This window comes from Arvicola amphibius, chromosome 3, assembly GCF_903992535.2.
Source record: "Arvicola amphibius chromosome 3, mArvAmp1.2, whole genome shotgun sequence".
NCBI classification, from domain to species: domain Eukaryota; kingdom Metazoa; phylum Chordata; class Mammalia; order Rodentia; family Cricetidae; genus Arvicola; species Arvicola amphibius.
The window spans coordinates 59762137-59906315 of record NC_052049.1 but is presented as its reverse complement, the minus strand read 5'-3'; positions in this window follow the sequence as shown (position 1 = coordinate 59906315).

The following is a 144179-nucleotide window of genomic DNA, read 5'->3' as shown; positions in this document are numbered from 1 at the left end:
TGTATAGTAAATAATGCCATTTTAGCACATTAAAATAGCTAAGCAAAACATCATCCAATTAACCATAACATTTATCATCCTGTATAATATAATGACAACATGTGGCACATTTGATTCTTACCATGAAATAATTAAGAACCACTCTTCAAAATGTACAATAAATCTATTCCAGTGGTTTATTTCACAATAGTAATTAGAAAGTGTCATGTATTTCTTCCATGTGTTGGAAGGGCTTGGGTATTAGTACTATAACAAAAGCATTTCAATACTCAGAATTCTTTAATATCATCCCTACTTCTGTAGATTACATAAAACATAGAAATATATTTTCTATGCAGGAGAAAATACAGAAAAATTGAAATCCAAATGCAATAACATATCCATTTTGCTTACATTAGACAAGGAATTGTGTAACTTAACCCAACAGTATAGAAGCTAATGCTCAAGAAAAAAAATTAATCAGATGTCTAAGAAAACTCTTCACTGGTTTTAAGCTAAAGTAATATCTGAGTGAGAATTTGACACTTTCTAAAATTCTTAAATCATACAACATTCATGGATTAAAGAGAGAAGAACACAGGACAGCAAAAATATTTTTCTCTTACTGATTAGTTATTAACACGTTCTTTTGCAAGAAACCAGAGTCTGGTGATAGAAGCCAGTGTGCACCCGTAAAGAAGATGTGTACATATGGAGGCCTGCCTAGTGTGGGGAAGTGTAGTTTGTGAAGATTTCCAGCGAAATTATAAGTGAAATAATTGTGTATTTATGTGATTGAAGTACATCTCCTTTCTGGACTTTATTTATTTGTTTTATATAAAAGTGAGTTGCAATATGACATTATCATACATAAATATTAAAAAATTATTCTTCTTTTCTTTTTCCTCTGTTCTTCCTCTTTCCTTTGTTTCTTTTAGTAAATATCTTTTTTTGTTCAACTTATCTCACATGAAGTAAGAGAGCTATATGTAATAATTGTTTGTCTGAACTTGTTTATTTTTTCTTCCAAAAATAAATATTTTTCTCATATAGACAGTGTTTGTGGCAGAGTTACAATTTTCTTTGTAACAATTAAATGATGTTGGTAGAAGAGTTCAGAAGCTACAAAAAATTCCAGTCAAAATATTATTTTATCTCTTGGGTAAATTCACAAGAGTGGGATTGCTGGGTCCTGGGGTAGGTGGATCCCAAATTTCCTGAGAAACCTCCACACTGCTTTCCAAAGCAGTTGCACAAGTTTGCATTCCCACCAGCAATGGATGATTACTCCACATCCTCTCCAGCAAAGGCTATCATTGGTGTTTTTGATTTTAGCCATTCTGACAGGTGTAAGATGGTATCTTAACGTTGTTTTGATTTGCATTTCCCTGATTGCTAAGGAGGTTGAACATGCCCTTAAGTGTCTTTTGGCCATTTGAACTTCTTCTGTTGAGAATTCTCTGTTGAGTGGCTGATGGTGGAGGCTGACCCAGGAGCCAAGGACAATGGCGATGGGCTTGGTCTCTACGACATGGACGGGCTCTGTGCGAGCCTTGTCAGTTTGGTTGCTCACCTTCCTGGACCTGGGGGGAGTTGGGAGGACCTTGGACTCAACATAGTGTAGAGAACCCTGATGGCTGTTTGGCCTCAAGAGGGAGGGAGTGGGGGTGTGGGTAGAGGGGAGGGGAGGGAAGGGGGAGGAGGAGGGGAGGAGATGGCAATTTTTAATAAAAAATAAATAAACTGGAAAAAAAAAGAAAAAATATATTATTTTATGTCCTTCTTGGTTATCTCTCACTATAAAGATACTAAGGTAGAAACTGGGTAGCAAAACAAACTGGGAATATTACTTGTGAAGAGAGAGAAACATGTTTTCCTCAAAAGAGTCAAGATCATATTGAATAGTGAAAGGAAAAACAAGATTAGTCATTGATTTTGATAAAAAGATACAAATCCATAAATTGAATAAGAAGGACAGAAAAATCCACTCTCTGCTGGTTATATCCAGTAGGTTTCTCTAAATGTGGAGCTTTTAGTATTGCTGTATTATGTATTGCTCAATTATTAAATTCCCACTCAGGAATTTATTATGGTATTTCCTCTTTAGGAGATCTGATAGCTCTAAAACCATGTTAGAAAGTAAAACAAGAAGACTAAAAGTCAAATGAATGCAAAAATCTGAAAAGTTTGATATGGAAAATAAAATATTCAGACTTTGTGGCTTGTCCACATTAAAGGTAAAAAAAAAACTACCTAGCATTCAGAATAGCAAGAAACTTTATGTCACTGAATATTAGTATATCAACATTAAAGATAAAATTAAAATTATAATTCTTAACAAAAGATATATTTATGATTCTGAACTAGACAAGGACATAATCAGTAAACCTTGTGACATATATTTTGAATTTTATTAAAAATTTTCATACTGGACAGGCTTCAAAGCTACAGAGAAACCCTGTCTCAAAAAACCAAAAAAAAAAAAATTCATACTATATCTTTATTATGTTCTTTGTTCTTCCCAGCTCATACCATGTTCTCCTTACCTCTAATACAACTAACTTCAAATTTATGCTCTGTCTCTCTCTCATTATCTCTCTCTCTGTCTCTCTCAAAATAAAAACACTCAAAATAAAAAACTCAAAAATTCAGAGATAAGCAAATGTGAAAAAAATTGAATAAATGAGACAAAACCCCAAAAAGTTATACACAAAACAGACTCCAAGATAAATATGTACTGATGGATTATAATGACTACATGAGTACACAGGTCAATGGGAATGGCACATAATAATAATGTTGACTCCTGAAAACAAGTATTATAAATTAGATTTACTTTTAGCTTAAATTTTAATTCATACCCAGGAATCCACAGGTATGATCCCAGCTAAGACTTCTAGCAATACAAGAGAGAGTGCCTGAACTGGACTTCCCAAAGTAATCAGACTGGTGACTATTCTAACTGTCATCACAGAACTTACATCTAAGTAACTGATAGAAGCAGATGAAGAGATCCACAATCATCACTGGGCTGAGCTCCTGGAGTCCAGTCAAAGAGAAAGAAGAGTGATTATATCAACAAGAAGAGGGCAAGGTGGGAAAAGGGAAACACTCAGAGACAGCTGATCTAAGCTAGTGGGAGTTCATGGACTCTGGCCCGACATCTGGGGAACCTGCATGAGACTGAATTAGGTTCTCTGAAAGTGGATGACAGTTGTGTGACGTGGTCTTTTTGTGGGTCTCCTGGCAAGGTTTATCTCTGATGCATGAACTGACTTCTTAGAGCCCATTCCCTATGGTGGGATAACATGCCTAGCCTTGATACAGGGGAGAGGAGCTAGATTCTGCCTCAAGCTATTATGCATGGCTTTGTTGACTTCCCATGGGAGACCTTACTCTCTCTGAGGAAAGTCAATTAAGGCTTATTATCAAGTACTTCTCAGTATAAAACCCTTATGTGCAAATTCTATCAATTTTACATTATTTAAATAATGCATTTCTTCACAGAGTGTTGTTGGAAATTTTCTTGAACAAATTCCTTGGTGGTAAGCAATTCTACATTAGAAGGAATGTTCTGAGAGGAAATCAAGGCTACGGTGTTTTATTAACTAATAGAACAATAAGAATGGTCACTGTGATAATCCATTATTGTAAACTTTTAAAAAGTTAACTTCATACTAATTTTTGTCTGAAATTATTTTTCTTTTATATGGACTTTGTAATATGAGCAATTCAATGTTCACAACATTGAAAAATATATTGTATTTTCTCTTTTCACTAGAAGTCTGTTCGTAAGTATTTTTTAGTTTATTTTTTTTCATGGTTTATTTTTTTATATTTAAAAATTTCCATCTCCTCCCCTCCTCCTCCCCCTTCCCTCCCCTCCTCCTCCCCCTTCCCTCCCCTCCTTCTCCCCCTTCCCTCCCCTCCCCTCCACTCATACCTCCCCTCCCTCCCTCTCAAGGCCAAGGGGCCATCAGGGTTCCCTACTCTATGCTAAGACCAAGGTCCTCCCAACTCCCCCCAGGTCCAGGAAGGTGATGTACCCAGCTGAGAAGGCTCCCACAGAGCCCGTCCATGCAGAAGAATCAGAGCCCAGAGCCATTGTCCTTTGCTTCTCAGTCAGCCCCCACTGTTGGCCACATTCAGAGAGACGGGTTTGGTCGCATGATCCATCAGTCCCATTCCAACTTTGAAGAAAGAAATTGGAGTTTTTTTAGTTTAATCTTTAAATTATTACATACATGATTAATCCAGATTCTGCTTTGCACTATTACAATATAAAAAGTCATATTTCTAAAGACTTTTAAAATAGTTTACAGTTATCACAGAGTTCTGAATTCTAAAGACTGAAGTCCACAGGATATTGGACTTAAAACATATTTAAAACATTTTTAATACCATTAAATATCTTAATTTTATTAATTATAAAGGATTATACTCATTTCTGTGTCAAGATATGCATTGTCAGTATAAACACTAATAACTTGTGAACCATTTTCCTGGGCTCAAGTATCCAGACGTTTTAACTGACGTTTAAATGCTCAGGGTTGACTTCAGGGACAAGAGACAAAATGTAGAGAGAAAAGAATGGCAGACGCAGAAGGCAGTAGCAGTGAGGATGAATGTAGAGTGAGATCAGAATGAATCTAATGATCAGAGTCAAATCTACATATCTGAGAATGAAGACACAGCTGTGGTGCATTTCACAGCAAATTTTATGAGTCAATGATGCCCAAAAGTCTTCAAAGTTTCAAGAAAGCATTAAAGGCATCCACTACTTAACGTAAATCCTCTAGTCTTTGAAGAGAGTGCTTAACTCAGTACTATAGTGATTAATTTAGAAATTAGAGGCTGTAATCCAGAGAGAGAACAATTGGATTAAGTTAACTATTCTGGAACAATTTGACATATTAGGAACTTAAAATAACATACCTTTATTTCTTTCCTAAGTTCAATATCTTGACTAGTACAGAATTCAATTGCCAGATGATATTTACAAAGTTAATGCAATAAAAGGTAAGAGATGCTAAACAAAAATCAATAGATTTTGATTTTTTACTTTTAAAAAATGTTATTTGATACTACAGTTCTTCTTTAAATTTAATATAAGTTTTCATACAATATTATATATTAATTAGATTATGTCACTTTTATGCATGGCATCATAAACAAGTGTTACATTAATAATCAGATGAATTAAAAAATTTTTCCAAAATATTTTAAGGCACCATGTATTAATATAGAAACTGTGTCATGGTCTAATCAGATACAAAGAAAAATCAGCTAATAAATCTCATCATAGTCTTTAGAGGTTTTGACAAAGCAATGAAGCATTTTTACACTAATCATCTTTTGTAACAACTACATTTCATTCAGTAGAAGGCAAAAGTATGTTATTTATTTTTATAAAGCAGTGTGGAGATGTGAATGTTAAAGCTGGAATGGGCTCTTATTGCACCCATGCTGAAGCTAGTAAGGTAAAGCTAAATTTATTTTTATGTATTCTCTTATTATGCGTGCTTAGGAGTCAATGCATAAGTTACGGTTGTTATTTCCCTCCTATCACATTGTGTATAAATTATATTTGTAATTTCCATATGATTTAAATTTATGTTTACTAAAACAAAATAATATTTATGGGCCAATACATCATTGTTCAAATCATATTTTCATTTTCTATAAATTAATGTTTACTTGTGTGTGTGTGTGTGTGTGTGTGTGTGTGTGTGTGAGCGCATGCGCACGCGCACCTTGGCACCATATCTTCCCTTTACCCATCTTCTAATCCTTCTCTGTAATTCCTTTGGCTATGCCATGAAGAGCTAGACCATCTGATCTCCATGATGTGGTAAACTAAATATTTAAACCATTATTCAATATAAATACTTGAACCCTTAAGCTTTTCTCCAAAGTTGCTTTGTTGAGGTAATATAAAATTATCTAGCACATGTCTTAAAAGTTTTTGCCTAGTCCTCCACATAAATCTGAAAATTTAATTCATCCAACTTAAAATTTTAGCTGAAATATTTTTATTATATTCTTTCTGCTTCCCAATCTCCTTCCAGCTCTCCCCACCTGTATACATAATCAACTCCATGCCTATTCTCTCCTTCTCAAAAAGTCAAATCAAACAAACACAACAAAATAAGAAAGACCTCCCTACACACACACACATACACACACACACACACACACACACACACACAAAATGAATTTTGTTTTAGTTTGAACGATCAACAGCTAATGGGCAAGGGATCACATTGGAATATAGTTGATATACCCAATAATATTCAATTAAAGAAAAGTAACTTTCACCTTGCCAAAAGGTACCAATTATAAATAACTTCTTGGTTAAAGGTGGAACATTATATCTAATGGCTTTTCTCAATGCTTAGATTAGACTTTGTTTGGTTTTTAACATAAACAATCTGTGCATTCATATGGATATCAACCTATTATGTATGAATAATGTTATTGACTCAGATAACTGCTCCATGTCAGGCTCTTATACTCTACGGTCTTCTTCCACATAGATCCCTGATCCTTGAACTAAAGGTTTTTTTAAAAACATCTCAGTTAAAATTGAGTATTACAGTGTTTCTCATTCTCTGCACATTTCTCAATGGTGTGTCTCTGTTCTAATTATCATCTACTGCAAAAAAAGAAGCTTCTCTGATAAATGTTGAGTTATGTGCTGATCTTAGAATATATCAATATATCATCATGATTCATTTTATGTATTTGTTACTTAAGCAGCATAACTAGATATGGGTATCTGTTTTTCAGTGAAAAAAGCCACAGAGACTAGGAAGATAGTAAGGGACCAGGGAGGAAGCAGACATCTTCCACAGCAGAAGTAATCAAATAAATAGTTATAAAGTGATAAATGGGAAATTAGAAAAGTGTAATTAAATGGGGAGTTATTGAATTGCAGTGCAGGTAAAAGGAGTAAGAGACAGAGGGAAAAATATCTAAAGGACTTTTTAAAAGCCACATAGAAACTTACTACTGTAAAAGATTCTTATAACACATGAAAAGAGTTTAAATGAAGTTGCCATATAATGGAGCAGATTATGACTCAACCACATATTTTATGCCATCAAGTAAAACATCCATGGCCAAAAGTGGTTTCAGTTGTTGAATCTTTGGCCAATGAGTCCCATATAGCTCCCTCAAACTTTACTGACCATTAGTTGCTCTTCAGATGCTGACTAGAAAGCATTATTGCTTAATTTAAATTTTGGTATTCTTTAATGAAACTACATTATATTGGCTCTTTCTCTTGCCCTATGTCTGATCACCCTGCTCCTCACCCAAAGTAGCATAGTTAAAATAATCTTACTTTCCCAAATTTTGTTGATTTATCCATATCTATAATCGTAATTGAATATTCTGGACCAATATAACTTTTGTAAGAAAAAGTGGATCCTTTATTCTAGAAATTCTGTGAAAAATATCTGTGTTAGTGCTAGTTCTGTAACTTTATAGTGTTGAAACTGTGTTGATAACTCCAGTTTTATACACGCGTTCCTCCTTGTGTATCTTTTTTCTTTTTTATGATTTTTTTATATTTAAAAATTTCCATCTACTCCCCTCCTCTTCCCCCTTCCCTCCCCTCCCCTCCACCCATACTCCCCTCCCTCTCCAGGCCAAGGAGCCATCGGAAAGGTGGGTATGGGAGCAGGGAAGCATATATCTTAATTAAGGGAGCCATCTGAGGGTTGTCAAGAGACTTGGCTCTAGAGGAGTTCCCGGGTTTCCAGGGAGATGCCCCCAGCTAGTTCCTTGGGAAGCTGAGGAGAGGGAGCCTGAAAAGGCCAGTTCCTCCTTGTGTATCTTTATTCTGTCGTTTAGCTCTCTAAATGATGTACTTTAAAAATTCTGTTCTTTGACTGCAATAAATGAGTCTATTTTCTGTCTTTATAGTCTGATATTTACTGTTTCTGGAAGTATATGGCATGTCACTGGTGAAGGGCAGCTTACGTAACAAAAAGTGGGAATTTATAAGAAAAAGTTTGGTTAATTTAATTCTTTTTATAGTGAGCATGTATCTGTTCCATCTGCTATAGAACAGTATGCAAATAGTCTTAAATATATCTCCCATTTTCACGTTTTTATATTTTTCTTCTAAGAATGGCAAATTTTCTTTGATATTATAGGGCAGCTAACCTTTTGAGACTATTAGATAAAGGGGATCCTTTCAAAGATACCCAGAGTCATAAACATTTCCAGAAAATAGTCACAAGCTAAACCAATAAGTCAGACTTTCACAGAATATCTAAACTCAAAAGAAAAAATATTACCACATTTTAGACTTACACAATCTGATAAAATGCCCTTAAATAGAACATAAACTATTGTTAGCTGGTAGGAAGAAATAAGAAATACAGTTGAAGTACTTTTCTAGTGAAGGAAATGTGAAATTTTTATATTGCTCTGACCTTATAGTTCACAGTGAAATGCCTACATGGGACTGAATCAGGAACATTAGGTAAGATCTTTCAAAATTTGCAATGTGCAATGTACTTTATATTTCTCCAAAGTCCCATTTCATAGACCATTATTGAAAGGAAAATAGTCTACTTGATGGAGCAATGGACTGATTCAATATGTCAGATTTCATGTTCCTTTCTACTAGACTGACAAAAAGTCATAGGGATTTAATTTGAAATGAGGTAAATTGAGCATTGTCTTTATAAAGACCATTTGTATGCCATGCAGAAGATCTTAAGCAAAAGTACTTTTGTGGTTATCCAAGCACATAAATACCTAGGCAACTTTGAATCATTCTCCTACCTTCAAAACTGTATTATGCAGGACCGTCAAATGGGTTCATCTACTCTTGTAAAACAGGCTTCAAGAAGTGTACAACTAAGATAATATAACACATCTTCTTATGATTATTGGCATCCTGGTTTACTTTCTGTTGTCATGATAAATAGCATGACTAAGAACAACATGGGGAAGAATGGCTTTAATAAAACTAACTATAACTGAGTTCAGTCAGTGTGGAAAACCAAGGCAGGAATCTGGAGGCAGGAAATAAAGCAGAGTCCACTGAGAGGTTCTCTTCACAGTTATTTTTTTTTAATGTCAGCTTGATGATTAACCTAACAAAGACAGTATGTTTGCAATGCAAAATATATTTCTTTCTTTCTTTTTTTTTTAATCAGTTGATGAAAGAGATTCATGGGGGTCAGTGATCACATAACACACAACAGACAGAGAAAATAGACCTGCAAAGAAGGGAGGAGAGTCAAAAAGCTGAAAAGTGAGTTACTTCTCTATGGTTAGGGGGTGTTTCAAAGCAAATAAAAAGCCTTCATTTTCTTGCTGTTTATGAGGTTGGTCAGTGTGAAGAAAGATAGGAAGGTTAACTTGCCTGGACTGTTGTGTAACAGCAATATCCTGATCATGACTTGATCTTGATGTTGGTGAGCTAGTCCATTTGTTAAGGACCTGCTGGTAAGAGACAGAAGTTTACAAGGTGTTTGCAATTACAAGTATTTAATCTCAAATCAGTAGGGAGACAAAACAAGTACCCAATTTGGAAATTTGCTATTTTTATTAATTAGTCATTGCCCATCTCCCTGTTGTTCACTCACAGGGAGTCTAATTAATTCTTAGTGAATTTTGCAAGTGCTGAGCAAGTAAATTATTTTTAAAATTCAGACCAGAAAGAGTTTATTATTGCATTTACCCAATCTTTGACTTCTTGTATGTAAAACTATGTGCATAAGTAAAGCATATATGCACAAAAAATATAACAAAAAAGAAGAGAAAATACAGAAAAAACACAAAAGAGAACAGAAACAAATAATTTAGAAAGGGTAGTGCATAGCAAGGAGTAGAGTTTCTGGAAAAAGTGCAGGGTTATAAGTTTATGACATCTAAGTTACTGCAGGAGTTGAGAGTCAGCTTGGGGTATATGAGAACCTGTGTCAAAAATAAAATGAAATTAATTAAGATAAAATGAAATAAAAATGTAATCATTGTATAAGACTTAATTACTTTAGATAGCATTAATTTTAATAGAATTATTGTGAAATAATTTTTAATCATTAGAAATCTTTAATGGTATGAAAATATTACTTTTAAAAATAGATTTGAAAGTTTTTATTATCCTACTGTTTTCCTACCACAATGCATCGATGGTTTTGTATATATGTAAAGGAACATACACTAATGGTGTAGGAGGTCCTTCAGTCTATGTGTTGCTTTCATTGGTTAAAAAAGAACTGCTTTGAGCCTATGGCAGGGAAGAACAGAACTAGGTGGGGTAAGCTAGGCTGTATGCTGGGAAGAAGAAGAGTGGAGTCAGAGAGACATGATGGATCCAAAACCAGAGGCAGATTTGCAGAATCTTTGCTGGTAAGAAATACAGATGACCAGAAATGGCTTAAATTAAAATATAAGAGTTAGCCAATAAGAAGCTAGAGCTAATGGGCCAAGCAGTGATTTATTTAATATGGTCTCCGAGTGATTATTTCGGTTGTGCGCAGCCAGGATGAACAAGCGGCTTCTTGCAACACACTAAGTATGGCTATTCAATATCATTCACTGAATCATAATTTATTATATATTTAAAGTTGCATTTCAGCTGTATTTTAATGAAGGAATTGCATACAATTCTAACATATTTTGTGGGTTTTTTATTGACATACATACAAGGTAGGATACACAGTTTGCTTTCTTGTTATCAATAACTCAATGCAAATTTTGGAAAATATACTTCAACACTAACAGATGGAGAAACTTCCTTCTGTTATTTTGTATTAATGCTATGCACTTTCATTCATATTTTAAAAAGACATTTAGAAAATTATAGAATATAAAGCAATTTAAAAAATTACAGAAATGGTTCTGATGATTGGCTATAAAATAACTCTTATAAAAGACTTGTAAAGTGATCAATATGCTGATCTTACTGCTAAGCCCTCACCATAGTTTTTGTCCGTCAACCAGGACCTTGTTTCCATTATTTCTCCTTCCTTATATTTATAATGGAATTTTAGATTGTATTACTTTGCAATGTCTCATTTTCTTCAGATCCCAGTAAATGCAACGGTCAAAATGGTTAAAGAAAGTTTAAAAAGCCAATTGGATATGAAAACATCAAGCATGCTACTGTTTTCTTGTTTAAAAGAGGCAAAATCTGATATGAGGAGTGAAAAGTGATATAATAGAAAAAAATGAAGGTAAGCAATTTAGAAATTAAAGAAGAGGCAAAGTCCTTGACCCAGGAATAGTTCCTGCTTCTGCACTGAGGAGATCCAGCCAGAGGACAATCCTTTTCATCTGTGGGGTCCTTAGATACACCAGCATGGCTGGCTCCAGTGCTGAGGGGTCCTAAGAGAGGGCAGACCAAGAAAATTCCCCAAGTACACAGTCAGTCACAGCAAAGATTGGGCCAAGATGCCAAGACTCTCCTGGCTGCATTTGAAAGAAGAGATGGGCAGGCACCAATGTAAGAATTCCTCCAACAACCTGAAAACCAACATGACAACACCAGAATCCAGTGAACACGCAACAAGAAGACTTGGACACCCTATTCCAGAAGAAGTAGAAGAAATCGACTTTAAGCATACCATTATGAAAATAATAGAGGCCCTTAAACAGGATGTGAAAAACTCCTTTAAAGAAATGGAGAAGACAAACAAAAAGAACGAATGAATAAATCTCTCAAAGACACCCTAGAAAACCAAGAAAAATCAATCAAACAGGTAATGGAAACTGTTCAAGACTTGGAAAATGAAATGGAAATAATGAACAAAACACAAACTGAGGGATGGCTGGATATGGAAAATCTTGGTAAATATACAAGAACTACAGAAACAAGTATAACCAACAGAATACAAGAGATAGAAGAAAGAATCTCAGACACTGAAGATACTATAGAGGAAATAAACTCATTGATTAAAGAAAAAAGTAAATCTAACCTAAGAATAATAGGAGTAGAAGAAGGAGAAGAATTACAGCTCTAAGGCCCAGAAAATACATTCAACAAAATTATAGAAGAAAACTTTCCCAACCTAAAGAATGATATTCCTATGAAGGTACAAGAAGCATACAGAACACCGAATAGACTGGATCAAAAAAATAATCATCCCCTTGCCATATAATAATCAAAACACAAAACATACAGAATAAAGATGAATATTAAGAGCTGCAAAGGAAAAAGGTCAAGTAACATATAAAAGGGAAATCTTCTCTATGGGAACCATAAAAGCCAGAAGGTCTTGGATAGATGTGGTGCAGATGCTGAGAGACCATGGATGCAAGCCCAGACTACTATACCCAGCAAAGTTTGCATTCACCATAGATGGAGAAAACAAGATCTTTTAGGACAAAAACAGATTTAAACAATACATAGCCACAAACCCAGCCTTACAGAAAGTACTAGAAGGAAAACCACAACCCCAAAAAGCCAACAACACCCATAATAACACAGACATCTGACAAACCCCCACCAGCACAACTCAAAGAAGGGAAACACACAGCACTACCACCAAAAAATATAACCTGAGTTAACAACTACTCGTCATTAATATCACTTAATATCAGTGGACTCAATCACCTATAAACAGACATTACCTCAGAGTAAAGGGTTGCAAAAGGTTTTCCAACCAAATGGACCTAAGAAACAAATGGGTGTGGCTATACTATTATCTAACAAAATTGACTTCAGGTCCCATCAAAATTCTTCACAGATCTTGAGAGGACAATAATCAACTTTATATGGAAAAACAAGAAACCCAGGATAGCCAAAAAAATCTTATACAATAAAGGTACTTCTGGAGGCATTACCATCCCTGACTTCAAACTCTATTACAGAGTTACAGTATTGAAAATAGCTTGGTATTGGCATAAAAACAGAGAAGTTGACCAATGGAATCGTATAGAAGACCCGGATCTTAAACCACAAACCTATGAACACCTGATTTTTGATAAAGGAGCCAAAAGTACACAACGGAAGAAAGAGGGCATCTTCAACAAATGGTGCTGGCATAACTGGATGTCAACCTGTAGAAGAATGAAAGTAGATCCATATCTATCACAATGCACAAAACTCAAGTCCAAATGGATTAAAGACCTCAATACTAATCTGAACACATTGAGCTTGATAGAGGAGAAAGTGGAAAGTACTCTACAACAGGGAACCATTTCCTAAGCATAACCCCAGCTGCACAGACATTAAGGGCAACATTGAATAAATGGGACCTCCTGAAGTTGAGCAGCTTCTGTAAAGCAAAGGACATTGTCACTAAGACACAAAGGCAGCCTACTGACTGGGAAAAGATCTTCACCAACCCTGCAACTGACAAAGGTCTGATCTCTAAAATATATAAGGAACTCAAGAGAGTAGACGGTAAAATGCCAATTAACCCAATTAAAAAATGGGGCGCTGAACTGAACAGAGAATTCTCAACAGAAGAAGTTCAAATGGCCAAAAGACACTTAAGGTCATGCTCAACCTCCCTAGCTATCAGGGAAATGCAAATCAAAACAACTTTGAGATATCATCTTACACCTGTCAGATTGGCTAAAATCCAAAACACCAATAATAACCTTTGCTGGAGAGGTTGTGGGGTAAGGGGTACACTCATCCATTGCTGGTGGGAATGCACACTTGTGCAACCACTTTGGAAAGCAGTGTGGCGGTTTCTCAGGAAATTCGGGATCAACCTACCCCAGGACCCAGCAATTCCACTATTGGGAATCTACCCAAGAGATGCCCAATCATACTACAAAAGCATATGCTCATCTATGTTCATAGCAGCATTATTTGTAATAACCAGATCCTGGAAACAACCTAGATGCCCTTCAGTGGAAGAATGGATGAAGAAACTGTGGAATATATGCATGCTAGAATACTACTCAGCGGTAAAAAACAATGACATCTTAAATTTTGCAGGCAAATGGATGGAAATAGAAAACACTATTCTGAGTGAGGTAACCCAGACCCAAAATGATGAACATGGGATGTACTCACTCATAATCGGTTTCTAGCCATAATTAAAGGACATCGAGCCTATAAATTTGGGATCCTTGAGAAGATAATAAGAAAGTGAACTCCCAAAAAAAGATATAGTAATCCTCCTGGATATTGGAAGTAGACACGATCGCCAGGCAAAATTGGGAACTTGAGGGTTGGGCGAGACTGGGCCAAGGGAAGATGGGGAGAGAAAAGTGTGAAGGGGAGAATGGGGGGAGTTCGGAGGAATGGGATGCTTGGGATACAGGAAGGGTGGATATGGGAGCAGGGAAGCATATATCTTAATTTAAGGAGCCACCTGAGGGTTGTCAAGAGACTTGATCCTAGAGGGGTTCCCAGGTTTCCAGGGAGACGCCCCCAGTTAGTTCCTTGGGCAGCTGAGGAGAGGGAGCCTGAAAAGGCCAATTCCTATAGCCATACTGATGAATTTCTTGCATATCACCATAGAACCTCCACCTGACGATAGACGAAGAAAATGACAGAGCCCCACATTGGAGCACCGGACTGAGCTCCCAAGGTCCTGATGAGGAGCAGAAGGAGAGAGAAAATGAGAAAGAAAGTCAGGACCGTGAGGGATCCTCCATCTGGCGATAGATGGGGAAAATGACTGAGCCCCACATTGGAGCACTGGATTGAGCTCCCAAGGTCCTGATGAGGAGCAGAAGGAGAGAGACCATGAGGGAGAAAGTCAGGAACGTGAGGGGTGCGTTCACTCATGGAGACTGTGGGACAGAACTAATGGGAGATCACCAACTCCAGTTGGAATGGGACTGATGGATCATGCGACCAAACCTGTCTCTCTGAATGTGGCCAACAGCGGGGGCTGACTGAGAAGCAAAGGACAATGGCGCTGGGCTCTGATTCTTCTGCATGGACGGGCTCTGTGGGAGCCTTCTCAGCTTGGTAGATCACCTTCCTGGACCTGGGGGGAGTTGGGAGGACCTTGGTCTTAGCATAGAGTAGGGAAGCCTGATGGCTCCTTGGCCTTGAGAGGGAGGGAGGGGAGGTATGGGTGGAGGGGAGGGGAGGGAAGGGGGAGAAGGAGAGGAGGAAAGGGGGAGGAGGAGGGGAGGGAGGGAGGAGTAGGGGAGGAGATGGAAATTTTTAAATATAAAAAAATAAACCATGAGAAAAAAAAAGAAAATTCTAAATCTTGTGATAGAGATTATCTATTGCCTATGATTTCTTGGGTGAGCTGACTTCCTTGGAGTTTTCCTTCTAGTACTTTTTGTATTGATGGACTTGTGATTGGGTATTGTTTAAATCTGATTTTGTCATGAACTCACTTGTTTCTTACTCTATGGTGATTGTAAACTTTGCTGGGTATAGTAATCTGGGTTGGCATCTATGATCTCTTAGTGTCTGCAAAACATCTCTCTAGGACTTTCTGGCCATAGAAGTCTACATTAAAAGTTTATGAATTGTTATGATAGGTCTGCCTTTATATGTTACATATTCTTTTGCTTTTGCAACTCTTAATCTTCTTTTTATTCTCTGTGTTTAGTGTTTTGATTATTATATGGTGAGGGGATTTTTGTTTTTTGGTCCAGTTTATTTGGTGTTCTGTAATGTTCTTGTACCTTTATTGCCATGCCCTTCTTTAGGTTTGAAAAATTATCCTCTATGGTTTTGTTGGATATATTTTCTGTCCTTTGATCTGGAGTTTCTCTTTTCTATTCTTGTTATTCTTAGGTTTTGTCTTTTCATGGTGTCCCAGATTCCTGGTTGCTTTGTGTTAAGAATTTGTTAGGTTTGCCATTTTCTTTGAAATTTGAAGCTTTTTCCTCTATTGTATTTTCAATGTCTAAGATTCTCTCTTTCACTTCTTGTGTTCTGTTGGTTATGATTGAACCTGTGGTTCCTGTTCATTTACCCAGATTTTCGATTTCCAGAATTCCCTCAGTTTATGTTTTCTTTATGGCCACCATTTCAATTTTCAAGTCTTAAGCTGTTTTCTTCACCTGTTTGCTTATTTTTTTTCTTGGCTTTCCTTGATTTCCTTAAGGTATTTATTGATTTCTTCCAAGTTTTGTTTGTGTTTTCTTCCATTTATTTAAGTGAATTTTTTATTTACTCTTAAGTGGCCTCTATCATCTTCATAAAGCTATGTTTAATGTCATTTTCTTCTGCTTCAACAGTTTTGAGAAGTTTAGGTCTTGGTGTTGTAGAACCACTAGGTTCTGGTAGCGTCATATTGTTTTTTATGTTGTTGAATGTATTCTTACACTATTTTCTACCCATTTAGATTTGGGGTACAGACGTTACTTCTTCCTCCACTTGGTACAGGTGGTGTCTGTGCCCTGGGGGTTGCTTTTTCTCTAATTATTGCAGGTGGAGCCTGTGCTTTTGGGTGAGCTCTGATACCACTGTGGCTGGTGGTAAAGTGGCCTGGCAGTGATAGTCCTGCCTGCTGACTGCCTGTTGGAGACCTTCCTCCAGTCAGTGCAGGTGGCAGTTTGTCTCCAGGATCATCTGATGCAGCTGGGGATGGTGGTGGATGGGCCTGGCCTCAGGAGACTTGTGGGTGACTTACAGTTAGAGCTTAGATGGGTGGGAGAAGAGCATTAGAAGTGCTCCAACCTAGGGCCTACAGAGCATGGTTTTCAACCTGGAGAATCACCATTCCACTCTTCCTCCAGTCCCAGTTTTCTTTCTTGTGGGGAGAAAAAGACATTATTTCCTATTTAGAAGCTATGTACTTGATTTAAATGATACCTGGACTAAAGTTAATCCCCTTGTGAGCCCTAGAAAGTTATGGGGATTATATCCTTTCTAAGCTTCACTGTCCTCAACTATAAGTAGAGATTACAATGATTCCCAAAATACAGAGTTGTTAAGAGCTTTCAGTTTACCATGCCTGAGGGATAGTGTTATAAATTGTGTTAGCAGGGAGTAAATTTTTACTTTTCAGTCATTACTTTTTAGTATTTTATTATTTCATTATACATTTCATTAGTTATTTATAAATAGACTGCAAGGAGTGGTAATTTTAATTAATTATTTGAAATATAAGTAAAAGTACAAAGAAAAGTAAACTTTTATGAGAGTATACATATGTTCCCCAATTCATTTCACTTATGGCAATGTGAAATTGTACCAAGTAGAAAATATACTGTAGATAAAAGTAACTAACATCAAGAAAATTTATACCAACTCGCCAAAAGGTTTGTAAAGGCAGTTTTAAATTATCTAAATCCAAAACATTTTCATCTAGATTTTGATTTTAAACTCACAACTGTCAAATGAATTTCCATAGAAAGATTTGACTCTACCTAATCATATTCAGAATGTTGGTGAATCTCTGAAATTCTACTTTTTCTCAATTGGGTAGATAGCTACATATGCTCTGTGCAGTGTGAAAAAATATAGGTACTGGTTTTTATGTTTTGTGTGTACTTTTTCCTTCAAACCTCATATTTATTGTATTTGTCTGGAATGCTCGAAAGTCAAAATCAGTTAGGTTTTAAAAAGACATAAAGAAAAAGAGAAATGACAGTGGGTGGGAGACAAGAAAGAAAGTAAAATTATTTCAATAAGATTTAAACTATTATAAAGAACAGTCAAACATGGGAGAGTTTTCAGTTTCCAGAAGAATTTTTTGGCAAAAGTCCACTGATGTATCTTGTAAATTAATCTTAATACTTAATTACATGGACCACTCAAAAAGCTATACTACTAATATTTTCTAAAGTACTTGTTGTATAAACATTTAACAATATACCATTATGGATGCAGACAAATGTGGTGAACAATACCAATGCTAGCAATGACTGGAAGGAGGAGTTAGAATTATTGTATCTTTAGCCATATGGACTCATTTTCAACCGATGATAGGCAATGAAGACAGAAAGACATAACATATTTGTCAGTCACTTGGACTATACTGAGCAACAACTCAAGTGAAGTTTTCTCATGCTAGTCACTGGCACTTTTTTCTTTTTTAACTTTTTATTGATTCTTTGTGAATTTCACATTGTGCATTCTGGTTTTACTCATCTCCCTGTGCCCTTACTTCTGCCCTCTGCCCTTGCAACCTCCTCCCAAAACAAAACAAATAAGCAAATGAACAAATGAAAATTTCTCATCATGGTAGCTGTAGTGTGGCCCAGGTTGTCACACAATATATCTTTTAGCCAATACATCTTTACTTGATTGCAATGACTCATTTGTTTGGTACAAGGCTTCGGACTTCTGCCAAATCATTGAAACCAGGCATTCACTAGGAACTCTCTCTGACATCCAATTGCTACCCTGAGTCATGAAGGTACTGTAGTTCTGGACCCATATATGACATTTGTTGGGGAAGATTATCATATCAAGTAAATGCTTTCTTCTGTCTCTTTCTTGTAAGATTTTAAATTTTCATTGTAGATGGCTTTTACAATCTTTGTTAGGTTTATTATAATATATTTTATTGCCTTTGATGTTATTCCAAATGGGAGTATAGCTATGATTTTTTTCTCAGTGTGTTTGTCTTCATGTTCAGAAGCACTCCTGATTCTTTAAATATTGATTTTGTATCTTTTCATTTTATCATAATTTGTGATTTCCAAAATTTCTGATGAAAGCTTTACATCTGTTATATATAAAATATCATACCAAAAAGAAATAGGGACTTGATTTATTTTCCTACATGTGTACTGTTAATTAAATTCTCTTGACTTATTTCTCCAACTAGTTCTTTGAGCAGTATATTGAAACAAGGTAGAAATAATTGACAACTGGTCTCCTTTTGAAGTAGCTTTATTGCTAAAATATTCTAAATATGTTACATTTTTTCTTCTTAAAAATGGTTTGTTTATTTTAGTTTTTTTTCTCATTTTTTCATTAAAAATTTCCATCTCCTTCTGTCCTCCCCCTTCCCTCCCCTCCCTTCCACTCATACCCCAACTCCCTCCCTCTCCAAGCCAAGGAGCCATCAGGGTTCCCTTCACTATGTTAAGTCCAAGGTCCTCCCAACTCCCCCTAAGCCCAGGAAGGTGAGCAACCAAACTGACAAGGCTCACAGTGAGCCCGTCCATGCCTTTAGCATTCAAGCTCATCGCTGTTGTCCTTGGTTTCTCAGTCCTCCTCCACGATCAGCCACATTCAGAGAGTCTGGTTTGGTCCCCTGTTCCATCAGTCCCATTCCAGCTGGGCTTGGTGGTCTCCCGTTAGATCTGTCCCACCGTCTGAATGGGTAAACGCACTCCTCATGGTCCTGACTTCCTTGCTCATAATCTCCCTCCTTTTGCTCCTCATCAGGACCTTGGGAGCTCAGTCCGGTGCTCCTATGTGGGGCTCTGTCATTTTCTCCATCCAATGCCAGGTGAAGGTTCTATGGTGATATGCAAGATATTCATGAGTATGGCAATAGGATGTGGACATTTCTGGCACCCTCTCCTCAGCTGCCCAAGGAACTAGCTTGGGGTGTCTTCCTGGACACCTGGGAACCCCTCTAGAGTCAAGTCTCTGCCAACCCTAGAATGGCTCCCTTAATTAAGATATATAATTCCTTGTTCCCATATCCACCCTTCCTACATCCCAACCATCCTATTCCCCCAAGCTCTTCCCATCCTCCACTTCACACTTTTCTCTCCCCATCCCTCCATCCCCCCATCCCACCCCATCCATTGCTGGTAGGAATGCAAACTTGTGCAACCACTTTGGAAAGCAGTGTGGCGGTTTCTCAGGAAATTCGGAATCAACCTACCCCAGGACCCAGCAATTCCACTCTTGGGAATTTACCCAAGAGATGCCCAATCATATTACAAAAGCATTTGTTCAACTATGTTTATAGCAGCATTATTTGTAATAGCCAGAACCTGGAAACAACCTAGATGCCCTTCAGTGGAAGAATGGATGAATATGTTACATATTTTTAGAATTTTAAAGTTAATGGAAATGAGTTTCTACTGAACCTGAAGAATAAAAGGCCAATCATAGATGGGTAGGAACCACTGATGGATTCTGAGAATTGGGGACACATTGTGATTAGTCATATAAACAGTACAGAATCCATTAACCATTAGTCTAGAATGGTGAGCTACTAACTCACTGTTACACAGATATCTCTAATAAACTCATTGGGACTCAAAATAAGCATGAATATGCAAGATGGACTTGTATAGAGTAGAGGAAGTTGATATGATAGGGCTAGAAAGGAAATAGGGAACCAAATCAGAATGAATGTTATGCATGTATGAAAACATGAAATAAGAATAAAGTAAAAATAAAAAATAAGAATAAAAATATTAATTTAAAAAACACCCCCCACCAGCAAAACAAACAAGAAAAGAAAGCAAAAACAAAAACAAAAAAAGCAAAGCAAGAACAAACAAACAAAAAAAGAACTTAGCTCCTCTGTCTTTTCCATTTCTTCATCAACTCTTCATTCCTCTTGGGGCCTTAGAAGTTGCAGTGTATCATGCATAATACCCTTTGTCCAAGGAAATTTACTTAATAATATTCAAATAAGTTGTTGGTCAAATTTAGAATTTTTTTCTCAATTTGTACACATATGAGACTATAATTCAGAACTATATTTTGTTTTTCTTTAATAGTTTCCTAAAGATGTTTAGACTGTTTGGTTTTGAGTGTGAATTCTAAGAGCTTACTCTAAAAAAAAATAGGTTAATTAAAAAGTAGCCCAGCAACAGTTGTACTCATTGTTCAGCAGAATTCATGGACATTATTTTTATGATTATTACAGTTACCTGGGATCCTATTATAAACAAACAATGCATTCCTCATGTTTTATAAAATTATTGTGATCTCATTGCAAGCTATTTCTTTGTAAGAAACACTATTTAAAGATGGGGGAGGGATGATTATGATCAAAATAAGAGTCATGAATTCTCAAAGGAATAATAAAAACATAAAAAATTAAAAAGTAATTTTTAGATTACATTTAATTTACAGGAGCAAGCAGAACTGAAAGTGAATGAAAGAAAGTCTTCCTGATTCCCATTATTCAATATGATGCCCACACCAAGATGACAGAAAAGTATGCAGAAGGATCAGAAGTCCCTTTGTTTCTAGAAGCTATCTTGGGTGGCTTCTCTTTGGCATGACATTACTTCTACATCACCAGAATCATTTTCCAGATATTAGTTCAAACCTATTAAAATATTTAATGTTGGCTGTTGCTCAATTGATACAGTTACTTGAGCCTACATGAAGCCCTGTATTTAGACTCCTTTTTCTCCCAGTCCTTTCTCCCAACTCTCCCCTTCATCCACTCTTCACGATTTTCTTCAGAAAACGGCAGGCCTAGTAAGTGCATCAACCAACCAATGCACATTAAACTGTAGAAAGATTAGACACCTTTTTTCGTATTGAAGGTACATTTAGCAAACCAGTAGGCAAGAAGGATCCCCAAGCAGGTAACAGAGTCAGAGACATCCCTGGCCCCACTCTTAGGTATCATCAAAAAGAAAATGTTACACAACTCTATACCATATGTGTAGAAGGGGTAGGTCATTCCCATGCAAACTCTCTGGTTGGGGTCTCAATTTCTGTGAGCCCCTATGAGCCCAGGTTATTTGATTCTTTGCATTCACTTGTGGTGGTCTTGTTCCCTCTGGCTCTCGCAATTCTTTGTTGCACTCTTCCACAAGGTTCCCTGAGTTCTGCTTAGTGTTTGGCTGTGGGTGTCTGCATCTTTTCCCATCAGTTGCTCGGTGAAGCCTCTCTGATGACAATTGGTCTAGGCAATGAGAAAGGACATTTTATGATGAGAGAAAATAATACACAATTAGTCTATTTAAACCAGGAAAGGATAAACACAGGACACGTACAGCATTATAGAATTTTTCTTGAATCTGTATTTGTTGCTTATATCATTAATATGATGTTAATAACCACATAAATGAAAGGTACCTGAGAGTCCAAATTGCCACGATTATGTGATGATTGAGTGACTTGTGCCATGAGTATTGTTAGTGCAGCATGTAGAGGCAGATGAATGGATGGATTCATCTGTAGTATTCTTCAAGGGGACAAGGTAAAATAATAAATGACAACAACAATCATTTCCAGGCCACGATTATGTAAATGCTCCCCAGGAGAACCTTTATTATGAATACTGTCTTTGAAATCACCCTTCCTTCTGTTTACTGGAGCTGAATGCCTTTGAAGTCCTGATTACTAAGCACTTCATAAGATGGAGCATGTGATGTTCTCAGTCAGTCCTGTGGAAGAAATGTCACTGGGAAATTCCCTGGCTGTAAGCAATATTTTAAAGCAAATATTCAAACATATCCATAAGGTTCACTAAGCTCTCCCTGCATTGTAAGTAGTAATGACTCTGACAACAAATGCCAAACACATTACTGTTCTTTGCATCATGTGAATGGTTATCTAAAGCATTCCTCATGAAGTTATTTCAGTCAGTGATACAAATTTGTTTATAGGAGCATTTGTGTCATGCATGCAGGAAATATTGTCTCTCTCCACAATACTTTACATGATTTCAAATGGCAGATTACATCAGACATTAGTTTCTTTTGAAGAAAGTGGTTTTCTATTGCAGAAGCATAATAACCATACACACACATAATCAACACACACATGTATTTATATATAACATAAAATATGTGATATATATATACATATATTAGTCCATGAGACACATGCAGTGTTGTAAATGTCAATTTTAAACTCATTTTAGTCCCTGGAATTTTTCATAATATACCATTAGATATCAAGTAAACAAGAAAATACTGCTATAATTTACTTCACATAGGTAACCATTCAGAGTAGATCACCAAAGCCAGATATTACAACAGACATTCAAATAAAACCATTTCAAATCAATTTAATAATCTAGACTATTTTTATTTGTTTTGTATAGAACCTCACATATACATTGTGAAGAAAAGAAACAAAACTAGAAAATATGAGTAATCTTACCAAAGCACTAACAGTCTTTGATGATATATAATAGCTTGTAAAGAGCTTAGAAATGCCCTAAATAAACAGGCAACATGAAATAAAAGATAGGAGGAGAAATGATGTCAGAGAGAGAGTGAGTAGCAGGTTGGTAGATTATAGTGGAAGATAATGATCTTTTGAAGAAGTCACTATAAGCATAAAAGAATGGTTTTATCTGGCTAAAATCAGTGTTTACACTTTATAATAAAACTCAGAATTGACATCGGGAAGATCTGAGAAAGTCAGAATAGTTACATAGTGCATTTAAGAAAATGAAGTACGACGATAAAAACACACAGTTAAGATTTGCTCCAAATCCCATTAATGCTAAGAGTAAACATTTGTGTTGCATCTATTACTTACCCAAAACTTTTCAAAGACATCTGCAAATAACTTGATTATTCAAACAAAATAAAATGTACAAAATAAAATATTTTTATATTTATTATTGATTTTTATTTGAGCTCTAGATTTTTCTATGCTCCCCTCCCTGCCTCTCCCCCATTCAACCCTCCCCCAAGGTCCCCATGCTCCCAATTACTCAGGAGTGCTGGTCTATTGCATGTTGTCTAAAATTTTAGTTATTAGATGGTAATGTATTAATTTAAAAGCAGAAAATTTGCCACCTAAATGTTATATTTTTACCGATTACTAGACTACTTTTCTTTAATGGGCATACTTTTGAAGTCACCAAAAATAATTTTTAATCAATGTATATAGTCTAGACTTAACAGTATCAGCCCACTTTAAATAAAATATTTCTCCAAACACTTAAATATATGCTGCACTTAAATATATTGGGCCTGAGTTTATAAGTTCTATCAGTTTTGCTTGTAAAATGAGTACAAAAAATGCATGATAACCTTTAGTTACTTTGAAATTTATGGGTTTCTTAACTATGTATTCATTTTCATTGTCCTTTATAAACTGTTCAGAAAGCCAGTTGGGGGTTTGTAGAATTGTTCAAAGCACTCTACAAAACCCTCAGCTTGTTAAATAAATTTGTTGCTCCTTCAGAGTAATTGCAAACTAGTTTCTCTCTGACATTCTGTCCTCAGTGCCTCCAGTACCCAATGACATCACTGTGTTGACTGCTTTCAAATAGGTCTCCCAGAACAAAAGGAGCAAACTAATGCCCAAGAATCCCAACAGTTTAGGGCTTTATTTTTCACAGTTAGTTTTCTTCAAAAAAGGTGAAACACTTTAAAGTTTGTCTCTAAGTTTAGAAATTGCACAGTTTATTAAACATTTCATCATAAAATAATCAAAGAAACTTGTTTATGCATCCTGAAGAGTGACTGCTAATAAGTAAGATATTGTTTATTTGTTTGAGTCTATGTTTTATTTTGTTTTTTGTCAATATTTGGTATAGCTGTTTTATCTTGGTTTCCCAAGTATGAATTGAGCTTTATTTAAATCCATAACAATTCTACACAAGGGATTTTTTAAAAGTAATTCTTTCTTAATTTAGGGAAGAGATGTAATAGTCTAATATTGAATACTCAATTGTTAGTTCATATAAATGCATCTATACATTATGCTTTTTACTATTTAACATAAAAATAAACATATACAAAATAAGGTTTATATTTTTCAAAGAATCTTTTTGTTTTATTGATCCATATATGGTTCTTTTGTTATTATTTCATAATTATATTTCTAACCTTTATCCTTTTTCTCTTTTACTAATTTGAAGGTCGAGTTATTCTTATTTTCTCAGACATTTTGGGACATCATTAGACTACAGTTTAATGTATCTGACTTTTGTAGTAGCCAATTGTAGCGATAAATTTTTCTCTTAGAAGTGTTGATAATGTATCCTGTGCATTCCGGTTAAGTTGTGTTCCCACTTGTATTTGACCCTGGGAATCTTTACATATATCTTTTGGGATCTTTAAATATCCTTTTTGACTTCTATAGTGACTCAACAATAATTTGAAAGAGTATTTCCCATATGTGCTGTTTGTAGATTTTGTATTTTCTTTTGCTATGGATATAAAGTTTCATGCAGTTGTGAACTGATAAATTTTGAATAGTCATTTTAATTATCTCTATTTGTATTTATGTATTAAATACACTTATGAAGTGTTTTTAGTATGTCATTAATGTCCATACATTACTTAGGATGATTTGCCTTCCTCAGCCACTATGAAGAATATTACATAGAAATTTATTAAATTCATTTTACATGCAAACAGTTGACTTGTATTTCTTTGTTGGTATAAGTGTTGCTGAGAATAGATGTTTAGACTTGCCATAATAATCACGTTGATGTCTCTTTGATCTCTTATAGACAATATTGATGCTGTATAGAACTGGGCTCACAAATGTTTACTGTGTTCATGTTCACTAACATTATTACCCCATTACATGAGTATTGGTTATTTTTAATTCACAGAAACAATTCTCTACTGATATTTTCTATTTTATATATTAGTTCATAGTTTCAATTCTGATGAGACCTTTTAACTATTGCACTATGGTCAGCATTTTCAATAAGACTTTCCTGTAAAATATTGGTTAGATTTCAAACACAGATGTAACTTTTTCTTTCAATCATCTCACTAAGGCATACATTAAGATTTTATTTAATTCATTCCCAACTCTCAGTTTGCTTCTTTCTTCAAATGCTCACTCATCAAAGAATGGTTCTTGATTCTAACACTTGTGTACATGGGACTGAAAATCAAACTTATTGTTTTCTTCTTGTTCATTTATCCAACACATTAAATAGAGTATCATATTACTTTTGCATTCAATTACCTTTTGGCCAAACTGTATGCATTTGTAATGGCTGTCATGAGAGATAGCTCAAGAGTAGCTAAGGTTCCATGAGGAGTTTGGGTATAACTGACAACACAGTGAGACACTGCCCTGAAGCTAACAAACGGAAATTCCAAACCAACCAACTAACCATCCAACCAACCAAACGAACAAACAATGTGAGACCTGGAGCCTTCTCTTTATATTGACTCAACAATGTAAATAAATGATCTTCAAAACCAGGTATTGTTTTTTACATTTATTAAAACTAAATTAAATTAAAATTGACACAATGCAAGTTTCACAAATTTATATATGGCATCATTCATCTTTAATTGCTGTCTACTCTGGTATGTGTATAATAAGACTAGTAAGGTTGTAGTATCTCTTCTGAATGAATTGTTATATTTTAAATATTTATATATTCATACATATACACACACACATAAACCATAATTCATATTGCTTCTTTGATGCTTTCTTCATGCATTTTCTATCACATATACTTGATACATTTTAGGCTGTTTATCTATTTTACATGCAAATTGTAATCTGGGTATGTATTTTACAAGTATTTTTTCTCAGTTTGTGGCTTGTCCTTTCAATATTGTAACAGTATGTGTTCAAAAAAGGCATTGTTTATTTGGATGAAGATTTTCATGTTTAACTCTTTTGTCTTTAGATTTTAATTATCTTGTATCAATAATTACTGATTCTCCACAGACCACTTGTTTCATGATTCCAGCTTTCACATATAGATAGATATATTGTACCTGTTTTTTGCATTTCTGCTTTTAGTAAAGTTTCCTTATGCTTCTTGAATTGCATACATTCTTTCCTACTTCCTTGGGCATAATTTTGAGAACTATATGAACCTCATTACTACAAATATAGATAAATGTTAAAGCCATTTGTGGCTACTTCCAAAGACTTTTACTGTATTGGTTTATTTGAATCTGCTGATTTTCAGTTAGGTTGCAAATGTTGTAAAACTTGTATATTTGAGTGGTAGAACAGTTTGCAAACCTCAATGTTTTTTTGTACCATAATTAGACCCAGTTATATTTTTTGAAAGCTACTTCAAAGTTCTTTAGCATAACCAGAAAAGACATATTACTTGGTAAATTTTTTGACTTATCTCCCAAAATAACAGACTTTTGAGGAATAAGCTTTATACTCTATCAAGAGAAAAGATAACTGGTAGAATATTTACTCTGTGTGGAACTACATTCTTTACAGAAATTAGGCCATGATGCTTCAATTGTGTTGAATATGCTCTAATAAAATTTAATGTTGAAATGTAATCAAAGGTCTATTTGTCTGTAGGTATTAAAAGAATTGAATATGTTGTTGAAAGTGTAGCTTATCTATTTCCAATTAACAATCATTGGTTTCTGCAAACACCACAAACATGCTTTCGATAAATTCTTTCTTTTCACAACACTGCCATTTGCAAAAATAAAATCTATAAGGCCTTCTCAAAATAATGGGTACTATCAATATTTCAAAGGCATAGAAAGTCAAGAGTGTCAATATATAAATGTGACTATATTGTCAAATAAATCTTCAGTGTAAACTATCTGCATAGAAAATTGTCATAACTATGGTATCTTAATTTTACATGTGCACACCCCCCCACATATATATTTTTTAAATCTACTAAGTTGATTAGTGCTAGCTACTGGAATAGATAACCTATTATAAACCATTTCCCTAGAGAAAGCTAATCTTTAGTAATCAAATTAATGGATTCGCCGCATTTTGAATAGTCATGGATTTCTAGAACAGGCTCCATCTTCTTCAAAATGAAACTTCTTTGATGAGGGTGAGTACTACACTGTGGATATAAGAATAACTGTATAGAGTAGGGTTATAAATTAAATTAGCTTAGAAAAAATGACAATAATATTCTCTCCTCTGGGACATGAGACCTCTCAAAGAATGGGTAGTTGGAGAGGTTTATATTTCTAGTCATCGCCTTCTGCATTACGGCCATACCTACTCCAACAAGACCATACTTCCTAATCCTTCTCAAATAGTGTAATTTGGTGATAACCAAGTTTTCAAATATTTAGTCTTTGAGCAGCATTCTTATGCAAACCACCATGTTCTCCTCCCTGGCCACCAAAGGCCAGTAGTCATATTGTAACACAAAATGCATTCGGTTCAATTTAAAATGTACCCATAATGAATCATAGTCTCAGCCCTGTTTAAACAGCCACAGTTCAAAGTTTCTGAACCTCTTGGGTATCTTTTAATTGTAACCGCCTTCAAGTCAATATCAAAGTTAAGTTCACATATTTCCAACATATAATGGTACAGAATTTATATTTCCATTCTAAAAGTGAGGAAAGAGAGCATAGAGAGGAAATACTGGAACAAAGCAAGAATGAAAACAAGCAGGGTACACTCCAAACACATCATATCCATGTCTGATATCAAAGAGATCTTCAGATCTCCAACTCCTTTCACCTTTGTTTACTGTAGCACACTTCTCTCTCCTGACTTGCTCCACACCTTGACTGCATCTTTTCTCTGTAGTTATTCTATGACCCTGGCATCTCCAACATCTTGAAGTTTCCAATACATTCCAGGCTTCACTTTTAGAGCTTTACGTAATGGTCTCTCTTGTCGTCCTTGCAGAGACACCCCTGACATATACCTCGCCTCAAAGTCTATTATTAGCCAAGGAGTGAGCTTTCAAGATAGTTAAGTGAATACATGAAGCATGAATATTTTATTTTTAAGATTAATGTATTCAATCTAGGACATAAGTGTCTTTCACAAGGACCTACCATGAAATGCTTTCCATGGGTGACAAACACTTCTTTCATGGAATAAAATGATGTACTAATTTTATCTAGCTGAATAGTCATGTGAACAAAGAAGTTTATTTTAAGGTTAAAGTGCTTGATAGGCATGTTGTGATTAAAAGTTAATTCCTACAAATGTAACATCAAGCATATTTTTTGGCTTTGCATCTCATTGCTCTTTTATCTCAAAATTATATATAATTATGGTACAGGAAATCGTTTTGAAATTATAGAACTATTACAAAGAATTACAGATGTATTAAAGACTGTTTACACTTATAACATGATTTCTTTAAGATTTTTAAAATAGTGGAGAGGATACCTGAACTGTCCTCCTGTAATCAGATCAATAACTACACTAATTGTTAGCAGAGAGCTTAATCCAGTAACTGATGGAAGCAGATGCTGAGATCCACAGTCAAGCCCTGGGCTGAGCTCCAGCAGTCCAGATGACAAGAGGGAGGAGGGATTGGATGATCAAGGAAGGTCAAGATCATGAGAGAGAGAGCATGATCTATCAGGATACAGCTGACTTGAGGTAATGGGAGCTCAAAGACTCTGTACTGACAATTAGGGAGCATGCATGGGACTGACATACTCTGCATGTGAAAGACAGTTGTGTAGCTTGGTCTGTTTGTGGGGTACCTAGCAGTAGGATCAGGGCATGTCCCTGATGTTTAAACTGGCTTTTTGCAACCTATTCCTCTATGCAGGAATGCCTTACCCAGCCTTGATAGAGGGAGAGGACCTTGGTCCTGTCTCAATGTGATATTGTAAGCAAGTGTTACAGCTTTGGAGCTGCACAGGGACAGCTCTGTAGGGAAAGGTATCCTGACTTACCTGGAAGTCAGGCAATGCCTGAAGCTGGGGTGTGGTGGGGGATGGTCTCCCCAGAGGATTTAGTAATCCTGCTTCCCTCCTAGAGACAGCCATTACAGCTAAGCTGTGCTCTCTTCCCCAAAAAGAAAGTCCTAGCAGAGCTATCCCTTTCTTCACGCCTCAAGATGTTACATATGCTTCCCTCTGCTGAAAGGGAAATACTACAGAATTGTAGTAATCTCTGGTTCTGGCAAAAAGTTACTTTTTTCTGCTCTACCTCCAGGGGAGTTTTCGAGCAGATGTAACTGTTTCTTCTGTTTTTCTCTGCTCAACCCCATTAAGGGAATGTCTTAGCAAAGGTTATTCTTTTCTACTTCAGCAAAAGAAGAATCTTCACCCAAAAGTCTTTTAAGGAAGAAATTTATTTGGGAAATAGGAATCCAGGAGAGTGGCTGCCTCTGCCAGGGTGGTGAAGACAGTCTGCAACTGAACTGGCAAGGGGACAGGGCTTCTTATGGGTGGAGTATTCCCAGGGAGAAGATTTTTGGCTCAGGGATTGGTTAGTTTAGTTGGTCCTGAATAGAATAGGCTCTGAATTCAGGTCAAACTGTGTTTCTTTCACTGGTTTGTTTTATCTTTTTTACTCTATATTCGGAGCTAAGGTGTATTTCTTTCACTGGCTCAGGTTCTAGGGCTGTAGTGAGTTTGTGTTTCTTTGACTTTGTTTTCAGAGTCATGGTGTTTTTCTTTGTTTTGGTTCTGGGTTCAGGGATACAGATGTTTCTTTCTCCGGCTCAGGTCTCAGATCCAGGGTGTGTTTCTTTCACAAGCTCTGGTTTCAGGGCCAGAGTGGAATTCTTTGGCTGGCCCTTTTAACCTACAGATATGACATATTTTATTGACTCCCACGGGAGGACTGCCTCTTTCTGAACTGTGGAGTGAATAGAGGGGATAGAGGGAACAGGGAGAGGGGAGGGAAGTGTGGTTGGTATGTAAAGTAAATGAAAAAATATTTAAAAAATAAATAATTGTTTTGAAATACATTTAGATCATATTATTTCCCCTCTCCCAACCTCTCCTCACACCCTCCTTACCCTGCTACTCACCTAACTTTCTGTTCTCTCTATCTCTAAATACAAACGAGTAAGAAAAATCAAAACAATCAACAAAACAGCCAATTAACCAAAACCAATAAAATATAACTTAGAAAACTTTTTAGAAAGATATTTCGGAGGCGAAGCAAACATTTTCTTACAAAAGTAAATTCAGTTAATATAATGTATTTGTCTGGAAGATGTCACCTCAAATCTCAGATATTAAAAGTAAAACCTTTGATATTAATGAAAATGTCTTTTACACAAAACTTTTAAAGAAATATTATGTACTATTAAAAAATTACAAAGAAATATGAAAATATAAGTAGATAAACAAATAATTGTGAAAAGATACCAGTTAAGCCGGGCGGTGGTGTTGCACGCCTTTAATCCCAGCACTCGGGAGGCAGAGGCAGGCGGATCTCTGTGAGTTCGAGGCCAGCCTGGTCTACAAGAGCTAGGTCCAGGACAGGCTCTAAGGACAGGCTCTAAAAAAGCTGCAGAGAAACCCTGTCTTGAAAAACCAAAAAAAAAAAAAAAAAAAAAAAAAAGAAAAAAAAAAAAAAAAGAAAAGATACCAGTTAGGTTTTAGAATTTAAAAAAATTAAAAAAATTAACATGTTTGATGATAAGATATTCCAAAGGATCAACACAGATTTCAGTATCTGAGATTTAGAGGAATATGAAGAAGAATATGAAAGACCAGAGTAAAATTCCAGAAGTGGTAAAGTCTAAGAATTAACAATGTAAAGCATGTTTACTTATGCTATAATAATTAATATAATTAGCCATGATCAGTGTCAGAAATTTTAATTTATTATGGTAGGCAAAGTAAATAGCTAAAAATCTTAAGTTATCAAAGGAAAGTGTTATTATTTATCATTACTGAAATTTTATGTTTTTGGCTATTTGTTCATTAATTAAAAGTATTGCAAATAGAAATAATATCATCAAAAAACCTGAGGATATATTGATTTCTGTACTTACTGTGGCTTATTTTTGATATTTCCTTGCAATTCTTTCCCTTGGGTTACTGTAAGTAATGGCTCTATTTACATTTTCATGATAAGTGTTGATCATTCAGGTCTTCAAAAGAAAGAATATCCTTTGTATTGTGGCAGTGCAGAATCATTTTACTAGCTGAGATTTGAGGATCTAATCTTAAAGAAGAAAACACATTAAGTAATATTGATTTAATTTTCTTTCCTGTGTTTTTCAAAGAACTAACATCTCCACCCCATAATTAAGTCAACACATATTTGAGGGGAAAACCGTGGCTACTTTAATTGGAAACAGACTATGTTCTTTTCCCTGTGGTAAACACTTTGTGCATTATGGTGCTACACCTTAATAAAATACCGTAATCATTTAAAAGAAAACATATAAATACAGTGTAGTGGTTGGAAGGAGAATGCCCCTCAGAGATACAGAATTTGAATACCTCGATCTCAGTTAGTAGTGCTGTTTGGGCAGGTTTCGGAGGTGTGAATGAAAGTTATTCTGCCAATGTGTTTAGAAGATGCCCAGTTCCATCTTAAAAACACAGCAAAATGTGACACTGTCCTTCAAGTGGTGTTGACTTTAAAGGCATAAAGAATGAATGACTGAAGGGGTCTTGGGATCCTGCTCCTGGCTTTCAAAGAGTGCCTGAAGCCTCATTGTCTCCTAAGGGAGTTCTATTACTCTCCATCCATTAAGATCCCAGAGTACAATGCCATGAGAGAGAATTTTGTGAATCTCTGAAAATGAAGCATGGGTTTATTTGGAGAAACCAAGATGTTGGAAATCCAAAGCTGTGAGATACTACCCAAAGAGATGATAAAATCTCTTCTTGACCATTTTTCATTATCTAGTTTTCAATATCTGAGCAGAGATACTGTTATAAGGTGAGTAGAGCCAGCACAAGAGAAAAGGTATGTAATGTAACCGGCAAGGATGAAGGAGCAGACTCATCCTAGCCCTTTGATGCAGGGATAGAGGATTTGGTATTTGCTCTGTTGGGTTCTATCTTGGTTTTAGTGTGGTATTTCCTCGTTGTGGCTCCATTCCTTCTATTTCAGACAGGAATGTAAATTTGGTGTTTTTATAAATTGGAGTATGTAATTTATCTTTAGTTTTCAGGCTAAGGTGGCAATTAAGGGACTTTAGACTCTCTGCATTTGAACATTTTTTGAAGCCATAAAAGACAGTGTGAACTATAAAAGTTGAAGTAGTTGTCTAAAGGGGGCACGGAGTAAAATGCATGTGTTTGAATGAGATTGATGCTAGACTCAAATATTTAAATGCCTGTTGGTTGCACTGCTTGGTAGGCTTTGGAAGGTATAGTTTTGCTGAAGGAAGTATGTGGTGATCTTTAGTTTGTGATCTAACATATAAAGCTTTCCCAAAGATCAGAGTGCAGAGCCAACCACTAGTTAACTGTAGAGGCAAGGCAGCAGCACTCAGGAGCCAGAGAAAGATGGGATCTCTGTTAGTTCAAGACCACCCTGGGCTATATGAAATTGATCCAGTCTAAAAAAGAAACAGAACCAGGCAGTGATGGCTCACACCTTTAAAACCAGTACTTGAAAGTCGCATGCCATTAATCCCAGCACCAGGGAACTAGAGACAGGAAGGGATACGACTGTGTCTAAAGAGGAACCTAAGAATGGAGGAGACAGGTATTCAAGGCATACAGTCTGAGTTTTCTTGCAGACAGGATGTTGCCCCTGCAGGCTGAGGATTCCTTAGTGGTAAAAATTCTCTAGTGACTGGCTCCTTTACTTCTCTGATTTTTTAGCAATTACCCTGATATTTGACTCTAAGCTTTTATTATTAAAACCAATTACAATTTGTGCTTCATAGTATACACCTCTGAGGTTGGGTGTAGGTTAGTTATAGTCTTACCCAGCAGCCAGGTCATTTCTTCAGCTTTAAGCTTGCCATTGTGGATTTTAGCTCTTCGCTTTCCACCTGATCCTACTCTTTGTTGTTATGCCTCTCTATCATGATAAACTTTTACCAATCTGCAACTAAAGCCAAAATAAATTCTTCCTGCTGTAAGTTGGCTTTTTTATGGTGTTTTAACACAGCAACAAAAAAGGAATTGGTATATGTCTGTCTTGGAGATGTCTTTAATTGTATTTTATAATGAGATGGTCAAATGAATGGTTGTTTCTTTCTGTTTGTTAATCTAAGCACAATTACAAAATTATCACGTATATTTAACAGGTTCGTTAATCCAAAAGAAGCATGGTAAATTTGAAAAATTTGATAAATTGTTAAATATTTTAAAATATAACTCATTAAAAACCTGTTCAAAATGTTCCAGGTTATGTTTAATTTCATTAATTGTGAATTTAGTTTAATTTCATAAATATTCCCTTTAAAAAGTAGATGTATCTGCATACAAAATCTATGCAGCCTATTGGGTATAGAAACACTATTCCTGGTTCTAATTTTAAAGTTTTCTTGTATTTGTAAAGTAAGATTTTATTCAAAAGAATGCTACATGCAGTATAGACTATTAGTTATGTAAAGTTAATTCCTATCTCATGCAGTTCAACATGATTTTCAGTAGACATCAAAACCCCTTCTAATGAGTGTAAAGTTAAATCATTGTATTAACTGTCTGCTATGTAGCAGTAGTAGACAAACATTATATGGGGACAAAAACAATAATTGAAAAGGAGAAACATATCCAGATAATAACCCTGCTCTTGTTATTGCACAATAGGCTCATAGCTGCTCACACATGGAGTAAGTGTTTGAGTCTTTCAGCAATAGGCCACATAGGTCTGCTACTAACAGAAACACTTGACACTGCTTGCCTTGCCCGCCAGACTCACGGTGTTAGAGTGTACTGGCAAGAACTGGCAGAATGCATTGTCTTACATCAACACTCTGTCAACAATGTTTACAAAGAAAAGAAAAAATACTTCACTTTTTTACACTTAAATTACTTTGATTATACTAGAAAAATAAATATGGAACTTAAATATAGAAATGAAATTTCAAAGAATTATTGTAAAAATGATAATTTTATTTCCTCAATGCTATTCAAGATATAGCAATTCAAAATGATTTAATTACATGTTCTATTCCTGAATTTAATCTCTTCCCCCATTTAAAAAAGTGAGTATGCTTTTGCATGAATAACATTTCACAGAAAAAATAATCACCAGTTGTTACAGAGGGTTGATGAAGATATTAAATGTTGGTATTGGAAAGAAAATACTGAGTTCCAAAATTACCAATATGCTTAGGAAATGCTTGTGTTTATTATAGTTATAAAAAGCAAGAATATTGAAAACTTAATCTTCAAATGTTGAAATAAAAACAGAATCTCAAAGTACATAATCTCTAACCCCCCCAAAATCACACACCCCAAAATAGTCACAATTTTGAATATTAAAAATATTAAAAAGTAAAAATAACAAAGATGGATCGCTACCATAATCACCATGAAACTACAGTTCTCATGAAGAGAAAAAGGAGGAGAAGAAGAAGAACATAGCAACTTAAAAAAAAAAACAAATAAGCAAACAAAACAATAGAAGTTAAAATGGAGGGACATAGAGACAAATACTGAGTAAAGGACTGGTCATCCAAAACTTTAGTAAGGAAAACCTCAGTTTAACACGGGACTATTTGGGTATATTGACATTCCCTACAGCTGAGGAAACCCTAGGAAATACAGGGAATGAAAGTTCCCGCATTTCTAAAGACACTAGTGTGACTGCTCCCATTCAAGGACAAGTGAAGTGACTGAAGTGGTGCCTCAGTAGTGAACACCACTTCTGTCCTCTGCCAGAGAACAGATCTATTCTATTCTGAGCATCCTTACCGGGCCTCACAACCATCTGTAATTCTGGTTACTGGGGATCCAATGCCACTTCTGTCCCCCAGGGGTACAAAACAACATACGACATACAGACAATTATCCAGACCAAACATATGTATACATTGAAAACCATAAAAATAATGTACATGAAAGGATAAGAAGATAATTAAATAAAGGGTTGTTGTTTGATCACTAAACACATTTTCATGTGGTCTGTGCACGAGCAGATGAAGAATGAATCACAGCAAAAAGAAAATAGAAACTTGCTTCAGAGATTGGACAGTTGGAGAGATAGTGCCCTTGTTGCTCTATATTAAGTCACATACAAATTACAAAAGTGCAGCTCCACAGTGATTTTATTCACTGATGGAGGCAGATTATGTTACCCACAGCAGCACAAACAGAAAGAAAGTAACACAAACTACTCTGCAGGAGGTGCCGCTTTAAAACAAGTTAATGATCATTAAAGCCACCCAGCTACTAGTCACTGCCTCTGCAAAACTGCCCATAATTATCTTCATAGTGTGCTTGTCACATGGCATTTTTGTTTTTATTCTGTCACTTTCAATTCATTTAAATGCTCAGCATTGTATTTGGCAATACATTATACTTTAGATTTCTTCTTGATATTATTTAATACCTGAGTTCTAAATTGTTTAAAGACTTTTAGGAAATTATTCTCATGCCTCTTTCTGAAAGTTTAATTCTATATAAATTCATCATAATACTGACATTGCAAGTATTTGTGTATATGAAAAAGCATTGAGATTAGGAAATATAAAGATAATTTCTCTGCATACCATTGGCTGATTATTTGTGTGATACTTACCTGTTATTATTTTTTATTACCTCCCTAAAATCTTATACTTTATTTTGTTATATTATCCCTCGAAACCCTGTTTATTTTCTAACGAAGGACAGAAAGGGAGTAGATCCAGTTGGAAGGGGTGGTGGGAAGAGCTGGGAGGAGCAAAATGATATATTGTGTGAGAAATAAATATCTATTTTTAATAAAAGTTTAAAAAAACCAAAAATTGGAGATAAATGAAGAAATAGAGAAAGAAGAAGTGAACAGAGTAAGATTGGAATGAAGAAAATAAGCAAAGGGAGATAGAGGGCAGGCCAGAGGGAAAGAGAGGTGGAATTATACAGATGAGGTAGACTTACCTCGTCCCGTGGCACTGAGAAGATGGTGAATTCCCTTAAGCTTTATCCTGTCACTATTAGTATAAATGGTAAATTCCTTAAATTTATACTGTAAGAATTACTGGTGTTCATTGTCCAGTTAAAAATAAACAATGTTAGAAGATGGGGCAATTTGACTGACTGACTATCCCTTGTTGGATTGTCCCTCTTTGCACAGCCTGTCTTGAGCATATTTGCATCAGTCAGCTAGGCTTCTCTAATGCTAGTGGCAGCTGGGGCACACTTTTCTTATGCCTAGATGATATCATGATGATCAAAGTTAACTATTCCAGCTCCTGAAGGAAGTATTACCAAGGTTGTTTGAAAGAGTTTGGAGTTTGTTCAGATTGTTTTGCTATTGCAAGCCTAGATGAACTGTAGACGACCCTGCTGTTATTTATACTTACTCCTGATAGACCAGCTGAGGGATGGCTCTGGATGGTGCTGAGAAATGGTGCAATTTGTCTAGAACAGTGGTTCTAAACCAGTGGGTTTTGTCCACTTTGGTAGTCAAATGACCTTTTCATAGGGGTCATCTAAGACCATGGGAAAACAGATGTTTACATTACAATAATAGTAGAAAATTACAGTTAAGAAATAGCAATAAATATAGTTTAATGGTTGGAAGTCACCACAACATGACAAACTATATAAAGGGCTACAGCATTAGAAAGATTAAGAATGACTATTCTAGAACCTAAGTCTATTAATGTTGAGTCTTGGCTGTGATTAGCTCCAAAAGAAATCCTACTATGTGTAATAATTTCATCCCTATGTAAAACAGTTCACTGTATTTGGAGTCTCCTTAGGTAAGGAAGTAAGCAATTAAATAGTCAGGAAGTCCTTAAAAATAACAAGATTTTTAGACACCCCCCCCCTACCAAGAATAAACAAAAAGATGCTAGGAGTCCATCGGACAAGGTAGGCTGCAAACTTACTCGGACAGAACAAGCAACCTAAAATAGGCACAGATCACACAAGCTGCCTGGAAAAAGCAGAAAAGAAGGCAAGGTGCCTGGAAATGGTACAGACCAACTGAGGATTCTCTGGAAAGGATACTCTCCATCCCATATACTATTCATTATGCTCCAGGGTCCCAGTGCATGTTACCTACACTTGTTGGGCTTAGGTAATGCACCTATCTTTGAGTTATGTATCCTCCTGTAAGTAACCCTTCTCCCTAGTCCTACAAGTAATCCCAATAATGCTCTTGTATTGCCAAGGTAGAATTCAGTGGCATTTGATCTTTGGCAAATGGTGGCCTCCCTTTCTGTTGTGAGCATACAAATGTTTTCCATCTCTATAGGAAAAGTCTTGTTGCACAAAAATAGGCTCAAAACAAATAACTTTGGTCCCAAACCAAAGGCTGTTATGGGACAAAATGCAAATCTCAAAGCTATGATTAAGTTAACATTCAAGGCTGTATTCAGGCTAAAATGCAGATGTCGATGACGATGATTGGTGCTAAGATATCTGGCTGTAATTGCACCCCACAAAATTTGGCTGTAATTTATCTGAACACTCCTTGGACTTTCTAATCAGTCTGTTCCAACTTAATTAGTGAGTTGCCTGACAGGCATTGTACAGCATTGCCAACCCTGGTTTTGCGTGAGAGATTCAATAAAATGATATATTGAGTGATCTTGAATACTTTTAGTTGTGTCAGCTGATTTGGCAACATGACGAAGGAAGCATCAGGCATAGCAACAGTAATATCAGAGTGACAGCATTGGCAGTGAAGGGGAAGTAGCAATAACAACTGTGGCAAGGTCAACCTGAAACAAGGTGAGTCCAAGAGCTCATTGACAAAAGGCAGCACATTGCAAGCATGGTGAGGAGAAGAAGAATAAAGGTGGCAAGAGATGAGAAAGGATAGCATCCTGAGGCTGAGGAATGATTAAAACAGCTGTTAAACACCAGAGAAGAGGAAACTGAGGCCTGAACTCAGAAAAGCTCTACTTTCAAGGCCATATCTCCAAGTGTCAGGCCCCAGGCAGAGGTCTAACAGAAGTCAGTGTTGAGAGCTAATAGATGTACTTTTCAGTTCTACTAAAGAGTTGTGACAGAGTCTATTGCTAAGGGTCCAAGTGTCTGATACCTAGTTTAAGCTGGAGGCTTCCAAATTACACACAGCAAAAGGCTGAGGACTCTGACGTACTACAGACACACACAAGAGCTATAACGCTTGTTAACAATGTATTTCAGGTAATGAAGCTTATGTGAGTACTGTAAGAACAGATAAAGACTGTTTCTTATTGCCACTTAACTGCTGAAGTTATTTGTTCACTGCTCCCAAGCACTAAGAGAAACTAAAGCTGGCAGTGACATGAATTTAAAGATGATCTTTTATGTTTCTATGTTGTCAAAAAAAGAAACCCTAGATGTCTGTTTTGTAATGAAAGCAAGAATTGAATGAAGGTGGAGGGGGCAGAAGGAAGGGAGGTACAAAAGAGGGAGACAAGAATAAAGTTAGGGTGAGTGGAAGTAAATAGGAATTATTCTAGAAAATTGACCACCAATACCATTCGTTCTGCTGTGTGTAACATTGTAATATCATTGTGAGTCTTGCAGATCTTAGGGATTGTTTTATTTCTCATTCAGTTTTTTTTCTTTCTTGAGCTCTCTTGGACTCAGCAATATAGAGTGACAACTGTAAAATTTTCTTATATATCTCTTATCTTCCTATGGGTACAGATTCCTTGATTTTCAAAATCTCTCAATGGACTGCTACCTTCTTTGTCATTGATCACATTACTAGGAATCAAAATAACATAGCATAGTTCAATTTTGATATTGTACATTTGTGTCTTTTGTAAAATAAAGTCTAAAATATATATTTTGTGAATATTTTCATTCAATCAGTAAAACATTCTCATACTCTGAGATTATTTTTGCAGGATATTTTTCAGGTGTAAACATGGATATCTATGAATAGAAAATTTTCTTCAAACATGGCATACTTTTTTCCATAAATTGTGCCCTTTTGACTATATCTAAAATGTTATCAATAACATTCAATAATATTTTAGTTAGAAAATTTTATGGTTTTGCTTTTGTATTTTGTATTTTTGTATTTTGTATTTTTATATGTTGTGCACAATGAAGCATTTGTATCTAATTTTGTAGTTCTTTGAAATATGATTCATGTACTGTTTTACTTCAGATGATGTTACTTTCTATATTTAGGTATAAAATGCAACACATTAATTAAGTTGTTTTTATATTTATATCCAGAATATGCGTGGGCATAAAGTTAAGTAACTAACTACTACTAACTCTTGGAAAGTATTAGAGGTCTGTGTAAGATTATTATGTTCTTATGTGATACAGCTAGTTGTCCTCAGTATTCTTATGACATAGTTAATTTTAGTGCTTGTAAGCAGAGACTGCGTGTTTGTTTCCCAGACACCATGACCTGAATAATGACAGGGAAACTATCTTAGTTCTAACAATGTTTGGCCAATAGTTCAGGCTTTTTCCTATCTTGCTCTTCTATCTTTATTTAACCCATTTCTATTCATCTGTGTATTGCCACAAGGCTGTTGTTTATTGGGTAACATTCTGTTCTGTTGTCTTTCTCCTTTGGCAGCTACATAGCATCTATTTGAGTCTCTCTCTATCTCTTCCAGCCTGGATATATTCTGCCCTGAGAGAGGCCAAAGAAGCTTCTTTATTAACCAATGATAATAAAACATATTCAAGGAAACAGAGGGAAATCTCACATTACCTGTTATTTCTGTATATATAGTATGTCAACATTTTATACATTTAAAAGCATATAACAAACTAAGGATGGAGGTCATGTTCTTAAATTGCTCCATAGGATTGAGGGAGAGAACTAACTCTTGAGGACTGTGTTCTAGCCTCCATATAGACATAAACACACATACACACACGCACACATACCACACACACACACACACACACACACACACACACACAAACATGCATGTAGTCATTCATACACAGTAAAATAAAATAAAAATAATTATAGACAAAAACACATAGCTGCATATTTCTATAAATCTGCATTTGAATTCATGTAAACAATGTTTTAAATTAAGTATACACAGTGCACTTCAATGTTAGAAAATTCTGCACAAAGCCAACTACCTACAATGTTGATCTCTCCATCTTTTTGTATATATGGATCTGAAACTTTTCATGGAGATGTATACACTAATGAAAATATATATGTTTCTAAGATTTTAACATTTAGCATGCCTTCAGTAGTTTTATTTTATAAGTTTCAGCCCATTGGTCAGGAACAGGGACAAATAAGCATATAAATAGAAGTTGTTTTGTGTAGACGGATAGCTACAGATAGTCAAAGGATTAAAGAAGTAAAAGATAGACAATTTGTGAAATAATGAAGGGAGCATCTAATTTGAGTCAATGCCAAAACTGAGAATTTCCTTCATGTGAAAAATGGAGCAACATGTCTTTTTGGTTTGAAATGTTTGTTAGGGTATCAATTTAATATAAAATTATGAATATTTTTAAAATTAGTTAAGCATATTTACTGTATAACTATGGGCATGAAAGAAATTACCAACCATTATTGGTGGAAATGATTCTTGGAACATTAGGTGTATTTTATTCAGTCTCACCAAAAAGAGCATTTAAGTCTATGTATTTTGTTATAAACACTATTATTGGAAAATATAAGCAGTAAATGCTTTGCATTGTCATCTCAATATATCTCTGTGAGAGGGCTTTGCCACTATAGAAAATAATACTCCTTTGGCTGAAACAGAAATTATAATGTTCTCACATATGACATCTCTAAGTCCTGTGGCTGAAACAGAAATTATAATGTTCTCACATATGACATCTCTAAGTCCTGTGGTTCCATACGACTTACCAGCTAAGCAGCTGTGGCAGAAATAAAAATGACTGTCTGATTACACAACAATGATCACTCATACAAATTAATATCTATAGTAGAAATAATTACCATATAATAAGTAATGCTTTGCTATCTACAGTAATTGAAAAGACAAAAGAATGGAGGAAGTAAAACCTAAATTTTTTATTTCAATATCTTTCAATCTAAGTGTGATTTGCAGAGGAAGCATATTTTTATTGTGGTCTCTAATGTTGACCAAGGTTTCTGTCCCACACAGTCCCACCATCATTCAGTCCCAAAGAACTACACAGTGGTCTACATTAATCATAAACTGGTTGGCCTAGTAGCTCAGGCTTCTTATTAATTGATTCTTACGTCTTACATTAACCCATTATTCTTGTGTGTGTACCATGTGGCTTGGTACTATTTTGGCAAGGCAGTCACATCTTGTGTCCTCTGTGTCTAGGTGATGACTGCACACTGAGTCTTTTCCCTTTCCCAGAGTTCTGCTATTCTCATTGCCCTTCCTCTGCTTCCTGCCTTGCTGCCCCACCTATACTTTCTGCCTGGCTACTGGCCAATCAGCATTTTATTCAAAAACAATTGACAGGGTGCAGACCATGTCCCACAACATTTCACTTTAGAATAAATTGCAGCCATAGAAATACACACAAACCAATGGGCCACATTTCATATCTAACAATTCTACATTTTCCTCTGAGATACAGCACCCTTGCTGAGAGAGCTTCCAGAAAAAGTCTCTGTTCAAATCTTAGGGGTATTTTTTTGCTAGTTTTTGAGAGTGTTACTAAACAAATCTTTTAAATTCCTCACACTGTAGTTCTTCTCTCTGTAAAATTAAGGCTGAAGTTTACACTAGAAATATGTTTATACAGCATTTGAGATCCACCTTGTATATATAATGCACTATTTCCGCTTATTAATAAATGACTGCCCGAGAAAGCTTTAAACAACCCTTTATCTGGTAACCGAGTATACATTTAATAAGTAATGAAAAGAATCACTAATTTATTCATCTGAGAATAAATATATCTACTCCCTTTTAACATGTCTTAGATTTCAGAACATTTACTTATTATAAATCATTCAGTGATAAGATTTTGACGGACAATCAAGTTGTTAATAACGTGGTTTGTTATAACATTATATGCTTTTACTGTGAGAATCCCTCTTCAAACGTCTTGTTGTAGATTGAGAATATTTCTGTAATTATATTTACACATAGTCTTCTACTTTTGAGATACTACCAACTTGTCATTGAATTATAAGGGAGAATTCCACACTATTAGTGAGTAAATAAAACTTCCCATTTCCCCAACTGTTCTGAAATCAGAAAAAAAAAAGAAGTTTGCTCTCTTCAAAATTGTGCAGTGATCCCTTGGCTCAGCAGCAATATCTTCAGTACACAGAGCAGCTGACACTCTTTGCAGTAGAGTTCAGGGACTTCTCTTTCATCTAAAGTAATAAAACCTATTCTGGTGTATATGTATTTTCCTATCCAATACATAATTCTGTTAAGTGACAAATGTCACATTGAAAGCAGAACACAGAAATGTTATGAGTTCTGATATAGTAAAGGGTGAATGACTGAGACTGAAAGCAATCTTCTTTTATGGGCTCCACAACTTCAATTGCCACTCAATTCAAAGACAGTGCCACTTCTGAACAAAAATCTCATGGGATTTTCCACTTATATTCTTGTAAAGATTGTGAAAAGCGGGCTTGTCAAATTTAGTTCAGTACCCAAAAAGGAAAAAAAGGCTGGTAAATTATGAGTGATTTGTGCATCTGTATTAAATGATGACTACATAATGTTAATGTAACTGAGAAAACCACAGTAATGATATTTTGGTAGTACTCTTAGAAAGCTGTACAATTAGTCACTAATCATCATGATTTAATAAAGAACATTGTTTTGATAGAATTGTGGTCATTCTCCACAACGAACTATCAAAAATTTTAGATTAGTTAGATCCCAGAAGAAGATAAAGATATCCAATTTGCTACCCAGCCTGAAAAACCTAATTTTAAATAAAGTAGGTTTTAAAAGAAAAAAATAAGCAGTTTAGTCAGTTACTAAAATAATCTGGTCATTTTTCAGAAAGAGTAACCTTAACATATATGCTTAAAGGAACATTGATCAAGGTAAAGATCTAGGTCCATTTCTTAAGTCCAAATTGTTTATAAAATATTCTAGTTTATTGTCATTCCAGGGTAGCAGGGAAGGAGAAGAGGGCTAAGGAATTAATAAATTTAGTAATCGAAGTGACAGGGACCATCCCTGTCCTCCCTGTGCTTAGTAGGTTTTGAAAAGAGTATTTCTGATACTTTGCTGCTGTTCTGAGAAACACAATAACATCTGTAAACAGAGGCTTTTCTCTGTCTTGCCCTGTCCCACAGGTCCTACAGCTGTTTCCAAATAAGCATTCAAAGGCTTAATATTAATTATAAATGCTTGTTTGATGACTCAGACTTATTACTAGCTAGCTCTTACATTTAAATTAACTCATTTCTATTATTCAACTATTGTCACATGGCCATGGATTTACCAGTCTTCTGGAATGTTGCTTCATGGGTGGCTGGCTGGCAGACTCAGCACTTCTCCTGTACCTCCATTAGGGTTTCCCACCTTCCTCTATCCTGCCTTGCCATAAGACAAAGCAAATTTATTTATCAACCAATGAGAACAACACAAATCCACAGTGTACAGAAAGATATTCCACAGCATTTCTCCTTTTTGTCTAATCAAAAGGAAGGCTTTAGCTTTAAGGCAATAAACATACATATAACAAAACAGTTATCAAGTAATAATTACAGTTACATATCTAGTCTATTTATATTTGGCAAAATTAAAGAAAATATTCTATCATTTCTCCTATCTTTGTGAGTACAAAGTTTCATGTCTAATTTATCCCTTATCACAACTAAGAAAAACTATAATTATACATAACTAATTTTCAATTCCTTCAAAGACCCCAGAAGGATATAATATTACCCAAGAAAATAGCAAGTGCATTTTAAACAACTTTCATAACTCTAGAAACGACAGTCATTTCACTTCTTGGCAGCCAAAATTCTTCTGTAACCTTGCAGCATTCATCTTCAGCCTATAGGTTTAGAGGATCTGACAGACTTTTCAGTGAAGCAGGAAATTTGATGGACTATCCTGCCTATATTGGCAAATTTCATTAGTTGCTTTCCTTTGTGTCCTGTAGATTATCTGGCAGTTTCTTCTATGAAGCAGGAACTTAAAGGAACATTCCACCTTTTGTTGCAAGTTCATCACTTTACTGTTGGTTCTGTATGTTCAGTTTATACAGAACATTATAAGCAGTCAAAATCAAGGGCAGTTTCTTTGCCCAGTGTCTAACCTTTCTACAAACAATGAAAACCCCATAAGGAGTTTCTCTGATACCCATCATACTCTTTGAAGTAATAGATGCTGCCAGGAACAGATGTGTCTCATAGCCTAGAAAAGTCCAAGTTCTTAAAACATTTTAAATGACATATTCTGTATGTCTTTGAAGTGTTTGAAAATTACCTGTCTAATTGAAAATTACCTATATCTTTGTGTGCCAAAAAGCCTAACTAATATGACTATGTTTGATTTTATAGATACTAACTATTAATCTGTTTTTAATTAAATATTTTATTTTTAAATGAGCTGCATAAACATAGTACCTTAAACAAGAGTATGAAGTATAACAAAGTTGGCCTTAAATTCGTATCAATATAACAAAATTGAAACCAATGTAAATTATTTTGAGATTAATAGTTGTTTTTTGGATTAAAGTAGTATCAATAGTATATTTTTAAAAATCATAATAATTGACCTTTTCCACTTCATTTTTATATCATAGCCCTTTTTCTTCTTTAGAAAGAGATTGACTATGACCATTAACCATTTATAACCAGCTACCCTCAGATGAACACAAACATACATAAACAATATTTTGGGTATCTCAGCATACTTCTTTCTGATTAGGGTGCTGGTAATCTTATGGGGACCCTGAGAAAATCTGAGATAATGGTGAAGACCTGGGAAGACCAGTTGAAGCTTGACCAATAGAAACTCAGTGATAGAACATGGTGTTCAACCTGAAGGTCAAAAAAGCAAAACAGCTAGCCCTTGACTCTTTGACTTCTGGGTAAAATAGCAATCCTGCCTCCAGTAATCTCAGAATGAAACTGAAACTATTGTTGATAGATATAACCTGTCAAGGTGCAGGAGGTCTCCCTTCATCAAACAGGGTCTACCTTGACCTAGGATGAATACATAGTTTCTTATTTCCTGTGGAAACAAATGCAAAACTGCTTCTCTAAAGCAATGCAACATTTTATTCCTTTTTAAATTTATGTTTTTGACTTTTGTTTTAAAGCTAAGGCATTTAAAAACACTTCGGTTGGTGTATTTTTTCAGCCTCTCTTTCAGTCCCATGTCTCCCAGCAGCAGTCTCTTGACTATCAGCCATCAAAAAATTCAAAATCAACACAATAACAGAGAGGATACAAATACTGTGTATATTTCTCATATTTACCTGGCTTATATTTTCTTATTTTATTTCTCTCTTTAAAGACTTTATCACAATATGTTTGAAGTTTTTCTTTCTATAATTGTCAATACCCTTTTATTTCTTTCTCAGACCTATGTAGTGAGGAGCAGCAGGCTGCATTCCTGCCACCCGGATCCCGGCCACCTGGCTAGCTTGTGCCCCAAAATAACAACACACAAACTGTATTCATTTAAACACTGCCTGGCCCATTATATCTAGCCTCTTCTTGGTTAACATCTTGACTAACCCCATTTCTAATAATCTGTGTAACACCACAAAGTGGTGTCTTACAGGGAAGGATTCAGCATGTCTGACCTGGTGGCTGACTTCATGGCATCTGGCTCAGAGAGGGGAGGCATGGCGATTGCCCGAAGCATCTGCCTCACTTCCCTCTTCCCAGCATTCTCTTCTGTCTACTCCACCCACCTATGTTCTAACCTATTAGGCAAAGCAGTTTCTTTATTAATTAACCAATGAAATCATCAGATAGATAGAAGACACATCTACATTAGGCCTACATATACTGCATTGGGACCTGTTTAAAGGTTTTTCTGTCTGGTTCTCTTTTTACTATGTATCTTTTAGCTCTTTTGTCTGTATGAGCAAAAGCTACATCCACTACACATCATGTGGGTAATTAGCCACTCTGTATTGAGGCCTGTGTGAGACTACAGAAACTGCCATGCTACTTAGCTCCTGATGGCAGTTGGCCCCCACTTGTAGGCAGCTGTTGGGCAACCCATCTCTGTGCTGCTAACTGGCAAAGACTGTGAGATGAGGAAGCCTGGTGTGGCACAATTCTCTCTCTCTCTCTCTCTCTCTCTCTCTCTCTCTCTCTCTCTCTCTCTCTTTCTCTCTGAGTGTGTGTGTGTGTGTGTGTGAGTGTATTTGTGTGTGTTCAAAACCTTTTTAAAGCTTTTCTAGGTTTTATGAGGATCAGTGCCAGACAAGTGTGATATGTAAACCAAGGCTTTTCTCTGCCCAAATCAATTTCTCAGGTCCCTCAGCTGATTCCAAATCACTATTCAGAGGCTTAATACTCATTATAAAAGCCTAACCAATGACTTAGCTTATTACTAGCTAACTCTTACATTTTAAATTATCCCATTTCTATTAATCTAAGTACTGCCATGTGGCCTTAGATTTATCAGTCTGCTGGTGTGTTGCTTCTTCGTTCCCTGGCTGGCGTCTCTAAGACACTACCCATCTTCTTCTGTATATCTGCTTGGATTTCCCACCAGGCTCTATCCTGACCATAAGTCAAATAAACTTTATTTATCAATTAATGAGAACCATATTCACAGTGTACAGAAAAAATATTCCACAGAAAACATGCTGTCTCAAAATTTAAATAAAACAATCAAAGCAAATATGAATTAAAGTATTTTTAAGCTTAAATCAGAAAATGTAGCTTGAAATGTATTATAAATTGAGAACACCTAAGGGTCTTACATATCAAAGAATTTAAAAATCACAAAAGTGTCCAAAATAATGATATGGTTCCTTCATAAAAAAACATTTGTAATAAAATGTATACATCAGGCAAAATAATTATTTTTTTATTTCTGAAATTATGTATTTATATAATTTTCTCCCTCCAAACTTCTCTTTTTTCTTTCTTAAACTATTGACCTGTTTTCTCTTTAATAATATAGGTCTATATGTATTACTAAATAGATTAGTAGAATCTCCTCATTCTATCTAATATTTAATGTCTGTTCATTTTCAAGGTTGATCATTTGAATGAACAGCCAATCAATGTGCTCTTCCCAGGAAAGAATATTTCTCCTAGTCCTGGCATTGCTTAACTGAATATAGTTCTTTGTGCAGCATTTTGAACTACAGTGGAGGTAAGGAAATGTCTTAGATGAAGAGCTACAGCTAATCAAGGGTGCTGAGAAAAGAAAATGAAGCCATGGATTTGAGAGAGAGTGAAAGGAAGGACACAGGTGTTTGGATGGAGGGCAAGGAGAAGGAGTGATATAAATACAGTAGTCACATATGAAATTAAATGAACAAAAATTGTATTTAGATACATAGCATGTCAAGTTTTCTAGTTGTTTGTAAATTCAGTGAAAATTAGAGAGTGAGTATATATAATAATACATTTACATAAAAAATTATTTCAATATGACTTGAAGAATGCAAATATTGTGAAATTACCATTGCTATCATTTTGTATCACATAATTTTTTTGTATGAGCTCAAACTGCAACATATATAGATATCAGAAAGCTAGTTTTTGTGGAAAAATGATGTGCATTTTCAAATAAAAATTAACTTTATTAATTTCATTTGTAATCAGCTGTAATATAATCAAATAGAACTCTGTCCTTTGGAAAAGCCAAATGCATATTGCAACCTAAAAATGAATTCAGAGCTGAATCTAGAATTTTAGTTATTTAATAGCCCAGTCTTGTTTGGGAATAAAACACTAAAGTTCTCTGAAAAGACTGTGCTTGAAATGATGGGCTAAGGTTAAACATGTAGAGTATGCACCTTGGGAAGCAGTCTTGATAAATATTCTAGACATGTGTATACTAGTGACTAATATGTTCAAGTACTTATTGATTTCCTATTGCCATGAATTAGGTGGGGAGCATCTTTTTACCAGTGATATACTTAAACAAACCAATATTACCTTTTTAAATTTAACCTAGCCCAATTCTGGTGTGGAAGGTCCTTCTGTCTATGTGTTACTTTTATTGGTTAATGAATAAAGAGCTGCTTCAAGCTCTGGCAAGAGCAGAACAGAACTAGGCAGGCAAAACTAGGCTGTATGCTGGAAGAAAGAGGGCAGAGTCAGAGAGAAGCCATGGAACCACCAGAAGACACTGTGGAATTTACCTAGTAAGCCACAGTCATGTGGTGATACACAGTTTAATAGAAATGGATTAAATTAATATAAGAGTTAACCAGTAAGAAGCTAGAACTTATCGGCCAAGCAGTGATTTAATTAATACAGTTTCTGTGGGATTATTTCAGAGCTAAACAACTGTGAATAAACAAGCAGCCCTCCTCACAACAAATTAGTTCCCAACGTTGGGCTAAATCTATGTAAAACCGAAAAGATTGAAAAGAAACTCTAGACAAGAAAAAAAATGTTTAGCCTCATTTTTTTTTTCAACTGGCAGCATGCTTCTGCTCCCTTAAGGGAGGTGTTCCTGATTCAGCCATAGCAGAAGAAAAAAGCCACATAGTTTTAAAATGCAGCTTACTGGGCCATGCTGCCAGCACAAACTCCAGCTATGGAGCATTTGAATGGCATTTGTGGGCCCAGGTGTTTGTGTGCCCATTCGGGGTCAGAGAAATGTAGCTGAAACCATGCCCATGGCTCAGCACTATCTACCTGGCCAGCCAGCAGGACAAGGTCTACTAAGATTGCACAGGTAGAAGAGCTTGGTGAATTCCTACAACCATACACAGAGATATTTCCAGGCTGTGCAGTGCTTTGCATAGCAAATTTAGTTATTATGGCATTTAAAATGTTTAAGAAATTAGGACTTTTCATGACAGTGTAGTGTGGGAGAATGGTCTGTAGTCTGTCAATTATATTTTAAATAAATGCTGATTGGTCAATAGCCAGGCAGGAAGCATAGGTGTGACAACCAGACAGGAAGTAGAGGTAGGTCAATGAAAACAGAAGAATTCTGGGAAGAAGAAAGCCCATTCCTCTGCAGTCCCAGCCCAGACACAGAAGAAGCAAGATGTGAATGCCTTGATGAAAAAGGTACTGAGACATGTGGCTAACATAGACAAGAATAATGGGCTAATATGTGTTATAAGAGTTAATAAGAAGCTTAAGCTAATGGGCTAGTAAGTTTACAGCTAATGTAGAACTCTGTGTGATTTCTTTGGGACCTAATTATTGTGGGAACTGGGCAGTACAGAAACCTTAGTCAACAAATGGTACCCACGTGGACAACTGCAGCCACATAAAGCCTGACAGAGTTTGTTAAGTAATTCTAGACAGAAAAGAATAGAGTTAAGCACAGCTTATTAACAGCAGCATTTTCTTGGGTGGGCTCTGCTTGCTAGAGGCAAGAAAGTGCTCTCACTTAAGAGAGGCTTCCTGACTCAGTTTTAGCTACAAAACCTTGCAGCTCTTTTAAAAGGCCCCACCAACAAACATTTAAATTTTGTTTATGAGTAACTTACCACATGCTTTTTAATGGTGCCAAGAACCTCTAAATATCATAGAGTTGTGGCAATAAACATGGCTACAGCCGGTACCTCTGCCATGAGTCTGGAATCTCAGAAAGCTAAGGATGGGCTGGATCCAGCCATCAAAGCCATGGCTTTAATTCTACCCATACTGCTTAACAAATTTAAGACTGATGTGGTCAGAAAAAGAGAGATACAGTAAAGAAGGATTTAAAGATGAAGAAAACCTCTAAGTTTACAGTGTGTTAAAATTATATGCAGGCTTGGGAGAGAAAAGAAAAAGGTTAAATTCCTTTAAATAAAAAAAAGAAAGAAAGGGAGTATTTGGATGTGGTGGTACACACCTTTAATCCAAACAATAGGGAGAAAGAAGCAGGAAAACCTCTGTGAATTCAAGTTGTGGTGGCACACACCTTTAATGGCAACACTTGGGAGACAGAAGCAGACAGATCTTTGCAGATTCAAAGTATGGTGGCACATGCCTTTAATCTCAATGCTTAGGAGACAGAGGCAGACAGATCTCTCTGAGTTCAAGGACAGCCTGGTCTACAGAGGGAGTTCCAGGACATCCAAAAATATACAGAGAAGTTCTGTTTCAAAAAGCCAAAAGTTAAAAATAAAAAAAATAAAGATAAAAAAGCCATGTAAAGATTTAAAGAACACAGAGAGTCTGGATACTGTATTTTACTATGCTCTTTTTGAATTGTTTGAATGCTGAGGAAGGAGCAACTGCTGCTAAAAGATATTTGTTTATTATTGCTGCTGAATTAACCCAAGATAGGTATTTTGAAAATACCTTGACTTCAAAGTTGAAGTTAAGAGGTATGTTACTTTGGAGAAGAGGATTTGCTTTTGTTTCCACAGGGAATGAGAGGCTATGGATTTATTCTGAGTTAAGAAAAATCAGGTTTGATCAAAGAAGACCACCTGAGGAATCTTTGGTAGGAACAGATGGCACAGATGTCAGAGTTCTACAGAACAGATTCAAGATTCTGCCTGAGATGATCAAGCCACACAGGATACTCCAGTCAGGACTTGATCATAATTCTAAATTTTCTTTAGGTCCCCATAATATTATGAGCCTCCCCAGTCAGCAGGAAGTAGCCTGGAAAACTATGCCAACATTCCCAAAAAGTGGACTATGGATATTTTCCTTCTTTTTAAAAGGGGGGCGAGTAGTGTGTGATAGGTCTATATTCTGTCAATTATACTTTAAATAAATGCTGATTGGTCAGTAACCAAGCAGGAAGTAAAGGTGGGACATCCAGACAGGAAGTAGAGGTGGATCAATGAGAACAGGAGAATTCTGGGAAGAAGAAAGCCCATTCCTCTGCAGTCCCAGACCAGACACAGAAGAATCAAGATGTGAATGCCTTGATGAAAAAGGTACTGAGCCATGTGGCTAACATACTATAATAATGGGTTAATATGTGTTATAGGAGTTAATAAGAAGCCTGAGATAATGGGTCAATCAGTTTATAGTTACTGTAGACCTCTGTGTAATTACTTTGGGACTTAATAACTGTAGGAACCGGGCAAGAAAGAAACCCTAACAACAACAGTGAGACACATCTGCTACTAGTATAGTATTACCAGTTACTTCAAGAGGAAGCTGGGCATTGAAGATGCTCCTGATAGCGTTTGTTAGCCATTTGAACAAGAAACTGCTCTTGCCTGGACTTGTGGATAAACTAAACATATAGGATCCTCAGAAAAAAAGCTTCTAAACTTGCCTAAAGGTGAGATGATCCTTCAGGGTTACTGCTTCATGAAAGAATCTGCTAGACATTCTGCAGACACAAAATTTTTTTTCTGTTTCATGAAAAAGTCTGCCAGATACTATGAGCCTGTAGGCTGAAGATGGATGTCCCAACTGTACAGAAGAACTTTGGGTGACTCTCCAGGTAGCGAGATGTCTCTGTCATTTCTAGAGTTTGGAAGTTGCTTATTTCTTGTTTATATAGGTAATATTATATTCTTCTGGAGACTTTGATGGAGTTGAAGAATGAATAGATAGTTATAGTTTTTCTTAGTTATGATAAAAGATAAATATTGTATCTGCAATTCTTGCTTGATATCTCTTGTTATATGTAATTTTATTATGTTAAATTTAAAGCCTTCCTTTTTGTTTAAACAGAAAATAGGAAATGGTGTGGGAGGGCCTTCTGTTTATGTGTTGCTTTTATTGGTTAGTGAGTAAAGAACTGCTTTAAGCCTATGTCAAAGGCATAATAGAACTAGGCGGGAACAGCTAGACTGTATGACGGGAGAAAGAAGGCAGAGTCAGAAAGAAGTTATGGAGCCATCAGAGACAGATGTTGGTAACATTACCAGGTAACCCACACCCTCGTGGCACTACACAGATTAATAGAAATGGGTTAAATTAAGATGTAAGAGTTAAAAATAAGGAGCTAGAGTTAATGGGACAAGCAATGATTTAATTAATATAGTTTCTGTGTGATGATTTGGGGCAAATCAGCCGGGGACAAACAAGCAACCCTCTTCCCTACACAGTTCTCAGCTTCCACTATCACTGATGATGGCAGATGCACATTGTCCTTTTTAATTACATAAGGATTGAGTCACAGTATTTTTTTCTTTCTGAGTTCTATCTGTCATTTAATCTACAAATAATTTTTCTGTGATAAACATGTTCCTAAGAACCCACCCTTTTATTGAAAATTCAATTCTTAATAGCTTAAACCAGATTTTTAAATTATTTGTTTTGTTCTCTAGCATGCCTTTATATAAATGATGCTATAGAAAACGTTGAAACATGTATGACAGAGGTCATCTATAGAATATAATTAAAAATGATGAACTATATTCATTAAAAAGCCTAAGGTGATGTCTTCTCTAGCAATTTTATGAAACAATAGTAAAATATGACTAATTATATTAACAGAAAGCATGAAAGAGCCACAAAGAGAGATGACTATGTTTTGTGGCTCTTTTCTATTGTACATTGAGTATTTGTACATTACATGTATGTATACAAGATAGTTCGTTCCCATAATCAAGGATAACCAAAGAAAAATATACACATACAAAAAATGCTATTTTAAGCTGAAATTCAGCTTTCAATAATTATATCTATATAATTGGAAGGTGTATGAAAGAAATAACAGAGGGATATTTTATAGTATAAAATGGTTGGTTAGATTCTAAAGACATACATTGTAAAATATAGTTATATGACTAAAAATGGATTTTCTAGTGAAGAAATTCTTCAGGGTATAAAAGCAAAATATCCTAGGAAGAAAAACGAGTCTTTGGCAAACTACTATAAATGGATCATCCAGTCAGCCTCATTCATTTATAAATGTGTTGCCTTTTCAGTAGCCATAGGAATGGGACTGCCCACTTATTTCTACGGAAGCACTCAATTACCCTTGTTCTTCTCCATGCACATAAGAACCAGAGAAGGGGAAAGGACATGGCACAAATGGGAAATAGCCTTCCCAATATTTTTTTTTTGTTTTTTTTGTTTTTTTGTTTTTGTTTTTCGAGACAGGGTTTCCCTGTAGTTTCTAGAGCCTGTCCTGGAGCTAGCTCTTGTAGACCAGGCTGGCCTCGAACTCAGAGATCCGCCTGCCTCTGCCTCCCGAGTGCTGGGATTAAAGGCGTGCGCCATCACTGCCCGGCCCCTTCCCAATATTTTCACGTACCTGTATGTTGAAGTTAATTGTTTTAGACCTAATTTGCGCCTCTATGAGTACGTAATATTTTTAAACTTTCCAAGTTGTCAAATATAAATTTGTGATCTCTTCTTTTGCCTTGAATATAAAAATTCAAGTAGTTATTCTACCCTTTTCCTCATTAGTTCTTGATCACTTTTCCCTTTGTATGAGTCTTATATATTTTGTACTGGTCTGTTTTGGTGAATAAGTTCCATACTGATTATAATAACACAATGAGTGGTAGACAGTGTTTCTTTCTTGGTTGAGGCTTGCTTCTCTCTAAACAAAGTGTATATTTTTAAATTGCTTCATTAATTTTTCTATTACTTTGTGTAAGAGCAAGGCAATTACTATTGTATGTTTCTTTGTGTAAGAGCCAGGCAATTACTATTGTATGTTTCTTTGTGTAAGAGCCAGGCAATTACTATTGTATGTTTCTTGAGGACAACAGACAACTTGGGGTAGTTTTCCCCTTTCACTATGTGGGTTCTTGGGCATCACACCTGGGTTGCCAGGATTTGTAGCAAGGGCTTCTATGTACTGAGCCAACTCACTCTTTATATATGCTGTTGTTTCTAGAGTCCTTGTCAGCATTAATGACTGAGTTATTACTTCTTCTTGATGTGTTGTCTTTAGTTCATTTTGACTTTTAACTAAAGCCCAATGGTCCCTGACTAAAAGCCTAACTGAATTCAGAATGTTTTTTTCAAATTCTATATAGTTTCACTCATTTATAGCCTTAGTTTTTGTTATTCTCTTGTTATGTACCATAATATGAGAATTAAGTGCATCTGTTATATCTCATTTGTGCTAAGATTATATAAGTAATATATAGTTCCCATTTGACAGGCTGTTTTAGTGATGAATACAAAATAATCAAGCTATACATGTGGCTTATGGTTAAATGAATTACATAGATCTAGACATAAAATAGAAGGTAAAATATTACACCTTTATGAAATACTCTAGTATTGTTTTTGAAGAAAAATAATTCCTGGAATTGCCAGCTTAAATGTAGCCAAAGTGTTATCGACAATAAGTTTTCTTATATGTTAGAATACATGAAGCAATATAGAGATGGCTCAGAAGTTCTTACAGAGCACATTGGGTTTATTCCCAATATCTAACTGCTTGCACATAACCATCTATAACTCAACATCTAGGGCATATGTCTCCTTCTCGAACATCTGTTGGTACCAGACAAACGCTTAGTAATATGTAAGCAAAACACGTATACATATACAATTGGTAATAACAGAACAGAGTTCAATAGTTCCCAGGCACAAGGTTTGTTTTCCATTACAAAGTACAGCAAGAAGAGTCTATGGCGTCTAGCAATGCTTAGACCAGCCCCAGCTCAAATAAACACAGAGTTCAAAGTGGGAGTGGAGCTGAGAGAATGACTACTTAAGGGTAATAGTTCATATCTAAAGTTGGAAGCAAGAACAGGTACTTTTCCTCTGAGTTTGTAGAACTCTACATAGAGAACACAATTCCATTTAGGTATATTCATAAAACTTCATATATAAGTTTGGATTTTGTTCTCAGAAGACTCATAAAGGGAATAAAAAGAAAAAAAAGGAAGTTTTAAAATTTTTGCTGTCCTCTGTCAGTATTTATAATACACTGACAACAGACAGGAGGATAGAGTTTTCCCAAAGCTTTTGTATCCATGGAAACAAAGTCCTTCATTTTCTTGTCTGGAAGAAACACTACCCACATCTCGGCAGTATCAAAAAAAATGCTGCTGGAAATCAATTTACTTTCTATTGCTGCAACTTGACTGAGAAAGACAGTCATCAGGTCCTTCCTATTTATGGGCCAACTGGGTGCGTGCTATAAATTTTGTTTCTCGAATCTTACAAAACAAATGCTTTCAGATATAGAAAGAGCATAAAGGAGTCCAAGGTATAAAACTTATTGTTCTTGCTTTTCCTTTATTTTCATTAAAACCATCATTATAAATAATAGCCAAAATAATTTTGGAAAGATGGAATTGTTCAGGTCAGCTTTTCACACACACACACACACACACACGCACATACACACACACACATACACACACAAACACACACAGGAGAGAGAGAGAGAGAGAGAGAGAGAGAGAGAGAGAGAGAGAGAGAGAGAGAGAGAGAGAATGTAAAAATATTCAATGGGGGAAAACATAGATAATTCCACTATACATGCAACTTGATGTGTTTGTGTATGCATTCATATGTGTATATGTATGTATGTGTGCATGCATGTATTTGAGGACCATACTTATTCAACAGGGGAAATGGGTGCATGCATGTATTTGAGGACCATACTTATTCAACAGGGGAGAAGTTTGATATTGTCTTTAGCACAAGAAGTCAAATGACTGCTTTATTTCTGCACATTCTTTTCAACTATTTTAAGTATTGTTTTTGAAAAAGTATTAAAACATACTATCATAAAGAAGAAGCTATACTTGTGTATTTTTACATTTAACTTGAAAATTTCTGGGTCTGTTAAAGGTACTGTTGCTTCTGGAGAACATTTGTCCTCAGGCTGAGGAAATGGCTCAGTGAGCATGTGTTGACATGAAGCATCTGGAGCCCATAGAAAAGCCAGGTGTAGTAGCATCAGTCTCTGTAGGCTCAGCATCTCAAAGGGAAAATGAGAGCCAGAGAAGGGGAACTCCTGGAAACTAGTAGGCCAGCTCACCTGGCACACAGAGGCAACCAACATGAGATTCTGACTCAAACAAGTTGGAAAGCCACTAGCAACACTGAAGTTGCCCTCTGACCTTTACATACAAACTGTGGCATGTGCAGAGAAACACTCACACCAACACCCCCCACACATACACAGTACACATATATCATCCAGACAAAAAGGTTTTTAGGAAAAGAAAAAAAATAAAATATTCCCATTTGGACTTCTCAGGAACAAGTATCTTTTATAGCTTAGAACTACTTCATACATAAAACAACCATGAGACCCAAAAAAGTATGTTGAGATCATCAGTATTTAGCTTTCTAACTTCTAATAGAATTCTAAATTGTCATTATTTACTTTTCTTTATCTCTGTATATGTATGTGTGTGCTTGCATGTGTATTTGTGTGTCTGTGTGTGTGTGTGTGTGTGTGTGTGTGTGTGTGTGAGTGAGTGCTGCACCCACATGCTATGCCATGCATGTGAAGTAAGAGGTCAACTTTTAAGAATTGATTGCTGCCTTCTGCTTTATTGATGCAGTTTTCCTTGTTTCTGATGTTGAGCTGAGAGTTCAAGATCAGTTTGCCTTTTTCCTTTCAGGTGATCCTCCTGGATCCAACTCCTACCTTACTACAGACAGATTTTTTTTTTTACACAAGTTCCATAGATAGTATTTGTGTCATCAGGCTTGCATGGCTAATGTTTTTATTTGTAGCATCATTTCTCTGGGCACACACACTACATATATATATATATATATATATATATATATATATATATATATATATATATTATGTAATATATATATAATGATAATTCAGTTTTCACATACACATTTTCTAAATATTCCCTATCAGTTGCATTATCTAAATATTTCCTATCATACAGTTGCATTAATTAACAATTTTTACATCCATTTCTATTAATCTGTATATCACCATGGAGCTGTGGCCTACTGGAACTGTTCTGGGTGTTTTTCTCCTTTGGTAGCTACACTGTGTCTCTTTGACTCTGCCTTCTCTCTGTATATATCTGTTCAGATTTCCCACCTAGTTTTATTCTGCCTTGCCATAAGCCAAAGCATCTTCTTTATTAATCAGCAGTAATAAAACATAATCACAGCATACAGAGGGGAATCCCACATTATAGGAGAATGATACTGAAGGTGTATATCTCATAGAACAGGACAAGTGAAATATAGCATCAGGAATGCATAGGGTGTTCAGCAATTAAAGAAAGCTCTTAGGAGAAAGAAAATATTCCTAGAACAATGATACTGAGTTTAGGATGCTCAGAATTGTGAAAAATATACTTATATCATTGAAACCATATAATTTTTAGTGATTTTCATGGCAGCCTTAAAGTATTAATAGAGCCATTTTTTGTTTGTTTGTTTTGCTTTGGGAACAACAGCCCTGAACTTGAGTCCTTAGCAAATTTTCTTGACAAATCATATTAAATGAAACTTCACTCAGGCTTATCTGATCCAAACCCTCCTTTATAAATCCTCCAGGCATTAGATCTCTCCATTCTTTATGAGATTTCTCTAATATTATAGCTATTGATGTCAGTATGTATAAATAAGCTATTCCCCACCACTGGAAAAAATACTTTATAAATGTGTTTTTGTTTGAATTAGGTATGCTACATGGTTATGAAACTAATATTAGGTAATTAGGTCTGAAATGTTCAAATACAGTGCTAACTTTACATTTTCTTCCATATTATTATTATCTAGTAAGTTTTGCAATGCTGATAATGTAAGTAGTAGCTATCACAGTTCTCTTTATAATTCAATGGAAGACTAAACACTGAATACATTTTTCATTACTTCTCTAAGTTCATAATTAAGGGCTTACATTAATTTTCTTGGAGGAGGTTGGATTTTGTATTTGGTGATGTTCCATTTTTTTTCACAAATTAAAACCTATAGGTAAGCGGGTAGCCTTAGCTCAACCTTTAATACAGTGTGAAGGAGAAACCCCCAAAACAGAGAAATAAATAACAGTTTTCATGCAAAGATTACAAGACAATGTTTGAACATGAAATGAGTATCAAATCAATGCTTGTTAATCATTTTGGAAATGTGAATGCTGTTAGTCCTCCAGTTTTAATATCAGGTTGATGGTCTGTGCAGGATCTAAATAGGGTCATTCCCAATTATTAAGCAGGTTACACATATATTAAGTATACTCAGGAATTAAAAATATTTATTAGAAGTTGTATACATGCAATATGATAAAAATTGGAAAACTATATTATTCTGACCCAAAAAATAAAAATAAAAATAAAAAACAGAATAAGACACTTTGTAAATCAGGAGGAAAACATAAGTGCATGCCAGAACACAGAATAAAGTTTTCATCTTTGTAAGAATATTTAAGGATTTGAGTTTCAAGTGCTTAAAATCAAATAATGTGAAAACATAGAAAACTAGTATTCAGCAGTAATTATTTCCCTGAGAAAAGTATTAAAATTTATTAATGCAGGTCTTGTACCCTGAGAAGAGAATAACAAAATATAATATAAGTAATTTCTTCAGCTTCAAAGCCAAGTACAAGACTGATATTTTTTTAGAAAGTAAGACTGTAATTTCTGATAAAATATAAAATATCAGATATTCATATACATGTCTTCAATCATCTTTTTAATGTTACTGAATATGTCATCACCATAAAGTGTAAGTGAATAGAATCTTTGTAATAGGGAATGTGGAATATATTATACCATCACCATATAAGAGGAAGCGAGGGAATCCTTGTGTTAGTGAATATAGAATATATTATGTTATCACCATACAAGAGGAGGCAAGGTTCTCTTAAATGTTAGTGAATATACAATATATTATGCTATCACCATAAAAAGCATGTATAGAGCATACTTGAATTTTAAAAAATTCATATGATTTATATCTGAATTATATACCTCACACATATGTACACGCATCACATACTTTCTGACCACAAAAAACATATGGTCTTTGACTCATTGACCAAATTAGTGGCATGACAACTACCACTGCTTTCTTTTATATCCCAAGTCTCCAGCTTGCCACACAATGAAGCACATGCCTGAAAGCACTTACAAAAGTCAGGCACCTGAAGAGGACATCCACTGGAAAGCTCTGCCGAGGATACATAAAAACACATCAGGAAAAACTCTCCAATTAAAATATTTTAAGACACAGGAAAATAAAACCAATTATTGAAGATATTGGGTATAAGAGAGACCTTCCATGCTCCTAGGTTAGCAAAATTAATATTTTAAAACTAGTTATATTATCAAAAGTCATCTAAAGATTTAGTGATATTCTACTAAAATTCTGACATTATTAATCACAGAATTAGAAAAGAGAAAAATCGATATGTAAAGACACACATACTCATAAATATTCTCAAACAAAAGGAAGCAAGTAGAAAGAATGCTGAAATATCATACTAACAGGCCTCAAATTAATTACATCACAATGAACAGCGAGGTGATGGTGTAAACCAGGAATGAAGACCGATGTCCTAGAGTAGATCCAAAAGTAAATCCTGAGAAGCATGGCCATATAATTTTTGGCAACAGCATCAGAAACATACAGTGGAAAATGACACTCTTTAAACAACGGTGCTAGCAGAACTGAAATCCACCTGAAAAAATATAAAATAAAATTAGAAAGGAGAAGAGAAGCAACCAAAACAAATTGTGTTTGAAAATGATTCATAATAAAACATAATATTATGTTTGCTATTAACATAACACTTAAGATATTTCCCAGTTTTGAGGGTAAGAGAGTTGGAGTAATTACATAGTGGTTACAGACAATTATTTGCTGATAAGTGTCCTTTGCTACATTGAATCTATCATTTAGATAATATACATGACATACTAGGTTTCCCCACACAGTGGGAAGGAAAACCTTTTGTTCACAGACAAAGTGTGTTGACTGCTCAAAGCTAATTGAATCACTGAGGGAAATGCACAACAGTTATCTGTGCCACGCATAAACCTTTTTTGTTTCCTATGCATTACCAATTGAGATTCACTCGGAGACTCCTGGGAAATTATCTTGATTAGATTATAACCTGAAAAGTAAGAGCAATTTGCAGAGCCAAAAATTATTGCCTTCATGTGAGTGTTAAGATTGAACACGGTGTTTCTACAGACTCAATATACAGACACAATATAGTCAAATATCATCAAAGTATAGTTTAGGTGGATGTAACCCCTAAGTCGAATCTAGGGAATAAATGGTCATTGTGAGATTTGAGTCTCTGTATCAAAAACCAAACTACGAAAATCATACCATTTGCTCTTCAGTTGACAGTAATTAATTAGGATTATAATTGAACTAGCTATTGTTAACTAAGGATAATTTACATGGCAATTTCGTGAAGCCTGAGCAAAACAGAAGAGCTGACTTGACATATGATGTAATCATATGAGAAATGATTAAAGTTACTGCTTAAGACGGACATACTTTGTGGCAGTCAGCAGTTTTCTAGAATCAAATAAGCAGGGAACAGACATAGAAAACATGAGTCAATGCTACAGTATGCCTGTAATATGCCTGAAGGCACAGTCCCTTAAAATGCCTTTCTGAGGCCTATAGAAATTTACAAGCAAACATTCTAATTATGTTATAAGTCATCCACAGAGCATGTTGCAGAAAATTATTATGTCAAATGGTCCTTAAGATTTACTCCACTTTCTTTCACTGGCCAATATAAATTACAAAATTATTCTCATTTTAGTAAAAGAAGTCATAGGACTCAAACTTTTTATGGTGATAATCAACATTAAAACATATTATTATATGTTATATCTCTTTATAATAGAAGATGTTCATTCTCTTATGAACTGAGAAATGAAAAGAAAGGGAATCAGATTATGTCTAAAACATAAAATGAAATAGAGAAACAAGAAAAAAATCTTTGATAGGTCTCAATGGCATGTCTGAAAACAATAAGTAGACTTGATGATTTATTTTAAACCACTTGGAAGGAGAACAATAAAAAAGGATTTCCGCTCATTCTTGCCAGCACAGTTATTAGTTACTGTGCCATCCATGACGGCCAGTTTTGTGGTATCAAGGAGCCATTCTTAAGAAATTACCTAGACTTTGCTAGTTCCATTAGCTTAATAAATGTTACAAAGAAAACACATTTTAGAGAACTAATTTTTTATTAAATTTCTATTCTCTACCTATAACTATCACTTAATAGGAAAACATATACACGGTTCCTATCTTATTCAATTTTGTTAACTGAAAATGTAAGGCAGCTAATGTCATTCATATAAAACAGATGTTGAGGTTGAAGGTGACATAAAGAGGAAGTAAGAATGAACTTAGAGCCGGGCGGTGGTGGCGCACGCCTTTAATCCCAGCACTCGGGAGGCAGAGGCAGGCGGATCTCTGTGAGTTCGAGGCCAGCCTGGTCTACAAGAGCTAGTTCCAGGACAGGCTCTAAAAAAGCTGCAGAGAAACCCTGTCTCGAAAAAACCAAAAAAAGAAAAAAGAAAAAAAAAAAAAAAGAATGAACTTAGTTACTTTAGTGGTTGTATCAAAATAGTTTCTGCAAGGTCTCAAACTGACACAGAGGCAAGGAAAGGCAACTGAGGAAACCCAGGAACAGAAAAGGTGGCCTCCCCCATGGAAGAATACACCAACTGTTCAATTAGTTGTATTGTTTCAATTGAAACAATTGTCTCTGAGACAATATTACTAGGTAGATCAGCTTGGTCTGGAACTCATGGTGCTCTTACCTCAGCTTCTTGAGTACTGAAATTACAGGTGTCTGCTAACATACCCATCATAACTATTCCAGTGCTAGGGGTCAAGCTTGAAAGCATACATACAAATACAATTATGCAGATTTAGTAATATATATGTATATATGTGTATATATACAAATGCATATATGTTTGTATTAACATATATTATATATATAAATGAAAAGGTAGTTATGATATTGAAGGAGACCTGGAAGGGGTATATGGAAGTGTTTAGAGGGAGAAAAGGAAAGCAAAAAATGTTATAATTGAATTAAACTCTCAAAAAAAGTTAGTTTATGTTGCTATATGCGAACATTGTGTTTTGGGAGCTCTTTTTCTTCTGTTTATATTTTTGGCCTCTTCGGATTTGTTTAGTTTTCCTTTATTTTATTTTATTATTTACATGACTGTTTCCTAATGAGAAAAGAAAGTTTGGATACAGATAGGAAGAGGTAGTAAGGGTCTCAAAGGAGTTGGAGGAAGAAAAAAATAAAATCATACTATACTGTGTGAAAAATATCTATTTTCCATAAAAAGATACTTCCATTTGAGGTGCGGTTTTGGCATAACCAATAATATATATAAGAAAAATTTAAAAAACCCAGCTTTGTTGCAAAAATTCTGTCTTATTCACCTCTAGGAACAGAACAGAAAATGTCCTTCTCTTTTTTATTAATTTTTAATTGCTTTTATTGAGCTATATAGATTTTTATGGTAATAGACTTTCAGAAAGCCAGGCCAAAGTGAAAGTGAATATATTGTTTGGAGGAAAGCATCCTAATTCTACATATGTTGGAAAGATACATTTAGTAATTGGAACATGGTTTAAAAAGTTTTAAGAGCATCATTAATTTATATGAACCTTCTAGTAAAGGATTCAGGATCCAAGGACATGTATGCCAATCTCATGGCAAAATTTGATGAAATACTATTAAAATGTTTCCTAGCCCAAATATATTTCTTTTTCGTGTGTTTTATTTATTAAATGTCTTAGTTGTTGAATTCAGTTGATACTATACATTGTTCACTGTAAAAGACACTAGCAGTTTTTATACTAGAGGAATTTAAAGTAAATAAAATTTATTTATGTACATATATAAAACTTAAAATAGTCTCTAAGGATTGCTTAGAATGAAAAGGAGTCAAAAGCAAACTGAAAGTAAAAATAAGTAGCAAACCATACTATTTGGTTTATAATGATATAAAAATGATTAGTTAATATCACTAAAATAATGGCAAAAGTTCCTAAATTTAACACCATAGATGAACAATCATTTATGTTCTTGATTAGGGCCAACAGCATGGGGAATTTGAAAACATTAGAAGGACAGAAACTGCATCAGCTTTCATTGGGCAGATAAAATTGAGAAATGATCTAACACTGGTGGTCTTGATTTAAAGCACAGGCTAGAAACATCATTGGATAAAATGAAAGGTTTCTTCTGATGGTTCAACTCCAAGTTGCAAACTCATTTAGATGAATATGCCAAATTTTATTTTTTATTGAGGAGTATCTTATATGAAAAGCTGAATATTTGTGTAATCAAAGGCATGTAACAACCAGAGTTAGGATTTCATTTCCCAGCTGCCCATTCCCCAGTTATCACACACAAACTTACTGTATTTAACAACTGCTTGGCCTATAATCTCAGACATATTAGTAATACTTTTATGACTTAAATCAAGTCATTTCTTTTAGTGTATATTTTACTGTGAAACTTGTTGCTTGTTACCTAACATTTTGATTCCCCAGCGACTTTTGTTGTTTTCCTGACTCTGCCTACCTTCCCCCAATGTCTCTCCACTTGAATTTCCTGTGTAGCTGTACGCTTCCTGGCAATTAGCCAAATCAGATTCTTTGTTAACCAATAGCATTAAGACATATTCACAGCATACAGAAGGGAATGCCACATCATAGGCACCTAAAAATTTTAAGAAAAATTACTGAGTGATGTCAGAGGACCCAGGTCACAATGAATTTCTAGCTTTCATAAAGATACAAGAAAAAGTTTCACCAAAAAGCATTCTTTAATTAATTGTTCCAGTTATTTAAATAGTTTCATGTTTTGCTGAAGGATTCTAATATTCCATCCTCTAAGTATTTTCTTAGAGAAATAAATGTGTCTTTCCTTATTCTATCACATCATGTTGTCTCTGGACATATAGAATCAGAGCTTACGGAACTTCAAGTAAGTACTTACAAAGAAGAATCTGTAAGGCATAAATTGAAAAATAAAGTAATAGTTTGTAAACGTAAATTAGAAATTTTTGTGGTGTAAATATATTTTAAATGTATTAGACAAAGTGGAGAAAAGTACAATGTTATTTTTATTATGGTGCTGGGGACTGAGTCCAGGACATTGCCCAAGTAGTCAAATGCTTAACACATGGAAGAAAACAAAATGAATATAGCTGATCTTGTAAAAGATTCTTCTCTCTAATGATAATATTAGATTCGCAAAATGGCATGATGTGCTAAAGGCATTCATGAACTTTTAATAAGAAGCTGGGGTCTCTACTAATTAGCCAGACCTTGTTGTGATTTATTGGAAAACTTTGTTATTGTTGAATCATTGCCTTTGTCTTCAATATGCATTGAGACTAAACTTACCTACCTCAGGATTCAACAATACCACTCTTGGGAATATACTCAAAAGATACTCAATTATACTACAAAAGCATTTGTTCAACTACGTTCATAGCAGCATTATTTGTAATAGCCAGAACCTGGAAACAGCCTAGATGCCCCTCAACTGAAGAATGGATAAAGAAAGTGTGGCACATATACACATTAGAGTACTACTCAGCAGTAAGAAATAATGACATTTTTAATTTTGCATGCAAATGGGTGGAATTAGAAAACACTATCCTGGGTGAGATAACCCAGGCCCCCCAAAATGTATATGGTATGTATTCACTCATAAGTGGATACTAGGCATAAACAAAGAACATTGAACCTGTAATGAAGGGGAAGCCTAGCCCAAAACCTTGTTTGTAAGGCCTGTCCCCCTTGGTCTAAAGGCGTGTCCCTCTTAGGCATGTCCCTCTTAGGCGTGTCCCCCTTAGGCTAATATTGACTTATAAAATCTTGCAGGCCTGCGGCCTGCCTGCTCTTTATTTTCCTGCCCTCCTCGCTGGAACCTTGGATTTGTAAGTTCCCTTTCCTTTCCTTTATTAAAACTGACTTATATATATTAAAGCTTGTCTGGTGAATCATAACTGCCGATCAACCACGCACCTTCATTTGGCGTCCAACTCGGGCATTTGGGAGCCTTCAGCTCCAGTTCCCACACTGCGTGGCAGGGATTCGGCCTTGGGCTCTTGATTGCTTCAGAGCAGTTTCCCAGACTAGCCTGTCCCAGCCCCGCTTGTACGGAGCAAAGGACGTGTGTGCGCTCGGGTGACTCAGTCCAAGCTCGCTAACCCCTCAGGCAGCACCAGTCCCGGCTGAGTTCGGCCTGGGCCCTGACCTGCCGGAGACTAGCGGTTACTGCCGGAGTCCCAACATTCGAGCTCCGCTTGGTACTGCAGACTCGGTTTGGCCGAGCGGTTATTGCCCTAGCGACCTACTGGCAGGGAACGGTCATTTCAGGTAAAATTTCTTTTGATTAAAAAAAAAAAAAATGTCTGACCATATCACCGTTGAAAGCTTCTGCAATCTATTTAATTATACTATGGTAGAAATATTACAGGATACATATGATATTCCCATACCTTGGATGTTTATAGGGCTTGCAATTTTTCTCGGATTTGGTTTCTCCCTTACATGGTTTGAAAATAGAAAAATGATAAAGTCCTTACAGAATGAAACCAGGATTCTTAGGACAGAGGTTGAATGCTTAAGAAAGGGCACAACTGTTTTGAGTGACAACTTTAAGTCGGTCGAGGTATTTGCAAAAACAATTCAGACTGACACCAAGAAAGAGTTTGAAGGTCTCAAGGAAGGGAATAGGGCTTTGTCTGATATGACTCGGTCAAATGAGCAAAATTTAGAAAAACTACAGTCTGATATTAAGGAGAGACTCATTGCTGCGGAGGAGAGAACAGCTGATTTGGATCGTAAACTTCAGTCCCTGTCTGAAACATTATCAGAGAGAATTAAAACTGCTGAATGTGAAAATCGGACTTTGTCTAAAGGATATGACAGATTGGCTGACAGATTGTCAATACAAGAAGGCACAATTCATGCCATGAAAATTCTATCCAAGGATGAGATACTAACTCTACTGGACAAACTTCATGTTTTGGAATCCTCCATGAAGGCCTTGGAGCATAATTCTGAACAGGAGATCCAGGCCTTACAGAAGGCAATAGTAAGCAGATTAGAAAAGATTGAGGAAATTATAGAACAGGAGCAAACACTACAAAGGCGAAATTTAACTCCGTCAATGAGTAAAACTCTCCGGGATAATTTCCATAAAGTTCTACCTGCCTTTCCAATAGTAACGTCAGAAAAGGTGACTGGTTCCAAAAACCCTAAAGTCATCAAGGAATATACATGGGAACCTGTCCGTATGAATGATCTCAAAGAAATTAAACAAGCCATTATGAACTTTGGGCTACATTCGTCCTTTGTTAGAGAGATGCTCAAAACTTGGTCTATAAGCAATAAGGCAACGCCCCATGATTGGGTACAATTAGTATCAGCTGTTCTAGAGAGTGGGTCACAATTAAATTGGAAATGCATGTTCAGACAAGAGGCTAAACTTTTAGAACAGCAGGAAAGAGCAAAGGGAATTGAGATCTCCCTAGATCAAATTCTAGGTGAAGGACTTTTCTCCGATCCTCTGGAACAAGCTAATTATGATGAACACACCTTATCCATATGTACTACAGCAGCCTTAAAGGCTTGGGACAGGGTTCAAGACCCAGGACAGAGACTGGAATCATATATCAGAGTTAAACAGGGTCAGAGAGAACCCTTTAGTGATTTTTTACAAAGGCTAACTAAAGCTGTACAGATAGGGATATCTGACCCAGAAGCAAGACGTATAATAATTGAGTCTTTGGCTTATGAGAATGCCAATGTGGAGTGTAAAAGGATCCTGGGGCCTTTAAAGATGAGATCAGCGCCCTTGGACGAATGGGTCTTACATACAATGAATGTTGAATCATTTGACTATGGCACTGAAGCATGGGTCGAAGAAGCAATTTCTAATGCAAAAAGGAGACATCAAGTTACCAAATGTTTTAACTGTGGCAAGATGGGACATATTAAAAGGAATTGCAGACAACGGATTTTCAGAAATAATAATAATAATAACAACAACAACAACAATAATAATAACAATAATAATAATAATGCCTCTTCTAGAAATAACAGATGTAGGAGGACTCAGCCTTCAGGTATATGTAGGAGATGTGGAAAAGGCAGACACTGGACAAATGAGTGCAGGTCAACAAGAGATAGACAAGGCAACCTGTTGCCACTGGGAAACTCAATGGGGGGCCTCTCGCAGGCCCCCATGGCAAATGTGGTCCAGTCATTTCCAGTTACTGCCGAGAACATGCCTCGTCAAGAAAATTAGAAAGCCCCATGCCTGCTGTTAAAAGCAAAGATGGCCTGAAAGATGAGTTACGTGTATTTTGCCAGACTTTTATAAATGAACAAAGACCAAAGTTAAGAGTGTGTGTAAATGGTGTTTTTATTACTGGCCTACTGGACACAGGTGTGGATGTAAGTATCATTACTCCAGAATCTTGGCATCCGTATTGGCCTCTTCAGGATGTAAATGTTCAGTTCCTGGGAATTGGAACCCTATCTCAAGTAAGGCAGAGCACGAGATGGGTTGAATGCATAGGGCCAGAAGGACAAATAGGAAAATTAAGGCCATATGTAGCCAATATTGCAGTGAATTTATGGGGCCGTGACCTGTTGCAGCAATGGAATACCCAAATTAACATTCCTGCTGCTTCTAGAGCCTATATCACTGAGGGAAATATTAAAAGATATTACAGAAGGCGGAAACCGGCTGTTCGGGCTGTACAAGAATGCAAAGCAATTGATGGCCCTTCAGAGATACGAACAGCACTGCCTCTAAAATGGTTGACAGAGAAACCAATATGGACAAAGCAATGGCCTTTAGCTGAGGAAAAGTTGCAGGCTTTAGAACAGCTGGTACAAGAGCAATTAGATGCTCGACATATAGAAGAATCTACCAGCCCTTGGAATTCTCCTGTATTTGTTGTTAAGAAAAAATCTGGTAAGTGGAGAATGGTGACAGATCTCAGGGCTATCAATAAGGTTATTCAACCTATGGGCTCTCTGCAATCTGGAATTCCTCTGCCATCTTTATTACCAAAAGGATGGCCTCTCATAGTAATTGATTTAAAGGATTGTTTCTTCACTATACCTTTACAAGAAAAAGACAGAGAAAAGTTTGCCTTCACAGTGCCTACTTACAATAACTCTCAACCTACAAGGAGATACCAGTGGACCGTCCTCCCACAGGGCATGTTGAACTCTCCCACCCTGTGCCAATATTTTGTAAATCAACCATTGCAAATAATACGCAAGCAATTTCCCAAGTCGATAATTTATCATTACATGGATGATATTCTGTTATCTGATTCAAACATGGCTACTTTAGAAAGACTGTTTGAAGAAGTAAAAATACTTTTACCTAAATGGGGATTGCAGATTGCTCCTGAAAAAATTCAGAGAGGAGATTCTGTTAATTATCTAGGTTATAAAATAGGTTTGCAAAAAATTAAGACACAAAAAGCACAAATTAGGAGAGATCGGTTACGGACTCTCAATGACTTTCAAAGGTTGTTAGGAGACATTTCCAGCTTACGACCAGCTGTTGGCATAACACCTGATATGATAATTCATTTAAATAAAACCTTGGATGGTGAAAAAGACTTAAACAGTCCCAGAGAATTAACAGCTGAAGCAGAAGAGGAGCTGAGAATGATTGAGGAGAAATTACAAGAGACACATGTGGACAGGGTGAATCCAGAGCTCAGATGTATTCTAGTCATATTGCCTTCCAAAATTTCTCCTACAGGAATTTTAATGCAGAGAGATGATATTATCTTAGAGTGGATCTTTTTACCACATAAACCAAGTAAGAAAATAAAAACTTATGTGGAAAAAGTCTCTGAATTAATTATAAAAGGCAAATTGAGACTTCGTCAACTAGCAGGCATAGACCCAGCAGAAATTATAGTTCCTTTCACTGCTGATGAACTAAAAAAGTTGTGGGAAGATAACGAACCATGGCAAAGAGCTTGCGCTAATTTTTTGGGAGAAATCAATAACAACTATCCGAAAAGCAAGAGGCTTAACTTTATAAAGAGAACTTCTTGGATTCTCCCTCGAATCATCCGTGATGCTCCGATAACTGGAGCACATACATTTTATACTGATGCTAATAAATCAGGGAAAGCAGGTTACAAATCAGAAGATTTGAGTAAGGTGGAACAAAGCCCTTTGATTCTGTCCAGAAGGCAGAATTATATGCCATTCTTATGGTGGTAAGGGATTTTCAAGAACCGCTTAATATAGTTACTGATTCACAATATGCAGAAAGAGTAATCTTACATATTGAAACTGCTGAATTTATACCTGATGATACACAACTAACCTCATTGTTTATCCAGGTACAAGACATGATCAGGAACAGGCTTTGCCCTATGTATATAACACACATCAGATCCCATACGGGTCTGCCAGGTCCTCTAGCAAAAGGTAATGCAGAAATTGATCAATTGTTGATTGGTAGTGTGCTGCAGGCCTCTGAATTTCATAAAAAACATCATGTCAATAGCAAAGGCTTGAAGAAAGAGTTTTCTATTACATGGCAACAAGCTAAGGAAATTGTAAAGAAATGCCCTACTTGCTCTTTTTATAACCAAACACCACTGCCTGCAGGGGCTAATCCAAAGGGCACTCAAAGGAATGAAATCTGGCAGATGGATGTGTTTCACTTTGCAGAATTTGGCAAATTAAAATATGTACACCACACCATTGACACTTATTCAGGTTTTCAATGGGCAACTGCTTTAAGCTCAGAAAAAGCTGATTCAGTAATCACTCATTTATTAGAAGTTATGGCCATCATGGGTATACCTACACAAATAAAGACGGATAATGGTCCAGCTTATGTCTCTAGGAAAATGAAACAGTTTTTTGCTTATTACAATATTAAGCATGTTACAGGTATACCATACAATCCTACAGGTCAAGCAGTCATAGAAAGATCAAATAGAACTATAAAGGATATGTTAAACAAACAGAAAGGGGTGGAAAATACCCCTAGAAATAGGTTACATAGTGCTTTATTAACCTTGAATTTTCTCAACGCTAATGAGAAGGGGACAACAGCTGCAGAAAGACATTGGATAATGGAAAAGTCTGCTGAATTAAATCAACCAGTTTATTTCAAGGATGTGCTGACCTCGCAGTGGAAGCCAGGAGATGTGCTGCGTTGGGGAAGGGGTTTTGCTCTTGTCTCCACAGGAGAGGAAAAATTGTGGATACCGTCAAAATTAATAAAGGTTCGGTTTGAAGAGAATAAGCCCCTTGGAGAAGAAAAATAATTCATTCACAAGGATGATGATCATACTGATGGTAAGAAAAGCATATAGGTTGGGGGCAGGGTTCTTTTCTTATCTCCACAGGAAACCACTCATCTTCAAAGAACTTAAGGGACCCTGGATATTTAAATACTGATGCATGGACACTAGTTACAACCTAATATTGATCAACACAGAACCCGAATATGTTTAGTAAGTATAAAACATTTTTTTACATATATACAGTGCTTTTATTTATGTGTATATAGAGCTGGTTTTGGAGTTGGACTATGGCTCAGTCCTTCTTCAATTCCAAGCCTGTTTATAAGAGATATCTCAGAGTTTCTGTCTCAGGTCAGGAGCCATGAAATGGGACAGAATAATAATAGTAATAGTAATAATAATAATAATAATAATAATAATAATGATGATAATGATGATGATGATGATGATGATGATGATACTTGATAAACTTTCTTTGCCTTTCCTCATATCTGTCTGTCTTTATTATACCTTCCATCGAATATATATGTCTGTATATGTCTTTGTAGATAATGTTTACCTTTCCTGTAACAAACAACAAATTTTCCTTCAGTAATCTTTGAAGTTTCCAGGATGAAGATGGGGCCCCACAACATCAATTTCACCTGGTTACTATGACGTCATGTTTTTAATAGCGCTAAAATTAGACCTTTTTTGGTTTTTTTTTTTTTTTTTTTGTACCAACTACACAAGACAGTTTCAAATGGTGTACAATTTTGACAACACTCTGGCCGGACCTCCTCAAAACACTCAGAGGCTAGTTACAATTTCCTCGACAAAATGTTATTCTGGGAATTTTACCATCATTTGCTTTCATGGAACCCCCTGAGAAGAACGTCGCCCCCATGTCAGCTAGAAGCAATCTTAGAGGACGACGCCCCCTCTCCCAACAGAGTTTGCCCTCTGGTTTAGGGACATCATTTAGTAGATGGTATAGGGTTGAGGGGATGGGGGAGGTATTATATGGACTCAGGGGTGTTTATGAAAAAAAAAGGGGGGGATTACTTGGTTTGATGGGATGATTAGTATTTGTGAATTATTGTTATTAGAAAATTGCATTGGTGTTGATTCTTGTATATTGAACATTGTATGTGAGTATGCGTCTACCTCTATTGTATGAGAGTATGCTTCTACCTCTGTTTAAAACAATTGTTATATTGAGATATTTATCATATTGCAATGTACATTTCTACCTCTGATATTATTTGTATAATGACATTGTTTACGTTTGGGGATATTGTCCTCATTTATTGCACAGTTGTTTTTCAGGTTTTTTAGATACATAGAAATTATATTTAGTATAGATAGTATAATCTTCGACCTCTTTGAAGAGCTGTAGAACATGGCCTTTAATCTAACCTAGAGTTTGGTACTTATGAGACACAATCACTCCTGGCAACACCACTCTACTCCCGAGAGAATGTTGAGCACCAAAGACACTCCACTGGGAGCTTGTCTTCTTCTTGGCAGAAGTGGCCTTTAGGCAAAGAAAAAGCCCATACCTCGACCACTGACAGAGTTTCAGAGTATCCGTAAATGGATAAAAACAGGATTGTCTTATCTTGCCAAGACAGGGTTGGACAGTTCTACAAAAAGTTCCTTGCCTTTGAAAAATGTTATGTCAGTTGTGTTAGGCCTTAGCCAAAGTTGGTTCCCTCAACATTGCAAAACGAAACTTTGCGTGACTGCCCAGGTAGTTAGTTGTCTCTGTCATTTGTTGCACATTTTGGAAGTTTCTTGTTTGTACTTCCTGGTTGCTTAAGTAATATTACTTCCCTTCTCAGATCTTTGATGGGGTTGAAGATTAGATAATTGTAGTTACCCTCTACATTATTTAGACTCCTTGAAATAGAATGCTTAGTAAAACTTTTGTTATATGTTTCTTAATATTGTTTGTAATTTTATATTTATTATTTGTTCCTATTGAATATAGTTGTATTTGGTTTGGTTCTGTCTTATTTAGACAAAAGGGGGAGATGAAGGGGAAGCCTAGCCCAAAACCTTGTTTTGTAAGGCGTGTCCCCCTTGGTCTAAAGGCGTGTCCCTCTTAGGCGTGTCCCTCTTAGGCGTGTCCCCCTTAGGCTAATATTGACTTATAAAATCTTGCGGGCCTGTGGCCTGCCTGCTCTTTGTTTTCCTGCCCTCCTCGCTGGAACCTTGGATTTGTAAGTTCCCTTTCCTTTCCTTTATTAAAACTGACTTATATATATTAAAGCTTGTCTGGTGAATCATAACTGCCGATTAACCACGCACCTTCACTGTAATACATGATCCTAGAGAAACTAAGTAATAAGGTGAACCCAAAGAAAAACATATATAGACCCTCCTGGAAACTGGAAACAGACAAAAATTTGGGGGCAGGGGGTAGAAGAAAGGGGAGAAGGGGGCTTAAAAAGAACTCAGGGAATGTGATAGTCGAGATGGAGGAAGGAGAGATATGAGAGCAAGGAAAAAGATGTCTTGATTGAGGGAGCCATCATTAAGGAGGTAGCAAGAAACCTGGCTCTAGAATAATGCCCAAGAACCCACAAGGATGACTCCAGCTAAGACCCTAAGCAATAGAGGAGAGGGAGAGGGTGTGTGAACTGGCACTACCCTGTAGTCAGAATGATGATTATTTTAAATATCACCATAGAACCTTCATCCAACAAGAAATGGGAACAGAGGCAATGACCCACATCAGAGCACTGGACTGAACTCCCAAAATCCCGTTGAAGAGTGGAAGGAGTGAGAGTATGATCAAGGAATTCAAGACCATGAAGGGTTCATCCACTGAGACAGTTTGCTTGAGTTCACCAAATTCAACTGGACTGGGAATCAACTCTGAAGGGGGTTGACAGTTTGGGCAGATTGAGGGGATACTGATAGTGACACTGGGATTTGTCTCTATGGCATATTCTGGCTTCTTGAGATTCTATTCTCTTCAGATGTAAGTCTTGCTCAACCTAGATATAGTAGGGAGGGCCTTGGACTTTCCACAGGGTGGGGTGCATGGCCCTCTCTTAAGATTGGAGGGGGATGAGGTGGGAGGGTGTGTGAACGGATGGGAGTGGAGTGGGAGGAGGGGAGGAAGTGGAAATTTGGATTGGTATTTTTTAACTAATAAAATAATAATAAAAAATAAATCATCCCTTATATACCTCTTTACTCTGTTTTAAATTCATGGCCTTTTTTTTCTTTAATTATACTTCCCACCCCCACATTTTGCATAGTCAGTATGGTGTTGCTTTTATGTATATTTCTGGAATGCCCATTTAACTTAGATTGGGTAACCAAATTTGTGTATTCTTCCCTGGGTAAGACTATTTTTTCAACTCTCATTTTCCTCAGTTGTCTGTATATCTTTGTGAAGGCTTGTGTCCTCCTGGGCATTTCTGCATCCATATTATGCATATGCTGTTGTTTCTTTCATAGATTGAATTCAAGTTTTTACTATGCTGGCCTTATATTTATTGAACTCCTCTTGCTTCAGCTGAAATTCCAGACATGAGCCATTATATCTGGTATTCTAATTATACTACTTGCTGAAATGCAATCATAGTTTTTCTTAAAAAAATATAATTTTTATAAAAACCTATCCACAGATTCTTAAAAGCAGTCCAGAGTATGTTGTCTGCAATGATAAATGCAGTAATTGAACATGGCATTGTTTTATTTTATCTACTCTGATCTTTGGGTGTTTTCTTTAAAGCGGTGAACACAGTATCCTTGGCATATTTTATATTAATAAAACAAAAGACTGAAATTTGGTCTATTATTTATTTTCTGGAGATTTTTCTCATTATCTGAATTTCTTTCTAAAAATACAATGTGTGCCATGTGCCTTCTGGGGACTTCACAATCTCTTTGTGTAGAAAATATGATTTTGATGTATTCAGGTTGTATCTGGCTTATATGTCATGGGACATTTTCACTGTAAGGCTTTATAAACTTTAAATTCACAGTTAAGAGTCTTATATAACTGCTATTTTTATCTTCTCTGATCTGGAACCAAGAAAAATTGACACTACAGACTAGCAGGGTTTCCAATGAATTGTGGGCTTTATTTTTGTAGTGCAATTGTTTGCTTCTGGAACAATCAGAGCTAGTAGTCAAATGCAGAGATATAACAGCAGAATACTGTGCTTTTGTTAAATATCAGAGGAATACCTACCTTACCCAAGTATTGAATAACACCAAATGTATGTATTGTTCTACAAAATTGCCAAAGTTGGCTAACTAGAAAATGAGAATGGTGACCCAGATGAAACCACTTTTGATTTTTTTGAACTTTATTCCTCTAGAGGAGTAATGTTTTCTTTATTCAACAGTTTTGTTTAGTGATAAGACCAGGCCAAGTTTTACAGCTAGTTTCTGGGTATCACTGTCATGCAAGAAGAGTGATCCCTATAGCAGTCATGCTACTATTGTACACATAAATATGATTTATCCAGTAAGTCAGCATTGCAGCATGCATGGTCCTGGGCTCAGAAAGACCACTTCTCAAAATATGTAGCTAGGAGAGAGTTTCCTAGCCAACTGAGGTTGAATTCTTCATGCCTGGCATCCAAAATGGTGTGTTTATTAATTGGAACTTTTTATTTTAGTCACATTGTCAAACATCTTTCTAAATATTTATGTTTATACACATGGTCAGAAAAGTACTTATTTCTAAAGAATAAGTCTTAATGAAGGGACCCAAAAGTGGTAGCATGCTAAACATAAGTAGCCGTGAGCATTTAAATGCATGGCTCATATGGCTTAAATTAGAAATGTTCCAAAAGGTTCATATATTTTAATACTTGGTTCAAAGCACTGTTGGTGGTACTAGTGAGGAGTTAATAGCACTTCAAGAGATACAAACTTAATAGAAAAAGATATCAGTGGGGTGGATTATAAGGCTTTATAGCCTTTCCCTACTTCAATTTCTAGCTTGTTCTGCTTCTGGTAGGTAGATAATTCGGGTTCAGTCAGCTTTCTGATCCTGTGTCCTGCTACCCTGCTTTCCCAAGCATTTGGGTCATCTAGCCATCTAGAATCATAAACCAAAATAAACTTTATTTTAAGTTGGTAATTTTTTTCTCAGCAACATAAAAGTAGGAAATATAATAATATATCTATATTAAAATTTCATCACATTCTAAAAATAGAGTAGAAGAGTGGACAAAAAGAATGTAGAGCTCATGGATGAGAGGAGGACCAGTGAATCTAAGACCTCTGGACACGTCATAGTTTCTCCACACATCAGCTCACATGGCACCTACACAGTATCAAGCCAGACAAAATTGTAACATGTGTAGGAGAGGAGTTGACAAGACCCTATCCCTGATGAAGGGGCTATTGATAGAGGATGGTTGCTGAGAACGGAGAGGTACTCTCTTATTTGGAAATGGGTGATGGTAGAAATGGGTGCTTATATGTTGTTCTTACCTCAGCACATGAACCATAACCATGTTTAAAGGGGACAGCTCTGGTTGGATTTAGGGCATTCTCAATAGCATCAGGATAATGGAGTGTATGAAGTTCAGATGAAAAAAAAAAGGGTGAGAGACATTTGGAGAAGTACAGAGGCAAAATGCAAGGATAAGATTTAAATACATTGTAAATATGTATGAAATTTTTAACAATAAAGATACAATATCAAGTGGTCATCATTGAAAGCATGCAATCAAGTTACAATATACAAAGCAGAATGTATTTATAAATTTAGATACATTTTAGCATTAATTTATATAAATATATTAATGAGAAAAATACCATGGGTTTGAAGATAAGCAAAAAAGAGTATATTGGGGAGTTTAAATGGAGACAATAAAATGATGTGATTATTTCAAAAATTGAAACAAATAATTAAAATAGGAAATATTTGAATCAACAAATTCTGAAGTTAAGTTTATAAGAGATTAAATACAAATGATTGGCATGTTCTTGAAAAAAAGTATCTTTATGTTTCAGGAAAATTCAAATAAAATCTAAATATTTAGTCTCTTTTATTTTAGTTAAAATGACTATCAATGACAATATCAATAGACATGCTAATATTAAAGGGGAAATTTTATGGAATCCCACCAAAGTCAAAGAACTATAGACAACTTCAGAGAAAGGATTGAGTAGTTTCTTCCAGGATTGAGGCCCCAAATTGGTAATCCAATACAAAGAAGCCAGCATTCTCTTTAGATATAGACAAATAACAAAAGTAGACTCAGCAGGTTATATTTCTGTATTTGCGCATGTTCTCTCTCTCTCTCTCTCTCTCTCTCTCTCTCTCTCTCTGTCACACACACACACACACACTCATACACCAAATAATAATAATAATAAAGGGCCTATCAGTTTGAGAAATGGACATGTAAGGTGGTGCTTTAAACAAGAATGAACCCTGGGGTTTCAGGCCCATATGCTGAATTCTTTGTCCCCAGTCGGTGGAACTCTTCAGTAAGTAGATAAGACCTTGCAGGGTATGGCCTTGTTAGAAGAAATGTGCTATCAAAGGTAGGCTTTGAGGACTCAAAATCCTAAGTCATTGCAGTTGACTCTGTCTTTATTTCTGTCTCCAACTTGCAGATAAGATATAAGATGTCAGCCACTCTGCTTTGATATCATCCCTGCTTGTCAACTGCCATGCTCTATACTGCAGTGGTCACAGACTCACACTCTGAACCTGTCAGCAAGCCCCTGATTAGACTAAAAGCTTTTATTTATCTATCTATTTATTTATTTAGAATAAAATCAATGTTATATGTTTTTAGTTTTGACTCAGTGTTTTGTTGGAGCTTGTTACATGAGTTAAAGCCTGAAATGTAAAATGTAATTTAATAATTATATTTTTGGGGAGTCATAAATACAATAATATTTCTTAAAGTGTGGTCTTCACAATGTGAGCTCCTCACGGCCCCACTGGATCTCCCTGCCCAGAATACAAAGGATCACGCCATGCCTGGCCTGATGATTGTTTCTCAGGTAAAAGCCTAAGTAAGCAGTGCAGATTTCCTTGTGTCCTCAGAAACTCACTCATTTTTTTTAAATTCAGAACATTTTTAAATTTAAATATATTTTGACCATGCTCACCCCTGGCCCCAAGTTCTTTCAGATCTCCCCCTCCCTAACCACAAAACTTTATAGTTTTTTTCTAAACAAACAAACAAACAAAACCCTGATACAACAACAAACCAAACCAAGGAAACAAATTAAAACCACACCCAAAAACAAACAGACAAAACACATTAAACTGTAACCAGATAAAAGCATACACACATACACACACACACACACACACACACACACACACACACACACACACAAAATGTGAAGTCCCATAATATATTGGAAATGCCCTGTGGTTGTTAATATACTCAGTGTTACACTATTGTAAAAAGCCAATTTTCCCTCTCCTAACACAAATAAATTACACTCCAGTTGCTAACCTTTACCTTAGTGTCCAGGTTTTCATTTACTCATTTGTCCTTTCTTTCTTTCTTTCTTTCTTTCTTTCTTTCTTTCTTTCTTTCTTTCTTTCTTTCATTTTTTAAAATGTGACAAAATATAATAAGATAAAACAAACAGTTTTACATCAAACCTGAGCAAACAACCCAACTGAAAGAAAAAAAGCCCAAGAGAAGGCACAAGAATGTGAGACCCACACATGTGCAGGAGTACCATATATATGCAAAAGACCTAGTGCAGCCATGTGTAGACCTGTGCATGCTACTTCAGTCTCTCTGAGTTCACATGAGTTTTGCTCGTGTTGATTTAGAGGGTCTTCCTATTTTGTGCACTTCCTCCCCTCTGGATCTTACATGTTTTCTACCTCATCTTCCTGTGGTGGTTCCTTGAGTTCAGGAGGGAGGAATCTGATGGAGAAAGACAGCTGGGGCTGAGTGTTCCAAGGTTTCACTCTCTGTATAACATTTGGCTCTGGGGTTCTATATTTCTTTCCATTTGCTGCAATAGAAAGTTTCTCTGATGATAGCTGAACAAGACATTGCCCTATGAGTGTAGCAGAAATCTTTAGGAGTCCTTTTAACACTACATCTTTTCATTTTTAGACAAGTATTATTTCATTTTAACTGATGTCCCTAAATTATCTAATCTCAGGTTCTTGGTCACTCAAGAAGTGTTTGGTTTGGGTTCCATTTTTTTTTGGTATGAGCCTTAAATCAAATCAGATAATAGTTATTCCTACAAGCTTTGTGCTACTCTAGCATATTTTGCAGGCAATACACCATTTTAGATAAAGGATTTTTTGCTGACTTGGTCTTTATTATTTTTTTTTTTTTTTGGTTTCTCTTTTGAATGCATGCAGAGAATATTCCTGTACCAGAGATTCTGGATGTCGAGTGCCTTGGTCATGGAATCTCTTGATCATAACAATAAAAAGTAAGACAGAAGGGGTTGAAGGGAGGGGACATGAGAGGGGCTAAAGGGAAGAAAAGAAAGGGAGAAGAGAAAGAGAAGAAAGAGACGGGGAATTGATATAATTATATTTGATTAAAATTTATTGTAACGATTACATAAATAACAACACTAAAACAAAATCAGCAAAAACTTGTATGAGGAAGAAAGAAGCTCATGCACAATAATTGTGTTAATTAGCTCAAACACCTTGGAAAGCAATATAACAGTACTTCATAAATTTAGAACTAGGATGGTATGTTGCAGCTAAGCCACTCCAAGGTACATAACTGAAAGACATAAAGGCAACAAATTGTTGAAATATATATCTCATACCAAGATGTACAATGGAACAATATATGAGGTAATCCTTGGGCTCAGCCAATGTTTAATAACCTGTTGGATGGGTAAAGAAATATAATACATATACTCAATTGAATATTCCTTTCCCCTTAAGAAAAGAACCATTGCATACATATTGATATCATGATGTTAAGATAAATAACTCTGACCCAGAAACACAGTAATTATACATTTTTATTGCTGTTGAAAACACCAGAAAAAAGGCTTTTGGGGACTTAGAAGACAAACAAAATTGCCTGGAGTGACTGCAGATATTTCTGAACAAATGAGAAATATTTAATAATGAAACTCATGGCTTTGTATAAAACGAGAAAATATTATTGGATGACTATAAGGACATTATTTTTCAGACATGACAGGACAAATGAACTATGAATGTACAATGATTGTGATAGCATGCGTAAGACCATCCAATCATAGACAAAATACCTGCATGGGAGTGTGTGAAGTGTGCATCCTTAGTTGAAGAGTTATTGGCATGTGGTATCCTGTTGAAGATGGCGAATTAGTGTTCTTCAGGGATGTGGCCACTGAAAGGATTTCCAACACATGACTCTGAATTCATGCACATGATAGCAGCATTAAGTGGTTTCTTTGGGTTTAAAATTAAAAATAAAAGGAGAACATAAAATCGGGGGGCATATGGTGTTGGTAAGAGAGGAAATTAAAGGGGAAATGATGCCGAGAGAGAACATAATCAGAGGAAGGTAATGGATATGAACATAATCAAAACACATTGTATATATTTGTATAGTCCTCAATAAAGAAAATAAAAACAAAAAAAGCTGAGGGTTGAACTACCATCTACCTAAGCTAGCCTACTATTTGATGTACAACCAAAGAGGATTAAAGCATAATACTAAAGAGAAATCCATATATCCACCTTTCCACCTTCATTGAAACACTATTAAGAATAGTTTAGGGTAGACAAATCAACCCAGGTGTCAAATAACATATACACATAATGGCTTTTCTTCACTTATAATTAAAGTAGCCTCTTGTCAGTTGCTAAGAAATGGATTATATAAGAAGTCTTTTTTGATAAGTAAAGTGAGCCATATGGATAAAGACAAGAACTACAGGTTCCTGATCATATGTGGAGGAATATACACATACATAGACACATACACAGACACACAGACACAGACACACAGACACACAGACAGACAGAAACACACACACACACACACAAAATATGTGTGAAAGAACAAGAAAATAGTGATAACTAGGGACCAAAAGGATGCTGTTGGCAGGACATTGTGGAAACAGGAAGTTCAATATGATCAGTTCATCTGTTTGACTGTATGGAAATACCCAAAAAAATCCCATAATTGTATGCATAAAATACAAAGTAACAAAAATAAAAAATTGATTTAAATATCAAACCTCATATCAAAATTGAAAAACAATTTTTAAACAACAGATCACATATACACACAAACATAATCACATATAGAATAACTTGGTAGCTCACAGACATACACATATATAGACATACATGTAGATACAAAATAACATGACTTCTGATGCAAACACAAATCGCACATACAGTTTTATATATAATAACTTCATAGCAAACACAAAATATATATGTATGTACAGCTTGGTAGCTCTCAAGAAAATAATAATATACTATATGAATTGTTAAATAACTTTTCAATGAAATTTTCTTCATGTATTTCTTCACTTTCTGTTAAAACATCTACATGTTCTATATTTTTCATATGTATTTATATGTTTTGTATATTTTCTTTTTTTTTTTTTTTGGTTTTTCGAGACAGGGTTTCTCTGTGGCTTTGGAGCCTGTCCTGGAACTAGCTCTTGTAGACCAGGCTGGTCTCGAACTCACAGAGATCCGCCTGCCTCTGCCTCCCGAGTGCTGGGATTAAAGGCGTGTGCCACCACTGCCCGGCTGCTAATAACAGTAAGAATAATGTAAGAAATATGATCAAATATACAGGTAAGTATTTATAAGATATAACTGAGATATTCCCTACGGGTTCAAGTTAGGTTTTATGTGGTGACTTGATCCAAATGATTAGATTTAAAGGTTCATCTAATAATAAACTATGGGTAGTTTGTATGATGATGTCACTTTGAAATGCAGCAAATTTGACTTTGTATACTACTTTAAGTTGGTCTAGTATGGATGATATTTTTGAAGTGAACTTTTGCACCACAGCGTTTTTATGTCACATAGATGCTGGCTGTTAGAGGCCTAATCCTATTCTCCTGCAGTAGTACAGTCTCCAGAGTTAGATAAACCGGTGTCCCATATCCACTGTCTTTGTTTTGTCCTTTGTGATATGTCCCAATAGAGCACCACTGATCTGCTGAATTGCTCACTATCTTATCTCTTGCTCTCTTGTTTGTTAGTGGCTTATGAACTCCCTTTGCAACTATCTCAGCGTCAAACTGTTAATATCAGACTGTGGCCTGTTCTGATGTCCCCTATTATGTGCTATTTCTGTTTGATCATTTTTTTTTTTACTTTTGCTGTACCTTCTGCATCATTACTATATTTTTAAGCCCATCTATCCTTCTTTTATGCCACTATTTTTTTTTATTTTGACTGATCTGTGGCTTTCTGTTCATTACATTATAATGTCCTACTTTTCTATTTGTCTTCTTCATTCTTATCAAATTTTGAGTTATAGTTTACCATTATGTTTTAAATGATCTCTATTACTAGGAATTCTTATTGCCATAATGAAGAGGAAAGGTTATCAGATAATACGTAAGTGAATAAAAGACTATCTCTACTTCTTTAAAACAACAAATAATTCCATGATTAAGGAAAATAGACAGCAAACTATCAAAGTCTTGTTTTTAATTCCAAATTGTCTGAATCAATTTAGAAAAAAAATACATAAAGGATTTTTTTAATTTGTTTTCTACTATAAGTAAGTTTCCTTGAAAAATGAATAGTTTTGGAGACATTGAATTGAAAGCATTTCATTTTTGGCTTTAAACTGAACCACAACTTAAAATATGATTACCTTTAACAACACATTTATATATGAAATTAATACAAAATTTTTATTTTCTAATTCTAGTATTATCCTATAATAAAAAAATATGTGGACTTTATTTCTAACCCAAATGTTGTTACTTATGTTACTAAGTGATTCAGTTTATGTTATTTAATTTTCTTGGTTGAAAAATGTTAGCATAATTCAGTTTTAATGAGAAGTTAATATCAATAATATCTGCTTAGTTTGGTTATAAAATATACACTACCACTTTATTTATTTGAATAAATAGTCCCTAGATAAAATTGCTACTTGTCAGGTTCTAGAACAGTTCAGATTTTTGGACTTGCTGGAATAAGCAGGTCTTTGGGGATTGGTCCCTAAAGATTATCAAGAATTTAAATCCATGTGTCTGACCCTCATCTCTCTGGACACGGACACACACACACACACACACACACACACACACACACACACACACAGATTGTCACTTCCAGTTTTCATAACTTTGTAGCTGCCAAACATCATTTATACTCAACTATGATGCAATTTATATTCCTTGACGTTTGAGACAAAAAAAAAAAAATCTTTCTTTTTAAACTGTTTCTTGTTTGGTATTTTGTGACAAACATGAGAAAAGTAAACACAAGGAGCTATCTATTTCTATGGTAAAGGAACCATGTTATTTTGGGCCTTTGGAATTGAATTTGGGTTAGAAAGTGAATGAATTTGGAACCATGGTATTTAATTTTTATAGTTTACCATTAGCAGAGTTTGTCAGGTAATTTTGTGAATTTGTGAGACTACAATGGTGATATATTTTGGGCAGTGAATTTATTACTTATGGGAAATCAGATTTAGAAATAGTTTTGGGTATTGGACTTCCTGAGATTTATATTAGCAGAACTAGTGAGGATATGCTTTGTCTGTATCCAAAAACTTAAAGTGAGGCAGGAAATTATAAGACAACAGCGACACTAGGCTTTATGTAGTGATTTTTCAATGTGTTTAGTCAGATTTACAGGAAGAAGGAAAAATGTAGAACAGAAAACTATGAAAAATGCTTGGTTTGTGGAGAAAAGAAGTAACTCAGAATTGCTGAACAATGAGGTAAAGAAATGTGTAGACAGAACAGCTATGATTGTTCAAATTGTCACGTAATGTGGAAGTAGAAAGACTATCTCAAATCAATCAAAGCATTTAACTTTAAAATTAAACCCACTTCCTTTGAAAGCATGGAACACGAACAGTTAGCATGGGCAGTGTCCCTCTACTCTAACATGACTATTTCGTGGAATGTTTTCTCAGAAACTACAGGCCAGGAATTAAAAAAACAAATGCAGCCATAGAAAACAAAATAGGGCTACACATATTTTACCTGTGAGTTGGGGTAAAAAACTATGAGTCAATAAATTTCCTTCGCCCAGAAAAGGTAGCTAACACATTCTTGGGCTATAACACTGTATTCATTTCTGACCTTGGAGTCACTATTTAATAGAACAATTGGACATTTCTTCAATTTTCTCCCATTTGGCATTACATATTGCTTACTTAAACTGAGGTCTAGTTTCAAGAAAATTGTTTTTTCTGTGTTAAATTTCTTAATTATTTTGTAATAATGGTTTTATTATGAAGTCCTTATCTTCTCTGGCAAGCCTCAATAATCAATCTAACCAGGAAAATTGACTTGTGTTGTAAATAAAAGTTATAAATATAAATGTTAAAAAGATTATGATCCTTTGATTAAAGAAGTTAATTAGTTCTGTCCACTAGGTTTCTGAAGGGATGCAATACCTATACATCTCTCATTTCCTCACTTTATAGATTTGCCTATGAGCTGATGAGATGATTTCTTTTATATATAGGCTGTGGAGAGTCAGCACTAGTTCTGTGGATTTCAACCATAGTCTACTATTCCATCTGTCTGGCTATCTATCTATCTATCTATCTATCTATCTATCTATCTATCAACCTACCTATCCTTCTATCATCTACCAATTTATTAATTTACCCATTTAATGGTATAACCATTAGTGGTTGTTTAGCAATCTAGTCATCTTTCTTTTTCTTTTTTTTCTCTCATGGTTTATTTTTTTTTTTATATTTAAAAATTTCCATCTCCTTCCCTCCTCCTCCACCCTCCCTCCCCTCCTCCTCCCCCTTCCCTCCCCTCCTTCTCCCCCTTCCCTCCTCTCCCCTCCACCCATACCTCCTCTCCCTCCCTCTCAAGGCCAAGGAGCCATCAGGGTTCCCCACTCTATGCTAAGACCAATGTTCTCCCAAATCCCCCCAGGTCCGGGAAGGTGATCAACCAAGCTGAGAAGGCTCCCACAGAGCCCGTCCATGCAGAAGAATCAGAGCCCAGAGACATTGTCCTTTGCTTCTCAGTCACCCCCGCTGTTGGCCACATTCAGAGAGACGGGTTTGGTCGCATGATCCATCAGTCCCATTCCAACTGGAGTTGGTGATCTCCCATTAGTTCTGTCCCACCGTCTCCATGAGTGAACGCACCCCTCTCGTTCCTGACTTTCTCCCTCAAGTTCTCGCTCCTTCTGCTCCTCATCAGGACCTTGGGAGCTCAGTCCGGTGCTCCAATGTGGGGCTCTGTCATTTTCTTCATCTATCGTCAGGTGGAGGTTCTATGGTGATATGCAAGAAATTCATCAGTATGGCTATAGGAACTGGCCTTTTCAGGCTCCCTCTCCTCAGCTACCCAAGGAACTAACTGGGGGCGTCTCCCTGGAAACCTGGGAACCCCTCTAGGGTCAAGTCTCTTGACAACCCTCAGGTAGCTCCTTAAATTAAGATATATGCTTCCCTGCTCCCATATAAACCCTTCCTGTATCCCAAGCACCCCATTCCTCCGAGCTCCCCCCCCCCGTTCTCCCCTTCACACTTTTCTCTCCCCATCTTCCCTTGGCCCAGTCTTGCCCAAACCTCAAGTTCCCAATTTTGCCTGGCGATCGTGTCTACTTCCAATATCCAGGAGGATTACTATATCTTTTTTGGGGAGTTCACCTTGTTATTATCTTCTCAAGGATCCCAAATTTATAGGCTCGATGTCCTTTAATTATGGCTAGAAACCGAATATGAGTGAGTACATCCCATGTTCATCTTTATGGGTCTGGGTTACCTCACTCAGAATAGTGTTTTCTATTTCCATCCATTTGCCTGCAAAATTCAAGATGTCATTGTTTTTTACCGCTGAGTAGTATTCTAGCATGTATATATTCCACAGTTTCTTCATCCATTCTTCCACTGAAAGGCATCTAGGTTGTTTCCAGGATCTGGCTATTACAAATAATGCTGCTATGAACATAGATGAGCATATGCTTTTGTTGTATGATTGGGCATCTCTTGGGTAGATTCCCAGTAGTGGAATTGCTGGGTCCTGGGGTAGGTTGATCCCAAATTTCCTGAGAAACCGCCACACTGCTTTCCAAAGTGGTTGCACAAGTTTGCATTCCCACCAGCAATGGATGAGTGTAGCCCTTACCCCACAACCTCTCCAGCAAAGGTTATTATTGGTGTTTTGGATTTTAGCCAATCTGACAGGTGTAAGATGATATCTCAAAGTTGTTTTGATTTGCATTTCCCTGATAGCTAGGGAGGTTGAGCATGACCTTAAGTGTCTTTTGGCCATTCGAACTTCTTCTGTTGAGAATTCTCTCTTCAGTTCAGCGCCCCATTTTTTAATTGGGTTAATTGGCATTTTACCGTCTAGTCTCTTGAGTTCCTTATATATTTTAGAGATCAGACCTTTGTCAGTTGCAGGGTTTGTGAAGATCTTTTCCCAGTCAGTAGGCTGCCTTTGTGTCTTAGTGACAATGTCCTTTGCTTTACAGAAGCTGCTCAACTTCAGGAGGTCCCATTTATTCAATGTTGCCCTTAAAGTCTGTGCAGCTGGGGTTATGCATAGGAAATGGTGCCCTGTGCCCATTTGTTGTAGAGTACTTCCCACTTTCTCCTCTATCAAGCTCAATATGTTCAAATTAATATTGAGGTCTTTAATCCATTTGGACTTGAGTTTTGTGCATGGTGATAGATATGGATCTACTTTCATTCTTCTACAGGTTGACATCCAGTTATGCCAGCACCATTTGTTGAAGATGCCCTCTTTCTTCCATTGTGTACTTTTGGCTCCTTTATCAAAAATCAGGTGTTCATAGGTTTGTGGTTTAAGATCCGGGTCTTCTATACGATTCCATTGGTCAACTTCTCTGTTTTTATGCCAATACCAAGCTGTTTTCAATACTGTAGCTCTGTAATAGAGTTTGAAGTCAGGGATGGTAATGCCTCCAGAAGAACCTTTATTGTATAAGATTTTTTTGGCTATCCTGGTTTCTTGTTTTGCATATAAAGTTGATTATTGTCCTCTCAATCTCTGTGAAGAATTTTAATGGGACCTTGATTGGGATTGCATTGAATCTATAGATTGCTTTTGGTAGAATTGCCATTTTTACTATGTTGATCCTCCCAATCCACGAGCAGGGGAGATCCTTCCATGTTCTGGTATCCTCTTCAATTTCTTTCTTCAAAGACTTAAAGTTCTTGTCAAATAAATCCTTCACTTCCTTGGTTAGAGATACTCCCAGATATCTTATGCTATTTCTGGCTATTGTGAAAGGTGATACTTCTATGATTTCCCTCTCTGCTTCCTTATCCTTTGTGTATAGGAGGGCGACTGATTTTTTGGAGTTGATCTTGTAACCTGCCACGTTACTGAAGGAGTTTATCAGCTGTAGGAGTTCTTTGGTGGAGTTTTTGGGGTCGCTTATGTATACTATCATATCATCTGCAAATAATAAAAGTTTAACTTCTTCCTTTCCAAATTGAATCCCCTTGATTCCCTTATGTTGTCTTATTGCTATTGCTAGAATTTCAAGCACTATATTGAAGAGATAAGGAGAGAGTGGACAGCCTTGTCGTGTTCCTGAGTTTAGTGGGATAGCCTAGAGTTTCGCTCCGTTTAATTTGATGTTAGCTGTCGGCTTGCTGTAAATAGCTTTTATTATATTTAGGAATGACCCTTGTATCCCTAATCTCTCCAAGACCTTTATCATAAAAGGGTGCTGAATTTTGTCAAATGCTTTTTCAGCATCTAATGAGATGACCATATGGTTTTTTTCCTTCAGTTTATTTATATGATGGATTACATTGATAGATTTTTGTATGTTGAACCAGCCCTGCATCTCTGGGATGAAGCCTACTTGATCGTAATGGATAATTTTTCTAATGTGTTCTTGGATTCGGTTTGCCAGTATTTTATTGAGAATTTTTACGTCAATGTTCATGAGTGAGATTGGCCTGTAATTCTCTTTCTTGGTTGAGTCTTTGTATGGTTTAGGTATCAGGGTAACTGTAGCTTCATAGAAGGAATTTGGCAGTGACTCTTGTGTTTCTATATTATGAAATACCTTAAGGAGTATAGGTATTAGGTCTTCTTGGAAGTTCTGGTAGAATTCCGCATTGTAACCATCTGGTCCTGGGCTCTTCTTGGTAGGGAGGTTTCTGATAACAGTTTCTAATTCTTCGTGACTAACAGGACGATTTAGAGCATTTACCTGGTCCTGGTTTAACTTTGGTATATGGTATTTATCTAAAAAACTGTCCATTTCTTTTACATTTTCCAATTTTTTGGTATACTGGCTTTTGTAGTAAGATCTAAAGATTTTCTGAATTTCCTCTGTGTCTGTGGTTATGTCCCCCTTTTCATTTCTGATCTTATTAATTTGCGTGTTCTCCCTCTGCCGTTTGATTAGTTTGGCTAAGGGTTTGTCAATCTTGTTGATTTTCTCCAAGAACCAGCTTCTTGTTTCATTGATTCTTTGGATTGTTTTCTGTGTTTCTATTTTGTTGATTTCTGCCCTCAATTTGATTATTTCCAGTCTTCTACTTCTCCTAGGTGAGTGTGCTTCTTTTTTTTCCAGAGCTTTCAGGTGTGCTGTTAAGTCACCAATGAGTGCTTTCTCCGTTTTCTTTAAGTGGGCACTTAGTGCTATGAACTTTCCTCTTAGCACTGCTTTCATTGTGTCCCATAGGTTTGAGTATGTTGTGTCTTTGTTTTCATTAAATTCAAGAAAGACTTTAATTTCTTTCTTTATTTCTTGCTTGACCCAGGTGTGGGTCAGTAGTTGACTGTTCAGTTTCCATGAGTTTGTGGGCTTTCTGGGGGTAGCATTGTTGTGGAATTCTAATTTTAATCCATGGTGATCCGATAAGACACAGGTGGTTACTAATATTTTTTTGTAACTGTGGAAGTTTGCTTTGTTACCAAGTATATGGTCAATTTTCGAAAAGGTTCCATGAGCTGCAGAGAAGAAGGTATATTCTTTCCTATTTGGGTGGAATGTTCTACAGATGTCTTTTAAGTCCATTTGGTTCATTACCTCCATTATGTCTTTCAATTCTCTGTTAGGTTTCTGTCTGATTGACCTGTCCATTGGTGAGAGAGGAGTGTTGAAGTCTCCAACTATTAGTGTGTGTGGTTTGATGGCTGCCTTGAGTTCTAGAAGTGTTTCTTTTACATAAGTGGAAGCGTTTATATTAGGGGCATAGATATTCAGGATTGAGACTTCATTCTGATGGATTTTTCCTGTTATGAGTATAAAGTGTCCCTTTCCATCTCTTCTGATTGATTTTAGTTTGAAGTCAACTTTGTCGGAAATTAGTATGGCCACACCCGCTTGTTTCTTAGGGCCAATTGCTTGATCAACCTTTTCCCAACCCTTTACGCTGAGTAGATGTCTGTCTTTGTGGTTGAGGTGTGTTTCTTGTAAACAGCAAAATGTTGGCTTCTGTTTTCATATCCAGTCTCTTAGCCTGTGCCTTTTTATAGGTGAATTGAGTCCATTGATATTAAGTGATATTAATGACCAGTGGTTGTTAACTTTAGTCATTTTTAGTAGTAGAGTTTGTTTGTTTCCCTTCTTCTAGTTGTGCTGGTGAAGGGTCGCTAGATGCCTGAGTTATTGTGGGCGTTGTTGGACTCCTTGGTTTGTGATTTTCCTTCTATTACTTTCTGCAAGGCTGGATTTGTGGCTGTGTATTGTTTAAATCTGTTTTTGTCCTGGAATATCTTGTTTTCTCCATCAATGGTGAATGCAAGCTTTGCTGGGTATAGTAGTCTAGGCTTGCATCCATGTTCCCTTAGTGTCTGTAGCACATCTATCCAAGCTCTTCTGGCTTTCATGGTTTCCATTGAGAAATCAGGTGTAATTCTGATAGGTTTCCCTTTATATGTTACTTGACCTTTTTCCTTTGCAGCTCTTAATATCTGTTCTTTATTCTGTATGTTTTGTGTTTTGATTATTATATGGCGTGGGGATGCTTTCTTTTGATCCAGTCTATTTGGTGTTCTGTAGGCTTCTTGTACCTTCATAGGAACATCCTTCTTTAGGTTGGGGAAGTTTTCTTCTATAATTTTGTTGAATATGTTTTCTGGGCCTTTGAGTTGTAATTCTTCTCCTTCTTCTACCCCAATTATTCTTAGGTTTGGTCTTTTCATGGTGTCCCAGATTTCCTGGATGATTTGTGTTAAGAATTTGTTAGATTTGTTTAGTTCTTTAATCTGTGAATTTATTTCCTCTACAGTATCTTCAGAGTCTGAGATTCTTTCTTCCATCTCTTGTATTCGGTTGGAAATACTTGTCTCTGAAGTTTCTGTTCGTTTACTCAGAGTTTCCATTTCCAGTCTTCCCTCAGCTTGTGTTTTCTTCATTACCTCCATTTCATTTATCAGGTCTTGTACTGTTTCCCTTACCTGTTTGATTGCTTTTTCTTGTTTTTCTTGGGTATCTTTGAGAGATTTATTTATTTCGTCTAACTTTTTGTTTGTCATCTCCATTTCTTTATGGCAGTATTTTACCTCCTGTTTAAGGTCCTCTATTATTTTCATAAAGTACTGTTTAAGGTCGGTTTCTTCTATATCTTCTGGGGTAGGGTGTTCAATTCTTGTTGTTTCGGGATGTCTGGCTTGTGGTGATGTCATGTTGCCTTTCATGTTGTTGGAGGAGCTCCTGCTTTGGCGCCTGCCCATCTCTTCCTTCAAAAGGAGCCCGGAGGCGTTTGGTGTCCTAGACCAATCTTTGCTGTGACTGAAACTGGTTGGATCTCCCCAGTGCCAGAGGAGGACCTATTCCTTGCGTCACAATCTGAAGAAGCCCACACTCCCTTGCAGGAATCCTCAGACCTGCTTGGAGGCCAGAGTCTGACTCCTCTGGGTGGATGTCCTTAGATCAGGATCAGGACACCTGAGAACACTAGGGAAAGCTTGGGAGACACAGGGACGGGAGAAACCGACACAAGCCTGCAGAGGGAAGTGGGGGTAGGGGGTCTGTGCTCTCTTCCAGGGCAGGTTGCCCCAGGGTCCGCATTCACTCACCAGTTCAGATGGAATGTCAGGGCACAGCATCAGGGATTCCAGGCAGCCCAGGTTCGCAGCCCAGACAAAAGGGCCAAGGTGGGGGCAGGGCGGGATGGAATACCACACAGCGAACCTGGCAGCACAATCTGAAGGAGCCCGCACCCCTCCGCAGGAATCTTCAGACCTGCCTGGAGGCCAGAGTCTGACCCCTTTGGGTGGATGGCCTTAGAACAGGAGCAGGACACCTAAGAACACTAGGGAAAGCTTGGGAGACACAGGGACGGGAGAAACCGACACAAGCCTGCAGAGGGAAGTGGGGGTAGGGGGTCTCTGCTCTCTTCCAGGGCAGGTTGCCCCAGGTTCCGCATTCACTCACCAGTTCAGATGGAATGTCAGGGCACAGGATCAGGGATTCCAGGCAGCCCAGGGGCGCAGCCCAGACAAAAGGGCCAAGGTGGGGGCAGGGCGGGATGGAATACCACACAGCGAACCTGGCAGCACAATCTGAAGGAGCCCACACTCCCTTGCAGGAATCCTCAGACCTCTCTAGTCATCTTTCTAACTTATCAATTTAACAGAAATCTACTTTACACTAACTGGTTAATCGTTGTTCTTAAGATTTTGCTATTCTACTTCCAGTTTTACATTCAAATATCCCACTGTAGAGAAGTAGCATTCTTTTCCTAGTTTCTTTCTCCAGGCACTGATACTAAATATAAATTACCTTTAACACCATGGAAGAAGAGAAATAGAAAAAATCTTGCTGTATACATCTTTCAGTTTAAAATTTGGCAATAAAATGGAAAAACACTACTTGTAATTTAAAAAATACAAATAATTTCCCAAATTAATGTGGACTAAACTTTTTTTATTCTTTGTAAGTTTTTACATAGTACAAATATACATATTTGTATACATATATCATAGCCATATTGCCATAATTGATCTATATATAAAATTTCATAGAGCAAAAACTTGCAACCACACTTCAATATACCTGGAGGTGGAACATTAATTTTCTGCAATCAGCAAGCTATTGAAACTACAGAAATTTAGAAAATTTGAAAAGTAATTTATATTGGAAGTTGTTCGTTGTAACTTACATTAGCATGTGTGTCACATACAGATATAAAAGCCATAAACTGAAAAGGGCTACTGATCACTCATTAATTTTACTATTCAATATATTTCCAAATAAACCTCTAGAGATATTTCTAAAATTGTATGAATAGAGAGGATAAATAGTATAGGACTTTCACACATTCACTGCAATATAAGATCATCAGAAATAAATGAATTGATAAAAATATTACACTCATTTAAAAGTATTTTAGAACAATCAAGAAATTACTATAATATTAACCATGCAGAGAATTCATTTTTTACATGGGTTTTGGTAAAATACATAATTCTGGAAAGTATGTTCACATTACTGCTTAGATATTATCCCAAACTAATAGCTTCAGTTTATGATGCTTCAAATGTGAGTTTTGATATGTTTTAGAGATATTACTACCTAGAAGTAGGCAGAAAAGTTGCCCAAATTTCTGAAGAATGTATCTCTTGTGCATTTGATGCCAGATATCCTTGAAGAATTTAAGTAGTCTTTTATTTTTGGTTTGAGTACTTCAGTACTAATGTGTCATGATTGAGTAAAATATGTACCTAGAATAATTACTAAGGGTACTAAGTGTAGAAATACTAAATATTTCCTTTTAGGACCCAACGTTTATATGGCAAGATATAAAGAGTATTTATAAATACTGCAACAACTATTGAAAGTACTGCAAAGTATCTCACTGTTTGACCTTCTGTCTTACTTTTGCAGTTACTGTGGCAGTGAAGTGCACCCTACTAATTAAAGCTACATTTGTTTGCTAATGCAGAAAGGAAGGAATTAGTTCTATCAAGAATAATGGAGTGAAACAGCATATGGAAAGGTACAGAACATTAGGTACTCACAAACATCACTACTGCCATTAGTTGCAGGCTTATAAAATGGTTCTACAATTTTAAGATACATTGAAATATGTAGGAGAAGAGAACTCTTAGCATATGTATTGTAGCATCCATCAGTAAAATACCCATGCCCAATGCAGACACATCTCATCTTCCTAGAAAAGCTTCATGAAATATCCTTTTTATTAAAAAAAATTAAAATAATCATATATTCTGTTCATACTCCTCCTTCATCTCTTCCCATACCTTCTACACCTCCCACCCATTTTATTCTACTTCTTCCTTCTCCTATCTCTTTTTAGAAAACAAACAAGCAAAAGGAAGAATTTTAAAAAGCATATATAAATACAGAGACACAGATACACACAGAAACATTTCTCAGAAACACAAAATTAGGAATGATAATATATAAGCAAACAACAAGTAATGTTTAAAAAATGTCCAGACAAAACATTGTAAGACAAAAAAAATTCTCCTAAAATAACATTGAGTTCATTTTGAGTTAGCCATCTGCTGCTGGGCATGAAGCCTGCCCTTGACTGTAGTTTGTATATCTAATGAGAATTCATTGGAGAAAGCAAATTTTTCCTTTGGGTTGGTTTTCAATTAGATATAGCTTGAGGCTTAGGGTTAGGTATCATGTTATGTCTCTTCCACTCCTTAATGCTGGGAGCCCATCTGAATTAATTGAACATGGACAAACCCTGTAAATACTGCCACAGCCTCCGTGAATTTGTACTTGTCAGTCCTGTTGTACCTGGAGGGCCTTGCTCCCTTGGTGTCCTTCATACCCACTGGCTCTTAAGATCTTTTTGCCTTCTCTGAATGGGTGTTCAAATGTCCTAGACTCACTGTATATTGTCAACTTGTGGGTTTCTCTATTTGTTCCCATCTTCTGTAAGGAGAAGTTTCTGTGATGACAGATGAGCGAGATATTTATCTACAGCTATGTGTATGATAGTCATTTAGTGTTGTTGTATTGCTATATTTCTTTATCAGAACAGTATATAGTTTTTCCCTGCATCCATGACCTATTTAGTTCCTGGTTTTAGACCACCCAAGTAATGTCATATGGATTTCTTTTAAAAGGAAAATCAGAAACACAAAACAAAACTGAATAAAATATTTTTAAAAAATATAAAATAAAAATATGATACAGAATCTTTTAATTGTGAAAAAACCCAAAAATATAATAAGAAATTCTGTGTTAGTTCCTACAATAATATTTACACATACCATAGAAATTCATGATGGACAGAGGGAGTAATTAATTGGATTTGAGCAGCAAAATAATTAACATGAAATAGAAAGGAGATGTTGGGCTTAATATTGTACTTTGTCAGCTATGAGGTGAAAGTTGATAATAGCAATTTTTTTAACTGTAGGAGAAAGAAAGGGCCCTAAAAACAAACAGCAGACAGCAAGCTAAATAAAAGGGAAAGTATCCCTATGAAAGACTGCATTTTTAAGATCAGGAACTCATATAGTTACAGAATCTTGCAATTTGTAAAAATGCAGTTTATGGCAGTAGATCTTCAATTCATGAAGTAAGCTGGTACAAGGTAAATACTTTCTTTTGCTTCCTAGGTTTGTTAGAGCTATCATCACATAGAGCTATGCAAAGTTTTGCACGGCCACAGAACTTGTGCTCCTGAATTTCTTGTCTCCAAATCTTAATGTCTCAACCTTTCAATGGTTCAGAGAGTAAGTAATCATTAGACAGCAATAAAAAGGAAAAATTATAATTTAGAAGAAAATGGGGGACACAAGCTATGCCAATGATATCACAGTCTATTTTCTTGCAGGTATAATATTGCCTCACTTATAGCTGGAATAAATTCCATTGTGTATATATACTAGATCTTATTAATCCATTGTTCTGGAAGATACCTTAAGATTTCTTAACTAGACAATTGTAAATAGTGCTGCGATAACACATTTTACAGGCATCTCTGTTATATGATTTTATATACATGCATCATACATATGCAATTATATTTAATATATTTAAAATCATGTATGTGACATATATCTGATTGAAATGAGGGGCTGGATCATATGAAAGTTTGAGATGATTAGGGTTTAGGGGATATTATATTTTGTTTACCCACAATACTTGATTCCAAGCTTAAAGTTTTCAAGCAAGCACCATCTGAAGAATTTATATAATGAGGTCTCTGCTCCTGTTTGTTATTTATGTCCCAGCCTTCAGATAGGACTAGTGAACTGATATATAGAATACAATATACAGAATGAGAGAACAATATGCAGAACAATAAGAGAAAGATATACGGAATAAGAAAAAGTACTTTCCAAAAACCTTTAAACACAGAGCAATAGCTCTCTAGGATACACCAAAACTCCAACTCTTCTACCAAGAACAAAGAATCATAACAAAGGGGCAATAGAATTAAACAGTTACTTTGCAATTAAGAAGCACAAATAGCCAGTAAATGCATGGAAATATAGCCAATAATCATCACTCAATTCAAACCTAAACTACACTGAACTTACATCTTGGCCAATTACAATGATACTCATCAAGGAAACATATAACAGCAAATTCTTTCATGAGCTTGTACTTTTTGTATTTTGATAAAACAATGTTGGCAGACACTAGGGAAAATACTCTACTTTATCTTCAGCATGACTAATGAGAAAAGAAGACAACTATGGATATCATGACACAATATTTTTGAGAGTTTTACAATAGGACTATTAAATAAAACTATTACATGATTTTGATTTTCTCCTTTTCCTGTTGGTATAGATTCAATCATCAAATAAAATTGACATGAGTTTTAAAACTCATGAGGATATGTATGTGCAATTACTTATTCAATACATTGAAACATTAATATAATTCATTGATATTTTATTCCCTGAAATGTAATTTAATTATGCATAATTTGAGTACTAAATATAATACCAATTACTTCAAATCTTGTGTACAGCTCACTGCTCATATAAAACACACATAATTCTTGGAGTCACGCATACACATGTACCACATAATTAGGCATCTTGAAACCAATGGAACAAAAGCAGTTTCCTTGAATCATTAATGGTATTATGAAATTGTTTTGACATTGAATCTGTGTTAACCAACAGCTAAAGTATAGCATGCATCCATATGCATACTCACACACACACACACACTCACACACAAAAACATTCAGGAATAAACATATAATTATCTTGAAGCTGTGTGAAATGTTATAAAACACAATCTGAAGCAAATACTACAAGAAGATTATCTTAGGTCTTCAATAATATTAATGTCTAGGTGACAGTATAATTGATGATAATAAAGTTCTGTCTTAGCATCTGTGATAATCAACAACTTGAGTAAATGAACCAAGAAAGGTGTTTTATTATTGCAGTTAACCTCAGCAAAGACAGAAGCAACAACAGCCGTAGGAACAGCTTCAGTGATGCCAAGGGATCTGGGCCACTGCCATTCCTTGCAAAAGCTGACAGCTGTTAAGTCATCTACACTATAAATCTATTTGTTTTACTCTATAGTTCTGGAAATTTAATTTGGATGTTAATTTCTAAAGTTACCAAAAAATCATGTAAGCATACATATACACACATACATAAACGTGTGTATATGTAAACATGTGTGTCTGTATATAACATATATACATGTATGTATGTATATATGTCAGCAGTGGTTTTTCATAAGAGTATATTTGTATATATTTATAACACTGAAAACACATATATGTAAATCTAAGTATTGTCTAATATAGAGAAGAAAGTAGTAATTTGAATTTAAGGAGTCCAGATATGTATAGTACTTGCCTGATACATGTGAACCTGTGAAGTTTATCCACAGAACTGGTTTCAAAATGTAATGTACAGTGACATCTATTCTTTGTGTTTTTGTGATAGCAAATATTGACAGCTTGTTTAAACTGAGAATGCCTAGGTTACTAATAAAATATGTATATAGGGCTGTCTATGAGGGCAATTTCAGAGAGTATTAACTCATAGGGAAAGACCCACCATTGATTTCTATTTCTAAACAGCATAAATTGAGGTCTGGAAATAATAAAAAGGGAAAAATGAAGAAAGTTATTGAGGGTAAGTATTTTTTCCCTCTGGGCTTTCTAGATGTCATGATGCCCATTTTGCTCATCCATGCTATAGTAGTTAGTTTTTGTCAATTTGACACAAACACAAGTAGTTGGGAAAATGGTGTGTCACTTGAGGAATCTGCAATACTGTAATTCAATACCAGTTGCAGCTATCTCTCCCCACCACCCACATCTCCTATAGTTCTCACATGCCATACCCTCCTACACTTCCTCCTTCGAATAGCAGACAATTCCTATCTCCTGCTAGAACACAGGCCATTCATTCCAGAAAACCAGGTAGGCCATCTGAAGACCTTCTCTCCTCTCTCTATTCCAGAAGATCCAAACCCTAGTGTAGTACCTGGTGCTAAAACAGAACACCAGCTGCAGAATTTCCTTCCCCTACCCACATCCATGATGATACCACAAACTAAACTTCCTCTCAGCACTTGGTTTATTTCAATCCCCCAACTTCAGCAGGAACTACCTCCTAACCTAATGGCTGATCTTTTCAGAACAATAAGTAGGCTGATGGCAGATACATTCCTCTCCTCCTGAGATTCAACTGCCCCTAGGCTTATCCCCAGATTTGTAGCTGGAAACCTGATGTAATCTACCTTTCCTCTCTGTGTACAACCCCAAGAGATCACGAAGACGTTGGCTTCCAAGATTCTTTGGCCAAATTTATCCTAGATACCCAACCTTCAACACCACCATACTTTATCTATGAACACACCAGTTTACCAGGCCTGAGAATCAGTCAACACACAGTCACTACACTGAAAATCCAGAGAGAAAAGAGAAAACAAGGAATAAAATGCCCACCCAATAAACAGGATGAGCCAAGAAACTAGTACCTAGAAATTTAGTCATCCTAAACACAGATGCTGAGATGCTAGCATACTTTGTGTAATACAATCAGCTACAGCCAGGGCAATATGTCAATATGTCTCCACTAGATTCCAGCTATCATACCACAGCAGCCTTGAATATCCCAACACTCAAGAAAATATTCCAAAGCTAAAGAAAAGAAGCCATAAAAGAAATTTTTATGAAAAAGACAGAGGTCCTTAAAGAGTAAATGAATATATTCTTTAAAAAGATCCAGGAAAACACAAAGAGTCTGAGGAAATAAATAAAACTGTGCAAGTACTTAAATTGGATATCGAATCAATAAATAAAACCCAAACTTAGGGAATTCTGCAAATAAAGAATTTAAGATATAGAACAGGAAATACGAAGGTTAGATTCCCCAACAGAATACAAGAGATGCAAGAAAGCATATTAGGCATTAAAAATACAATAGATGAAATGGAAACATCAGTTATAGAAAATGTTAAATCTAAAACACTCCTGACACAACACATTGAGAAAATCTGGCACATTGAGAAACTATCAAACATAAGAATAATAGGTATAAAGGAAAAAGAAGAATCTTACCTCAAAGACACAGAAAATATTATCAACAAAATCATCAAAAAACATACCTGAAAACCCAAAGAAAAGGATGCATACAAATACACAAGAAGCTCAGAGAAGACTAATAGATTGAATCAGAAAAGAAAGTCACTTAAGCACACAATAATCTGAGCATTAAATGCATGGAAAAAGAAGAAATATTAAAAGCTGCAAGGGAAAAAGACCAAATAACATACAAAGGCAATTGTATGTTATTATTAGAATTATACCTGATTTCTCAAAGGAGACTCTAAAAGCCTGAAGGGACTGGATAGATGTGCTGCAGACTCTAAGAGATGACAGATGCCCTCTCAGATTCCAATATACAGTAAGATGTAGTGTGGAGCTGCGGGCTGTGTCCCGCTGACCCACTCCTGGCCACCTGCTAGCTTAAAACCCGAAATAACAATGCACCAATTGTATTCTTTTAAACACTGCCTGGCCCATTAGTTTCAGCCTCTTACTCATATCTTGATTAACCCATATCTATTTTATTTATTTATTTATTTATTTTGGTTTTTCGAGACAGGGTTTCCCTGTAGTTTCTAGAGCCTGTCCTGGAACTAGCTCTTGTAGACCAGGCTGGCCTCGAACTCAGAGATCCGCCTGCCTCTGCCTCCCGAGTGCTGGGATTAAAGGCGTGCGCCACCACCGCCCGGCTTTTTTCTTTTTATTTATTTATTTATTTATTTATTTTTAACCCATATCTAATAATCTTTGTAGCACCACGAAGTGGTGCCTTACCGGGAAGATTCTAGCGTAAGTCCATCTTGGGCAGGAGCTTCATCTTGTCTCTCTCCCTGAGGAGAGGCATGGCAGTCTGGCTCAGAGAGCAGAGGCATGGCAATTTATTAACTTCTCTTCCCAGCATTCTGTTTTGTCTACTCTGCCCACCTAAGGGTTGGGCAATCAAATGAGCCAGGCAGTTTCTGTATTAACCAATGAAATCAACTCAAACAGAAGACCCTCCCACATCATTTCCCCTTTTTCTGTTTAAACAAAAAAGAAGGCTTTAACTTTAACATAGCAAAATTACATATAACAAAAGAGTTATCAAGTAAGAATTACAGTTACAGTACTTATATCTACTTTACCTTTTATCATAAATAAGGAAAACTATAACTATCTATCTATTCTACAACTCCATCAAAGACTCCAGAAGGACACAATATTACCTAAGTAAACAAGAATTATGCAACTTTCAAACTCTAGAAATGACAGAGACACCTCGCTGCCTGGACAGTCACCCAAAGTTCCTCTGTACCATTGGTACTGAACAAAAAAAATGGTCAAGACAGATACAAAGAAAGAAATATAAGAATTTCTATAACTCAATAAAAATGAATAGATAATATTCTAAATTTATGGGACACAATGAAAGTGTGCAAAAAGGAAAGAATATAGCACTAATTTACTACATTTTAAAAAAACTAAATAGTTCCACTACTAGCAACTTAGCAGGACACTGAAATCTATAGAACAAAAATAAGTAATCACATCTAAGAAGAGATAGGAAGAAAAATCAAATTGATGGCTAAAATCAATAAAACAGAAACAAGGAGAAAATTACAAAGAATCAGGGAAACAAAGAATTGGTTCTTTTAGGTAATCAACAAAATAATTAACCCTTATCCAAACTAACTAAAAAGAGAGAATATGCAAATTAATAAAATAAGAAATAAAAGAGAGACATAACAAGAGACACTGAGGATATCCAGAGTATCATAAAGACATACTTTAAAAACATATCCCCAGCCTGGCAGTGATGGTGCACGACTTTAATCCCAGCACTCGGGAGGCAGAGGCAGGCAGATCTCTGTGAGTTCGAGGCCAGCCTGGTCTACAAGAGCTAGTTCCAGGACAGGCTCTAAAAAAGCTGCAGAGAAACCCTGCAAAACAAAAACAAAAAATATATCCCACCAAATTAGAAAATCTAAAAGAAATAGATAATTTTCTCAATAGATACAACTTATCAGTGTTAAATTGGGAACAGGTAAACAATTTAAATTGACCTATAACTGAAGTTTTTGCACCCCAATAAGCATCTCAACCAACATAATATGAATCAGGCAAAATCAAATCAAATTAGAAAAAGACCAGGATTCATGAATACCAACCTCCTGGTTGGCTTTCCAACACCCCCCAAGAGGAGCTGGGGAAGGAAGACCAGAAAACCATGGGTTTGTTTTGTAAGGTGCAATTTACATACTCTGTGGTAGTTGTCTTGAGCATCTGTGGGGAGAAGTTATCTTTTGGCAGGCTTTCTCACTGGTGGAGTCTGGACTGAGGCAACTTCCATGGGAGGGGGCTTGGGATGGAATTACCACATGAACATTTCAGACTCTTTGGATGTACGGAAGCCAGGGGCTGGAGTAAAGACTAAACCTAAACAATAACCCATAGTGAAATAGGATTTATTAAACATTTCCAACCAAAAAATCCCAGGGCCAGAAGGTTTTAGAGCATAATTTTCCCTGACTTTCAAGCAGAGTCAATGCCAATACTACCAGATTATTTAAAAAAAAAAAAAAGGGAAGAGAAGCAACATTACAACAAAATCCCCACCAAATTTCAAGACATATATTTATAGATCTTGAAAGGACAATTCTCAGTTTCATGTAGAAAAACAAAAACAAAATAAACAACAACAAAAACCAAACTAAAATTGCAAAAATAATCCTGAATAAGATGGGCGGTGGTGGTGCACGCCTTTAATCCCAGCACTCTGGAGGCAGAGGCAGGCGGATCTCTGTGAGTTCGAGACCAGCCTGGTCTACAAGAGCTAGCTCCAGGACAGGCTCTAAAGCTGCAGAGAAACCCTGTCTCAAAAAACCAAAAAAAAAAAATAATAATAATAATCCTGAATAATAAAAGAACTACTGGATATTTCATCTTTGATGATTTTAAATTGTGATGCCATAAAGACTTCAAAGTATGGGCATAAAAACAGACATAAAGATAAATGGAATCAAATTGAAAAGACAAATGTAAATCCATACACCATGAACACCTGATTTTGATAAAGAAGCAAATAAACTTTGAAAAGAGAAAAAAATCTTCAAATGTTCTGCTAGCCAAACTAGGTGGTTGTATATAAAAGACTGCAAATAGACCTATATTTATCACCATATTTAAAAGTCAAGTCCAACCATCTTAATACCTTAACATAAACCCAGTTACACTAAACCTGCTAAAAGATAAAGTGGGGAATATCCCATTGGCACAAGGGATGAGTTTTTGGATGTAACACCATTAGTGCAGGCACTAAGATCAAGAACAAATATATCAGACCTCATGAAATTAAAGGGCTTCTGTAAGGCAAAGGACACTATTAATAGAACAAAGCAGCAGCCTGCAGAATGGGAAAAGATTTTTGGCATCGCCACATCTCCACAATAAGCAGTTAACATCTAAAATATATAAAGAACTCAAGAATCTTGATATCAAAATCTAAATAATACTAATAATATTGAAATAAATATCTAATCAGAGAATTGTAGGTAGAGGAAACTCAAATATTTAAGAAACACTTAAAGAAATGTTCATCATCCTTAATCATCAGGGAAATGCAATTTGAACCTGCTTTCAGATTCAATCTTATATCTGCCAGAATGGCTAAGGTTAATAAAAAGTGACAGGATCAAGAAAAAATGACAGTTCAGAATCAGGGAAACAATATTCCATTGCTGGTAGGAGAGCAAAAACGTACAAACACTATAAAAATCAATATGGCAGTCTCTCAGAAAATTGGCAATTGATGTATCTCAAAATATGGTTAAATGACACTACATCCTACAGCAAGTTCATTATTTCGGCCATGTTAATTATGCTCTATTCATAATAGCCAGAAATTGGAAACAATCTTGATGTCTCTTAACAGAAGAATGGATAAAGAAAGTATATATTTACACAACTATTACTCAGCTCTTTAAAAAATTATGAAATGTTCCTCCAAGGTCTCCCTATCCTCCCCTTCATGCTTTTCTCTCCCCATCTCCCCTTGTCCCCAACCCACCCCACCCCCAAGTTCCCAATTTTTGCCCAGAAAACTTGTCTACTGCCAATATCCAGGAGGATAACTATATGTTTTTCTTTGGTTTCACCTTCTTGTCTTCTCAAAGATCACGAACTATAGGCTCGATGTCCTTTATTTATGGCTAAAAACTGATTATAAGCGAGTACATCCCATGTTCATCTTTTTGGGTCTGGGTTACATCACTTAGAATAGTGTTTTCTATTTCCATCCATTTGCATGCAAAATTCAAGATGTTGGGATATAGGAAGGGTGGATATGGGAGCAGGGAAGCATATATCCTAATTAAGGGAGTCATCTTAGGATTATTAAGAGACTTGAATCTAGAGGGGTTCCCAGGTATCCAGGGAGATGCCCCCAGCTAGTTCCGTGGGCAGCTGAGGAGAGGGAGTCGGAAAAGGCCAGATCCTATAGCCATACTAATGATTATCTTGCATATCACCACAGAACCTTCATCTGGCGATGGATGGAGATAGAGACAGAGCCACACATTGGTGCACTGGATGGAGTTCCCAAGGTCCAAATGAGGAGCAGAAGGAGGGAAAACATGAGCAAGGAAGTCTGGACAGCGAGGAGTGCTCCCATCCACTGAGATGGTGGGGCTGATCTATTCGGAGCTTACCAAGCCCAGATGGACTGGGACTGAAAAAGCGTGGGATAAAACTGGACTCCCTGAACATGGCAGACAATGAGGGCTGCTGAGAAACCAAGGAAAATGACATTGGATTTGGATCCTACTACGCATACTGGCTTTGGTAGGGCCTGGCCTGTTTGGATGCTCACCTTCCTGGACCTGGATGGAGGGGGGAGGAACTTGGACTTCCCACAGGGCAGGGAACCCTTACTGCTCTCTGGACGGGAGAGGGAGTGGAGGGGGAGGGGGGTAAATGGGAGGTCGGGAGGAGGCAGAAATTTTTAATAAAAATAAAAAAATAAACATTTGAATTGAAAAAAAAAACTTATGAAATGTTTAGGTAAGTGGATGGAATTAAAAAAAATCATTCTGAGTGAGGTAACCCAGACCTAGAATGATTAATACAGTATATATTATCTTGTATCTGAATAGTAGCCATTAAATTAAAAACCAAGCTACAATTTATAGAAACAGAGTGCTTAGGCATAGAGAAAAGGTCTAGAACAGACACATTAATTTCCCTGGGTGGGTGAAATATAATAGATATTATGAGTGGATTGGAGTGGTGGGTGGAGCACAAGAAATGGAGGATCTGGGAAGTAGGAGAGAAGATAGGAATAAGTGAGGAAATGATGGAAAGATAGCTACAAATAAAGAACATTTGAGAAACATTAGAGGAGTGGTATGGAAACCCTAATAGAGCAGAAACATCTAATAATATATGAAGGCAATCCTGATGAAGTTTTCAAATAATGAGGGTGACGGAACTTCTACTTGCCATTATTGTCACCAAATGAAGTTTCCTGTGCTGGGACTGGTTTTCATCCAACTGAATTGTTAGCCAAAGGGGTCATATGAAAGTACCCAAATAATTCAAGCTATTGCTAAAACATATGTTATCTACAATACATAGACCCAGAGAGGTTATATAAAGAGGAGGATTGGGGGGATTGCAGGAATCTCCCTAGGATGGGGAAAATAGATTTTATGGATAGACTATGAGTCTATGATAAAAGTGAGGGATTATGATTGGGTGATGTGGTGGAGGAAAAAAATTGGGGAGGTTTCTTACAATTGGGAAGACTTTGGGGGTTTGTGTGAAAATCTAATAAAGTAGAAATTTCCTGGAATGTGTAAAAGTGATCTTAATCAATATTTATAGTAATGGGGATACAGAGAACCAACTTAACTATAAACAACTGAGTTGTCCAAGAGTGTCCTATGGAAATCTCAAACAACCCAAGCTGTTACTAAGATGAAGGGATTCTCTCTGCAAACTGACTTGGGGGTTCCATTGAATACCATAACATCTGTACCACTCATTGAATATTGAAAAGTGAAGTTTGTGCCTGTACAGAGCCCTCCCCTTTTGTTCTAGTCTATTTTGGGAGGTGTTGTGAGTAGGCCACTTGTTGGTTTCCCAGAAGCCCAGACTCCTAAAATAATTACTCAGAAACTATATTATTTAAATCACTACTTGGCCCATTAGCTCTAGATTCTTATTGGCTCACTCTTACATTTTAATTTAACTCATTTCAAGTAGTCTTTGTATTGACATGAGGTTATGGCCTTACAGGGCAAAATTCTGGAATCTGTGTCCAGTGGGGCTATATGGCTTCTCTCTGACCTTGGCTCCTTTCTCCCAGCATTCCATTTAGTGTTATTCACCTACATAAGATGTGCCCTATCAATGGGCCAAGACAGTTTTTTTATTCATAAATGGTATTCACAGCATACAGAACAGAATCTCACATCACCTCCCCTTTTCTGTTTAAATAAAAAGGAAGGTTTTAACTTTAACATATTAAAATTAGATATAACAAAACAGTTTTCAAGCAAAAATTACAGTTACAGTATTTATATCTATTTTACCATTAATAATAACTAAGGAAGATTATAACTATCAATTCTTCAGCTCCATCAAATTCTTCAGAAGGATATAATATTATCTAAGTATACAGGAAGTGTATTATAAACATTTTCCAAAACTCTAGAATTGACAGAGACATTTTGCTGCCTGGACAATCACCCAAAGTTCTTCTGTATCATTGGTGCATATATCTTTAGTACACAGGCCTATAGTATCAAGATAAATTTTCCATGAAGTAGGAAATTTCAAATACAGTTCCACCTATATTGGCAGTTTGTCAGTTACTTTCTTCTGTGTCCTGCAGAATACCTAGCACACTCTTTTATGAAGCAGGAACTCCAAAGCACTGTCACATTCTTAGGCAAGTTCAGCAGTCATTTCTCTGTGAAACCTTCATGTCCAGTTCACCCAACATACCATCAAGCAGTCCAGGCAAGAGCAGTTTCTTGCCTAAATGGCTATCAAACTTCATATGAAGCTTGTTCAGTTCCCATCTTCATCTTGAAGTAGCTTGGTGCTTCCAGGAGCAAATGTGTCTCACTGTCATGAAAAGTCCTAAGTTCTTAAACATTTTAAATGCCATATTCTATAGTCTTTGAAAGATCTGAAGAATGCCTATCCATCTGAAATACACCCCTGTACATCTAGAAAATCTAGATAACATGAGTACAAGTTTGACTATTGTAGATAATTATCTATTAACCTATATTTCTTAATTATACATTACTTTTCTAAATGAGCTGCATAAACACAATACCTTAATCAAGAGCAGAAATATATGCATACATAGTGTAACAAAATTTACCATAAATTTGTATCAATAAAGAAATATTCATACCAATGCAAAATGTCCATCTCTATAGCATAACCACCTTTAAATGTAAGGAAACATTTACAAACAATATTTGGGAATTTGGGTGTAACTTTTTCTCTCTTGCCAAACTGCTTCCTGCTGTTTGTTGGGTGAAGTAATTTTTGAGGGTGTTTAAAGAGACCTTTCTGGTGGCTTTGGTCCATTAAACCATATTAGTCTGGAAGCAAACCACAGGTTCTCATTTTTTTGTGGAAACAAAAGAAAAACCTCTTTTCCAAGACAACATATTCTTAGACCCATATCTGTAATTCAAGATACCTTTAAACTATATATGTTGGTTTTGATTACCAGCCCATACAATAAAATGTCTCTATACTTAGCTCTTTCACAGTCAAAATGTTCAAAGATAACACAATAGTATACATAATTCAGACTCTGTGAATTTTCCATCTTTACTTGGCTTATTTTTCTACTCTATCCCAAGCCTATATATATTTATTCAACACTGTGGACCATTTAGAGTTTTATATCTGTCCAAATCTGTCTTTATTGTGTATCTGTAATCCTTTTCTGACAAGAAGTACTTTGTAAAATGCTAAGTACTTCTTAAAAAATTAAGTGGCAACATTGCTAGGGGTAATATGTCCCTGCCTGTTTGTCCTGCCCAGTCCAGCATGGCAGAGCTGTTTGCTTCCTTTGAGAGCCAGGCATACAGCCACATTTTAGACACATAGCCAGTCTAGGTTGTTATTAATCAAGTTGTAGCACTCTATTCACAAACTCTATTTAAATATGTTATATGGAGACCTCATCAGAGTTAGTGCTGCCAACATGGCCTAGGAAGCCACAGTTTCAAAACAGTGCAGTTTCAAAACAGCACAGGATTTTTTTCTGCTACTGCTAAACCAGGAAAACCTCTCTTAAAGGAGCCATGCGTCTGCTTGCTTCTAGCAAACAGAGCCCAACCAAGGAAATACCTATACCAGACCATGCCTAATAATGTTCTTTTGTGTCTAAGATTCTTTTTTAAGCTTTCTCATGTTTTAAATGGATTTTAGTTGGTCATGTGAGCACCAAATTGTTGGTGTTCCAGCTGCCCAGACTCCTGAAATAATCACATAGAAACTATATCATTTAATTTCACTGCTTGGCCCATTAGCTCTGGCTTCTTATTGGCTAACTTATACATGTTAATTTAACCCATTACTAATTGTCTGTGTATCACCAAGAGGCTATGGCTTACTGGGTAAACTTCCAGGTACAGTGTCTGGTGGGGCAACGTGTCTTCTCTCTGACTCTGCCTCCTTTATCCCACTATTCCATTTAGTTTTCCATGCCTACCTAAGATCTACCCTATCAACAGACCAAGGTAGTTTTTTTTTTATTCACCAGTCTTATTTACAACATACAGAGGGGAATACCAAATCAGGAAGGGAAGGTTCTCTGCAGGCTATAGAAAGAGAAAGGTAGATACTAACCTATTCATTAAAACTCTGATCTACAATCTGTATTACCAACATAATATACCAGGGCCATCATGGTATAGAACTTGTGAGAGTAGTGAAAGAATGTCTGGTTTGACCTACAGTCTACTCCTCAGGAAAGAATTACACTGGGCATTTAACCAAGAACTGCAGACTAGCTAGACAAGATAACTAAGGCTAAAACTAAATACCATTGGTCAAAAACAAAGAATAGAAATCAATAAAATAATTCCTAATGATATTCTGCTGTACTCATAGATAAGAGTCTTACCTAGTCATCATCAGAGGGGCTTCTCCTGGCAACAGATAAGAACAGATGCCTAAAAGCATAGCCAAATATTATGCACCATGGGAATCTAAATTTGAATTCTTCATCAAATTCTTATCCTCAGAGCTCAGGGAAACCCACAGAAAAGGAAACAGAAAGAATGTCTTCATAAGAGCAGGTGGAAGACACCAAGAGAACAGAGTCTTCTGAATCAACTAAGCAAGACTCATATGAGGACACAGACTGAAGCAGAAAGCACAGGGCCTACACAGCTATGTATAATGCCATCTGTAAATATATTCTAATTATTAGCTTAGTATTTTTCTGGAACTCCTGACTGTGAAAATGAGTGGATCTCTGAATCTTATGCTTGCTTTTAGGTCTTTTCCTCCTGTTGGTTTGCCATGTCCAACTTTGATATGATAGTTTTGCTTCATCTTATTATACTTTATATTCTAATGTTTGGTTGTTATCTTTTAGAATCATATTCTTTTCTAAGGAAAAAGAGAAAGGGAGGCTATCTTGTGGGTAGCAGAGGTGTGAAGGAAATTGGAAGACTATAAGGGGGGGAAACTATAATCAGGATTTATTGTATAGCATGGTATCTTAGGAGTATATGACATATTGAGATACTACAATTAAAAGTTTGTTCAGAGTGTCAGAGGAGGATTTAAACTTGGTGTAGTAATAAGGAGCAGGCAGGCCTGCTTTTCGTCCCACCCAGCTCCTGCATGGCTAGCTTTATACCCAAAATAACAACACACAAATTATATTCATTTAAACACTGCCTGGCCCATTAGTTCCAGCCTCTTATTAGCTAATTCTCACATCTTGCTTTAACCCATATTTAGTAATCTGTGTAGAACAACGAGGTGGTGGTTTACCAGAAAAGATTTAGCATGTCTGACCTGGTGAGCCAGGTGGTAAACCAGGTCTATAGAATGAGTTCCAGGACAGGCTCCAAAGCTACAGAAAAAAAGAATAAAGAATAAAAGGTGAAAAAAAATAAAGAAAAGGCCTTGCATTATATATATATGCGTGTATACACATTTATATGTGTATATATGTATGTATAGATATACATATCTGCATATGATATTCTCAAAGTACAATACTTTTTCGATTTTTCCAAGTGATGTTTTTTCTGTGTAGCCTTGGCTAGTCTGGAACTTGTCCTGTAGAACACACTGGCTTTGAACTCATCCACTTACCTCTGCTTCCTGACTTCTGCTGGGATTAAAGGCATGCACCACCACCACCACCAGGCTCAAAAGAAAATTTAATTAGTGAAGAAATAACAAAATTCATGTTCATGAAGTTTGAGGTTTAAGCTATTATAATTAGAAAAGGAGAAGAAGCTGAAAATACTAGCTATGATTTATAAAATAAATAATGAATGTTAAAATTTGATGCAAAATTATATGTAGTCTTTCAAAAAGAAGATTAATTTAGGCAGTAGGTACATAAAAACAATTTTGAAAGTTTCTTTAAACTAAATATTTCAAATGGCAACAAAATTTAAAAGAAGTTATGACAACTATGTAGTGGTATTTGGATAGAACTAAGTCTCCATCATTTATTTATAGATTTTAAAAATGAATTTAGAATATTAGAAATCACATTAATAATCACATTAATTGCAAAAAATTTAAAGTCATATAAAAATCAATTCTCTTTTATCAAAAGAATAGCATTATTGAATTCCAGAAATCATACAACTGCATTAGAATCACCTAGGTATGGAAAACATATATTGGAAAACATTGTAGTTTTTCATAACTTATTGAGAAAGATAATTATATGAAGTGTAACCCCAATGGAAAGTACTAAAAGGTGAAAGAATTGTAACCTAAATTTTAATAGAAAAGATAAAAGTGAGTGGGAAAAAATTAGCAGATTGCAAAAGCATGTAAAATTGGAGGAAAAGACATATAACAGAGTAGACAAAAAGCAATTGTCTAGAAGACAATTGTTTGAACACAGTCCCTGACAAAATGTAAGGATATTTCTGAGAGTGAACAAGGTAATTGTTTAGAAACCTCTGTTCTACCAGAATCTGAATTTGTCCTTGGAATGTGCTTTCATTCCCCACCTCTGTGTTAAGATTAGGCCTGGGTTATCTTCAGTTTATCTGTCATCTTACTTTTGTCATCCAAAAATGTTTCCAAGCAGAGGCTGCTCTCTTGACTATATAATGCCTAACCACATGTCACGTTTGCTATTATAGCTTTAAACAATTAACCCTCTGAATACCCTTAGAATATAAATTGTCTGATGCACTGAGAAATTTGGCTATTGACTGAGACTTTTGCCTGCCTTATTTTTTAGGCTCCACTCCCACATCTTAATACTGTCGACTAGAGTGCCAAGAGACAGATTACATATTATTACATTGCTATTTATAGGTAAGCTGACTGTTATACAACATGTCTATAATAGACCAGGTTTTGTGCTAGTATTGTTCAATGTTACGTGACTATGTGTGTTTAATCCCCTTGTGACACTAGAGTTGTAGTTGTTTTAAACAGCTGTGGTCATTACTTATCTCCACTTAACATTACTTCAGGAATTATAATACATTTTTATAATTATTCAGAATAATTTTAAATGTAAATATTTTATCATATTATTCACCTCCCCTAAGTCCTTCCAGATCCTCTGCCCATCTCTGCCAACCCAACTTTAAGTTCTTTTTCAAAAACAAACAGGCATCATCAAACCCAAGAAAACAAAATAAAACTCATCCAAAAAGAAAGAAAACAACAGCAAAAACCCATCTGTAACCAAATAAAGGCCCATCAAAAAACTGTGATGTCTATTATATGTTAAACATCTACTCCTGAACCCGAGGCCTGCTCTGGAGTGATTAATATACCCAGTGCATTTCCCACTTTCAACAGTTAATAATGAGAGTTCAGTTGTTATCCTTTACTTTAGTGGCCACATTTTCATCCATCCATCTATCCGTTCATCCATTTATTTATCTACTCATTTATTTTTATGAAATATGATAACATAAAATATAATAAGATAAAACAAAATATCAAAGTTAGACAAAACAAACCAACAAAAGAAAGGAGCCCAAGAAAGGGCTCAAGAATCAGAGAACAACTTACTTGTTTACATAATCAACCTAGATGCTCCTCGACTGAAGAATGAATAAAGAAAATGTGTACTCCACAGTGGTAAAAATAATGACAGCTTGAAATTTGCAGGCAAATGAATGGATCTAGAAAAAAAAAAACATATTAAGTGAGGTACCCAGACACAGAAAGAAAAGTATGTTTGCACTAAGAGTGAATAGATATAAAGCAAAGAAAAATCAGCCTACAGGCCACAACCCTGGACAAATAGACAACAAAGAGGACCCGAAGAGACACATATGCAGATCTAAACAGGAAGGTGAAAAAGATTAGATCTCCTTAGTAAATTGGTAGCATGGAGGGTAGAAGGAAAGAGGGGTTAGGAAGCAATAGGCATGGAGAAAAATATAGAACTTAATAAAAACAATAAAAAAAGGCTAAACTGGAACCATCAGAGCACCTGATGAAGACCCTTACAGCTGCTTTGTTTCTTTGTGAATTCATATAACTTTGTTCAGTGGATTTAGATGGCATTGTTCTAGTGAACTCCAGGCTCCCAGTCCTCACACTCTTTCTACTTCTTCTTCCATAGAGTCACTTGAGTTCTGAGGGAAGGAATTCAATAGAGACATCCATCTAATACTGAGTGCTTCAAGGTCTCTCACTCTCTAGGTAATGGCTGTGAGAACACATTATTTCATGACAACACATTTCTAATACATGAATTCACAGGAATGATAAGAAAGCATGAATGTTAAGACATTGCTTCAGCAAAATCTTATCAATAATAAAGTATATTGCTATATGAGTCTAATGTCTTTATATTTCCTAAAACATTTTCATAATTAAATACTACGAAAAACAATATTTTAAAAATGAAATATATAGTCTCTGTTTCTTCAATACCAGAAACTGTTGAATTGGCAAAATAATGTCTGATCTATGTTAAATTTCTTTTTCTGAATATTCAAATACTATATAGTAACTAATGGTGTAATTAACAGATGAAATACATATAGAAGAACCATCAGCAAGAAATGAGATATGTTTAAAACCAGAAAATTCATACATTTTAAATATAATATCCATAAATATGGATAGCCAAATCTACTTTAAAAAATTATTTGGAGTTTTAAAAATGTGATTGTATTTATCAATAATTTAACCTATTTTTATGTTTAATTTTAAATAAATTATTAAATTTGCTGTTACATTACACATTATTCCCTTCTTTATTCTTTTTCCCTGTGCCAAGTATCATAACATGTGAATTTTTATAGTATAGGCAGTACTTATCCCCTTCCTTGTGTTTCTTATTAATATTCAGCCAAATAAACTAATAAAAATATAATGAAAGGAATATTTGGTGCAAATAATTTTAGTTAGTTTATTTTGAGAAAAGGTCCTTGTATAACCTTTCTAAGTTGAGTAGAACACATTGTTCAGTAGAGGATGGACATGAATGATCAGCCCTACTTTTAGTATTGGCCAGTTGCTGAATTATAGAGCTATTCAATTAGCATAGTATCCGTGGAAACAAAATGCTTTCTAAAATGAGATTAATAACTCAGAATTCTCACTCAGCTTCGTGTGTTTCTTATGCTGTGTGTTTTTTTTTAAATAAGGTTTTGAGAAATCCAAATAAAATGGAAAATGATTATTTCAAAACAACATGATATTCTGTTAAAATAGCTTGTCTCTTTTACTTACTTTGAGTTGCTTCTGTTTTAAATGTATAGTTCTCATAAAGAATTGCATGTATTGGTTATTAGATCAGTGGTAAATAATTGATCTCTGAGATCTTCAAGAATTCTGTTAACCTTTTACTGTGTCTCAACATACTAAGGCTGTTCAATGGCAACTTAGCAATCCAGTAAAAACAAAAGACCAGTCACTGTGGTTTAAAATGAGACAGAGTGAAACATAGTTCAAGGATGGATTTAGTAAGTCTGGACATATCACTACCTGCAGTTTTCTCTATGTGCTCATTGAACACAGTCTAATTAAGAAGATTAATCAGCGTGAAAAACAATTACTCTAAGGATTTTCTTGTATCTTTCTTATTTCTTCTCTTTTATTTCTTGGTTGGTTGACTTCAGTGTGTGTTAAAGACAGAAATACAGAGAGTTTAGGTTTTAAGAGTTTATATAAAATCTTTAACAACAAAGGTGAGATTGGTGCGTTAACAGAAATTGAACTCTTGGTATTGTAGACTATAATAAAAAGTATTTATCTACAAAAACAGCATGAACACCTCAGCTGTAACTTACAGGTCATTGACTTCTTCATTTTGGTGGACTTTTGAGAAAAGTGGCTTTTAACAGAAAATCTTAGAACTCGTTGAGTCACAGTGTGGGAACTGAGTAGCATCCGAAGGTCTGTAAGGTTTGAGCACACAGCTCATAAATATTTGAATTCCAATACAAAAAAGTGCAAAGATGGAACAAATACAAAGACAGGAGAGTTTATATTTATATTTAATAGATATATTTGTATTTGTAAGAATATAGCCTATAAAGCTGAGTTCAATTTTACTTAAGGAACCAAAATCACATTTGCTCTTTTTATAAGTGTTTATAGAAGTTCTCAAAGCTTTAGTTATTTTTCTGTGCTTTTGTTGAAAACAAAACACTAATCACTAATTCACTAATCACAAAACAGAAATCACTAATTCAGAAATAATGGAGGATCAAGCGTGGGTGTGACAAAATTCTTTAAATAATATTTTTCAAAATCATTAATCTTAGTAATTAGATTCTGATCAATTTTCACAAAAGGAAGAACTTAGGACAGCAATACACTAACGTATTTGGCAAAATACACTATTCTTGAGTTTAAGACCAGATGTTAGTTTTATCTTGAAGCAGGGTGATTTTTGCATGTGGTCCCTACATTATATCACTTTTATTCTTAAAATGATGGATTATCAAAGAGCAACAAAAAATTATTCTTAATCTTTTATATAACAGAAAGGTTAAAGAATTACATATGGTTTGTATTCCCAGTAAATAGCTGTAATATACTAGTTTCCTTCTACAAATCAGTAATTTACTAAGTATACATATAAACTGTTAAACTCATATTTTATATAACAAAATGTAATGTGCATTTAAATTTCTATTATATTAAATACATAATTAGTTAAATACACTAGTGCTTATATATTGATAAATTGTCTAAAATCCATATAAGGATATGTATACAGACAGTGTCAAGAGGTTTACAAGTAATTTCTGTCCTAGTTTGCTTCCTATTTTTGTGGTAAGACCATGACCAATGCAACTTGTTTATAAAAAGTTTATTTGGCTTACATATATTTACCACAATCCATCCTTGAGGTAAATCATGTCTGTAATTCAAGCAGAAACCTAAAGTCTTGAACTGGAGAACATGAAGGAATACTGCTCACAGGCTTGCTATATGTATCTTGTTTAGCATGCTTTCTCATACAACTTCAAACCACCTGCCTTGGGGACACAACACCTAAGATGAGGTAAGGCCATCCTACTTCAACCTTTAACCAGAGTATATCCAACAGACTCCGATTCAGCTACAGGCTATCTAATAGATTCATTTTCTCAGTAGATGTTTTTCTCTTCCCAGTTGACCATAGCTTGTGTTAGTGACAGAAAAATAACAACACAATTTATTGATCATAGTCAATTGAGTAAACAGAAACTTTCAGTTTTTAGATATATACTTTTTTTCAGAGAGTTTTAAGAGATATGGCCCCATACTGTTTTCAGTATTTTACAAGAAACAAAACATATATTCTCTCTACTTCCTGTGTGCAGTTTAGAGAATATATCTAAATGTATAAAACTTTGACAGTTCTTAAATATTGCTTATATTAAATTATCAAGTACTATATTTTGTATGAGTTTTAAGATTTTCATACTCTCTGACCGCATGAGTGCTTTAGAAAATATTACCCTCCTTTTGAGGGAACATGGCTTGTTACTTAGTGGGGATTAAAGTAACTGTGAGGCTTGTGAGGGGCTGGAGGGTCTTATTTCTGAAAAACTCAATCTTTAATAAGTACCACAGCCATGATGGTCATAATTTAAAATTAGCCATATCAGGCTTACTTAACGTATATAACCATTTCATTTTGTAGAAGTTTCTCATATTCTAACCTTGGCATTTTCAAAGCTTATATCATGATAACCAGTGATTCCATATATCACATCTATTTTTCTTCTAAATTATAAAATATCTAATTATAAAACATATTATATTAATTATATATTTCCATGTGACAACTGTTAATAAATAAATTATATAATATAGAGTTCCAGTACAACAATATATAAATACAAGTAAGAGATGATTAAGTTGAAAGAGATAGATGCTCTTAGCTACATCTTGAAGTAACAGTAAGTCTTGATGCACTTAAAATCACGAAACAGATATGAGGACAGAATGGTACATTAATATGTCTTGAATGAAGTACTATATAACTGTGTAATTCATAAATATTGGCAGTAAAAGAGAAAAGACATGAAAATTGAAGAAAATAATTCACTAGACTTTCAAATTCAAGTGAGTGGCTGAGTAGTTCAGTTTCAAAATATGAATTAAAAGCCTCTATGTCAAACTCAAATTGATAAGTTGCAAATAAGGAATTCATATACATCTTTACAAATTTAATTCTTGACCTGACTTCTATAAGCTATTAGTTGTGGGAAGCTTCTGCTAAGAGGGTATAGTTTAGTTTTTCCCTCTGGTTTTGCTAATGACTTTATTATATCTTCCTAATAGTCACATGCTCAAGCCTAATCTCCAATATGATAGTATTTGGAGATGTAGCTTTTAGGAGAAAATATGGGTGAGATAAATTTATAAGGATCAGGCCTGATGCTAACTTTAGTACTCTCATCAGATGATATGTCTCTCACTCCTCCATGGCCGAGCCAGAGTGAACTATGAGTGGGGACCCACTGTGACTAGGTCAAAAGTCTTCACTAAAGACTGAGAAAACTGGTGACTTCACTGTTCCCTTTACTGTGCACTTTACCAGTAGGATAAAGAGTAATTAAAACCACTTACTCTATAATACTTTGTTATGAGAGCCTAATCCATTGATTGTTCTTACTGTAATGCTATAGCTATGGAAAGGTCTGTTTGCTCTCCTGTACTTTATATTCAATCCTCTTATGAAAATTTAAGATGTATTCCTGGAATATTATCTTTAGAAGATTTTGTAATAAAACTTTAGTAATGTGTTTATGGAAATTATACTGGAAAAGCAAACATGCTGCGTCTTCATTGAATACATTGAGAATCTCTAGAGATGACCCAAGACATTCTTACTACTGATTGAATTCAATTTCCTCATAGTTACATACCATGAAGCTAAATTATTTGAAAAATTCAGATACATATCAAATTTTAATTAAAATTATAGCACAGTGTAGAAAAAAATCAATATACCACTGTTTTCTGTGTATTTGTAAATGTTGATCAGCATATTACATTTTGAATAAATTAGGATTATGGTAATATTGAAAAGCAACAGTCATATCAACTGTCAGAATCCAAATTAAAAATGTTAATTGCAAATATATTTGTATATATATATATATATAGAGAGAGAGAGAGAGAGAGAGAGACAGAGACAGAGACAGAGAGAGACAGAGAGAGAGACAGAGAGAGAGACAAGGAGAATCTTTATAGGAGACATAACAAAACTTTCACACTGTTCCAACACAGTTAATAATTTTCTCTATTTCAAACTTTGAGGACAGAGAGAAACTTACTTAGACTCACCTCTACTCTCCAAATCTCCTTTCTCAGAGGTAGAGCTGCTGATACTAGCATTAATGTATGGAGACTGTGTGAGAAATTACTAACAGGATCTGACTAAAGAGGTAAATAGTTTTTGTCATCATCACAGTGCATTGACTACATGCAGTTGTAAAATTCTTTCCCTTAAGATATTCTTCTAAAGATTAGGCTCGTTTGAGTTACCGTGAAATTTACATAGTGACAACTCTTTTAGTGTTAGGTAGAAATAGAGACAGAGTGATGTCTGAACATATAGATACTGAGATATATTTTCCAATATCACCTACTACTATACTACATACCACAATTGTCAAAGTCAAATCATGAAACATCATATTGTATCTATTTATTTTTATAAAAAAATTAAGTACTGATTGCAACATTGTTGTTGGATGTTAATGCTGATAAAAAGTATAAACTTTCACATGTATTTCTTCCTTGGAGTTTTATGAGAATAAAATATTTGTGAGTGTGTGCAAGTGTTTTTAAGACAGATAATTATAATACCAGAGAAGCTCATTATATATTCATTGTAATTATGAGGCTTTAATAACTATCAAAGTTCTATATATTGTAAAACATATTTGAAATATGCATGAGAAAATTTTGTGGTTTAACTAATCTGTGGTCTCCATATATTTTCTGAATTCTATTATTAATAATATATTTTACATGTTGGATTAGCAAACCTATACAGATTCTTGTAATGTAAGTTTTAATTAGAAATATATTTTAGGGTATAATACATTTTAATATTTCTATTGTGTATTTTTTATTTTTAACATGTTACTAGCAATTACTACATTGTTTTTTTATATTTTATATATTTTATAAACAGTCTTTATTTTGAAATGCAGATTTATTGTTTTCCACAGTTTTGTGCATAACTGCATGTGACTCACACAAGAAAGTGATTGCTTTTCCATAAAATCATATGAATTTTAATTCTCATTATAACAGCATCTAGGCCTATCCTCCTGCAATCTCGGTGGAACTCTGAAACATAGCTTGTTACAATACAGAGAGGATCAAGAGGTAGGTTGCCGGCCGGGCGGTGGTGGCACACGCCTTTAATCCCAGCACTCGGGAGGCAGAGGCAGGCGGATCTCTGAGTTCGAGGCCAGCCTGGTCTACAAGAGCTAGTTCCAGGACAGGCTCTAGAAACTACAGGGAAACCCTGTCTCGAAAAACAAAAACAAAAACAAAAACAAAAAAAACAAAAACAAAAAAGAGGTAGGTTGCCACAATACCCCACATCTACCTGACACTGCAAGTTACAAGTTCCAACCTGCCCCTCAACTTGCCTATACTCCCACAATCTAAGTGGAACTCTGAAACTCAGCCTGTTACACAGAGAGTACCAAGAGTTGAGTCACCAGCCACCCAGAGGGACACCACATTCTCTAGGTCCTCCGTATGGGGCAAAACCCTGGACCCCTCCCTCACCTTCATCAGCTTCTTTAGCCAGTCAGCAGGAGAGTTTTTTGTAGCTAGGCTGCCCCAATACCCCTCATTTAACAGACCCTGCAAACTACAAACCCCACCCTGTCCACAAACTTGATTATCCTCCTGCAACCTTGGTGAATCGCTAAAACACAGCTTCCTACAATACACAGATAAAAAAGAGGTGAGTGACCAGTCACACAACAGGACACCCTGCTCTCTAGGCCCTCCATAGTGAGTCAAAACCCCACCTCCCCACCTGCCTTGGCTTCTCTAGTCAGCTAGCAGGAGAGTATCCTGCAGGTAGGCTGATCCAAAACCCCATCCCATCCATCAGACCCTGAAATTTACAAGTCCCATTCCACCCCTAAACCCTCCAACACCCCCAACCCCACAACAAAAGATGAATGCTGAAACACAAGCTGCAGCTACACAGAGAAGATCATGAGAGGGGACAAAGAGAGAAGTTTGAAACACAGGCTGTGACTGCACGGAATAGACCATGAGGACAGCCCAAGAGAGCAGCCTAACAGAGACCTCAGTGGCTCCCTGAGACACTTGACAATACAGAGCAGACCAAGACAGCTCCTAAAGATGCAGATAGCCACTTCAAGGATTGAACCAAGAAGCAAAGACACTGCCTGTGTCAGATGAAGGAAGAAATGGGTAGGCACTAGCATAAGAATTCATCCAACATCCTAAAAAACATTTTATGACCACAACCTAGTGATCATAAAATAGGAAGAAAAAGAAGAAAATTATTTTAACCATAACTTTATGGAGATGATGGAGACCTTTAAAAAGGAAATAAAAAACTGCCTGAAAGAAATGAAGGAAAAGACAGACAAAAAATTGGAAGAAATTAATAAATCCCTCAAAGAAAACCAAGAAAAAAACATTCAAATAATCAAAATGCAAAATCATACAGAATAAAGAAAGAATATTAAGAGCTGCAAAGGAATAAGGTCAAGTAACATATAAAGGTAGACGTATCAGAATTACACCCAACTTCTCAATGGAAACTATGAAAGCCAGAAGGTCCTAGGCAGATGTACTGCAGATACTAATAGATCACAGATACAATTACAGACTACTATATCCAGCAACGTTTTCAGTCACTGTCGATGGGGAAAACAAGATATTTCATGACAAAATCAGATTTAAACAACATGTATCCACAAATTCAGCAATACAGAAAGTACAAGAAGGAAAAGCCCAACCCAGGGAAGCTAACTGCACCCACAAAGGCAGAGGCAACAGATAATCTCCCACAAGCAAATCTCATGTTCTTGCATAGGTAGGATCAACATAATAAAAATGGCAACTCTATGAAAAGCAATCTATAGATCAATGTAATTCCCATAAACATCCCAATACAACTCTTCACACACCTTGAAAAAACAATAATCAACTTCATATGGAAAACTAAAAAATCCTGGATAGCCAAACAATCCTGTACAACAAAGGAACTTCCGGAGGCATCACTATCCCTGACATCAAGTTCTATTACAGTTACAGTAATGAAAACAGTTAGATATTGGCATCAAAATAGACAGATTAACCAAGGGAATTGAATCATTGATCCAGATATTAATCCACATACCAATGAACTCCTGATTTTTACAAACAAGCTAAAATTGTACAATGGAAAAAAAGAAAGCATCTTCAATAAATGGTGCTGGCATAACTGGGTGTCAACCTGTAGAAGAATGAAAATAGATCTATACCTATCCCCATGCACAAAAAACAAATCCAAATGGATTAAAGTCTTCAATATAAATCAGACCACACTGAACCTGATAGAAAAAAAAATGGGAAGTAGACTTCAATGTATAGGCACAGGAGACCACTTCCTAAACCTAACACCAGTAGCACAATCAATGAGAGCAACAATAAATAAATGAGACCTCCTGTAACTAAGAAGCTTCTGTAAAGCAAAGGACACAGTCAATAAGACAAAAAGGCAGCCTATTAAATGGGAAAAGATCTTTACCAACCCCACATCAGACAAAGAACTGATTTCCAAAATATATAAAGAACTCAAGAAATTAGATAACAAAATTCCAAACAATCCAATTTAAAAATGGGGTACTGAACTAAATATAGAATTCTCAACTGAGAATCTCAAATAGCCAAAATATACTTAAGAAAATGTTTAACATCTTTAGTCACCAGGGAAATGCAAATCAAAAAGACTCTGATATATCATCTTACAACTGTCAGAATGGCAAAGGTCAAAAACACCAATGATAGCTTGTGCTGGAGTGGATGTGGAGTAAGGTGAACACTCATCCATTGGGGTGAAAATGCAAACTTATATAAACAATTTTGCAAATCAGTATAGGAGTTTCTTATAAAATTGGGAATCAACTTACCTCAGGATCCAGTAATACCATTCTTGGGAATACACTCAAAAGATAATCATGCTACAAAGACATTTGTTCAACTATGTTTACAGCAGCATTATTTGTAATAACCAGAACCTGGAAATAACCTAGATGTCCCCTAAATAATCAATGGGTAAAGAAAATGTAGCACATTTACACTTTAGAATATTACTCAGTAGTAAAAAACAATGTCATCTTGAAATTTACATGCAAATGGATGGGACTAGACAATACCACCCTGAGTGAAATAACCCATACCCAAAAAGATGAATATAGTATGTACTCACTCATAAGTGGATACTAACTTTAAACAAAGAATATTGAGCTTATAGTTTATGATCCTAGAGAAACTAAGTAACCTAAGGAAAACATATATAGATCAACCTGGAAAGTCAAAATAAACAAGATTGTCTGACAAAATTGGGAGCATGGGGTAGGGGAAGAATGGAGGGTGGAAGAAAAGGGGATGGAGAGGAGACCTTGAAGGAAGGGGATAGTCAAAATGGAGGAAGGACAGAGATGAGAGCAAGGAAAGAGATATCTCGATTGAGGAAGCCATTATGGGGCTAGCAAGAAATCTGGCACTAGAGAAATTCACAGGAATCCACAGGAAGGATGACACCCACTAAGACCCTAAGCAATAGAGAAGAGGGTGCCCAAACTGGCCTTACCCTGTAGTCAGACTGATGAATATCTTAAATATCACTATAGAACCTTCATCCAGCATCTGAAGGAAACAGAGACAGAGACCCACATTGGAGCACTGGACTGAGTTCACAACAGCCAGTTGAGAAGTGGAGAAGTGAGAATATGAGCAAAGAGGTGAAGACCATGGTGAGGACACCCACTAAATCAGTCTACCTGAGTGAATTGGAGCTCACTAACTCCAACTGGATAGGAAAGGAACAATAATAAATTCAAACGAGTCTCTCTGAATGTGGTTGACAGTTACAGGGTTGGGGCAGACTGCATGGCCACAGACAGTGGCACCAAGATTTATCCTTACTGGTGGTAATGACTTCTTGGGAACCTATTCTCTTTGGATGGATACCTTGCTTAGCCTAGATATAGTAGGAAGGGACTTGGACATACCCCAAAGCAATGTTTCTTACCTTCTATGTGGAGTGAATTTGGGGGGATGGGGGTAAGTGGAGGGAATGGGAGTAGAGATTGAAGTGGGAAGTTTGATTCATATGTTTAATAAAAAATAGTTTGTTTTTAGAAAAATAATACAACTGCATCTTGTCATGAAAAGAAAAAAGAAAAACAACAGTTATTTGTTGAAGCAAATAACCCTGACAAAAAACCACAAAACCCATAATTTTGAATTTCACAATTTATATTTCTACACTGTTTTTATAAATGCATATGTGTTTGTGTTGTACTTGTATTCTTGATACACGATATGTATATGTATATGTATATATATATATATATATATATATATATATATATATATATAGGTAGGTATGTAAGTAGGTAGGTAGGTAGATAAATAGATGATACATAGAAAGATAGATGATAGAAACAATTGATTAAAGAGACTATTACTTATAATTGTTTCAACCATTTTTGCAATATGTCATTGGTAATCCATTGAATGTGTTCTCTTGTCTATAATGTTGATTATATGATAAAATTCATTAGCAATTTTTAAATGGTAAGAATTTTTGTTACTTCCAAAATGTCAATCTACACCTGAGTTTTCTGCTATAAATGTAAACTGCTTAATGGCCATTTTGTTACCCCTTATGACAGCATAGAGGAAAAACTATCATTTAAATTTACAACAGTTCACTGGGGCAGTCCACATTGAATTTAAATGGTTTCAGTAATGCTGCTCTATTATTGAATCTTTTGTCTTTCATGATAATCATTAACTACTACATATTTTACCTTCAAGACATGAAATGTTAATAAGAAGTGATTCCAAAGAAAGTATGACCTTCTCTGACCCATTTGGTTGCTTAAAACATAAACTGTGACTATGAGAGCTTCTATGTACAAAGGAATTTCAATCAGATATGCTAAACAAGTGAAACAATAATAATTTAAATATAAAATGAAATTATTAAATTATTAACTCTATGTTGGAATGGGACTGATGGAACATGCGACCAAACCAGACTCTCTGAATGTGGCTGATGGTGGAGGCTGACTGAGAAACTAAGGACAATGGCGATGGGCTTGGATTCTACAGCATGGACGGGCTCACTGTGAGCCTTGTCAGTTTGGTTGCTCACCTTCCTGGACTTAGGGGGAGTTGGGAGGACCTTGGACTTAACATAGTGAAGGGAACCCTGATGGCTCTTTGGCCTGGAGAGGGAGGGAGTAGGGGTATGGGTGGAAGGGAGGGGAGGGAAGGAGGAGGAGGAGGGGAGAAGATGGAAATTTTTAATAAAAAAGAAAAAACTAAAGTTTCTATATTAAATGAATATATGCTGTTTTTTCATATTATACTTAGTTTATTATATTTAAATTCTGACAAGATTTTAACTTTTATCTAACTATCATAGAAATAATTTAATTTTTCTTCAGCAGCTGAGTTTAATGGTATCCATTGGAAATCCTAGCAAGTGGTAGGTTGAGACAGAATTCTGACTATGAATTGGAAACCAGCCTGTGTTAAATTCTGAGTTCTGGCCATCCTAGTCTATGTTTCAGAAACAAAACAAAAACAAAAGTTTTGTTTGATGCAAAAAATGTACTTTAACCAACACGTATATGAAGGCTTTAACCAATGAAGCTTCTTTTATGCAAACTGCATTACCTTTTCTTATACTACTACCTAGCCTTTGTAATACTCTGTTGTTTTTTAATTTCAGGTTGAGAGATCAATGATTATTTGAACATGGTTTCTTTTATCACCTCTGATTAACTGCTCTTACCCTCTACTCACACACACACACACACACACACACACACACACACACACACACGAACTTGCCATGCTAGCAAATATTTTGCTCTCTTTTTTCATGTGGTCCTACTTCTGAAAATGTTTGTGAGGTATTTATCTTTCTTTCAAAATAAAACAACATTTTTTATCATGAAACTTCAAATGAACTGTGCCTTAACCTAACTATAGAGTAAATTTGAAACATTAACACATTTGAGTGGATATTTGTTTTAGGTCAGTGTAACAAAATACCTGAGAAAGAGAACTAGGGTCACTGATTCTGACTCATATTTTCAAAGTATAGTCCAACATGGTGAATAATAAACAGCATCAGGAGAATGAGGTAACACACCACATTTAGCTAAAAAGATGAATGTTTATGCTAAACCAGCTCTCTCATTCATGGGAAGAACAGGCTAGCACGCAATATGTTACTGTCCAAAATCAAGGTGGGTCTTCATGCACTCTGGGTGGCTCTGTTCACTTCTATTGATTTAGTGTACATAATACCCCTCAAAGCCATACCTAGAGACTAGTTTTCTTGGTTAATATATCTAAACTAACAACTAATGTCAATTAAAAGAAGAGGAGAGAAGAAAAGATAGAATGAGGCAGGAAGAAAGGAGAGAGAGAGAGAGAGAGAGAGAGAGAGAGAGAGAGAGAGAGAGAGAGAGAGAGAGAGAGAGAGAGAGAGAGAGATAAAGAATTTTCTTTGTATCTCATGAAAGGTCAATTAAGTACTCTCCTTGACTCACCTTGATGGGTGTATGTTTAATGATATCTAATTATATTACTATTTTTAAAAGTTACTAAGCTCAATGTAGGAGTATGACTTTTCATTCAATCAAAAATTTCAGTTTGCAGTCCTCCTGCGGTCTATATTTACTGGGGTCATCTTGATATTTTTCCAAAGGCCAAGATTCTCACTTAACTGATTTTCACACATAAAGAATATTTGTCTTATGCTGTCATTTCCTAGCTACTGACATCCATGTTAACACAGCTATGAATAGACACTGCCTCAAGAAAACATACAAATCATTTCTGGCTAAAAGGAGACTATGTCTTTGCTAGAATTGCCACTGCATCATTGTCTATGAGAATTGCTGACAGGATTATTTTTCATTTGAACCCCTGGGAAAATAACTCTTCTACATCCTGAACGTCCTTTGAAGTCAGTAGTAAACATAAATAGGGTGTCAAGAGAAATTACATTCTAATCTTTTATAATGTGCTTAATAGTGTATTCTGAAACAGCTCTGCAGAAAGATTTATTGGAAGGTGAATGACACAAAAAGGGATTCTAAAATGCTGAGAGAGAAGTACATCAATCAATTGTTTGGTGGCAAATATTTTTAAAATACCCAGTCACATTATAGTAGATAGCAGCACAATGCAGATTTTTTAAATGTCTAATATTTTACATTGATGTCACTTGATAAATGTACTCAAAAGATGGATTGTCTGCAAAGTTTATTAACTTATGATTTATACTTCTGAATGATTCTATTTTCTTTATTTAAATGATTTGAAATTTGCTTGAACTGTCCCTTGCTCTTTTCTTGTCTATCTCAATATGTCAGAAAAGGGCTTTGGTCAACTGATCTTGGGATTGGTGCCTAAATTTATAAATTTATCATGGGGAGGATTATAAAATGAATGTAGAAAGAAGAAATTATATAAAGATAGGCACACTTTGTTCTGTAATATGGGTCATGTATACATAGTCAGAAAGGTCAGTGTTACCAAAACAAGGTGCATGGTATTAGGGTACAGACATTAACCATCAGTGACAATAGAGGAAAGGAGGGATCAGATTTAAGTAAGCTAATGTCAATTATTTTATGCCTTAATAAATTTAAAACATACAAATCTATATGTGAAGTCTTTATGTGATCTATTAATGATATATTAATGATATATTAATGTTCATAAACCTATTAAAGAAATCCAAGTGAAATGAAATGAAAGACAAATAAAAAACTCAGAATTTATCAAGAAATTGTAGCAATTTACTGAGGATAGTAAGTAGAGCTATCAGCTTTACAACCAGCTTCATGAAGCTTAATGAAGGCTTAAGACACTGCCAGCAACTCAGACCTGGTATTCAAGAAACAGAAATTAGTTTCAGCCACAAAAAAAGTAATCATCAAGGTTAGTAGTTAATTATTAAATATTAGAGTATATTTTCTGATTGAAATATCCAGAACATGTCTATAAATATTACTATGGACTTATATTTTTGTAATTGAACTTTTCTATAGAATCACATAAAAATTTAAATATGAACATACTTAATATGTACATGCTAAGAATATCACTTAAATACGTCTCATTCAGTGACCTACACTTTAAGATGAAAAGTGTTAGCATTTTTTTGCAGAATTCTTTGTAACATAATGCTTACATTGTCTCCTTATGTAGTTTAATTTCTTCTAATTATCTGCCTTTTCCTCAAGAAACAAAATATGTACATATAAATTAAATTTTAATTTGACAAGTTTGTAGGCAAGGATTAGTTTTTAAAGAAAATAACCAGTTATAAATTATTCTTAATATAACTGAATCAATTTTAAATATACCATATGTCCTATAAATATCAGAATTTTAAAAAGATTAAAAATGTTAGTGAAACTGAAATTTATTATCCATACTATTTAGAATAAACTAATATATATATATATATATATATATATATATATATGGTTATGCATCTCACATGCATGTCTCTTTCACAAAAATTGAATGAAAAAACAAGAGAAATCAGTAAGGAAAGAGCAAACAGCAGAGAATCATAAGAAACACATTGAAATTACTGATAATTTTAGCACGAAACTTGAAGGCATTGCCTATGATTTATCCTCCGTGTTTATTGCATCATCCAGAACAGCATTACAGTGTTCACCAAGAATTTGATCTTGGGAAGCCTCAAATCCTTTAGCCTTTTCTCATTGTACTGGAGCTTTACCCTCCTTTCTCCAAAAACATTTCCACTGTAATTGCAGATCATCTTTAAGTATTACTGAGACCAATTGAAGTCAATCATTTGGAGAAATCTTATAGCTGGAAGCCCATGTCTTTACCACCTTCCTAACAAATGGTGAATGCATGCAATAAGATGTTATTGCTTGCTTATTTTTTATATCTTTCATACCTATAAGCTTCCATTTATACTCTTTGTATACATTTTGGTATTAAATATTTGCTAGACTGTCAGAGTTAGTAATGGGATAGGTAGCTAAAATTCATAAGTCATCTCTGACTCTTAGAAATACTGGAAATGCTAAATCCTTTTCTTGTACTTCTCCTTGATTATCAGTTCTGATACTTTCCTCAACTGATTCAAATCTTTTTACCACTGTCCTTTGTAAAGCCTGAATCTCCTGACCTGTGAATATTGCTAATGATTTCATTGAATCAAAAAACTTCTGGCTACCAGAAGATCCATCCAGAGAGAAACTTTGTCTGGCAATGGATGGAGATAGAGACAGAGGCCCACATCAGAACACTGGACTGAGCTCCCAAAGTCCAGTTGAAGAACAGAAGGAGGGAGAAGATGAGCAAGGAAGTCAGAACTGCGAGGGGTTGGTCCACCTACTGAGACAGTGTGCCTGATCTAATGGGAGCTCACTAAATCCAGCTGGACTGGGACTGAACGAGCATGTGATCAAACTGGACTCTCTGAATGTGGCTGACAATGGAGGCTGACTGAGAAGCCATTGATAATGGCACTGGGACTTGTTTCTACTGCATGTACTGGATTTTGGGGACTCTAGTCTCTTTGGATATACACCTTCATAGGCCTGGATGTAGGGGGGAGGGTCTTAGACTTCCCATAGGGCAGGGTACCCTGCCCACTCTTAAGACTGGAGAGAGAGGCAGGAGGGTGAGTAGAGGAGTGGGAGGAGAATGTGAGGTGGGGAGGAAGTGGAATTTTTTAATTGAAAAATATAAAAACATAAAAAATAAAAAATGAGGAGATGTCAAAAAAAAAAAAAAAGAAAAGACACACATGGAGAACCAACTCTGAGGATTTGTTCTCTGACTTCTATAAACTATGCACTTCATGTCTGCATATATGTGTGTACACTAAATAGGTAAAATGTTTCAAGAGTTTATTTGGAGACAAAATCTCACTGTGTACTCCTGGCTGGCCTAAAATTCACGACATGAACAGGTTGGCCTTTAATTCACACAGATCTGCCTGCCTCTGCCTTCCAAGTACTAAAATTAAAATCCAGGAACCCCACCCCTCAAAAATTTTTTGAACAAACTGTTTATGCCTATAATCTCAGCCCTTGGGGATGGAGGCAGGAACATAAGAAGCACAAAGTCATGAGTGACTATGCAGTATGTTTAAGGTCAATCTGGGCCACATAAAAGCCTTGTCTCCAACATCAAACTGAAAAATAAAATAGCAAACAGAAACAAAGAAAAAAAAAAAACTTCTGATCCTCATTCTGTACATGTGATTACAGGGTATTGCAGTTGTCCATTAATGATAACTTCTCATTCTTGGATATTGTTTTAATGGCATATAGATTGCCTTCCTGAAGAGATTAACTGCTAATTTATGATAACTTTTAACAGATTTTTATTGTTAGTTTCAACAGTATGAATCTTTTCAGATAATTTCTCAGTACCCTTTTGTAATGTTTCATAACACATTGATATGGTTTAAATTTGGTTAGCCAAATTAATTTTACCTTTATAATGGTACTAATTTTTTATCTAACTTTTGGTTTTCGTTGCTATAAATCCTTTCAACTAGTTTTTCATTATTTGTATATAAAGACTGTATCATTTCTACAAGTTTTTCATTTTAACTCTGTTATCCAACCATTTTATTAAGGATATAATATGAAGGGCAAGGATATAGCTCATGATCACAAAAATGGATCTATTAGCTAGGTGGTGGTAGCACACACCTTTAATCCCAGCACTGCAAAGGCAGAGCCAGGTGGATCTCTGTGAGCTCAAAGCCAGCCTGATCTACAAGAGTGCCTAGACAGGCTCCAAAGCTACAGAGAAACTCTTTCTTGAAAAAAAGTGGATGTGCTAGAAACACCACAAATTCTTTACAGAATTTCATCCATAATATAAAGAATAAGTTTATTAAATTACTGGGTGGTGATATTGTCTGCCATTATACAATCTTCAAATTTATTTATTTATTAACCAAAGGAACTTACTCTGTTATAAGTTTTCAGTTGTTGTAGATGTTGTAGATGTGATAATCTTTATTGGACAGTAGGTTTTGCAGTTATGGGCGTGGGGCAGAGGTACACGACTGATTCCTGCTTTAACAATTCAGGCTATGGTTTCACAGTTGTAGTGATTTAAATACTAACAAATTAAGAGCAATTAAATCAATTCTGTATACAGAGACTTAGCAATTAGAATAGGTATGATCATATGCATTAAATATTATAAATTATAATAAAAAATTTCTCTGTCCAAATTAGAAATTAACACAAAGCTTTGAATATCCTATTTCCATGTAGAAAGCAAATAAATATCACACATATGGAACCCTGCATTATCTTGAATCTCATAGTCTATTATTTCAGATAGTTCTCTGAACATACATGGAAACAAAATAAAGCTACAGAATTCTCTCTTACAAGTTTTAGTTACTCTATAAGACTGCTGGTATTACTCACTGTCCTATAAACACTGCATTGCCAATACATGTTGGAGCAAATCTATATCATTCCATTTGGCCTGATCTAATCTCACACCTCTGAGCCCATATTGCTAATACTACTAAATACTAGGCATCCAAGATTTGGATGATTAAACAAAATATGACTTGAAAATATTTTATGAGCTCTAATTCCAATGGTACCAGAAAATACTATGCAAACTGATAAGGAGGAGAAGTAACTAAGCAGTAATTAAACAAGTACATCTATTGACAACGGCAATGGATGTCATGGCAAGATAATTTATAATAACATGTTGTTAGTAAAAGAAAAAGGCATTTGTGTAGTTAGACCTAAGATCCACTCAAAAGAGGAAAATCATGCCTGGTTTTGGAAACTCAGCCAACTTCCTAGTACTAGCAAGGTTATGGTCCTTAAATGAATATGTACTTCTGCTACTGTCTTAGAACAATATAACTTTTTCCTAAATTCTGAATTGTGTGTTTACACCCTCACATAAGTATGCCCATAATGTCTCATTAAAGAATCCCTTTTTATAGAAAGTAGGAGAGCATCATAAATGGTGAAAACTATAAAACATGGAGATCAATAGATAGTTGCTTGTTAAACACTACCAATTAGACAAACATCACAGCTTCTGTATCCATGGCTCAAGAAACAACAAAGAAATAGCAGAAAATTTTTTATGACTCAATCTATCTTAAAAAATGGCTGTATAAACAAGACAGGAAAAATGTCAGCATCAATAGATTTGAATACATGGAAGAAACCATATTCTATAGGGTCCTATCATTAGATAAGTAATTATGGGCAAGCAATGATTGCTAAGAAAAGGAAATTTTACTTCTTCAAGTGATGAATCCTCTAATTGGTTGTATCAGTTGTTCAATGCAGAGTTATTAGACCTCAAAAAATAAACAAATAAAAAACTGTAGTAGAAGGAGCGGCGGGCTGCGTTCCTGCCGGGCTCCCAACTGTCTGACTAGCTTATGCCCCGAAATAACAACACACAAATTGTATTCATTTAAACACTGCCTGGCCCATTAGTTTCATCCTCTTATTGGCTAATTTTCAAATCTTGCTTTAACCCATATTTACTAATCTGTGTAGCACCACGAGATGGTGTCTTACAGGGAAGGATCTTAGCCTGCGTCCATCTCAGAGAGGAGAGCTATGGCGTCTGCCTGAGGTGTCTGCCTGACTCTGCTTTCTTTCTCCCGCAATTCTGTTCTGTCTACTCCGCCTACCTAATTTTCTATCCTATTAAAGGGCCAAGGCAGTTTCTTTATTAACCAATGAAAGTAACACGTAGACAGATGACCCTCCTCCATCAAAAAACCAGATTCAACAGGACATACATACGTATGTGTATACACACACACACACACACACACACACACACACACACACACACATATATATATATATATATATATATATATATATATATATACAAACATTTATATGTTTAACTCACATAACACAGAGTGAGTTATTGGATAGTTAATAAAATTATCTTGTCACAGAAATAGTTCCTTTAAAGAATTTTATAGCTGTTTTCCCAAGGACAAATAACAGTGAAGGTTCTGAGAGAAAATCAACTTTTGTATGTATTATGAATAGAAAAGCAAGGAAAGCTGAACTATCAGTAGTGAGAAATTAATGGAAATATCTTGTGAGATCTTGCTGCTGTTATTGGTGAATAGAAGCTTATTTTTGCTTTGCTTTGTTATTATTACTAAAATGATTTAGAGTTGAGCTATTTGTCTTTTAAAAGATGTCTGGTAATATTCTCTAACAAAAGGAAAACTTAGCAAAAATAATATTTTATAATATAAAAGGAAACTTTGGAGTAAAGTATTCAGCCATGAATATTTCTTGTCTTTTATTGAAATACTTTTCATTACGATTGTATTAATGGATATATTAGTTAGCATATGCATAAACATTTAACATTTCAATCCTTAGTAAACTTGATACCCAGGATAACCTCTGAGCTGATAGTGTGGTCTAATACTATAAGCTTTCTTTGTGTACAGTTGTCTCTGTTTGAGAAATTGACACCATTAATCATCTTTGTTTCTTTATTTTTATTTATTTTTTAAAACAATATTTTCTCATTTTATATGCCAGAACCAGTTACATCTCCCTCCCCTCATCCAATTCACCCTACCTTCTCCTCACCCCACTCCCCATCTGCTCCTCAGAGAAGGTAAGGCTTTCCATAGGGAGTCTGAAACATCATTTTGAGGCAGGACCATATACGTATATACCCCCTATACGTAGGTTTAGAAAGACATCCTTCCAAAGAGAACAGGCTCCAAAAAGCCAGTTGAAACAATAGCAATAAATCTTGGTTCCACTGCCAATGGCCCTACAGATTGCCACAGCCACAGAACTGTCCCCCAACATTTGGAGGACCTGGTTTGGACCAATGCAGCTCCCACCACTGTCAGTCCAGAAGTTAGTTAACTCCTACTAGCTCAAGTCAGCTGTTTTTGTGGGTAGCTCCATTATGGTCTTGAGCCCTTTGCTAATATTGTCTCTAATCTGTCTCTCTGACTGGACTCTGGAAGTTCATTCACCAATGCAATTACAGGGGAAGGTCAGTTTAGGTACAGAGGGGAGCAAAGACCTGTATTCGGTTATAGTCAAGCCATCTTAATTTATAAGTTAAGTAAGATATTCACCTCTGCAGGTCAAGTTTTGAACCCCAAAAATAAACCTTATCTCTCCCTGTGAGTTAAGAATGCCTGCAGACTTGCAGTCCTCCGCCCCAGAAGTAAAATGCATTCGCCCTGTTAGTAAACATTTATAGACACTCAGTATTTCCTTATCTCTTCCTATCAGCTGAGATGTCTCCAGACCTGACATTCCAATTAGAACAATCACATAGCAACCTACACACCCCTCTGCTTTTTTTGATATATAATGCTCCTGAGAAAAATAAAATTTGCAGCTTGATTAGAATTCAGACATGTTGTTCATTTTCTCATGTCTTTTGTCCCTCCATTTCTCCCCTCCAGGATTGGGGTTCCCAATTTGTGTCCTACTGGTCAGAACAAGGTATTCTCTTCAAGATTGCTTAGGGGTTTGGCTGGGGTCCTCCTTGTGGATGCCTGGGAATTTCCCTAGTCCCACATTTTTTGTTAGCCAGATAATGGCTCCCTCAGTCAAGATATCACCTTCCTTGCTCTCGCTCTCTGGCCTTCCCTGATATCAGGCATCCTATTTCCTCATATTCTCCTAACCCCTTCCTTTCTCTTCTCTTCCTCATTTCTTGCCCTCCCTTCCTCCAGCAGGCTCCCAATTTTCTACATAGTTCTTGTCTACTTCTTTTTCTTGAGATTATCAATGTACATCTCTCTTAGGTTTCTCCTTGTTACCTGGCTTCTTTGGGATCATGGACTATAGGCTGGTTATACTTTGATTTACATCTAAAATTCACTTATGAGTGAGTATAGGCCATATTTTCTTTTTGTGTCTGAGTTACCTCACTCAGGATGTTTTTTCCTAGTTCTATCCATTTACTTGCAAATTTTAAGATGTCATTGTTTTTTAGTGCTTAGTAGTATTACAATGCGTAAATGTACCACATATTTTTATCCATTACTTGATTGAAGGAAATCTAGGTTGTTTCCAGTTTTATGGATAATGTTATAATCATAGTTGAGCAAATGTTCTTGTGGTATGTGTATGCATCTTTTAGGTACATGCCCAATAATGTTATTGATAGGTTTTGAGGTAGATTGATTCCCAATTTTCTGAGAAATTTGCATACTAATTTCTAAAGTGGCTGTACAAGTTTGTACTCCTACAAGCAATGGAGTGTTCCCTACACTTCACAGAGACTCCAGCATAAGCTATCCTTGGCGATTTTGATTTTAGCTATTTTGACTGGTGTATGGTATATCTCAGAATCATTTTGATTTGCATTACCCTGATGGCTAAGAATGTTGAACAATTCCTTAAGTATCTTTGGCCATTTGAGTTTCCTTTGATGAGAATTCTGTTAGATCTGTGCCCTATTTTTAATTAGATTATATGATATTTTGATGTCTAGGTTCTTGAGATCTTTACATACTTTTGAGATCAGTCCTCGGTCTGATGTGGGATTGGTGACAAAATTTTCCTATTTGGTTGGCTTCTGTTTTGACTTATTGACTGTGTCTGCTGCTGCTGTATAGAAACTTCTCAGTTTCTGGAGGTCCCATTTATTTATTATTGTCTCAGTGTCTCTACTACTGCTGTTATTTTTTGGAAATGGTCTTCTGTGTGCTATGTTCAAGGTTACTTCCTACTTTGTCATCTATGAGGTTCAATTTGGCTTGATATATGTTGAGTTCTTTGAATCATCTGTCCTTGAGTTTTGAGCATAGGGATATATATGGATCTATTTGCATTCTTATACATGCTAGCATCCTGTTATGCAAGCACCATATGTTGTAAATGCTTTCTTTTTTTCATTGTATAATTTTAACTTCTTTTTCAAAAATTAAAAGATCATAGGTCTGTGGATTAGTATTAGTGTTGATTTATTTCTATTGGTACACTTATCTCTTTTTATGCCAATACCAAGCTGCTTTTATTACTGTATCTATGTAACAGACCTTGATGTCAGGGATCATCATGCCTCTTTATGGTCCTTTAATATCCTGGGATATGTTGTTTTTTGTTTTTGTTTTGGTTTTGGTTTTGTTTTGTTTTGTTTTGTTTTCCAAGTGAAGTTGAACATTGTTCTTTTGAGGTATGTGAATAATTATATTGGAAATTTTATAGGAATTGCATAGAATCTGTGGATTGTTTTCGGTGAGATTGTCATTTTCATTGTTTTGATCCTTCCCATCCACGAGAACGGGATCTTTCTACTTTCTGATATCTTCTTCAGTTTCTTTTTTAGAGATGTAAAATTAATATCATACAGGTCTTTCAATTTCTTAGTGCTAGCCAAAGATACTTTATGTTGTTTGTAGCTATTGTTAAGGGTGATCTTTTCTTCTCAGCCCTTTCATCAATTGTATATAGGATATCTACTGATATTTTTGAGTTGATCTTGTATCTTGCCACAATCCTGAAGCTGTTTATCAGCTATAGGAGTTTTCTGGTAAAATTGTTGGTGTCATTTATTTATACTATGTCATCATCAGCATCTAGTGAGAGTTTAACTTCTTTTCCAATTTGTATCCCCTTAATCTCCTTTGGTTTTCTTATTGCTCTAACTAGAATTTTGAACACTATATGGAATAGATATGGAGAGAATGGACAGCCTTTTCTTGTTCCTAATTTTAGTAGAATTGCTTTGAATTCATCTCTGTAAAATTTGATGCTGGCTCTCAACTTGATGTATGTTGCTGTTATTATGTTTATATACATTGCTTGTATGCCTGATTTCTCCAAGACCTTTGTAGAAGGCTTTTTCCAGCATCTAATAAGATGATTCTTTTCTTTCAGTTTATTTACAAGGTGGATTAAAATGACAGAGTTTCACTGTTGAATCATCTTTGCATGTCTGGGATGAAGCCAACTTGATTGTGGTGGATAATTTTTTAAAATGTGTTTCTGGATTCACCTTGTCAGTATTTTATTATTTTTGCATCAATATTCATGAGGGAGAATGGTCTGTAATTCTCTCTTTTTTTTCTTGAATCTTTTTTTTTTTTGGCTTGGGTATTGGGATAACTACAATCTTATAAAAAGAGTTTGGCAATGTTCCTTCAGCTTTATTTTGTGGAGCAATTTGAAAAGTATAGGCATGAGCTCTTCTTTGCAGTTCTGGTAGAATTGTGCATTGAAGCCATTGGCCCTGGACTTCTTTTGGTTGGGAGTCTTTTAATAACTGCTTTTATAAACCTTAAAGGTTATATCTCTATTTAAATTATTCATCTTGTCTTGATTTAATTTTAATATGTGGTACCTATCCAGAAAATTGTCCATTTCTTTTAGATTTTCAAATATCTAGGACGTTTAGTGGTGGGGATGGGACATATGATCTATGCATAGATCTTGAGGCATGACAAGTATAGATTCATTTCCTTCCCAGTGTGAATATTTGAACACACATTTCTTGTGTTTAGTTAACATACAATATAGATATCTCTCCTTATACTGAAAATTGAAAACCATCCCATCCTCATGGAATCCTATTTCAGGAGCTGGTATATACGTAGTCGCTGGAGGGGTGTATGCCAAGGGTAAATCAATGTGGCAAAATAACAGTCTCTGTGTTTTCATTCTAATCAATATTGCATTCATACATCAATGCCTAACTCAGATTATAGCTTTTACCTGAATTAGTCAGTATTATATCCCTGGTGAATACTTTCTTCTTTGTAGTAATAAGACTCAAAGATTATTTTACTTTTTGCAAGTATGATATGTACTTATATATTTTCTATCCATTATTTACCTGCACTCTATTTTGTGTAGAATACTTATAGATTGTTTATTTAAATTCCTTTCATGGTATGACTTAGATCATCTCCCAATGCTGGATAAATGAGACTGAACCTTATTTCAGCAACCAAATCTTCAATACTGATACATGTGACCAACCTTAACCTAATATTTCACACCAGAACTGTACAGCTATTCTCTCCTATGTTCCTTTTGCTTAGGTTTCACCAACTTAATTTCTTATCATTGCTTTCTATCTGATAAGCCACTGCACCCAAATATAATCTAATTCTAAACCATTTATTCTGTGTAAGTGGAAGAGAATGTGCACTTCGCAATACTGCATTCACTGAGTATTTCTTCATCATCCCCTCTTATATATCTGTTACTAATTTTCCTGTAATTCAACCACCATCTATGTTTGGTTTCTACCTAAGTAGAATGTCAGTCCTACTGTAAATTTAGGATATGTACTTTTTCTTTAACAGGTGTTACAAGACTCCTCCAAACATCAACGTTTACAAGCTGAGAAAAACTGTATCAGTTTCGCCAGTTTATTGAATATCTGAGCCACCTGGTAAGCACAGATGGAACCTCAGGCCTAGGAAGAGCTTCATCTTCAGTGGAATAATAATCATATGAGGTGGCTATTTATCATGTATCTGTAAAGCCACATTTTTGAATTCTTCAGTTCAAATTAGATATGCAAAGGTTGAGGAAAAGACAGCAGTTGGGTCTACACAATGTAGTGTTAGTACCTTAATAAGTGTTTTGTTGCTTTTCTTTGTCCTACCTTTAGTATCTAAGCCACAGAGAGAGTAGCTTTCCTCATATATAATATTTGGAAGTCCTCAACACATTTAAGTAATGCTTGTAAAATATATGCAAAGGCATTTGTTTTTTAAGCTAAAGATATGAAGGGAAATATCACTATAAAGATTTTCCCGACAATGTTAGTTTCTTCTCTGGAGTTCAATAACCTCTAGAGTTTGTGAACAAAAAAATGGTTCAGGTCTGAAATATTCCCAAGGAACTTATGACATTTGTTGAGAACACAAATTCATTTTTATAATCTCCACTACTATTAAATAAAGCTCTTCAGTAATTTCTCAAAATAGTTCTGGTTTTCTGGGGAGAAACTCTCTGAACAACATAGTGGTGGTTGTGGTCCTGATTTTTGCAAGCAATCCTAGCTTCCCTAGGAAGCAGATTGTTGTTTTTATGGAACATTCATAAATACACCCATTTCAATATCTTGACTCAGTAATTATTTTCATCTTCATCTTCACAAAATTTTAGGCATTTCAAATTTTCTCAATATAGGCATCATAGTTCTGTCCTCTGAACTCTAGAAACTAAACTGGAATTTGAATTCTGAAGAAATGATTTAATCATAGTCAAATGTCTTTTAGTTTTTAATTTTCCCTGTTGCTGAATTACTCTTGAAGTTAGTATTATGGCAGTCATTTCAAATTAAGTTTAAGCCTGAATATTGCAATGTACTTTTGCCCTTACCTGCAAAGTCTAGCCTGACTTATAACACAAAGTAAAAATAATTTCTAATTTAGAAATGTTCTTTTACTGATATCCAAAGCAGCTGTACAAGGTTGCACTCCCACCAGCAATGCAGGAGTGTTACCTTTATCCCACATCCTCTCCAGCATAAGTTGCCATCGGTGATTTTGATCTTGCCCATTCTTACAGGTTAAAATGGAATCTCAGACTCGTTTTGATTTGCATTTCTCTGTTGTCTAAGAATGTTAAGCAGTTCCTTAAGTGTCTTTCAGCCATTTTATCTTTCTCTTTTATGAGTTCTCTGTTTAGGTCTGTAACTCATTTTCTTTTACTGGATTATTTGTTGTTTTGATGACCAATTTCTTGAGTTCTTTGTATATTTTGGAGATCAGTCCTCTGTCTGATGTGGGGTTGGTGAAGATCTTTTTCCATTCTGTAGGCTGCAATTTTTTTTGTTGACCATGTCTTTTGCTTAATAGTAGCTTCTCAGTTTTAGAAAGTCTTATTTATTAATTGTCTCTCTCAGTGTCTGTGCTACTGGGGTTATATTATGTAAGTGGTCTCCTGTGCCAATGAATCCAAGTGTACTTCCCATTTTCTTTTCTATGAGGTTCAGTGTAATTGGCTTTAATTCTCAGAAAATTAGGAAACAAGCTTACTTAAGACCCAGCAATACCACTTTGGGATATATATCTAAAAGATGTTTAGTTGTACCACAAGGACATGTGTTCAACTATGTTCATAGTAGCATTCTTTGTCATATGCAGAACCTAGAAACAAACTAAATGCCCTTTGACTGAAGAATGGATAAGGAAAATTTGGTACATTTACACAATGTACCAAATACAGCAGAAAAAAATAATGACATCTCGAGATGAAAACATCATATTGAGTAAGGTAACTCAGACCCTGAAAGACAAACATCATATATATTCACTCATAAGTGGCCTTTCAACATAAAGCAAAGAAAACTAGCCTATAATTCACAATTTCAGAAAACTTATATAATATTGAGGACCCTAAGAGAGAAATATATGAATCTAATATACATAGGAAGTAGAAAAAGACAAGATCTCCTGGGGAAATTGGAAGCATGGGCACCAAAGGAGAGGGTAGAAGGGGAGAGTAGAAAAAGAGAGGGGAGCAGAGAAAAATGTACAGCTGAATAAAATCAATAAAAAGGTTAAAAAGATGTTTTCTTACAAGTGACTATGTCTGAACCAGTAACTGAAGCTGAACTACAGCTAATCACAAATGACCAGCTGATTTGAAGCATGTAGATTCAACCATTACTCTGCATGTCATTTCTGTGTTCTGCCTATAATTGTCTGATCCTGTTGTAGCCCCTGAGTTCCTGAAATCTTTTTTTTACTTGAAGTGTTATGGTATTGATTCAAGAATTGTAAATAAATTTCTAGTAATATTCGACATGCTAATTTGTTCTAATTTTACCCATAGATATATTGTCTCCTGGTCCATTTATTAGGTAGTTCTTAGCACTTTTTCCTTTTCTAATCTTTTTACTCACTTCATTATTAAATTCAGGTTGGATCATAATATTTTTTTACACAATATTCTAGTTATTGAGACAAAATCTAGGAAAAGTGATGAGATGAAAACTGAAGAAATCACTTTTACTTTATCAAGGAAAGATTTATGTCTGTTTTATCTTTCCTTAAAGAAGGGATACACAATTTTAATAACAATATGATACATGAAAAAATAAATTTTATAGATGCCATTTTAAAACACATCTGCACTAGAATCAGTAACACTTTTTTCGATGTGTTTTAAATAACATGAGTATATTTCATGAATTATAAATAGTCTTAGAATAACTATCATGCTTAAATTGAGAGTCCAATGTCCTCAACCTCTTTTCCAGTGTTTTTTTTTCTGAATATTACACAATAGAATATATATCTGTATGAGCTTGTTGTATTAAGGATTTTTCTTTAAATGTTCATTTAGCACTTAAATTAATACCATAAATAGTAGCTTAATAACATGAATAGATTCTCAGTACAGTGAATCCCACAAGGCTAATTCTACTTAACATAAATTTAATCCGATTCTAAGTGGTTCATAATTAATAGATTTTAGAGTTCCTTCCTTTGCTTTATTCATTTTCCTGATTTATTAAAGTGAACCTTATATGTATGCTATAATATTTTGATAGATATATAAATTGTATAGTCATTATTGCCTACCAGAAATTGTGAAATGAAATGTGAATATAAAATGCTTCCCTTGGCTTATGTGCTTGAACATTTTGTTCCTAATTTTAAGTTTCTATGAAAGGGTATAGAATCTTTTCTTTGTTAAGGGTGGCTGAATAAAGTGAGCATCTGGGAACAGGTCATGACCTTTTACAATGGTTTCCCACCTCTTTTCTGTCCTCTGCTCCCGGTTCAAGGAGTCCCAGCTGAAAGGTACTTTGCCTTTGTCAATAACTCTTCCTGTACTGTCCACTCTGTTATGCATTGCACTCTCAAACAGTGAAGAAAAAAAGGGAGAAAACACCGTCCTTTATAATGCTCATTTCAGGGACTTTGTCACAGAAATAATACGATCAATTAATATGACAAGTTATTATAGTCATTTTGATTATACTCATTATGTGACATTGTTTTGTCTTTTGGTATATCAATATGTATATGATTGTATATATTTGTGTCTATAGTGAGAAGATCAAAATAATCTCATAACAAGGCCAACATAAAATACATTATTAATGACAGCTACTTACTTTGAATGATAGATGCACAGAAAATATGAACTTTGACTTGACACTACCAAATTTTAAGGCACTGAATTCTGTCCTGCCAGCCATTACTATAACTCTCTTTCTTCTTCTGTGAGTACTACATGATTAGATTCTACAAATAGCACATAAGCTTTTACTCCTTTAATCTTCCAGGCATGTTGGAGGAGGCTGCTTGTTAGTTTCTAGCCACTTAGTGCCAAAATAATCATACAGAATCTGTACTAATTAAATCACTGCTTGGCCCATTAGCTCTAGGTTCTTATTGGCTAAGTCTTACATGTGAATTTAACCCATTTTTATTAATCTGTGTATAGCCACGTAGCTGTGGCTTACCAGTGAAAATTCTGTCTGGTTCCAGTAGGGCAACATGGCTTTTCCCTACTCTGCCTCCTTTCTCCCAGCATCCAGTTTAGTTTTCCCCACATAGGCCTGTTCTCCTATAGCTCTGTTATAGTCCGAAAGCAGTTCCTTTATTAGCTAATGATATTCACAGCATATAGAGGGGAATCCCACATCACCCCCCCTTTTCTGTTTAAATAAAAAGGAAGGTTTCTAAATTTAACATAGTAAACTTACATATAATAAAACAGGTATCAAGCAAGAATAAAAGTTAAAATATCTATATCTACTTTATCTTTATCTTAACTAAAGAAAACTCTATCATTACTATCCACTCTTCAACTCCATCAAAGAATCCAGAAGGATAAATATTACCTAAGTAAACAGAAAGTACATTGTAAACAACTTCCAAAACTCTAGAATTGACAGAGACATCTCTATGCCTGGATAGTCACCCAAAGTTCTTCTGTACCATTGGGACATTTATCTTCAGCCTACAGGCCCACAGTATCCAGCAGACTTTTCCATGAGGTGGAAATTTCAAAGACAATAATGCCTATACTGGCAGTTTGTCTGTCACTTTTTCTGTGTCCTGTAGAGTACCTTGCAGACACTTTCATAAGTCTGGAACCCGGAAGGATCATCTGACCTTTAGGAAAGTTGAACAGTCATTTCTATGTAGGTCCTGCATGTCCAGTTCATCAAGCAGTCCATGCAAGAGCAGTTTCTTGTCCAAATGGCTAACCAACTCCACAAGGAGTCTCTTTGATGCCCATCTTCCTCTTAAAGTAATTGGTGTGTATTTCATTGTCATAAAAAGTCCTTAGTTATTAAAACACTTTAAATGCCATATTCTGTAGTCTTTGAAATGTTTGAAGAATACCTATCTATCTGAAATATATCTTTGTACATCTAGAAAATCTAACATGTCTACAAGCTTGACTATTATAGAAGATTAACTATTAAACTATATTTCTTATTATATATTTACTAAATGAGCTGCACAAACACAGTACCTTATTCAGGAGCAGAAATATACATATAACACAATTAACATTATGTTTGTATCAATAAACCATTATCCATATTAGTGCAAATCTTTATAGCCTATCTCCCTTTAAATGTAAAAGAAGATTTATAAACAATATTTGGGAATATGGATGTAGTTCTGTTCAAACTTCTTTCTGCTCTTTATTTGGCAATGTAATTTTTTGAGGAGTGCTCAAGGCAACTTTTCAGGGAGTCTTGGTTCATCAAAACACATTAGCCTGCAATGAATCCACATCTACTTTGGAAACAAAAGAACCTCTTTTCCAAAGCAATTTATTCTTAGATCCATATATTGAATTCAAGATACCTTTAAAGTATATATGTTGCTTTAGCTTAGCAGCCCATAAAATGAAATGTCTCTCAGTACTTAGCTCCTTCAGAGTCAAAAAAATCAAAGAAAACACAATAATATATACAATCCATACTTCCTGTGAATTTTCCATCTTTATGTGGCTTATTTTTATTGTGTCTTTATGACTATACTCTTTTTCTTCTCTCTCCAAAGCCTACCTATATATTTAAAATATATAATATATCATTTTGAACCTGTCCTATTGTGTATCTATAAATTTTTACTGTCCAGGAGCACTTCTTAAAGTGCAAAGTGCTTGTTAAAAATTTAAACTGCGCCATTACTACGGGAAATACAGTTCTATCTGCTTGCCTCACTTAATCCAGCATGGCAGAGCTGCTTGCAGCCTCTAATAGCCATGTGCACTGCCCAATATCTAGGCACACATACGGTCTGTGTTGCCACCGAGCAAGCCATAGCACAATGCTCACAAAACCCATCCAAACGCTTAGTCTCCTGAAAGAACCTGAGGTCTTTTTTTTTTTTTTCTGGAGGCATGGCCCAGAAAGCCCATATTTCAAAATGGCAAAGGTTTTCCTGCTTCCACTGAATAAGGAAAACCTCTCTTAGGAGCTGTAATGTGCTGCCAGCAAACAGTAAGAAGCTGTGTTAAACTCTGTATATTTTATATGGTTTATTTTTTTATATTTAAAAATTTCCATCTCCTCCCCTTCTCCTCCCCCTTCCCTCCCCTCCCCTCCTCCCATAACCACCTCCTTCCCTCTCCAGGCCAAGGAGCTATCGGGGTTCCCTACTCTATGTTAAGACCAAGGTCCTCCCAACTCCCCCCGGTCCTTGATCAACCAAGCTGAGAATGCTCCCACAGAGCCTGTCCATGCAGAAGAATCAAAGCCCAGCGCCTTTGTCCTTGGCTTCTCAGTCAGCCTCCACCTTCGGCCACATTCAGAGAGTCCGGTTTGGTCTCATGTTCCATCAGTCCCATTCCAACTGGAGTTGGTGATCTCCCGTTACTTCTGTCCCACCATCTCCATGGGTGAACGCACAAATCACGGTCCTGATTTTCTTTCTCATGTTCTCTCTCCTTCTGCTCCTCATCAGGACCTTGGGAGCTCAGTCCAGTGCTCCAATGTGGGGCTCAGTCATTTTCTTCATCTATCGCCAGGTGGAGGTTCTATGGTGATATGCAAGAAATTCATCAGTATGGCTATAGGAACTGGCCTTTTCAGGCTCCCTCTCCTCAACTGCCCAAGGAACTAGCTGGGGGCGTCTCCCTAGAAACCCGGAAACCCATCTAGAGTCAAGTCTCTTGACAACCCTCAGATGGCTCCCTAAATTAGATATATGCTTCCCTGTTCCCATGTCCACCCTTCCTGTATCCCAAGCATCCCATTCCTCCTAGCTCCCCCCATTCTCCCCTTCACGCTTTTCCCTCCCCATCTTCCCTTGGCCTCTTCTCACCCAACCCTCAAGTTCCCAATTTTTGCCCTGCGATCCTGTCTACTTCCAATATCCAGGAGGATTACTATATGTTTTCCTTTGGGTTCACCTTCTTATTATCGTCTCAAGGATCCCAAATTTATAGGCTCGATGTCCTTTAATTATGGCTAGAAACCGATTATGAGTGAGTATATCCCATGTTCAACTTCTTGGGTCTGGGTTACCTCACTCAGAATAGTGTTTTCTATTTCCATCCATTTGCATGCAAAATTCAAGATGTCATTGTTTTTTACCGCTGAGTAGTATTCTAACATGTATATATTCCACAGTTTCTTCATCTATTCTTGCACTGAAGGGCATCTAGGTTGTTTCCAGGATCTGGCTATTACAAATAATGCTGCTATGAACATAGTTGAGCAAATGCTTTTGTAGTATGATTGGTCATCTCTTCGGTAGATTCCCAAGAGTGGAATTGCTGGGTCCTGGGGTAGGTTGATCCCGAATTTCCTGAGAAACTGCCACACTTCTTACCAAAGTGGTTCACAAGTTTGCATTCCCACCAGCAATGGATTAGTGTACACCTTACTCCACATCCTCTCCAGCAAAGGCTATCATTGGTGTTTTTCTTTTTCGTGAATCTGACAGGTATAAGATGGTATCTCAAGGTTGTTTTGATTTGCATTTCCCTGATAGCTAAGGAGGTTGAGCATGACCTTAAGTGTCTTTTGGCCATTTGAACTTCTTCTGTTGAGAATTCTCTGTTTAGTTCAGCGCCCCATATTTTAATTGGGTTAATTAGCTTTTTAAAGTCTAGTCTCTTGAGTTCCTTATATATTTTAGAGATCAGACTTTTGTCAGTTGCAGGGTTGGTGAAGATATTTTCCCAGTCAGTGGGCTACCTTTGTGTCTTAGTGACAGTGTCCTTTGCTTTACAGAAGCTGCTCAGATTCAAGAGGTCCCATTTATTCAATGTTGCCCTTAATGTCTGTGCTGCTGGGGTTATACGTAGGAAACAGTCTCCTGTGCCCATTTGTTGTAGTGTACTTCCCACTTTCTCCTCTATCAGGCTCAGTGTGGTCAGATTAATATTGAGGTCTTTAATCCATTTGAACTTGAGTTTTGTGCATGGTGATAGATATGGATCTACTTTCATTCTTCTACAGGTTGACATCCAGTTATGCCAGCACCATTTGCTGAAGATGCCCTCTTTCTTCCATTGTGTACTTTGGGCTCCTTTATCAAAAATCAGGTGTTCATAGGTTTGTGGTTTAAGATCTGGTTCTTCTATACGATTTCATTGGTAGACTTCTCTGTTTTTATGCCAATACCAAGCTGTTTTCAACACTGTAGCTCGGTAATAGAGTTTGAAGTCAGGGATGGTAATGCCTCCAGAAGTACCTTTATTGTATAAGATTGTTTTGGTTATCCTGGGTTTCTTGTTTTTCCATATAAAGTTGATTATTGTCCTCTCAAGATCTGTGAAGAATTTTGATGGGACCTTCATGGGGATTGCATTGAATCTATAGATTGCTTTTGGTAGAATTGCCATTTTTACTATGTTGATCCTCCCAATCCTGGAGCAAGGGAGAACTTTCCATTTTTTGGTATCCTCTTCAATTTCTTTCTTCAAAGACCTAAAGTTCTTGTCAAATAAATCCTTCACTTCCTTGGTTAGAGTTACTCCCAGATATCTTATGCTATTTGTGGCTATTGTGAAAGGTGATACTTCTCTGATTTCCCTCTCTGCTTCCTTATCCTTTGTGTATAGGAGA